The 140,253-nt window shown below is 43.8% G+C and overlaps 9 protein-coding genes and 1 long non-coding RNA gene across 13 annotated transcripts; 4 read left to right on the plus strand and 6 right to left on the minus strand.

Annotated features, from left to right (window-relative positions):
* The first annotated feature begins 725 nt into the window (after window positions 1–725).
* msgn1 (mesogenin 1) lies at window positions 726–1,807 on the plus strand. The gene has a single exon (XM_020455600.2). The coding sequence runs from the start codon at window positions 1,219–1,221 to the stop codon at window positions 1,696–1,698; it is 480 nt and encodes a 159-aa protein (XP_020311189.1). The 5' UTR covers window positions 726–1,218; the 3' UTR covers window positions 1,699–1,807.
* Window positions 1,808–2,338: 531 nt separating this feature from the next.
* Window positions 2,339–8,579, plus strand: si:ch211-51e12.7 (collagen alpha-1(III) chain). Of its 2 annotated transcripts, none has more exons than XM_031800652.1 (6): window positions 2,339–2,451; window positions 5,791–5,876; window positions 5,976–6,134; window positions 6,323–6,580; window positions 6,763–6,885; window positions 7,348–8,579. In XM_031800652.1, exons 1-6 carry the CDS (start codon window positions 2,395–2,397, stop codon window positions 7,436–7,438), a joined length of 774 nt encoding a protein of 257 aa, XP_031656512.1. In that variant the 5' UTR covers window positions 2,339–2,394; the 3' UTR covers window positions 7,439–8,579. The 2 variants fall into 2 exon arrangements, with proteins under 2 accessions (XP_031656512.1, XP_020310922.2); XM_020455333.2 differs by lacking the exon at window positions 2,339–2,451 and adding an exon at window positions 2,715–2,932.
* Window positions 8,580–15,851: 7,272 nt separating this feature from the next.
* mrps10 (mitochondrial ribosomal protein S10) lies at window positions 15,852–21,022 on the minus strand. 2 transcript variants are annotated; one of them, XM_020455285.2, is made up of 7 exons: window positions 20,553–21,022; window positions 20,258–20,319; window positions 18,141–18,204; window positions 17,707–17,846; window positions 17,378–17,486; window positions 17,044–17,133; window positions 15,852–16,357 (listed from the first exon to the last, which is right to left on the minus strand). In XM_020455285.2, exons 1-7 carry the CDS (start codon window positions 20,697–20,699, stop codon window positions 16,277–16,279), a joined length of 693 nt encoding a protein of 230 aa, XP_020310874.2. In that variant the 5' UTR covers window positions 20,700–21,022; the 3' UTR covers window positions 15,852–16,276. The 2 variants fall into 2 exon arrangements, with proteins under 2 accessions (XP_020310874.2, XP_020310875.1); XM_020455286.2 differs by having other exon boundaries at window positions 20,258–20,310; window positions 20,553–20,692.
* A 639-nt stretch (window positions 21,023–21,661) lies between these two features.
* Window positions 21,662–75,662, plus strand: tulp4a (TUB like protein 4a). Its single transcript, XM_020455040.2, has 15 exons — window positions 21,662–21,742; window positions 22,788–24,118; window positions 47,363–47,491; window positions 48,071–48,232; window positions 51,375–51,555; window positions 58,488–58,595; window positions 65,761–65,927; window positions 66,118–66,342; window positions 66,646–66,880; window positions 67,893–68,037; window positions 68,330–68,474; window positions 68,578–68,671; window positions 68,821–69,355; window positions 69,914–72,317; window positions 72,506–75,662. Exons 2-15 carry the CDS (start codon window positions 23,867–23,869, stop codon window positions 72,620–72,622), a joined length of 4,899 nt encoding a protein of 1,632 aa, XP_020310629.1. The 5' UTR covers window positions 21,662–21,742; window positions 22,788–23,866; the 3' UTR covers window positions 72,623–75,662.
* Window positions 75,663–76,147: 485 nt separating this feature from the next.
* tmem181 (transmembrane protein 181) lies at window positions 76,148–85,432 on the plus strand. Of its 2 annotated transcripts, none has more exons than XM_020454883.2 (17): window positions 76,148–76,410; window positions 78,171–78,274; window positions 78,747–78,814; window positions 79,081–79,171; window positions 79,271–79,392; window positions 79,538–79,654; window positions 80,437–80,517; window positions 80,608–80,707; window positions 80,903–81,033; window positions 81,157–81,248; window positions 81,341–81,398; window positions 81,570–81,672; window positions 81,795–81,846; window positions 81,955–82,037; window positions 82,359–82,448; window positions 82,546–82,612; window positions 82,788–85,432. In XM_020454883.2, the coding sequence occupies exons 1-17, from the start codon at window positions 76,280–76,282 to the stop codon at window positions 82,870–82,872; spliced, it is 1,575 nt and encodes a 524-aa protein (XP_020310472.1). In that variant the 5' UTR covers window positions 76,148–76,279; the 3' UTR covers window positions 82,873–85,432. The 2 variants fall into 2 exon arrangements, with proteins under 2 accessions (XP_020310472.1, XP_020310471.1); XM_020454882.2 differs by lacking the exon at window positions 76,148–76,410 and adding an exon at window positions 77,491–77,665.
* dynlt1b (dynein light chain Tctex-type 1b) lies at window positions 84,226–87,371 on the minus strand. Its single transcript, XM_020454884.2, has 5 exons — window positions 87,138–87,371; window positions 86,924–86,965; window positions 86,512–86,635; window positions 86,111–86,188; window positions 84,226–86,009 (listed from the first exon to the last, which is right to left on the minus strand). The coding sequence occupies exons 1-5, from the start codon at window positions 87,162–87,164 to the stop codon at window positions 85,939–85,941; spliced, it is 342 nt and encodes a 113-aa protein (XP_020310473.1). The 5' UTR covers window positions 87,165–87,371; the 3' UTR covers window positions 84,226–85,938.
* A 107-nt stretch (window positions 87,372–87,478) lies between these two features.
* On the minus strand, window positions 87,479–88,802 carry gtf2h5 (general transcription factor IIH, polypeptide 5). The gene is made up of 3 exons (XM_020454885.2): window positions 88,686–88,802; window positions 88,248–88,317; window positions 87,479–88,070 (listed from the first exon to the last, which is right to left on the minus strand). Exons 2-3 carry the CDS (start codon window positions 88,280–88,282, stop codon window positions 87,890–87,892), a joined length of 216 nt encoding a protein of 71 aa, XP_020310474.1. The 5' UTR covers window positions 88,283–88,317; window positions 88,686–88,802; the 3' UTR covers window positions 87,479–87,889.
* Window positions 88,803–91,738: 2,936 nt separating this feature from the next.
* serac1 (serine active site containing 1) lies at window positions 91,739–101,313 on the minus strand. The gene is made up of 17 exons (XM_020455245.2): window positions 101,185–101,313; window positions 100,487–100,587; window positions 100,286–100,322; window positions 100,011–100,153; window positions 99,184–99,273; window positions 98,228–98,359; window positions 98,007–98,128; window positions 97,769–97,897; window positions 97,573–97,686; window positions 97,173–97,335; window positions 95,749–95,899; window positions 93,658–93,799; window positions 93,356–93,456; window positions 93,150–93,247; window positions 92,884–93,066; window positions 92,580–92,723; window positions 91,739–92,419 (listed from the first exon to the last, which is right to left on the minus strand). Exons 2-17 carry the CDS (start codon window positions 100,578–100,580, stop codon window positions 92,283–92,285), a joined length of 1,980 nt encoding a protein of 659 aa, XP_020310834.1. The 5' UTR covers window positions 100,581–100,587; window positions 101,185–101,313; the 3' UTR covers window positions 91,739–92,282.
* A 1,245-nt stretch (window positions 101,314–102,558) lies between these two features.
* myct1a (myc target 1a) lies at window positions 102,559–105,331 on the minus strand. Its single transcript, XM_020455514.2, has 2 exons — window positions 104,798–105,331; window positions 102,559–103,630 (listed from the first exon to the last, which is right to left on the minus strand). Exons 1-2 carry the CDS (start codon window positions 104,850–104,852, stop codon window positions 103,080–103,082), a joined length of 606 nt encoding a protein of 201 aa, XP_020311103.1. The 5' UTR covers window positions 104,853–105,331; the 3' UTR covers window positions 102,559–103,079.
* A 14,240-nt stretch (window positions 105,332–119,571) lies between these two features.
* Window positions 119,572–121,799, minus strand: LOC116356175 (uncharacterized). The gene is made up of 3 exons (XR_004204642.1): window positions 121,163–121,799; window positions 120,092–120,181; window positions 119,572–119,737 (listed from the first exon to the last, which is right to left on the minus strand). It is a non-coding gene; the product is annotated as an uncharacterized LOC116356175 (long non-coding RNA).
* Window positions 121,800–140,253: the final 18,454 nt, after the last annotated feature.

Below are 140,253 nucleotides of genomic sequence, written 5' to 3' on the forward strand. Positions count from 1 at the left end.
AGTCAATTTAAATAAATTCATCAGGCCCTAATCTATGGATTTCAAATGACTGGGCAGGAGCGCAGCCATGGGTGGACCTGGGAGGGCATAGGCCCACCCACTTGGGAACCAGGCCCAGCCAATCAGAATAAGTTCCCCAGAATGGGGCTCTATTATATAGACAGAAATACTCCAGAAGTTTCATCAGCTGTCTGGGTGGCTCGTCTCAAACGACCCTGCAGGTGAAGGAGGTCCTGGGCTGGCATGTTTACATGTGGTCTGTGGTTGTGAGGGCAGTTGGACATACTGCCAAATTCTCTAAAACAATGCTGGAGGTGGCTTTTGGTAGAGAAATTAACATTCTATGGCAACAGCTTGAGTGGACATTCCTGCAGTCAGCATGCCAATTGCACGCTTCCTCAAAACTTGAGACATCTGTGGCATTGTGTTGTGTAACAAAACTGCACATTTTAGAGTGGCCTGTTGCTGTCCCCAATTTAAGAACTTTAGCAGTACAAATATGAATGCTCATAAAACATGTAAAAAAATATTTAAAAAAACAACTGACTTGGTGTAATTACCATGCTGTTTAATCAGTTTCTTGATATGCCACACCTGTCAAGTGGAGGGATTATCTTGGCAAAGGAGAAATGTTCACTAAAAGGAATTTAAACAAATGTGTGCACAGAATTTGAGGGAAATAAGCATTTTGTGCATTTCGAAAAATTCTGGGATATTTTATTTCAGCTCATGAAACATGGGACCAACACTTGACATGTTGCCTTTTTATATTTTTGTTCAGTATATAAAAAAAAGTATTTGTCTGTTTATCTTCTATATTTTGGAGTACACCTAGACACACGTTGCCCATCCTGTTAATGAGGTGTGAAAAGCCCAGATGTAACAATCTCCTTTCATTCCTTCATTAGAGAGATCACATCAAACTGATAATTGTTGTCGTGCCCATCTAAAGAGCCATTTCCCACAAAAGAAAATCTAATTATTTTTCATTCTGTTACACATTATCCGTCTATTTCACCTTATTGGCACCTCGGTGACAACGAACGACGTCCTTCGGGTAAGTCACATTTTAGCACTTGAGTTTTCTTTGAACTTTCGCTTCAGCTGTGAACTCATAAACCACAGAGAGCTGAGTCCATATAAAACGGTTTCCCAAACCGCTTTTCAGAATTTGCTCTCCACGGAGCTGCCCGAATAGCCTAACATCGAGGTCACAGTATGGAGAGCGTGTCTGAGGATATTGCTAACATGGATTGTGACATTGAAGTTGTTACATCAAAAATGCTTTCTGAATGGGATTGGAAGACGCAGGAAAGGGCTTTTGGGAACGGGCATGATTCTCTTGAATCCACATCACCAGAATCATCATTCGATTCAATGTGCTCTTCGCCCGAGATGTCCTCAAGCTCAACTGGGCATCAGAGCTTCGGAAATGTATCCTATGGTGTAACAGGACACAGCTCAACCCCGTGCGCAACGTTGAAACAAATCAAACCGAAGATGTCGACCAAGAGACGCATGAAGGCGAGCGAGAGGGAGAAGATGCGAATGAGGAGCCTAGCAGAAGCTTTGCACCAGCTCCGCGACTACTTGCCTCCAGATTACAGTAAAAGGGGACAACCTCTGACCAAAATTCAAACTCTCAAATACACCATTGAGTATATAAATGAACTTTCGGACATCCTCAACCACGCGTAATGATGTGCTGAAAGATGGCCACGTTTTAAATGATGCGTAACGGGGCCAAACTATTTGGTATTAGGTGTGGACCATTGTCAAACCTTTTGTGTTTGGAAAACTATTTTTGGTTTGTTAATTTTGATATTGGTGCATTGTGGATGATAACTTAATTTCTCATATTGTATTTAGAATTGTTCTGCCCCTCATCTGATGTAAATAATTGTTATTATGTGTGGACATGACTTGACCATGTAATTTTCTTGTATGTGAATAGGCTATTCTTGTTTTACATTATTGACATGGATTAAACAAACATTATATACAACACGTTTGGGGCCAGATTAATGTTATTTTCTTTTAACTCTGTGATGTCCATCATCTTCAAATACTATGGAGAGGTTTCAAACATATATTTGAGGTTAGTATTACGCCAATATTGTCCTATATATTTGCAATGTTTTCGTCAAATGACACAGGCAAAGCATAGGTCTGCATGACATACACTGACGATACAAAACATTAAGAACACCTGCTCTTTCCATGACGTAAGCGGAACAGGTGAATCCAGCTGAAAGTATTGATCCCTTATTGATGTCACTTGATAAATCCACTTCAGTCAGTGGAGATGAATGGGGGGGTACAGGTTAAATAAGGCTTTTTAAGCCTTGAGACAATTGAGACATGGATTGTGTATGTGTGCCATTCAGAGGGTGAATGGGCATGACACAAAATGTAAGTGTCAAGTGTTTTGTGTCAAGAACTGCAACGCTGGTGAGTTTTTCATGCTCAATAGTTTCCCGTGTAGCTGCTCTGAGGACAAAAGGGGGAGGGGGGTGCAATTCAATGTTAGGAAGGTGTTCCTAATGTTTGTTATACTCAGTGTATATCTAATCTTTAGTCTTAGCTTTCTGTACATTTCACCAAACATTGGTTGGAAATATAAATGTTTCCTCTACCAATAACTAGATGCAAATTCCAAAACGGGTATTACAAGGACAGCGGGTTTAGCCAATCAGAAAGCGACTCTATTTCCTGTGGGCGTGACTCTCGCTACATCGTATTCTTGCCAAAAAATCTGAGCCTTAGATGTAATCGGTTCCGTTGATGCCGCCATTTCAAATCGAAATACAGGGACAGGGTAAAGAGAATATTTTTTTTACATTTTTTATTTGCAAATCTTTTTATATTTTCTTTTTATTTAGAGTAAGTACCTATATTAAGTTGTATTTCTGGACCTCAATAGTCTTCTAAGGTAAGCCATTGCTTCTGCATATTTTACAGCAACATAATTCTATTTATTAATTCCAGACCTCAGTATTTATCTAATATTTCCATCCAGATTTGAACAACCACTGCACCTATCTGTTTCGTTATAACTGTGATTCAGACAACCTTATCGAAGGAACGATTATAGACATGAGAAAGGTAGCCGACTTTTTAATCAGCTTTTGTTGATAAATGGAGGATATTTCCCTGTTTATATCCTCACCAAAGCACCAAGTGATGTGAGCATTCCACAGATGATGGTACTGTGCTTTTTGAGTTTGTGAAGTCGTGCAGAAGGAACATTGTGCACTATTTAAAATAAATAAATAAAGGCTATACACATTTTTCAGTAGGAAGCAAAAATGAAACATTAACCTTCGATTAATTTTAGATTCTCATGGTCAGTCTTGATTGTTGTGGGTGTAGGTAATGGCATTTGTAATCAGCTGCAGCTATGTTTAGTATATTTCCATGACGTTTGTCAGGACATAGCCTCCTATTGCATGTAAACAATGACAACCAGTTATGTAGGCTATTGTTGGAAATAACACCATGTTTATTGACCGGTGGCAGTTATTTTGAGGGGTAATGAATTATAATCATTGAACTGCTAGTATTGAATTGAAGGAGTTGCCTTTGACAAATGTTGTTTCCCTAGGTGTCCATAACCTGAAGTTAAATGCTGAATTACTGATGATAACTCAACTGTAATTTTGATGCTGGATATAATTTGTGTTTGCAGGATAGATTAACAGATTAATGAAGAATTTATAAGATATTGGGATGAATTTCCACACAAATAAATCAGAAACTCTATGATTATCAGCTTTATATCTCCCACAATTGCCACAGTATATCACAAGCCTCTGGACAGAAAGACCCCACATCTTGCCTCCTTGAGGTATATTCTAAAATGTCACCCCACAATGCAGTAGCGAGATTCCTCACTGTATGTTGGTGCAGGCTGTTCTGGAGCTCCAGGCATGCAGATTGTCCATGAGCTGTATTTTTATTTATTTACCTTTATTTAACTAGGCAAGTCAGTTAAGAACAAATTCTTATTTTCAATGACGGCCTAGGAACAGTGGGTTAACTGCCTGTTCAGGGGCAGAGCTGACAGATGCCTCTTGTCAGCTTGGGGATTTGAACTTGCAACCTTCCGGATTCTAGTCCAACGCTCTAACCACTAGGCTACCCTGCCGCCCCAAAATGTATGTCCCCTGTCTTCTGCCCCATAGCCTACCCCACTCATGCCTTTCCCCCACTCCAGCCTTGCAAGGGTGCAAGTGCTACATTTTACAATAGGCCCAAGCTTTGGCACTAAATAATCTCTCACGACCGCTAGCTTTGGCCCCAGCTTCACTCCATGCAGCCACCGTGCCTAACTCCTAAAGCTCTCATTGGCTTAGGATTCACTCTCTCTGTGTTCGTTTGTGCATGCTCAGTCAGTCAATGCACAACTCTGCCCAGCCATAAACTGGCACTCTCTCCACGAATGTCCAGGTTTAGGTTTCAACCATTGACTGAAAGGGATCACGACTGAAGTAGGGAACTTTCAAGCTCTTTACTCCCCCAAAGTCCATAAACACAAGCCTTAGTATGGATATCTAGATATCTAATAACCTTTAAGTCTTATTATTGGGGGTTTCTCTGCTATACTGAACATGGATCCTGGTAACTCATCATGTCAGAAGTTACCCAGAATGCTCTTGTGCTGTACTGTGTACTGTTGCTAATCAGTCCGCCTCTCCCCATCTTCAGATCTAAGAGAGAAGCTGACATTTGTCCACATGCTTGATTACCTTGTAGCTGTAGGCAACACTTAATTGATTTTTTCACTTATTTATATAGTTTTAGTACTGAAAAAAATCAGTTTGTCCTTTTTTCTTCCTCCAGTGTCATCGTGATTTCTTCATTCACTGAAATCTGTTAGTTATAACTCTCAAATGTGACTTAGCAGACAGAAATATACAATAATGTTTAACGCATTGTTTTTTGCCTCTTATATTGTTATTTGGCTGATTCAAAGGTTCATTTACATAATTAAACAGGACGTTCTTGTGGTCTGTGTATTGCTTCAAATATTTCATATTCCCTCATGTTCTGTCAAATTAAAAACCCAACAAAAAATACAGTTTAGTAACATACAGTAACATTTCCTTTGTAGTCATTTTTGTAGTAATAATTTAAGATGATGAAGAGGTATGTATTTAGCAAGCATGTATTTTCTATTTCCATCCTTTAGAAATTCTATTCCTCCCAACAACAGTGTTGAAATCACCGCTTCAGTTACAATAGTTTAATAATGTGTGAGACTCCTGTAGGGTCTCTATTGTGTAGAAGCTTGTGTGGCCTATCGACATGTGACCTAAATTGAACATGTTAAAAGGCTGTCACTCTGAACAGATGGTAGATTACATGACAGCTTAAAGGCGATGACGTCCTAAAAGTGTTGTTGTACGAACGATATACACACAATATCAAAATGACGATAGGTTGTATAATGTATAACATACCCAGAATGTATGGGGCATCTGTGTATTACATCCCATGTGAGGAGGGATCATAGGCTCAGCTCAAGGCTAAGCTTCCAGCTCAGGTTGAAATGTTGAACTTTACGCAAACCTAGATATACTGTACAGCTATCCATGTCGTGACTATGCTCGTAAGTTAACATCAGCTGTTCTAACTGTTTATAACAACTGTCATGTCACTGTTATGACAGTCTTAAAGCTCTTTGAAGCAGCGTTTAAGACAGTGTAACCAAATTTCCTTCAAAGAAGACTGTGGTAACCATTGCTTTGTAATCCACTACATATGATGTCTTTCTTTCCTTGTTATCAGATGGATGCAGATACAGAGCAGGTGACGGACAACACAGAAACTTCCCAAAATGCATCTGAGGAGCCCATATCAGAAAACAAATCCAGGTAAGTCATGTGACTAGATCTTCTCAGGCTGCTATTGATCAGTCATCATTACCATGTAGAATGTAACACTACAGTATGTCCCTTTCTTCATCTCGACAGGGGTCGTGGTGGGTTCAAAGGGCGTGGCCAGGGGTTCCGGATTGGTCGAGGAGTCATGCATGGTGGACGGGGCCTGATGATGAAAGGATTTGGCCCACCCGAACGAGGCAGGGGGGATAGAGGACGGGGTGGGGACATGAATGGGTTTGGACCCATGAGGTAAGGAACTGATGCTTCTGTATGCATGGGATGGTATCAGTGTTGTGTCAAAGCCAGGGAGCTGAATGAATGACAGGTATTCACGTGCTATTTCTGGAATACATTTTCACATTTCTATTGTTTTTCCCCAATGCGTCTGACTCACACCAAATGACTCATTCTCCCATGATGCCTCTATATGCCTGCAGGAGAGGGATGGGGAGGATGCGGCCGTACCCAGACATGAGGGGCAGGAGAGGAGGGAGGGTCGCTCTGATGGGGAGGGCCGGGCCTATGGGGAGGGGCGGTCTGATGGGGAGGGGCGGTCCGATGGGGAGGGGCGGTCCTATGGGAAGGGGCAGTCCTATAGGGAGAGGCGGACCTATAGGGAGAGGCGGACCTATGGGCATGGGTCCTCCTCCACCCCCACCCATGCACCTGAGAGGCCCCTACCCACCAATGCACAGGTAAAGCCTACCAGTATAGCCACATACGAGTCATTCAGTAGATAAGTTGCCATCCACAATGTTATCAAGAGTGTTCATCAGTTCATTATTGATAAACAATCATAAATCAAATCATATAATGTCCTTGGTGTTAGTTGGTGTTTTTAACTTGCTCTGGAAATCACTGAACCTTCCCACCATAGACACGGCCCCCCTCCGCCTCCCCCCCTGGGCCACCCTGGTTTTAGAGGGCACCCACCACACCCCAGAGGAAGAGGCATGTCCCCCGGACCCCCACGCCACTTCCACCCCAGGGGCCCCAGAGGGTAAGATGTTTATTAACATGTACATCAACCACTCACTCCATTCCTCCCTCCCTCCTTCTCTACAGCTCTGTTATAACACATACAGCTTGTCTCCTCTTTCTTCCCTATGCCCTCTAATTTCCCAAACTCTTTTTCTCAATTCATGTGAATCACATTTAATCTTCTTCGCGCCTAGCAATGGTACGGTTAATCAAATAGCATCAAATGGTGAATAACAATGGGGAAAAAAAGGTTAAGGAAACATGAATAAATCCTCGTAAATCTTAAACACTGCTCAAAGTTTTGGACCCACAGTATTAAATAGTGCATGAAAGAGATTTGTGATCAACACAGTGAGTAGCTGAAAGGGGGAGACCCTCCAGTGCAGTGGAAGAGATGAGAGGGGGTACACACTGCTATCAGAGTGTACACCCTGGTGGCAGAGCACGAGAATCCAATGTGTGATTTTATCCTTTTACACAGCTACCACAATGGACCAGCTTCTCCTCCTCATCATCCCCCACCTGGCAGAGGCCAGAGGTGGCCAGGGCCCCCTGGTGGCCGACGGTTTTAACGCAGCCTGCCCAAAAATAATACAGTAACAGAGAGCTTTACAGTCTATAGCAGCGAGCCTACTGGGCTGGGGTGTCTAAACTGAGCTAAGAGCACCTTAATGTGTCATAAAAAGAAGACCCCTTTTTAAACATCCTTATGGAACACCCTGTAGCCAAATATCTGGATATTGATATCGTATACCAGAGGAGAAGATGTGAATCAACAAGTGGACACTTAAATGCCTCAGACCTTAACAGTACAAAAAGGCATTCTCACTTTCATTGTAACTTTGGCTATTAGAAAAAAATGTGCTCTTGTTATTAGGACAAAGTTGTATAATATTGAGAGAATAAAAATATGATTTAAAAAAAAAAGAGTCCCAAAGGGATGATAAATGTTGATATTCAAATCCCTTAGATGTCATGTGGTCTTGTGGTGGTCACTCTGTGAACCTTAAGGAATATCTGACCCTAATAAAAAGAAATTACACATTGTGTGTGAGTGAGAAAGAAAAGAAGGAGAGAAAGAAAGAAAGAAAGAAAGAAAGAAAGAAAGAAAGAAAGAAAGCAATGTGCAACAGCCCTCAAGCACCAGTTACTAGCACTAGTTTCTTACACCTTGGACCTCCCTAACTTTCCCTTTTGTTACATGGATATACTTCTGTATTACAACTTCACCAAGCAGTACACAACTACAGCGAAAGCTGTTTAGACTCACGTACACTTTCTTAAGTGAAAAGACAATATTTTTCATGTCAAGTATTCATGATTATTTTACGTGACATTTTTATATGATTCATGTGCAGCTATTTTAAGTTAATGCATATTGCTATTTGGAACAATTCATGTTTGTGTTCAGCAATCTATATTGTGGAATGACTAAAGAACTTAAATTAATATTATATTGAAATAATATAATAAATATATAGTATATATACTAGCAGCATTTACAGTATATTTGAAAGCAAATTACGAAACAAGTAATTGCTTCAGTTTAGTCTAAGATACTTACTATTCAGTGTGTTAAGTTTTGAAGTGTTATCATACGTTATACTTACTGTAACTGACATAACTTTGTGGATTTGTGGATGTACTTTTGGAAAACAGTAACAACTATGACGTAGTCGTGAAGGACAAAAATAAAAGTAAAACTTCACTGAACTGCTCTTATTGTTTTTTTAAAGTCCAAGTCTGAGAGTCAACTTGACACAACATGACTGTAATTTAATAAAGAGAATGGACAACAATGTTATTATACTATAAAGTTACACAGTGGCTACACTGCTGTTGTTATGGTAATGGTACCACTCAGACAATTGCTGAGTTATCACTGAAACACAAACAGCACATTATGAATGCATTTTCTTGAATCAGTTTTAATGCTATTTATATTTTTGCTGCACACATACACATATATAATGCAACACTGATGCATACCTTGACATGAATGTAAGGTCACATTGTCATATTTGCTAAGATGAAGTTGGAGGACCAAGAACTCGAATGGGAAAGTCTTAACTGTAAAAGTGAAAATGGGTCAGGAGAGATTGGAAATGATCACACAAATAAAAATATGTTATAGTCACGCTGAGGGCTGAAAGCTACAATAATGCACACCATAAATGACTTGAGAAAGCAGTGCAACTATGCAGTAATATGCACTATATGCGGTAGAAATGCCTTTGACACATGGAACACTCTGAATGAGCCAACAAACCCGACCAGGTGAGATTTGACCAACGGACATTCCACTCTAGAAATATACCGTACTGAAATGTTTCCTCCGTATAAATAACAACTTCCAGACAGAATTCCAATGGTAGTCTGTTTAAAAGGAGGACATTATCCCCCATAGGAGTTGTAATCGGCCAAATTCACAATGTAGAACATGCTTTTGTCTCTACTACCATAGATCCCAGAGCAGGAGAAGGGATTGAGTGACACAAGCACAACCCACTGTTCTATATCTTTGATAAACATTTTACATAAAATATTTATTCTCTCTTGATTGTCATTAGTTAATCTACCCCAGTCTGTTGCAGTTGCATGTAAAGGTGCAACACCGACCTCATACATACAGTACTCTTGAAACTCAAATGAGATCAAGCACAGTTTATTATCAGCATATTGTTATCTAATAAACACTGTTTTACTGGTGCCACCCTTCGAGTCATTAAAGATGATAAACACACAGATATTACAAATAAAGTGAATAATCCAGTTATGGATTTATGCTGACTTTGTAGTTTTTACACGATACAATGCCTAGATACAATGCAGAGGTAATGCAGACAGAAAGGTAATGAATATATGCAATCATATGGATAGACATTTATTATTAATGAACAGTACATACTGCTGACAAAACAAGCATATGGCATTACTTCTGAAAAGCAGCATACTCAATGAGTCATGTATACACAGAGCAGGACAGCGCAGCATCTAATCCAGTACACACACATCAGTGGAGGCTGCTGAGGGGAGGATGGCTCATAATAATGTCTGGAATGGTTCGGAATGGCACCATGGAAACCATGTGTTTGTATTTAATAACATTCCACTAATTCTGCTCCAGCCATTACCACGAGCCTGTCCTCCCCAATTAAGGTGCCACCAACCTCCTGTGACACACACTGCTTCAGAAAAAAAACAGTAGGCAGGTGTTGCACCTTTCCCCCTCTGTACATCTCTATCCCCTTCCTATGAACCAGTGTTTCTCTGCTGCCCTCTCTCCCAGTCTTCCTTTGGATTCCCCTCTGCTTTTAACAGTGATGATGACAGACTGACTGTTGTTGTCTCCAGATTGGGGATTCAACAGACCCCAAGAATCCCCCCCCCCCCCCCCCCCCCTAAATTGGGACTCCTGGTGTCCAAATCCCTCCCCTCCCTCCCTTTGAATCTTGGAGATTCTCTTTTACAGGATGGAAATGGAGAGAAAGTCTGGAAACCGTGGTCAATCTACATTCTTTTGAAGCAGGTGAGGCAGAAAGGAAAAGGGAGAACATTGCCTATTGTTTCTGTTGTCTTTAGATGTATTTTGTAATACAGTAATGAATTGCCTTTTTTAGGTACAACGCTATGGTATATCTTACATCCAAACATGAATGTACATAAAGGACACTGAAGCACACTGAGCCATAAACTAAGGTATGATTTTAGTCAATTTGATAATTATGGTAATAATGATTACCATATGTAAATTACAGGGTTTAAGTGGGTTACAGGGTTTAAGTGTTGATTGTTACGTTCCGTCAATGGGGGAGTCGATAATCGCGGCCGTGTAGGCATGTTTAGCATCGGCTGAAAGAAGATTTCATTGGATTAGTAACCGGCTGCCTCCCGGGCGTGAGCCAGGTGCCCTTTTCAAAACCCACCGCACAATCGGCTCGAAATTTCGTGACGTAATTAATCACGTGTAGTAATTAGTAGGATTCTGGGATTTCCCATGCAAAAGTGATCGCTTTGAATAAAAAAGATTTATCTGCCATCCCAATGAAAAATAGTTAGAAAATTCAAACATTTATTTTATGAAAAATATGTATATTTCTGGACGATGCACCATGCTGCCTTGTTGACAAAATGACCGAGCGGCACAGAATATTGTTCGATTTGAGAATGGCGCTCCTCCATCCCCGCTTTCGCTCGATGACGTGACAGGCCATTACCCGGTGCCCTGCGGCTCAGCATAATCGTAATGACCCAATCGTCTATAGATTATTTAAAGACCCAAAGCAGACGTTTTTATGTCAATGTTAAATTATTTCTCGGTAACAATTAAGTACCTTACTGTAATAGATTTCCATTCATTGACAGAAATAGCTTTTTAGCAAAAACTATTTCTCAAGCAGAGGTGAGGGGGGGGGGGGGGGGAACTTAAAACTAGCTGTTATTGGAAGAGCTTTGGAACTCACTTTGTTATTGGTCAAGTGGCAATATGTAACTTTTTGGGCGATTACAAATTCACATAGAAATGTGAGTTATAAATCTATCATTCTACTTGAAAGCAAGTCCAAGAAGCGGTAGAGCTGTTGTTCTATGTGAGCTATTTCTATCCTTCCCGTTCTTAAATGTTGTTTTTGTGTCTTTTACTTTTGTTTTTGTACATGAGTTTAAAACAGCTGAAACAATATTTTTGGTTTTGGAAAGTATATTCACAGCGATTTAGATTATACTATTTATACTACATTTAACAAAATACAAACGCAACATGTAAAGTGTTGGTCCCATGTTTCATGAGCTGAAATAAAAGATCCCAGAAATGTGCAATACACAAAAAAAATCATATTTTTCTCAAATGTTATGTACAAATGTGTTTACATCTCTGTTAGTGAGCATTTTTCCTAAGCGAGGATAATACATCCACCTCATCATTACACAGGTGCACCTTGTGCTGGGGACAATAAAATGCCACGCTAAAATATGCAGTTTTGTCACACAACACAATGCCACAGATGTCTCAAGTTTTGAGGGAGAATGCAATTAGCATGTTGACTGCAGGAATGTCCACCAGAGCTGTTGCTAGAGAATTGAATGTTAATTTCGCTATCATAAGCCGCCTCCAACATCATTGTAGAGAATTTGGCATTACATCCAACCGGCTTCACAACTGCAGATGACGTGTATGAAGTCATGTGGGTGACCGGTTTGCTGATGTCAACATTGTGAACTGAGTGCCCCATGGTGGCAGTGGGGTTATTGTATGGACCTGCATAAGCTACGGACAACGAACACAATTGCATTTTATCGATGGCAATTTGAATGCACAGTGGTACTGTGACGAGATCCAGAGGACTATTGTCATGCCATTCATCTGCTGCCATCACTTCATGTTTCAGCATGGTAATGCACAGCCCCATGTCGCAAGGACCTGCACACAATTCCTGGCCTGCATATTCACAAGACATGTTTGAGCATGTTTGGGATGCTCTGGATCTACGTGTACGACAGAGTGTTCCAGATTCCGGCAATATCCAGCAACTTCGCACAGCCATTGAAGTGGGAAAACATTCCACAGGCCACAATCAACAGCCTGATCAACTCTATGCAAAGGAAATGTGTCGCACTGCATGAGGCAAATGGTCTGACTAGTTTTCTGACCAACAGATGTATATCTGTATTCCCAGTCGTGAAATCCATAGATTAGGGCCTAATTAATTAATTAAAATGAATTCATTTCCTCATATGAACTGTAACTAAGTAAAATATTTGAAATAATTGAATGTTGCGTTTATACTTTTGTTCAGTACAGAGCCTTAGGAAAGTATTCAGACCCCTTGACTTGTTCAACATTTTATTACGTTACTGCTGTAGTATAAAATGGTTCAAATATTTTTTTCCCCTCCTCAATCTACACACAATTCCCCATAATTCCAAAGTGAAAACAGGTGTATAGAAATGTTTGTAGATTTATTACAAATAAAAACAGAAATACCTGATTTCCACAACTATTCAGACCCTTTGCTATGAGACTCAAAATTGAGCTCAGGTGTATCCTGTTTCCATTGATCATCCTTGAGATATTGCTACAACTTGATAGGAGTCCACCTGTGGTAAATTCAATTGATTGGACATGATTTGGAAAGGCCTGAATGCCAAGCTTCGCGTCTGGAGGAAACCTGGCACCATCCCTACAGTGAAGCATAGTGGTTGCAGCATCATGCTGTGGGGATGTTGTTCAGCGGCAGGGTCTGGGAGACTAGTCAGGATCAAAGGAAAGGTGACCGGAGCAAAGTACAGAGAGATCCTTGATGAAAATCTGCTCCAGAGTGCTCAGGACCTCAGACTGGGGCGAAGGGTCACCTTCCAACACGACAACAACCCTAAAAGCACACAGCCAAGACAATGCAGGAGCGGCTTCAGGATAAGTCTCTGAATGTCCTTGAGTCGCCCAGCCAGAGTCCAGACTTGAACCCGATTGAACATCTCTGTAGAGACTTGAAAATAGTTGTTCAGCAACTCTCCCCATCCAACCTGGAAGCTTGAGAGGATCTGCAGAGATTGGGAGAAACTCTCCAAATACAGGTGTGCAAAGTTTGTAACGTCATATACTCTAAAAAATAAAATGTTCCTGGAGTATCCTTTAAGGGTTCTTCAAATTGCATCTGTGGAGGGAACCTCTAAGTTCTTTGAAGAACCCTTTTTAAATGGTTCTGCAAAATAACCCTTTGAAGTACCCTTTTGGGACATTTTTGAACGTCCTCTTCCCCTATTATTAATAATAATAACACAATATTTTAGTTGTCGGTGTTTATTGATATTTTAGAGGCAAAGCAGAATTTTAAAATCCTTAGATGAGGTAAACGCCCAGCCGAGCCCCATGTCCAATGGGTATGTCCTCTGGCGTGTTGATGTTAATGTGTTGATGTTCTCCGTATCCATAAAGATTTTGCAGTGCATGTAGATCGAACAGGTTTCCTGTTATATTCATCAGAGTTGTAGGGAGGGTGAAGTGTGTGAATCCCAAAAATTGCAATTATACAGATTTTTTTTAAATGTGCACATGGCAGTATTCATACCTTGGTTTTTGTGGTGAATGTAAAAATTACTTTTCACTTTTGATAATGTTTTTTATAGAAATACCTTGTAAATAATGTAGAGGCCTCTGGGATTTCCATTGAAGAGATAAGGGAGGCTGCTGTGACCAAGTCCTATCTGGTTTTAGAGAAAACAAAATTAACTGTAGATGATACATGTGATCTGCAAAACATACCCATACCTTTGTGTGCCTCCTGGTCTGTATACCTGCAGACTCAGATTCATACAAAAGTGAGCAGTTCAGTCATCTGCACCCAATGCAGCTATAGCCTTTAATATATTCTTACCTCGTTGTTGATTGATATCCATTGAATTGTGTCCATTTTTCCAAATATGAAAAGATAGATGGTATGATCATAAAATAATATCAATTTAGATCATTCAAGGGAGAAGCCTTACCTTACATTGAGGAGATCTTAAAATTGTTCAGTTAAGTGCCTGCACCTGCTGTCATCTCAAATTCAAATCCAAATGTTTCAGTTGGGCAGTTCGTTGGTGGGTGTTCTTGCAGGAACCTAAGTTGGTTCCTCAATGAACCCCACCTCCTTTGGGGTTCTTGAAGAACATTTTGGGGGCATTTTTCAGAGCCAATAACCCTAAGATTCTTCAAGGAACTTTTAGGATCTTAGAAGAACCCTTGTTGTAGCCCTAATTTTTTGTGTACCCAAGAAGACTCTTGGCTGTAATCGCTGCGGAAGGTGCTTCAACAAAGTACTGAAGAGAGGGTCTGAATACTTCCGTAAATATGTTTTTTATTTTTTATTATACATTTGCTAATTTCTATAAACCTGTTTATGCTTTGTCAATATGGGGTAGTGTGTAAATGGATGAGGGGGAAAAAATAATTTAATCAATTTTAGAGTAAGGCAGTAACATAAAAGGGTGGAAAAAGTCAAAGGGTCTGAATACTTTCAGAATGCACTGTATATGAGTTTTAGCATCCAGGAAATGGCAGATTGATTTCTACATAATGCAACTTTAACCAATTTACTGCATGGTGATATCACCATGGAAAGCCAAATCCTCCGCCGATGCAAACCTGCTTATTAGAAGGTCCTGTGTAGATTGTATTTTCGACCAGCAACTATCAGGAAATAACAGATCACATTTTTACAGTGTTAGTTTCATCAACTGTTGTACAATATAATACAAAACACAAGAAACTGAATTTCGACTGCACTGGGCCTTTAATAGATTACCACCAGGCCATAGCCTATGTCAGTACAAATTATCACTATGGCACTAAAATATAAAATATACATTCTTGACATAAGGACAGCAGAAATTACCGTAACATTGCCTGAGTCAACTGCAGCAAAGACTTTAAAGCGATCCAAGCTTCCTCACTCATCTCCACCCAAGGTTGAGATGACTCAAGAGGTTTAATATGATTAATGTCTGAGCGTTGTCTTCTTACGTATGACTCATCTGGATCCAGGGGGAGGGGCCGGATCAGAGGTTATTATGTAGAGCAGCCAGAGGAAGCGACCATGTTGATTAAATGAAGGGAATTTTACTAGGACAACTGCTTATATAACATGAAGCACAGGCCTTTCATTTGGTCAGACTAAGGAAAGGATCCAAAATTCATAGGTAGTAGCCATTGTGGGGAGTATGTTAAAAATATATATTCTAATTCAATGCAATCATTTCCAGTTTTGCCTTTTGTGTATTGCTGTCCTTCAATAAACATCTCAATTAATTTTCTGTGTTGGCCTTCTATACTGATTACAAAACGACACAAAGCAAACCAAATCAATACGTTACATCCAACACAATCCTTCTTTATCTGGTAAATAACTCAATATCTTAATTGATGTTGTGAAAACAACAGTTATGAATCTGACTGACTTGCACACGGTACCAGTATTCCAAAGAACACATCGTCAAACAAAGATAGACATGATAATTAATAGTTTAATAACAAAACAGAAAACATACATCTTGTAGTCTTGGAGTACAGAAAGTTGGACATTACAAGAAAAAGGAAGCCAACTAAAATGAGCAGCATAAGCTTAACTCAGAGAGCAGATGACTACTGACCATCTCTCTGGACTGAAATAGTCCGTTTCAGTTCTTGCTTTTGTGGAGGATGCCCTGATGCACAGATACTGAGTCACTGCTTGTTCATGAGGGTTGGCCTGAGCTAGGGGCCGCACAGTTACAATACCTATTTGTTTAGTAGTTGATCAGATCATCTATACAGCGCCTTGCTCTGGCTGACCCTTGTCAACAAGCATATTCTCTGGACCGGTCTCAGGGCTGGAGGTTCTGTCTTCTTGATTGGGTGCTGAGATAAGCAGCTTATGTATGTGACTCTGCTCTTATTGGCTGGGCTTCTCTTCAGTTGGCGGGTCGTTCCACATAGGTTCCAGGAGATGCTCTGGAACCTTCTCCATGGAGGTCTAAAGATACAGATATTACAACCAGAAGTGGAGTCTGTACGTTCAAATTTGAGTGTGTGTATAAGAATGCTAATGACTTTATTATGTCCAAAACAGATTAAGGCATATGACTGATCTTATTCCTGATAACACAAGATGGCATAACAAAGCAAAAAACATGTAAAAAAAAAAAAAATGACAATTGTAGATTGTTGACATTGTGGTTGACTTAGCTACACCATGGAACCTATTCAGACCCTGCATATTTCAAGACATGGCATATGGTGGTGTATTGAAATACTCAATGGGCTGGACAAATTTTTTCTTCTCACTCATCTTGAAAAGCATTTTTTTTTTTACGCGAAAAAAAAAATCTAACCACCATCATTAACACAATGGAAACATCTAAATATTTATTATTGAAATAGCATGGGCGAAGGCCATGTGGCAAACAATAACGGAGGCACTAGGGATGGGGTGTGAGCATGTGTGTCTGGGCAGAAGAGATGTAGATGTTGTTTGTGTGCGTTTGAAAGTTATTCATATTTTTATTTAACTAGGCAAGTCAGGACAAATTCTTATTTACAAATGGACGGCCTTCATATGTGTATGTTTGTATTTGGTGTCGGAAAAAAGGGGACACAAATGTAAAATACATTTGTAGAAAGGAAACCTTTCCAGAACCTGTAACATCTTCTCAATCTTACCTTGGTCACCTCCATGGCCACACCCTCTGGCAGATTCCTCTGTATGTATTCCAGGTACACCTGTGCAGTGGATCCAGTCACACGAGAGAGCTAAGGGAGAGAGATGAAAAGGGGATGTAGACATACCACTGACCCCTGTATCAGTCTATTGAACCTTCCCTATAGCCATCCATCTCATCTTGAAATAAACCCTATGAATCCATTGACTCTTCAGGAGTTCTAACAGAATCAATAGGAGTGGAAACAATCCCCAATGGTATGTTCTAGTTCTGAAAAAGATGAGGGAAGAGGCATTTGTAGGAACTTAAAGGTGGAAGAAGACTGTTTGCCTCACCTCTATGCAGCGGTAGTGCGTCCTCATTTCGTACTGGACCCTGTGTTTCTTGAAGATGTGGACAGATTTCAGAAGTGTCAGCCGCTCAATGTTCTTTGGAGGCTCAAATCTAGTGCAAAAAGAAAATAGACAGCCTTTTGAGTGAGTATTGTCCCACAGTGAGAAAACAAACATTGAGCATTATATTCAAAGCAGATTGGCACTGCTATCTAAATGTAAAAGTGGGTTAGAGATGCGCTGTGCTTATTTAGTCAAAGGACAACTCAGAGATGGGAACATAATGAACTGATGTGACAGTTACAGCTTAACACCCCTCTATGTCAACTCACACTTTGCCCAGAGTGACTCCCAGCTCTTTGGCAGCCAGGATGGCGAAGAACTCATAGCTGTCCAGGACTGCCTTGTCATGGCCCTTCACCAGCAGAGACACCTTCTGGTACAGTGTGTCCGGCTCCTCTGTGACAATCACCTGGAAGGAAAAGAGACATGTGTAATTTACTAGATAAAAGTTCAGCAGAATATTGTTTGTCATCCATGCTCTATATAGGGTACTGTCTTTTTCCTGGCCATGTGATCTGACAATGAAAACTCAGGGTCCTAGTTATAGACTAACAGTGCATCAAGGCAATGTAGACAAGGTGTTGAAGGAGTAAAGCCGAAACCACACGGAGACACCGTCAAGGCTTTTGGCACAATAGTGCTGGGGGCATCAAGGCTATTGGCGCTGTGCTGGGAGTGTCAAAAAGAAAACAGGATGACTCACAGATGAGGGAAGAGAGGAAGAGAAGGTTCCAGTGTGGAGGCAGGTTGCAGGCAACTGGAGACGGCTGTTGTAGGAGAATGGAGAAGGTGAAAATGGAGTTGGATTAGTTAGCTATAGGATTGACAAGTAGTAAACGCTCACTATATGGATTTTACACTTGACTATAGCTAGTAAGCTAGTAGCTGACTAAACGCAACTCCATGGTGAATAAAGTTTCTAATGAACTCCGCAAACAGAGTTGAGTAGAGACCGGGCTTTGTGGAATTCAGTTCCGACTACATTGATTAGCCCAACCAAATCAAATCAAATCAAAGTTTTTGTTAAGTGCGCCTAATAAAACAGGTGTCAACCTTACAGTGAAATGCTTACCTACAGGCTCTAACCAACTGCGCAAAAAAAATTATTAGGTGAACAATAGGTAAGTAAAGAAATAAAACAGTAAAAAGACAGTGAAAAATAACAGTAGCGAGGCTTTATACAGGCACCGGTTAGTCAATTCTTAGGGCCTTCCTCTGGATTACAGGCAGTTTAGCCTGGATGGCAGGCAGCTTAGCCCCAGTGATGTACTGGGCCGTACGCACTACCCTCTGTAGTGCCTTGCGGTCGGAGGCCGAGCATTTGCCGTACCAGACAGTGATGCAACCAGTCAGAATGCTCTCGATGTTGCAGCTGTAGAACCTTTTGAGGATCTGAGGACCCATGTCAAATCTTTAGTTTCCTGAGGGGGAATAGGCTTTGTCTTGCCCTCTTCACGACTGTCTTGGTGTGTTTGGACCATTCTAGTTTGTTGGTGATGTGCACACCAAGGAACTTGAAGCTCTCAACCTGCTCCACTACAGCCCCGTTGATGAGAATGGGGGCGTGCTCGGTCCTCCTTTTCCTGTTGTCTCCATAGTCTTGGTTACGTTGAGGGATAGGTTGTTATTCTGGCACCACCCGGCCAGGTCTCTGACCTCCTCCCTGTAGGCTGTCTCGTTGTTGTCAGTGATCAGGCTGCAAACGTAATCTTAATTTAATTCAACTTTTGTCGTCTGCAAACTTAATGATGGTGGAGTCGTGCCTGGCCATGCAGTCGTGGGTGAACAGGGAGTACAGGAGGGGAGCCCCTGGGGGGCTCCAATGTTGAGGATCAGTGTTGCTACCTACCCTCACCACCCGGGGGCAGCCTGTCAGGAAGTCCAGGATCCAGTTGCAGAGAGAGGTGTTTAGTCCTAGGATCCTTAGCTTAGTGTTGAGCTTTGAGGGTACTATGGTGTTGAACGCTGAGCTGTAGTCAATGAATAGCATTTTCACATAAGTGTTCATTTTGTCCAGGTGGGGAAGGGCAGTGTGGAGTGCAATAGAGATTGCATCATCTGTGGATCTGTTTGGGCGGTATGCAAATTGGAGTGGGTCTAGGGTTTCTGGGATAATGGTGTTGATGTGAGCCATTACCAGCCTTTCAAAGCACTTCATGGCTATGGATGTGAGTGCTACAGGTCTGTAGTCATTTAGGCAGGTTGCCTTTGTGTGCTTGGGCACAGGTACTATGGTGGTCTGCATGAAACATGTTGGTATTACAGACTCAATCAGGGACATGTCGAAAATGTCTTGTATTGACACTGTCTGTTTGATGGTTCGTTGGAGGGCATAGCAGGATCTCTTATAAGCTTCCGGGTTAGAGTCCCACACCTTAAAAGCGGCAGCTCTACCCTTTAGCTCAGTGTGAATGACGCCTGTAACCAAGGTCAATACTTTAAAAAAATTTAAATAATGCAATGCTTACCTATATTTGTCCTCTGTAGTTGTGTGCCTGTTTGCTGAAATCCCACATTTTTCAATAAACGTTAATTTAAACCGACTGTTTGCTCGTTTCTGTTTCTCAAAGATGGCAAGTCAGTGCAAATGTGCACGTCTCCGATTACTTAGGCCAAGGGCTCCAAATACTCATTCACCAATCAAATATCTGATGGTGTTTCGCGCTGAGTTGCCATCTTCAATAAATAGAAACGAGCAGTCGGTGGTTGCATTTGACGTTTATTGAAAAAGTATGGATTTCAACAAATTATGGTCAATACTTAAATTTAAAAAATGTACAATGGAGTTGAGTTTAGTCCGCTAGTTAGTTAGGTACATACCGACATAATGTAGATCTCCCATGATATCTGCAAGCGTTCAATCCTATTGATCCCTGTAAAAACTAGCCAAATTGTTATTAGCTAAAACTGTGAATTAACAAAACATGATCAAGGTAGCTAGCTATGGTTCAGGTTGTTAGTAAACGGCCTAGAGCAGAGCTGGCTGGCTAACTAAATTCACACGCAGAGGCAGAATCTGTGCGATAAGCTTCGTATATTAGAGAAATACATGTGGATAAACCATTAATAACGACAACGCAAATATACTTAATCTTAAGTATAGTAAATACTGTACCGATTGTGAGACTCCCACGAATATCCTTCCGAAGGTGCGAATATTTCGACCGACTACCATGGGGGCCGCCATGATTTTTGTGGGGGCGGGATAGTTATCTTCTTCAGTGACAGACTGACCAAGAAAGCGGTGAAATGCTGCCTCCATCGGTATCGGAGTAATAACAGGTTTAATCGTTTATTTTTTATTTTGTATATATAGGTACATTTAGCCATCGAATTTCTTCTAGAACCTACATTTGTGCTATTTTGCAAAGAAAATAGTATCTTACTAAGTCATGCCGCATGCTATAACATATACAGATAACAATTAGCTATGGTCTGCCAATAAAAAGTATTTTTCTCAAATGTTGTTCCATATATTTAAGCAATTCAGAAAATGTAGATTGAAGATCTTTGTGTCTCCAAAATTAGCTGTTTTTATCTACAGAAAACGAGGTGTAGTGGACCAAATCATGTATGTCACGTGATACAGTAACCCGGGCCACGTTCAGTTGCCAAACGTTGTAAAACGTTGCCGATAGAAATGCCATGAATAGACCTAATGCGATCCCTCTACATAGAGATTATGTAACATTGCTAGAGGGCCTCTGTCATAAACTCTCAAAGTTCCAGAATGGATTGAAACTGGCAGCCATATTGGTCAGGGAGAAATCCAAACCAGTCTATTACAGGCTATTATTACAGGCTATTACATGATACAATATCAGTAATTGTTGCACTTAGAACTTGTCTAAATCCTATCATCAAGTGATTTCAGCCAGTGTATGGTTGTGGATTGACTGCACTTTTTGAATGGAATGTTAACATATTGGCAGTAAATTAAAACAATTAATTTAAAACTGGCTGGCTAGCTAGCTAACCAACATATAGGGCAGAGACAATGTTCATTATTTTACACTATCGTATTACAGCTCTGGCAAACCATGTTTGACCAAAATGGCTGAACTTTATCCCGTCATAAGAAGGTTAATGAACATTCTATTATTTCATAAGAAGGTTAATGAACATTCCATTAGTTTAATTCCCAATTCTATGTGCCACTACGTGTCAGAGGCCTATTTGTTCTACATAGCCTATTTCTATCTGAACGTTCCAAAACGTTGCGTCCTACTGAACGCGCCCCAGCACAGGCCCTGCCCTGTACATTCAGCAACAACACAAGACAAGACAAGACAAGGGAGACGAGAGGTAAGCGGTTTCTCATTGTCCATTGATATTTATCCAGCGATATTGACGTTAGGTCTCACGCGATTTTAGCATACTGACAACGATACCTACTCCCTTGCTGTTTTTGCAATTAGCCACACAATTTTCAAAACAAAACGACTAGCTAGCTAGTTTTCTATCGGGCTACTGACTAGCTAACGTAAGCTAACTAGCTAGCCAACCAATTTACAGTGAAGATGCCGATGCTAGTGGTTGGTAACGTTAGCTAGCTAGCTAGTTTTGTGATTTGTAAAATGCCCAGATCAAATGGGACAATGCCGGTATTTCTGTCTGTGGCTTACTAGTTAACTAGGTACTTAATCATTTAGTTACCCGCTTTAGGTATGCAGTGAATAAGCTGCTAAATTGCTAGCTGGCTAATGCAAATTCTGCCAATATTTAGCCGAATGGATTGATATTATTATATGGTCACTGTAATTTAGCCGTTATTCGCTAAGGTTAGCTAACGTCACTGATTGGGCTGTGCTGCCAAAATACCAAAGTATCAAATACTTGCATATAAAGAAATATCCCCAGTTTATGGTGCTAAACCAACTTGATTCTGGAAACTAACGTTAGTTAGCAGTGGTTTATAAGTGTATGCTATTTATTGGAAATCGAATAGCTATGTTGTGGATAATTATGGCACTGAGCTGTTAACTAGCTGCTGTATCAATATATATGAACATAGATTTGTAAACCGAACGGGATGGCCAATACGTTTGACAATGGAAGGCTCCAATGTTGTGCCTCCCATCGAGTTGCTTCACAGATCACAGCCGAACAATATTTGTAGTATTTTATTGTCCTTTTGCGTCGTGGTCTTTATGACCATTCGCCATGCATTCTCGCGCTCTTGATTTCTCTCTCAGATTTCTCTGAGTCTCAACAATGTGAACACAAACGGCGCATTCGAGCTGGTCTTGGCATATTTATTGCTGCTGTGTTTTCTCAGGGGTATCAGTTCTCCTTGATCTTCTCCTTGATCACTCTATATAAAATGTTTATTTTTCTCCCTTTTTCACAGCACTCCTTGACGGGATCCCCGACATAGATTGGAAGGCAAGCTCGGTGACATAATGATTTTGCTGGGAGAAGCAGCACTCCCACGGGTTGGGGTTGACAGCTGGGGTTTATTCATTACACCAAGTCTTTTGCAAAACGTTTATTAAACGGACGCAAACGTAACGGGGAGGGCCCTACTTGTGTTTGTCCAATAGAAACTCTCGTTTTAGTTGCAACACATTTTGTTTTGGACTCATGATTACAGCCCTGATGTGAGGAGTCCCATTTCATACATCGCATGGAGAACAGGTGTTTGGTTCAGCAGTGATGCCACACCGAATTGGACCATATTCAGAATAATCGGATGCTCCAGATTGAAGCAATGGATGGTTTGGAATTGAGATTTGATGCCTGCATTCTATGAGTTTTTTTTAGTGCTCTGACATTTGCCTTTTGACATGCACTCAACAAATTTGTTTCTTACAGAGCTAATCAAGGCTCCAAGAATGAATGTTTTTTTAAACTTATTGCATAGTTCAAAGTTGTTGGAGGAGCTTTGTTAAGTTGTTAGGTTAGTTGGCTTTGACTGCAAACAAAGGAAAATAGGTTTTCTTATCCTGTGATCGGATCTACTGTAGTTATAAAATTCCACTTTGTGTTAAGTAAAAAAATGTGTTCGTGGATAACATTTGGTAGTACGCAATGTATAGACCAATACTTTAATCTTTCACCTCCGTGGTCAATACTCATGGAGTCAGTATCACATTGACAGGACTTACTGATTTAACAAATCGAAATGACCTGAATGTGTGCCTTTGAACTTTTATGCAATCTTCTATGAAATCACCACTGGCCAACCATGTTATTTAGATAATTTAGTGATCAACAACTGATCAGACTATTTTCTTAAAAACGTATGGGCACAAACACCTAGATAGACTACCAAAACGTCAAATAATATGCAGCGTCTGTTCCACGGCGCCGACACGAGTTTGCCTGCAGCGGAGTGGAAGCGCTCATAGCTGGACTACCATCCTTATCAAAAGGCGCGACCTACAGGATTCTTTTACCTCATCGTGGAACGAGTTGCGGTCGGCAGGCATGTTCGCCGCAGTGGAGCATGGCCCCGTCCTGTGCAGCGACTCCAACATACTCTGCCTGTCATGGAAGGGCCGGGTACCCAAGAGCGAGAAGGAGAAGCCGGTGTGCCGGCGGCGCTACTATGAGGAGGGCTGGCTTGCCACAGGGAATGGGAGAGGGGTTGTCGGGGTAACGTTCACATCCAGCCACTGCAGAAGGGATCGGACTACCCCACAGAGGATCAACTTCAACCTGAGAGGACACAATAGTGAGGTAATAGACATGTTTATTTTGTGATTATGAATGTGCACATTGAAGTAATGTTAGTATAGAATCATAAATGTCAAGTATTTAGAATATATTTTTATCTTGCTTTTCATGATTTCTATCATCTAATAATACATTAGACAGTTTGTCTGTTTCATATCATTCAAATGTTGAAGTCTGGGTAAAGTAACATTGTATTACCAATTTAATTAGTATTACCAATTTAATTACTCTCATATACGGTATTGTTAGTCAGTGAGCTGGTATTACTGTGTTTCCTGTGTAAGAGAGAGGAGAGTGGCTGTTGGTTACTGTGGTTCAGATGGACCAAGCTGCTGTGTCAGTATTCCACAAAGCAGCTGACTAGAGCGGAACCCTATAGTGACTGAAGTACTGACTGACTCCCGCAAGAGCTGGTCCCGAGCCTGACCACAGTCCCCCACATTTTATTTTAGCCATATGTGACGCAGCTCGTTTGGCAGTCATGGTTCCAGCGATTTTACACTCTATAGGCAATATCACAATGAGCAAAATGAACCCAAGAAATAGGTTAAATTATCAGAGTTTTTCATGTGGCCCATTTATATCATAATACAGGCTATCTGTATTACTGGGCTATATCAGAAGTTTTTCTTATTTTATTTTTATATTTTATTTTTATATTTTATTGTTTTGTATCTTTTTGTTAGTTTTTTTTGTTGCCCTTTTTTTCTTCCCAATTTCGTGGTATCCAATTGGTAGTTAGTCTTGTCCCATCGCTGCAACTCCCTTACGGACGGGAGGCGAAGGTCGTGAGCCGTGCTTCCTCCAAAACACAACCCAGCCAAGCTGCACTGCTTCTTGACACAATGCCCGCTTAACCCGGAAGCCGGCCACACCAATGTGTCGGTGGAAACACCGTACATTTGGCGACTGTCAGCGTGCACTGTGCCCGGCCCGCCACGGGAGTCGCTAGTGAGCAATGGGACAAGAACATCCCTGCCAGCCAAACCCTCCCTAACCCGGGTGACGCTGGGCCAATTGTGTGCCGCCCCATGGGTCTCCCGGTCGCGGCCGGCCGCGACAAAGCCTGGACTCGAACCAGGATCTCTAGTGGCACAGCTAGCACTGTGATGCATTGCCTTAGACCGCTGCAACAACTCTCTTCCCTCTGCAGCAGACATTTGGTGAGCAGTATGTTTGAAACACCGAATCTCAATAAAATCACAGTATTTTCATCACAATACATATCGGATCGGCACCTAAGTATCATGATAATATCGTGAGATCCCTGGCAATTCCCAGACCTATACAATATTGTGTGCTATATCTTGGAAAATAAATACATGTGATTCTATGACAACATAATGTTTGTTTCCAACATTAGGGCTGCTAAATATGGCTTTGTGTTTTGTTTCCATGCCATGATACTAACGATTATTGCAACTACTGGAATCGTCCCAGCCCTACTAAATTATAGCTTAATCATATTTAGGAAGTTCATTTTCTTAGAAAATAACTGCCCCGTGCTTCTCTGGCCATGCATATATCCCAGTCTATTTAATAGATAACAGACACTCGCCTGATCTCGCACGCCCAATTAGGAGAGGTATGGCTACTGAACTTGAAGCAGCAAGAATGATGAGAGCAGACACTTGCACTTTTTCTTACGTTTTGCATAGCCTATAGCCTACCCTTTAGGCGCTGGAAGATTTGCAGGCAGAGACAAATAAATGGGTTATCAATATTTATTGAAAAGGCACCTCTACTCACGTTGGTTGAGTGCCCTCCACTTCTTTCCATTTATGAATATTTGTTTCCACACACTGGTGAACTGCACTGCAGCCTAGTCATGACATAGGGTGGTGGCAGGTAGCCTAGAAGGTAGCCTAGGGGTTAGAGCATGTATTCCCAAACTGGGGTACGCATAATGCCGCTGGGGGTACGCCAAATAAAAATGTGATTCACATTTGGAAAAATATATTTTTATTTATTTATATGCTTTCACAAAAAAAAATCTTCACATTTTCAAACAGTCCATTTATATTTTCCAACGGGGAAATACATTTGGGTGAGTTTTTTTTCTCCCCTGAGCAACCTCGTTTCACTCGTTTCATTAAACCATCTGGTGTTCAGCGAAATGACAACACAATGTCAAATACAGGTAGCCTAGTCAAATAATTAACATCCAATCTATTAACTGTTACTCTCTCAGGGAAAAATTGGGCGTGCAAAATTATTCAGCCCCTTTACTTTCAGTGCAGCAAAGTCTCTCCAGAAGTTCAGTGAGGATCTCTGAATGATCCAATGTTGACAGGGAGACATAGTGGAGTGATAACACGTGCAAGCAGTTGCTCCCCGATGCCATTTGGGTACACTGCAGCATCCACCGAGAGGCTTTTGCTGCCAAGAGAATGCCTGACAGCTTGAAAGACGTTTTGGACACTACAGTGAAAATGGTTAACTTTGTTAAAGGAAGGCCCCTGAACTCTTGTGTATTTTCTGCACTATGCAATGATATGGGGAGCGACCATGTAATTATTTTACAACAAACATTGATATCTAACGTGCGCTGGATATCAAGGGGCAAAGTATTGACACGTTTTTTTTGTTTAAATTGAGAGACGAGCTTAAAGTTTTCTTTACTGACCATCATTTTTACTTGTCTGATTGCTTGCATGATGATTTCTCACACGACTGGCCTATCTGGTTGATGTTTTTTCTCGACTGAATGATCTGAATCTAAGATTAGAGGGCGTCTCCTCAGCTATTCAATGTGCTGGACAAAATTGAGGCTATAATTAAGAAGTTGGAGCTCTTCACTGTCTGTATTATGATTTTTTTTTTTTGTGCAAATTAACTCAAGCTTACGGACACTGTCAAATGGGATATAGCAAAGTACCTGAGTGAGTTGGGCGCGCAATTATGCAAGTACTTTCCAGACACGGATAACACAACTGGGTTCGTTATCCCTTTCATGCCCTGCCTCCAGTCCACTTACCGATATCTGAACAAGAGTGCCTCATCGAAATTGCAACAAGCGGTTCTGTGAAAATTGAATTTTATCAGAAGCCACTGCCAGATTTCTGGATTGGGCTGCGCTCAGAGTATCCTGCTTTGGTAAATCGCGCTGTTAAGACACTGATGCCCTTTGCGACCATGTATCTATGTGATAGTGGATTCTCGGCCTTCACTAGCATGAACACTAAATACAGGCACAGACTGTGTGTGGAAAATGATTTAAGACTCACACTCTCCTATACAACCCAACATTGCGGAGTTATGTGCATCCTTTCAAGCATACCCTTCTGATTAACGTGTGTGGCAGGCTTACAATGATGGCAAAAAAACACATTTGAGTGCGCTGACCCTGGTGCTAGAGTTGGTACGTAGCTGGAGGTTGAATGTTTGAAAGGCTACTGGACTATAAAAAGTTTGGGAACCACTGGGTTAGAGCATTGGGCCAGTAACCGAAAGGTCACTGGTTTGAATACCCGAGCCGAGAAGGTGAAAAATCTGTCTGTGCCCTTGAGCAAGGCACTTAATCCTAATTTGCTCCAGAGGTGTCGTACTACTATGGCTGACCCTGTAGAACAAAACATTTCACTGCACCTATCCTGTGTAATCTAATCTGCGGGGACAACGGAATATTTTAATGCCAAAGTTGCCTGTCTGACCGCCCGCATGCACCATGAAAAATGTTGACCGCGCTGCAATGATCTATGCCGGGGCCCGTGGGAATGCAGCCATCTAGCTCCAAGTACCTAAACTGACACAATGTTTTTTTTATGAGGTTGTTGAACTAGGTTTGCAATAGGTGTGTGTTTTTAGTTGACTCTCATTTTACCCACTTCCAGTCACGTTCATTCAAGTACATGTTCATCCGAAACAACAGTTCCCCCTTTCATACTTTCCCTAGTAATGAAGTCTGTAATATCCTTCCCCAGACCATATTTCATATAAAGCAATAAATAAGCATATGCTTTGGGAAATGTAAAATCCATAATTTGGTAGCCGGGCGCATAATTCGGTAGCCGGGCGCATAATTCGGTGTCTCTTGACAGTGTGGAAATTAGTTTGCCTAATGAATTCTATCAGGTTATGACGAATGTGCTTACTCACATCACATCAGCGCTCTGTTGAGTAGTGAAGAGAGGAGGGAACCCACTCCCATGACCAACTGACCAGGGTCTCCACTCTATATTTATGTGACTGGCTGCTGGCCTGAACAGGGAAATCCACTTTATCAGCAGTTATGGGAAGGGCATCTGTGCCGCTGTACTTTGTCAGCATGGGTAATGATGTACCTTCATGTTAAATAGGACACCTCACAGAATAGAATAGGCCAAAATCTAATGTGAGCTCAAACAGAACAGCCAAGGTCAATAACTACGACAGACAAGATTAGATTGGTCATAATCACCAGAGCAGCGACAGTTATGGGTAGTTTAGTCCTTCAGTGTTTTCTGCCATCTGAATGGATGAGTTGTTTGGATCCTGGACAGGAGTGGGTCGCAGGGAATGAAGAGAAATGCTTTTAAAGACATGCTCCGGTACTTTGGTGACTAAAAGTGTTTTTTAAATCTCCCGCTTTGGACAGGATGTGTCAATGTGCAGTTCATACATGCGTAATCTATTAGCAGAATTACTGTCTTACCTCAATTGGCCACAAAATCCATAGTTTGAAAGCAACTTTTCTTGAAGCTGTGCTGTGCCATATTCCCTACATTTCCCCTCATGTGGGCCAGCCCCTAGCAATTTTAGTTCTAGCCATTAAGCTTCAGCCCCTTGCATTTGAGTGACAGCTAGCAAGAGGCCTGCTCAGAATTGTCCAATGAGGGTTGCGGGGCAGGTCCAATGGCTCAGTGGACACAGCAGAGCGAGAAAGCCATGAGAAGTTGCGCATACAATGCCTTCAGAAAGTATTCACACCTCTTGACGTTTTCCACATTTTGTTGTGTTACAGCCAGATACAGACGTCCTTCCTAACTCAGTTGCTGGAGAAGAAGGAAACCCCACAGTTGCAGAGTTTAATGGCTGTGATAGGCAAAAACTGAGGATGGAACAAAAACATTGTAGTTCCTCCTTTAGGGATGCACGATATATCGGTGAGCATATCGGAATATGCCAATATTATCTAAAAATGCCAACATTGGCATCGGCCTGATGTCTGTCTAGTTTAACGGCGATGTGAAAAACCGATGTCAAAGCTGATGTGCATACCTATATAACGTAAGTAGATGATGTGATGACATCACAAAAAGAAAATGATGCTACACAGAACAAATGATGCTAATGTAATGACTACACAGAACAAAAACAGAAAAGTACTAAGGGCACACTTCCAACAATTAAACAAGAAGTTGAGCAGTCATCTGAAAGAGTAAGAACATTTCAGTGCGACAACTCAAAGGTGAAATCCATTGATGCCAAGATAATGGAATTCTTTGCCCATGACAATCAACCGTCCTCTGTCGTGGATGATGTTGGCTTTCACCGTCTGGTCGAGCCTCGATACACACTATTTTTCAGATGTTGCCCTACCTGAGTTGTACGTTTCAACAATACTGTGCATCTATGAGCTACTTGCTATGGGCGTCACTGCTATTAGCTTCACTACTGACATTTGGACCAGCCCCATGAGCATGCTGAGTCTGACAGCACAGTGGGTTGATGAGGATTTCATACTGATAAAGGCATATTGCATGCTCAAGAATGTGCTGGTTCTCATACCACTGCCGCCATTTCAATGGCATTTGAGAACATGTTTGAAACGTGATACCCTCTGTCATGGCATTGAAACTTCTGATCAACAACTGCCAACACAGACCATGGGGTTAAAACTAGTACTCGAGACTGTGTCGCGACCATGGTCGATGCTATGTACAAGGACCGCTACTTCGATGCAGACAAGAAACAGGGTTTATGTGTAATGTTACATACACAGCTGGACAAGATGGAAACGGACACAGTGACATTGAGCACCGAGGAAGAGGACCCACGACAGAAGAGGCCATGGACAGACCGAGCTAAAACCACTGCTTGACATGTATGATGAAATCCTGGTTGAGAATAAAACGACTGAACAAATGAACAACAAAACAGCACAGCAAGTAAGTGAAATAAATAGATTTTGATTATATTTGACTGGTAATGGGGACACGTAAATGCCAACAAAATAACTTTTTGGTGTGTAACCTTTTATTTAACTAGGCAAGTCAGTTAAGAACATTGTTTTTTACATTGACGGCCTACCCCGGCCAAACCTCGGATGACGCTGGGACTCCCAATCACGGCCGGATGTGATACAGCCTGGATTCGAACCAGGGACTGTAGTTACGCCTCTTGCACTGGGATTCGGTGCCATAGATCGCTGTGTGTGTGTGAACTATTTAACTCTACTAGAATGCTTAAAAGGCAGCAAAAATGTTTTATATCAGTTATCTGTATTGTTTTTTTGGCAAGGAAAATATTAGATTTCGGTATCGGCCAATAATGTCATGTCAGTGCATCCCTATCCTCCCCAATACTAACCTAATTGACAGAATGAACAGAAGGAAGCCTGTACAGAATAAAATGATTATAAAACACTTATCCTGTTTGCAATAAGGCACAAAAGTAAAACTGCAATAAATTTGGCAATTTTTTCAAATTGTATGTACTGAATACAAACCATTATCTTTGGGGGAAATCCAACACTATAACTAGTGCCTGCAACCTGGTTCAGGTTATCAGTTAACCGACCAGGGTAGTTACAAACAGCACAGGAATTAAATCATTATCATGTATTGATCACATCTTTACTATTGCTGCAGAAATGTGCTTTTAAAGCATTATCCAAATCCATTGGATGTAGTGATCACAATATAGTCGCCATGTCTAGGAAAACGAAAGGTCCAAAGGATGGACCTAATCTAGTGTTTGTGGTCATACAAGTTTTGTATTGATTCCTATGTTGTTGATGTAAAGAATATTTATGGTCTGGTGTGTAATAAGGAGCAACTAGACACTGCACTTGACACACTTTATGAAATTACTAATAAGCACCCACCTATTAAGAAAATTACTGTTAAATCCCTGTGGATTGATTTAGGAAAAACATTATGTGGTTGAGAGGGATGAGGCAAAGCAATGACAAATAGGTCTGGCTGCACAACCGATTGGCAAACATACTGCATATTGAGAAAGCATGTGACTAAACTGATTAAAAAGAAATGACTACACTATGAAACAAAGAACAATTACATAAAGAATGATAGTAAAAAGCTTTGGAGCACCTTTAAATAAAATTTGGGGCAAAAAGGCAAACTCCGCTCCATCATTCATTGTATCAGATGTCTCATCACAAAACCCACTGATATTGCCAACTACTTTAATGTTTTTCATTGGCAAGATTAGCAAACTTAGGCATGACATGCCAGCAGCAAACGCTGACTCTACACATCCAAGTATAACTGATGAAATTATGAAGCATTGTAAGTTTGAATTTTGTAAAGCCAGTGTGTGTGCGTATGTATGCGGATGACTCAACACTATACACATCAGCTAATACAGCGAGTGAAATCACTGCAAAGTTGAATAAAGAGGTGCAGTTAGGTTCAGAATGGATGGCAAGGAATAAATTAGTACTAAATATTTCAAAAACTAAGAGCATTGTATTTGGGACAAATCATTCACTAAACCCTAAACCTCAACTGAATCTTGTAATAAATAATGTTGAAATTGAGCAAATTGAGATTACTAAACTGCTTGGAGTATCCCTGGATTGTAAACTGTCATGGTAAAAACATGTTGATACAACAGTAGCTAAGATGGGGAAAAGTCTGCCCATAAAATGTGCTACTCTACCTTCTTAACAGCATTATCAACAAGGCAGGTCCTACAGGCCCTAGTTTGTCACACCTGGGGTACTGTTCAGTCTTGTGCCACAAAAAGGGACCTCGGGAAAATACAATTGGCTCAGAACAGGGCAGCACGACTGGCCCTTAAATGTACACAGAGAGTTAACCATAATAATATGCATGTAAGGCTCAAGGTGGAGGAGAGATCGACTTCATTACTTTTTTTGTATGTGTTGATATGCTGAATAAGCTCGGACACACATGCATACCCCACAAGACATGTCCCCAAAGTTCTCTTTACAGTCCGAAGTCCAGAACAGATTATGGGTGGTGCACAGTACTACATAGAGGCATGGCTACATGGAACTCTATTCCACATCACGTAACTGATGCAAGCAGTAGAATCCGATAAAACATTTATTTAAAAAAGAAAAATACATCTTATGGAACAGCGGGGACTGTGAAGAGACATACAGACGCATACACATAAGACACACTCTACACACACATATGCATGGATGTTGCATTGTAAATATGTGATAGTGAAGTAGTGGCCTGAGGTAACACACAAACACATCACCAAGTATCATTCTTAATTTTTTCGAGCATGGTGGTGGCTGCATCATGTTATGGGTATGCTTGTCATTGGCAAGGACTAGGGAGTTTATGAAAAAAATTAATGTAATATATCTAAGGCCAGTCAAAATTGTTTAATGGATTTTCCCTAGAAAAGTGTGGGGAGCGAGCAAATGTTTTTTCATTTTTTAAATTAAACAATAAATAAAAACATTTAAGTGGATAAGGAATAACGGTACATTACCACATTGCCCTAGGCCTAATGTGAGCTTCGAGTTATATTATTCCATGTGAAAACCTACACAATTTTTCTTAAAAAGAATGAAGATGTTACAATGTTGTTATAACCAAGAGAAGTTAAACACAGTGGGAAGTATAACTTGTGACAGTTCATTTATTCCCGATTTGAAATTAAAATAAAATAAAATATATATATATAAAAATACTTCAATCTAATCTCGTCATTTAATGTGATGTATAGGGTAATAGAGTAGACTATTTAAAAAATGTAAATCTAATTCAAGAATGATTGCCAAACAATTGTAATCATATTAAAATGTTGATGTATAATAATGAGTTCATTACCTGAATGCATATATACAGTGTGGCAAAAAAGTATTTAGTCAGCCACAAATTGAGCAAGTTCTCCCACTTAAAAAGATGAGAGGCCTGTAATTTTCATCATAGGTACACTTAAACTATGACAGACAAAATGAGAAAAAAAATCCAGAAAATCACATTGTAGTTTTTTTTTTAAATGAATTTATTTGCAAATTATGGTGGAAAATAAGTATTTGGTCACCTACAAACAAGCAAGATTTCTGGCTCTCCCAGACTTGTAACTTCTTCTTTAAGAGGCTCCTCTGTCCTCCACTCGTTACCTGTATTAATGGCACCTGTTTGAACTTGTTATCAGTATAAAAGACACCTGTCCACAACCTCAAACAGTCACACTCCAAACTCCACTATGACCAAGACCAAAGAGCTGTCAAAGGACACCAGAAACTAAATTGTAGACCTGCACCAGGCTGGGAAGACTGAATCTGCAATAGGTAAGCAGCTTGGTTTGAAGAAATCAACTGTGGGAGCAATTATTAGGAAATGGAAGACATACAAGACCACTGATAATCTCCCTCGATCTGGGGCTCCACGCAAGATCTCACCCCGTGGGGTCAAAATGATCACAAGAACGGTGAGCAAAAATCCCAGAACCACACAGGGGGACCTAGTGAATGACCTGCAGAGAGCTGGGACCAAAGTAACAAAAGCCTACCATCAGTACACACTACGCCGCCAGGGACTCAAATCAGTGCCTGCAGTGCCAGACGTGTCCCCCAGCTTAAGCCAGTACATGTCCAGGCCCATTTGAAGTTTGCTAGAGAGCATTTGGATGATCCAGAAGAAGATTTGGGAGAATGTCATATGATCAGATGAAACTAAAATATAACTTTTTGGTAAAAACTCAACTCGTCATGTTTGGAGGACAAAGAATGCTGAGTTGCATCCAAAGAACACCATACCTACTGTGAAGCATGGGGGTGGAAACATCATGCTTTGGGGCTGTTTTTCTGCAAAGGGACCAGGACGACTGATCCGTGGAAAGAATGAATGGGGCCATGTATCGTGAGATTTTGAGTGAAAACCTCCTTCCATCAGCAAGGGCATTGAAGATGAAACGTGGCTGGGTCTTTCAACATGATCCCAATGATCCCAAACACACCGCCCGGGCAACGAAGGAGTGGCTTCATAAGAAGCATTTCAAGGTCTTGGAGTGGCCTAGCCAGTCTCCAGATCTCAACCCCATAGAAAATCTTTGGAGGGAGTTGAAAGTCCGTGTTGCCCAGCAACAGCCCCAAAACATCACTGCTCTAGAGGAGATCTGCATGGAGGAATGGGCCAAAATACCAGCAACGGTGTGTGAAAACCTTGTGAAGACTTGCAGAAAACGTTTGACCTCTGTCATTGCCAACAAAGGGTATATAACAAAGTATTGAGATAAACGTTTGTTATTGACCAAATACTTATTTTCCACCATAATTTGCAAATAAATTCATTAAAAATCCTACAATGTGATTTTCTGGATTTTTTTTCTAATTTTGTCTGTCATAGTTGAAGTGTACCTATGATGAAAATTACAGGCCTCTCACCTTTTTAAGTGGGAGAACTTGCACAATTGGTGGCTGAATATATATATATATATATATATATATATATATATATATATATATATATATATGCGTTAACAAAATATCCATAGAAATATGATTAGGCCTCTCATAGACTATAGGCCTTGTAGAAATAGGGTCAATTAAGTTAGGTCTGCCAAATTAATGTAGCATTGGAAAAATACAAATCCAGCCATAGAGTATAGCCTATCATCAAAAACGTTGTTGTATAACATGCTCAATTAGAAGCATAAATCTATAAAGAGCAAGCTTGACTAAATTCTAGCCCATTAACTTTGCTCACGACATCCTCCTTGGATTGTCCTGTCTGGCTTCCACAAAAAGCCCCCACTTTGGAGCAAGTCGGTCACATCATTGTGGAGCTGCTGATCTGCATGAAGTGTGTGCATGCGTGCCACTGGCGATGTACTTTGCTGGCCATGCTAGCTGTTTCCGGCGGCGCATCATCACGTCAAACACATTCCTTTTGATTTTTGCGGGTGTTGGAGAAAGGTAAGGTGGGTCATACGTTAAACATTAAAATTCTACTTTGTCTAGCCTAAGCACAGGCAAAATCCTAGAGGAAAATCTTGTTCATTCTGCTTTCCAAAAGACACGGAGACATTACCCTTTCAACAGGACAATAACCTAAAACATAAGGCCAAATGCACTGAGTGTTGCTGAGTGGCCTAGTTACAGTTTTGACTTAAATCTGCTTCAAATCTATGGCAAGACTTGAAAATAGCTCTCTAGGAACCAACTTGGCAGAGCTTGAAGAATATATATTTTTTTATAATGTATAAATATTGTACAATCCAGGTGTGCAAAGCTCTTAGACTTACCCATAAAGACAGCTGTAATTGCTGCCAATGTTGATTCTAACATGAATTTATTCAGGGGACTGAATACTTAGCTAATCAAGCTATTATAAATTCAAACATTTTGTTTACATTTAAAAAAAAAAGTTTTTATCTGTAGATCATTGACAAAAAATGAGAAATATATTTTAACCCCACCTTGTAACACCAACAAATTTGGAATGATTGAAGGGGTGTGAATACTTTCTGTAGGCACTGTATGTGGCATGATACACTTTACAGGGACCACTTTTGGCTCGTGAGTCAGTGCTACTTTCAGAACTACTGGTTAAAAAATATTGGAGAATCTCTTTAAGCTGGCAGGAGAGGAGAAGCTGCACACCTATTGTTAGGTTTAAGAATATGAGTGTCTGAAGAAGTCATGTCAAAGTAATGGCAAAGTCATCATATTTGTCCCACCTCCCAGATTTAATGTTTGTTTATTTACCCTTAGCTAGGTGGGCGGAGAGAAGTAAAGGTGGGAGTGGAGAGGGGGATAGAGGGCCACTGAGTGGGAGATAATTATGAAAAGTTAGAAGAGTTGGTGTTAGAAGAGGGAGGGGCAGAGGGCAAGAAAGGGGAAGAGAGTCTGTTTGCAGGCCAGAGAAAAAGCATCAAGATCCAGGGATGAGACACTTGCTCTGGTGATTGCATCAGTTGTGGCTTGAGCACAGGCTCTGTCACTTTAAAGAGAGGGAGTGAGGGAGATGGAAGTAGAAGTCTGTGCAGGGCAGCCTACTTGTTTCTATGAGCAAGGGAGAAACCAAGATAGTGATAGTTGAAGGGAGATGTAAAACAGACACACAGGGAGATGTAAAGGGGTAGATAATGTGATTATCTGTTCATTTCTGGTCATGAACCTTATTTTGCTTGATTGCCATCGGGCTGTCTCATCATGTGTATGCTAGGTCCTCAGTCCTCTCATGTCAGCTTGATTTTGGGATGTTCCATGTCCACCTCATTGAATGTCATCACGGGATGTGTGTGTGTTTTATAATGGAGTAAAATGGATTCTTCTAATCTGTTCTAACACCACCATATTCACTGCAAATCCATTTTGAACCAAAACAAAAAGCCCAGATTTGTCCAAATAGACAAGACCATAAAACAGCTTATTATTAGCAGCGACACTGTCTGCTTTGAGACTAATTTTAAAACACAATTCAAAAGAAGCAGCGCCTTTATAGTGGGAGTGTCTGTATTTTAATATAAAAATGATAAAAATAGATGTTATGACTGTCAATCGAATTCCAATGTAGCAGTAGGCCTATAATCCCAATGGGAGTCCGATCAGTCCTTCTGATGACAACACAGCCTTAGTTTTTTGTTCTATTTGGTATGTGCTTTGTGTTTGATCTGATGTAGGAACCTTAACAGTGCCAATCTCAAGGGGCCCGTTTTACTTTTGGGGCTAAAAATAAGAAATTAGAAAAAAATCCCGTGTGGACGTCACTACAGACTCCGAAATGAAGGTTTATGGAGGCACACCAGGCTGCAAGGTGTGTGTTAACTTTGGTATTTGAAGTCTCAAGCCCCTCTGCAGCAGTAGACAATGAGCAGACACACACTCTCACACACACCTCCCAGTACCCATGGGTTCAGTCTGGAGTCTGTCTTTCAACATGCCTGCCCTGAGCCCAGTGTTATGTCGTGTGATTGCATGTTTCAGACAGACCAAGCATTCTACAGAGAGACATACATGACCCTGGGGGCACTATTACCTATACTACCAGACTCTGGACACTGCTTCCTCTGCTACCTGTTTACCAGCCTCTTTACTGCACAAACTGGTCTTAGTTTACAGAGGTTATGGCAAAAACTGTACAGAATAATGCTGGTAACAGAATGTTTATATTTGAAACCTGAATAACATCTCTCTCTCTCTCTCTGTGCCTTTGCCCTCTCTTCTTTAGCCTTTACTATGGTATGATACACTAGATGGGTCTAGTTCATAGTCTTAATCGGTCCTAATGGATGCATGGTAGTGATGGGGAGGGGAAATTATATGATATTATATTGATATTCGAGGCAGATGTATTGATTTTTAAAAAAATCTAAAAAAAGTATATATATATTTTTTTTTTTTTAACTATAGCTAGTTGGCGCAAGACGACTGTACCTGCTACAAACTACGGTATTTTTTAGTTCTATACCTTGTTCCCCATCTTCTTTTTAAATAGTTAGCCAACATGTTTTCAGCACTTTTATTTCTGCTGCTTTTTCCATGACAGCTTTCAGTTGGTTAGTCTATGATCCCTTATTGATGTCACTTGTTAAATCCACTTCAATCAGTGTAGATGAAGGAGACAGGTTAAAGAAGGATTTTTAAGGCTTCAGACAATTGAGACATGGATTGTGTATGTGTGTCATTCAGAGGGTGAATGGGAAAGTCAAAAGATTTAAGTGCCTTTTGAATGAGTTATGGTAGAGGGTGCCAGACGCACTTGTTTCTGTCAAGAACTGCAATGCTGCTGGGTTTTTCCACGCTCAACAGATTCCCGTGTGTATCAAGAATGGTCCAACACCCAAAGGACATCCAGCCACCTTGACACAACTGTGGGAAGCATTGGAGTCAACATGGGCCAGCATCCCTGTGTAATGCTTTAGACACCTTGTCGAGTCCACGCCCCGACGAATTGAGGCTGTTCTGAGGGCAAAAGGTTGTGCAGCTCAATATTAGGAAGGTGTTCCAAAACAATATGTTTGGAACATCAAATTGCAATAAAATAACAGTATCGAATCACAATACATATCATATGGCCATCAAAGTATTGTCATAATATCGTATTGTGAGGTCTCTGGCAGTACCCTGCTTTAAATTGAGGTTTATATCTGTACACAGTCATTCCATTTCATATTACGGGCATAGGCTTGGCTGCTTTTCAGACTTCAGGGTTTTTTTTGTCTCTAGCTCTGCCTATCCTCTTTTCTTTCTTGCTTCTCTCTCGGTTTCTACCTGCTTTCTGTTACTTTCATGTAGCACCCCATTCATGTTCTTCTGACACCCCTCTCTCCTGCGTACTGCCCCCTCCTTCTCTTTCCTCCCATAACCTGTCTTCCTCTTTCCGGCAGCTCTCCCCTCATGTCTCCTGACACCCCTCTCTCCTGCTTACTGCCCCCTCCTTCTCTTTCCTCCCATAACCTGTCTTCCTCTTTCCGGCAGCTCTCCCCTCATGTCTTTTGAGCACCCCTCTGTTTTCTACATCCCTCTAGGGTTGGGCGATCTTAGACATGATAGACATCAGTTGTCGACAGTGACGACATCATGAATTGGCAGGTGATGGTGACAGACGATGGTTTAGCCTATTTGAACTTGGTAGCGCACAAGTGACGTTCCGAGTAATTTGCCTATTTCTATTTGCTGTAGCCTATTTCAATACATATGTTTTAATATAGCTTACAGACCACAAGAGAGGAATGTAGGCCAGACAGAGCGGAGAAGCCCACCAAAGCAGCGTAAAATGTCCAGTCAGAAAGAGATTTGAATAGCCTAAACTTAAGGAGCCAGAGCAATAAAAATGAGACAAATCAAACAATATCAAAAGCCTATAGAATTGTTTATTTTATTACAAGTTTAACCTTTAAGAAAGAAATTATCCATGCAAGGTTGAAAGCCAAATCGCCAATAACCCATCCTCATTCCTCCTACTGGCCTATCATACTAGCTTTAAGACAAGTTGAAGTTATGAACAGTAGCTTATTTCCAAAATATTTTAGCCTATGAAGGTGTTGTCATAAAGTTGCATTAGATTTCGTGCTATAGCCCAACTGTCATTTTAGCTGAGGTTTTGTTAATTATTGTTATTCTTTTCACCAACATTTTTTTTGGGGGGGGGGCAGTGGCCAATGGGGCTGAAATAATCATATATCTCACAATGTTTTATGGGTACATAATCACGATAGGAGAAAAGTTGACATCGCCCAACCCTACATGCCTCCACCTCTGTTTTTACTCCAGAGCCCCTTCAGGAAGGAAGAGAGTGAGTGACCCCGGCCTCAGTGGCGTGTGCTGTGTTTGGTGTCACAGGCCAGCATGCTTAGTGACCGCTTTAGCTGCTAATCTATCCCTGGAGAGGACGTTGTTATGCAGTTCACACTCGTCTCATCTCAGGTGCAGGGATATGTGTGTTTGAAGGGGGTCTTGCGCCGCCTATGCAGTGATAGCGGAAACCCTGCCAACTCCATGGTAAAACCAGGCAAATCCCACTAGTCTGCAAGTGGCCACTCCTCTACTCATCCTAACCTTCCATTAGGACCAGTCGTCTGTGTCATATTATCAGATATCGATATTTAATAAAGCCCCTACTCAACGCTTCATCTTCCCATAAAATATCTCCAGGTCCTGTTCTGGTGTCCGGCCGCAAATCACCCCCCCCGCCCCTACGTTGGTCCTAGCACAGCGTTTTCCTCTAATTGAGTTCCGGGTCTGATTTAATGTCACGTCAGACACTGAGACAGAGGAGAGCAAGAGTTGGGGCAAAGGAGGAGTGTGTGTGTGTATGTGTGTGTCCCTCTCTCTCTCTACATGTCTGCTCTGTCGGTATTCTGTAAGACGCTTGACTGCGTCTTTACTTTTGTAGTGTGCTGGCTGATTCAGGCGGTCTGCCCTTCGAGTTCCCATCACAGAGAGGGTCACTGAGGAGAACGCTCTTCTGTCACTGAGTTGCAAGTTTTTGGACAACCACCTCTTTAACATGGTTTGTCTTTGTTATGCAGTGCATGTCTTTATTGCTGTGGGTAGGCCTAAATGTTGCCTAGATGGGTGCTGATTGTAATTATCTAAATGTTGCTGAAAACCTGAACAGAATGTTAACACAGGCCCAGAGAGTTGGATCTGATATAGGATCAGTTTACACTCCCCCAATCCAGTAATGACCATCAGGGGCAAAAACATTATACTGATATTAGATCAGCTCCTAAGGGCAATGACATCTTCCTACTATTGATTTGCACCCCCCACCCCCTTTTTTTTTGACCTCAGAACAGCCTCAATTTGTCAGGGCATGGACTCTACAAGGTGTCAAGCGTTCCACAGGGATGCGGGCCCATGTTGTTTCAATGCTTCCCACAGTTGTGTCCAGTTGGCTGGATGTCCTTTGTGTGGTGGACCATTCTTAGCTGTGTTGCAGTTCTTGACACAAACCAGTGCCCCTGGCACCTACTACCATACCCAGTTAAAAGGTACCTACATTTTGTGTCTGGCCCATTCACCCTCTGAATGGCACACAAACACAATCCATGTCTCAACTGTATCGAGGCTTAAAAATCCTTCTTTAACCTGTCTCCTCCACTTAATCTACACTCATTTGAAATGGATATAACAGGTTACATCAATAAGGGATCATAGCTTTCACCAGGTCAGTCCGTCATGGAATGGGCAGGTGTTCTTAATGTTTTGTACACTCAGTGTACTCCATTTGGCACAGCTGGATAAGTTTGTTCTCACTTTGTTCTAAGATACCTTTTTGCACATCAGCAGAACCTGCCCTCATCTCCATTTCCCTGTATAAAGAACACTCCCCTCCACCTTGACAACCTTGGATAAAGCAGACCTTTGTCCTCACTCCTCTCCTCTACTGGTTGTACCAGTCATAGAAATAGAATGAATAGGATGGCTTGGAACCTCTAACCCTGGAAAGTTGAATGGGGATGCCCGTTCTATTCATTGTATTTCTACAGTACAAGTGTCCTCTCCCCTTCTGCTGACTGGGCTGCTGGGGCAATGCATGGTACAGTTGTCCCTTTATTTGATTTGCCACCTCAGTGAAGCTGGCCGGGTCCTCCATGGGTCCCTGCTGGTTCTCTGCTGGGTCCCTGAGTCACAGGCAGGGGCCATTCAGGGGCCAGGGCCACAATGAAACTCACTGCCAGCCTGCCAGTTGTCAGCTGTTGCTGCCAACTTTCCAGATAAAAGTGGTCAATGGCCTGCAGTTGTCAGGATATTAGTGTTAAGGGGATTTGGACTTGGCGCCTCTCTGTTACCTGAATGCCGTTATTAAGAGGCAGAGAAAGTATTTTTTTATTTTCTGTTTTTATATTTTGTGAACAGACTTATTGAATGTTAGCTACTGTGAGCTCCAAAAGTATTGGGACAGTGCCATTTTTAGTTTTGGCGCTGTACTGCAGCACTTGAAATTATACACTGTCTATGAGTTTAAAAAATAATATATTTTAAATTGTTTAACCTTTATTTAACTAGGCAAGTCAGTTAAGAACAAATTCTTATTTTCAATGACGACCTAGGAACAGTGGGTTAACCTCCTGTTCTGGGGCAGAACGACAGATTTGTACTTTGTCAGCTCGGGGGTTTGAACTTGCAACCTTCCGGTTAAAGTACAGACTGTCACCTTTCATTTCAGTTTTTTTCCCATCCGTATCGGGTGAACCTTTTGACAAATTACCTCACTTTTTGTACATAGACCTCCCGTTTTAAGAATAATGTTTCTAGACACTTCTACATTAATGTGGATACTGCCATGATTACGGATAATCCTGAATGAATCATGATTAATGAGTGAGAAATTTATAGACAAACAAATATCATACCCCCAAGACAGGCTAACCTCACCATTACAATAACAAGGGAGGTTAGCATTTTTGGGGGGGTATGATATTTATACTAAACTTTTGACAACTTTAATACATGTGAATTTGTCACATTACATTACTGTTCCCTTAAAATGGGGGGACTATATACAGAAAGTGTTGTAATTTCGAAATAAAAATACCCTCAAATTATAGCAGACAATAACCTCAGTCATTGTGTCATTTCAAATCCAAAGTGTTCAGAGCCAAAACAACATGCGTCACAGTCACAATACTTTTGGTGCTCACTGTATATATCCTAGTAGTAATATTCATGTTATGTGGCTGTACATTGGTATAGTATGCCCGTTCCTGCCCTTTAAATGAGAATCCTTGTAAGGGCCCCGGACAGGGAAAGTTAGGCTACTGTGCTGGTTTAGCCTGTATCTGGGGCTGTCCTGTTTTAGTGCGCTGTTTCCCTGGGCCCTGTGAGTTCTGTAGCTGCCAAGTCTGATCCTGTCTGTCTCCATGTGACGTCTGATCCCCTAAATCGCTGCGTCACGGTGCGGTCCAGGCACTCAGCTGTCCCCCTCGGGCCGCCTGACCAGCTCACACTAATCCCCCCAGCCCCACACAGGGCTAAATACGCACACTCACGCTCTCCCCGTGTGTGTGTGTGTGTGTGTGTGTGTGTGTCTGTATACAGTACCAGTCAGAAGTTTGGACACCTACTCATTCAAGGGTTTTTCTTTATTTTTACTGTTTACGCATTGTAGAATAGTTAAGACATAAAAACTATGAAATAACACATATGTAGTCATCTAGTAACCAAAAAAGTGTTAAACAAATCAAAATATATTATGTTTTAGTTTCATCAAAGTAGCCTCCTTTTGCCTAGATGACGACAGCTTTGTACACTCTTGGCATTCTCTCAACCAGCTTCATGAGGAATTATTTTCCAATAGTCTTGAAGGAGTTCCCACATGCTGAGCACTTGTTGGCTGCTTTTCCTTCACTCTGCAGTCCAACTCATCCCAAACCATCTCAATTGGGTTGAGGCCAGGTCATCTGATGCAGCACTCCATCACTCTCCTTGGTCAAATAGCCCTTACACAGCCTGGAGGTGTGTTTGCGGTCATTGTCCTGTTGAAAAACAAATGATGGTCCCACTAAGCAGAAACCAGATGGGATGGTGTATCGCTGCAAAATGCTGTGGTAGCCATGCTGGTTAAGTGTGCCAGACAGTGTCACCAGCAAAGTACCCCCACACATCACACCATCTCTTCCATGCTTCACGGTGAGAACCATACATGCGGCGACACAGCGGTTGGAACCAAAATTCGCAAATATGGACTAATTGAACCAAAGGACAGATTTCCACCTGTGCATTGCTCGTGTTTCTTGGCCCAATCAAGTCTCTTCTTATTATTGGAGCCCTTTAGTAGTGGTTTCTTTGCAGCAATTCGACCATGAAGGCCTGATTCACGCAGTCTCCTCTGAACAGTTGATGTTGTGAAGTATTTATATGGGATGCATTTATTTGGGATGCAATTTCTGGGGCTGGTAACTAATGAAATGATCCTCTGCAGCAGAGGTAACTCTGGGTCTTCCTTTCCTGTGGCGGTCCTCATGAGAGCCAGATTCATCATAGCGCTTGATGGTTTTTGCGACTGCTCTTGAATAAACTTTAAAAGTTCTTAAAATGTTCCGGATTGTCTTAAAGTAATGATAGACTGTCGTTTTTCTTTGCTTATTTGAGCTGTTCTTGCCTTAATATGGATTTGGTCTTTCACCAAATAGGGCTATCTTCTGTATACCACCCCTACCTTGTCACAACACAACCGATTGGCTCAAACACATTAAGAAGGAAAGAAATTCCACAAATTAACTTTCAACAAGGCACACCTGTTAATTAAAATGCATTCCAGGTGACTACCTCATGACGTTTTTTGAGAGAATGCCAGGAGTGTGCAAAGCTGTCATCAAGGCAAAGTGTGGCTACTTTGAAGAATCTAAAACATAAAATATATTTTTTATTTGTTTTACACTTTTTTGGTTACTACATGATTCCATATGTGTTATTTCATAGTTTTGATGTCTTCAATATTATTCTACAATGTAGAAAACAGTAAAAATAAAGAAACCCTTGAATGAGTAGGTGTGTCCAAACTTTTGACTGGTACTGTATATGTGTGTGTAACCAAAGCTGTTATCAGGATCTCTGTATTTGTATTTCCTCCCCATCTAATCAAGGGGTACAGGCCTGTGTCCCTGACTACTGCAGTAATAGATTGTATAATGCAGGCCGACAAATACGTTTCGCTTCAGTGAGGTTGTAGACGGTGCAGTGGCAGCAGGCTATAGGCCAAAATAAAATGGTTGGACTAGCCTTTAGAAAATCAGTCTGGTTATTTATTTTTTCATCCCTTGTCTGTGTAGTCTGGTCATGCCTCTAGAAAGTGTCATCATCACGGTGAAAACCTAATGAGCTTTCTTTCCCTGCCCTGATGCCCCCACATCACCTGGTGACTTTGTAGCCTGATGATGTATAGGGGTCCTTTCAGCTGTGTGTGAATGGCCTGCTCTACAGAGACATATCATTATAAGGACCTACAGTTCTATCTCCAGCCCTAAAGCAGCAGGCCTGGTCTCATTGTGCTGTGGCTCCCCTGTGGGTGTGTACTGGGGACAGGCCTATAGTACTGCAGAAGGATTTATGCCAGAGTGAGTGGGTGGGAGAGCACTGTAAATCTAGCGTAGTGGACCCCTTATTACTCAGGCTTTAGGCTGTGAGGAGAGGCTGTAGAAGGGATGGGTGTTCAGATGCTCACCTGTTGTGCCCAGCTGGAGGTGGAGATGATGGGTTTATGTATGTACAAATGAATACTAACAGCACTGTGTTTGGGAGGGCTGATGACAGCTGGTGAATACATCCTTTATTCTTCAGGCTTTTTGAAGGTGTGTTTGACACAGTGCATTTGCTTGGACAGGGACTTAATCTGCGCGTTCTGTAGATCTGTCTTATAATTCTGCCTATCTTGTCTCTCAGTTGTATCTGAGCGGAGGTCATGACCCCAGAACAGGTTTTCAACTCTGACCTGTGACTGTACACAGTGTGTTCTAGTGAAAGTGGTTCCTGTGCTGTATAGGAGTGCAGAGAGTGATGGAGAGAGACAGAGCCTAGCGGGGTAATCTAGGTCTGAGCCCATAGGGGAGCTGATCTGATGGGCCTGCAGTCAGTGTAAGCCCTGATAAAGCCTGTTTGTACACGTGTGTGTGTGTGTGTGTGTGTGCGCGTTTTCCACGTGCTTTGGGTCTGTGGAGAGGTGCACCAAGCATGGGATTATACCTCTGGGAATAGGCATTCATGCTACAGAAGACCAGACAAACAGGGAGTGAGAATGGGAGATTGAGGTAGGGAAAGATGTGTGTTTTAGATGCATAGAGGGAGATAGCGAGGGAGGATGGCAGAACATGTTTTTTTTTTTCATTTTTTTTTTTCATCTTTATTTCACCTTTATTTAACCAGGTAGGCTAGTTGAGAACAAGTTCTCATTTGCAACTGCGACCTGGCCAAGATAAAGCATAGCAGTGTGAACAGACAACAACACAGGGTTACACATGGAGTAAACAATAAACAAGTCAATAACAATAGTAGAAAAAAAAGAATCTATATACATTGTGTGCAAAACACATGAGGAGGTAGGCAATAAATAGGCCATAGGAGTAAATAATTACAATTTAGCAGATTAACACTGGAGTGATAAATTATCAGATGAACATGTGCAGGTAGAGATACTGGTGTGCAAAAGAGCAGAAAAGTAAATAAAATAAAAACCGTATGGGGATGAGGTAGGTAAATTGGGTGGGCTATATACCGATGGACTATGTACAGCTGTAGCGATCGATTAGCTGCTCAGATAGCAGATGTTTAAAGTTGGTGAGGGAGATAAAAGTCTCCAACTTCTGAGATTTTTGCAATTCGTTCCAGTCGCAGGCAGCAGAGAACTGGAAGGAAAGGCGACCAAATGAGGTTTTTGCTTTAGGGATGATCAGTGAGATACACCTGCTGGAGCGCGTGCTACGGATGGGTGTTGCCATCGTGATCAGTGAACTGAGATAAGGTGGAGCTTTACCTAGCATAGACTTGTAGATGACCTGGAGCCAGTGGATCTGCCGACGAACATGTAGTGAGGGCCAGCCAACTAGAGCATACAGGTCGCAGTGGTGGGTGGTATAAGGTGCTTTAGTAACAAAACGGATGGCACTGTGATAAACTGCATCCAGTTTGCTGAGTAGAGTATTGGAAGCTATTTTGTAGATGACATTGCCGAAGTCGAGGATCGGTAGGATAGGATAGTCAGTTTTACTAGGGTAAGTTTTACGGCGTGAGTGAAGGAGGCTTTGTTGCGAAATAGAAAGCAGATTTGATTTTGGATTGGAGATGTTTTATGAGTCTGGAAGGAGAGTTTGCAGTCTAGCCAGACACCTAGGTACTTATAGATGATGGGGAGGCAGATGAAGAGAGTAAGAGAAACAGACTAGAGGGAGAGAAAGACGAGGATTAGAATGAGACAAAAGCAGACGCACCATCGGTCGCACGTTCACCAACCCTCTCCTCCTCAGAGTTACTACCTAAAGGTCAGAGCCGTGACGCAGATACAGTGCCGTACAGCTCCGTCTATTCAGTGACATCTGGGTCAGTGCAAAAGCCCATATATCTGCGAGTCACTGTTGCCAGTGGGATCATCCATTTTGACTCTGTGGTCATCAAGCTGCACTGCTCCTACTCACATCTACTAACGCTTTCATACTCGCTCCATCTCTTTCTTTATCGCTCTCTTTCTCTCTCCCTCACACTCTTCCCTCTTTCTGTGAGCGCTTCAGCAAAAGTAGCTAATCAGTCCCCACTCCATCATCATCACCCCCCCATCACTCAGCCCTCTCTCCAGATTGAGTGAAGTTCTGGATGGGGGCAGGTGGGGTGCAAATGGTCCCCCTTGCATAGTGTTCATGAGTATGGAGTATAACTTGAGAGTTAGCATGTTGAAGCGTGTTACAGAAGACAGACACTGAAGTAGTTCTGCCTCGCTCTGCTTCTGAGTGGCTCAGCATGATGAAAGGAAGTGGAAATTGATAGAAACTCATTATCTAAGACACTCAGGATATTAGGACTTGTTTTACGTCACTGGTGAAATTAGACTAACACACTTTGATGTATTTTATTCCAGTGTCTAAATGTGGCTCTCTGGCGAAATGGTGCTCATGTGATTCTGAGTTCTCCTGTCTTGTGGTGTGTGTCTCAAGGTGGTGCTGGTGCGATGGAACGAGCCCTTTCAGAAACTGGCCACTTGTGACACAGACGGAGGGATCTTTGTGTGGATCCAGTACGAGGGCCGCTGGTCTGTGGAGCTGGTCAACGATCGCGGGGCTCAGGTGGGATACACTATGGGCCAGTTTCCTGGACACGGAATAAGCCTATTCCTGGTCTAAAATGGTACCCTATTCTCAAATAGGGGCCATTGGTAGTACACTATATAGGGCAGTGTTTCCCAATTTCTAGTCCTCCCGTACCCCTAACAGAACACTTTTTTTGTAGCCCTGGAAAAGCTCACCTGATTCTACTCATTGAGGGCTTAATGACAAGTTGAATCAGGTGTGCTTGTCTGGGCCTACAACAAAATGTGTGCTTATATTTGATGTCTTTTAGCAGATGCTCTTATCCAGAGGAACTTACAGGAGCAATTGGGGTTAAGTGCCTTGCTCAATCAACAGAGTTTTCAACTAGTCGGCTTGGGGATTCGAACACTCTTAACCACTAGGCTACCTGCCGTTGCTAGGCTACCTGCTATTGGTGATACTCGAGGACTGGAGCTGGAAAACACCAATATAGGGAATAGGGTCCTATTTCAGATGCAGCCCTGTGCTAAAAAGCATGGTCAATGGAAATTCTTCATTGAGTACAGTATCTGACCTGTCCTCTCTGCAACCCCCCCCCCTCCCCTTTTCCTTTAGGTGAGTGACTTCACCTGGTCTCATGACGGTACCCAGGCTCTCATCTCTTACCGTGATGGCTTTGTCCTGGTGGGCTCGGTCAGCGGCCAGAGACACTGGTCATCAGAGATCAACCTGGAGAGCCAGATCACCTGTGGTATCTGGACCCCCGATGACCAGCAGGTAACTAGTTCTAATACTCTACTACTCACCTGATGACCAGAAGGTAACTAGTTCTACTACTCATCTGACGACTAGCAGGTAACTAGTTCTAATACTCTACTACTCACCTGACGACCAGCAGGTAACTAGTTCTACTACTCTACTACTCACCTGACGACCAGCAGGTAACTAGTTCTAATACTCTACTACTCACCTGACGACCAGCAGGTAACTAGTTCTAATACTCTACTACTCACCTGACGACCAGCAAGTAACTAGTTCTACTACTCTACTACTCACCTGACGACCAACAGGTAACTAGTTCTAATACTCTACTACTCACCTGACGACTAGCAGGTAACTAGTTCTACTACTCTACTACTCACCTGACGACCAGCAGGTAACTAGTTCTACTACTCACCTGACGATCAGCAGGTAACTAGTTCTAATACTCTACTACTCACCTGATGTTGCACAGAAGCTGTTTTGCTCCAGAACCACTCATTGTGTAACACCCACCTGACCCCTTGGTTTGATGGGGGGGCCGTGTTTAACATATTGAATCTTGTAGTAACCAATACATTGTTAAACAAATCCAAATATATTTTATATTTGAGATTCTTCAAAGTAGCCACCCTTTGCCTTGATGACAGCTTTGCACACTCTTGGCATTCTCTCAACCAGCTTCATGACGTAGTCACCTGGAACGCATTTCAATTAACAGATGTGCCTTGTTAAAAGTTAATTTGTGGAATTTCTTTCCTTCTTAATGCGTTTGAGCCAATCAGTTGTGTTGTGACCTGGTAGGGGTGGTATACAGAAGATAGCCCTATTTGGTAAAATACCAAGTCCATATTATGGCAAGAACAGCTCAAATAAGCAAAGAGAAACAACAGTCCATCATTACTTTAAGACATGAAGGTCAGTCAATCCAGAACATTTCAAGAACTTTGAAAGTTTCTTCAGGTGCAGTCGCAAAAGCCATCAAGCGCTATGATGAAACTGGCTATCGTGAGGACTGCCACAGGAATGGAAGACCCAGAGTTAGCTCTGCTGCAGGGGATACGTTCATTAGGGTTAGCAGCCTCAGAAATTGCAGCCCAAATAAATGCTTCACGGAGTTCAAGTAACATCTCAACATCAACTGTTCAGAGGAGACTGTGTGAATCAGGCCGAGATGGTCGAAACCACTACTAATGGACAACAATAAGAAGAAACACGCGCAATGGACATCAGACAGGTGGAAATCTGTCATTTCGTCTGATGAGTCCAAATTTGAGATTTTATGGTTCCAACCGCCGTGTCTTTGTGAGATGCAGAGTAGGTGAACGGATGATCTCCGCATGTGTTCCCACCGTGAAGCATGGAGGAGGTGTGGGAGTGCTTGGCTGGTGACACTGTCAAGGATTTATTTAGAATTCAAGGCACACTTAACCAACATGGCTACCACAGCATTCTTCAGCAATACGCCATCATGTTTTTCAACAGGACAATGATCCAATGCACTCCAGGCTGTGTAAGGGCTATTTGACCAAGAAGGAGAGTGATGGAGTGCTGCATCAGATGACCTGGCCTCCACAATCAGTCGACGTCAACCAATTTGAGATGGTTTTGGGTGAGTTGGGCCACAGAGTGAAGGAAAAGTAGCCAGCAAGAGCTCAGCATATGTGGGAACTCCTTCAAGACTATTGGAAAGCTTTCCAGGTGAAGCTGATTGAGAGAATGCCAAGAATGTGCAAAGCTGTCATCAACGCAAAGGGTGTCTACTTTGAAGAATCTAAAATATATTTTGATTTGTTTAACACTTTTTTGGTTACTACATGATTTTATATGTGTTATTTCATAGTTTTGATGTCTTAACTAGTATTCTACAATGTAGAAAAATAGTTTAAAAAAGAAAGCCCTGAATGAGTAGGTGTCAACTTTTGACTGATTCTGTACATGCTATATTCATGTATATTTGTAAGTTATATCAATATATAATATGTATTATGCTCTTATTTGTTATGTATTATACAGTAACACGTCATACATTTAAGTACCCTATATTAGAAAAGTTTGAAATTAAATAAGTTTGCTAATATGGCTACAACCATCAAACTTCTTGGAGTAGTAGTTTAAAGGATAATAAACTGGTGCACTTAAATGTTAAAAACGTATTGTTCTATTTAAGCAATAAGGCCCAAGGGTGTGTGGTATATGGCCAATATACCACGGCTAGGGCTGTTCTTATGCACGACGCGACGCAGAGTGCCTGGATACATCCCTTAGCCGTGGTATATTGGCCATATACCACAAATCCCAGAGGTGCCGTATTACTATTATAAACTGTTTATCAATGTAATTAGAGCAATAAAAATACATGTTTTGTCATACCCTGGGTATACGTTTGATATACCATGGCTGTCAGCCAATCAGCATTCAGGGCTTGAACCACCCAGTTTATAATCGCATCTATTCCGGCAATTTAGTACGACATGGATTTTTGGCCATATCGCCCAGCTCCGAGTCGGACTCACTGCTGCCCAGCTCCGAGTCGGACTCACTGCTGCCCAGCTCCGAGTCGGACTCACTGCTGCCCAGCTCCGAGTCGGACTCACTGCTGCCCAGCTCCGAGTCGGACTCACTGCTGCCCAGCTCCGAGTCGGACTCACTGCTGCCCAGCTCCGAGTCGGACTCACTGCTGCCCAGCTCCGAGTCGGACTCACTGCTGCCCAGCTCCGAGTCGGACTCACTGCTGCCCAGCTCCGAGTCGGACTCACTGCTGCCCAGCTCCGAGTCGGACTCACTGCTGCCCAGCTCCGAGTCGGACTCACTGCTGCCCAGCTCCGAGTCGGACTGCTTATCTACATGATCTGTCTTAGGGAGGTGTTTTTGTTTGTTTGTCTGTGCTCTGACACGATGTCAGCTCAGTTTAGTTTGTTGGAGAGTTTGTTTCTGTCTCTCCAGCTGATCATCTCTCTAGCGCTGCACTTTCATTATTTTTAGTAGAAAGGAATATCCTATACTAGATTTTAGGGCCAAGACACATGTCCATTGTTCGCTGTAACATATGGACAATAAAAGTTGTATTCTATTCCAGATTCTAGGACCAAGATGACTTAACCATTGGTGTCCCTCCCTGGTTCTGTGTAACTGTGTTGTCATGTCTCTCCCCCTGCAGGTATTGTTTGGTACTGCGGACGGCCAGGTGATCGTGATGGACTGCCACGGGCGCATGCTGGCCCACATCCTGCTGCACGAGTCAGACGGCATTGTCAGCATGTCATGGAACTACCCCAGCTTCCTGGTGGAGGACAGCAGCGAGAGCGACACAGACTCTGACGACTACACACCACCACAAGGTACACTACTCTTACAATCCTTACCCAATCTACGCCCCAGTTACACCCCTTAGGCCCTACCCACACACCTTTACAGGTACAGTCCACCCCCCTTCCCAAACCTGAAAGGTACAAATCCTCTCCCTCCAGAATCCTCTGTTTATGCCCCCCTTCAAGCTACAGTAACAGGCAGCCTAGGGTCACAGCAGGCACTCTCCTCTCAATCTGTTGTCTTCCTGTCTCCTCACCAGGGTTATGATTTACTAATCTGGCAGGACAGAAATACTAGTACACAGCATGAGAGATTAATCCACCATAGAATACAATTTTAATCTGTAATAGGTTTAGGTTCGTTGATAAGACACGATGCCTGTTGGGAGCAGAATTCCAGGGAAGCGTTGGGTCCAGCTGGGTACCTCCCTCTGTGCAGATGAAAGCAGATGTGTGGCCATCTGTTCTCCTCTAATTTTTCCTCCTCTCTTTCTCAAATTTTTACATTATATCTCTCCTCCAGTGACCTGCTATGATGCCCTGTTTTTAAGAAAGGTCAAATGGGGTATGATTGAGAGAAGTGACCCTGAAGCAATATAACCCCAACATCCAATTTTAGGAAACTTGTATGAAAATATTGACATTGGATCCCTAATGCTTCATAGTTTATATGTAGAATTTAACTTTTAAATAATTTGACATGCATGTCATTTGTGACACTCATTTCACATGCACACTGCTTTGTAACTCCCTGTGGGCCAACTAATTAACGGTAGGAAATGGGACCGTGATCATTGGACTGCATCGAGCTCAGTCTATTAAAGCAATCCACTCCCAGACTGTGGGGGAGTAGGGGACAGGGACTCAAGAGGCCACTAAAAACAAACGAGTGTGACCGAGCGGAGGGAGGGAACAGATAGACGGAGAAAGAGGGGGGGATAGAGCAGAGTAAGGAGTGAGGATAGTAGGGGACACAGTGGGCGCGGGGAGGACGTGTGCGACATAGGGCTGATATTTGACAAAGGAGGTCCTAATAGCTGACTTGCTTTTGGGGACGGTGGCGGACAGCTGTCAAAGTCACACATCACCGGACCCCTGGTTGTGCGTCACACTGCCACCCTAGTGACCGCCAGTCTGGGCCTTTGTCGTGGAAACTGATTTATGGATAATATGGCCCCCAATGTCATGTTTTATATGGTGGCTCAGTGCAGCCCTATCAAAAAACAAATGGGATTCTGAGTGAACTTCCAAAACCCATAACCCCAACCATATGGCTTTCAGGTCACATAGAATTAAATGTTACTTTCAATTCAGTCTTTTCGCTGCAGTCATTTACATGTGGCTCTGTGCCACGGCAAAATTATTGCTGCCATGTGGGGAAAAAGTAAATATGCAACATTAAATATTTCTGCGAAGTTACACTTTGAAGATGCTAGAACAGTCCACATTTACTTTTTTTCTGCAAACAAAACTAGTAATGAATAGAAAAATCAGACTACACTGGAGTAGAATAGCTTCTGTTTATCTATTTGGCTTGTTGAATGTTCTTTGCGAGAGAAATATTCCTCTTGAGGCTCATTCAAGTTACGAGGGCCATAGGGAGGGAAACATGCAATCTAACAAGCAGTCAGTGCACAACAATTCTTGCTATCGCGGGGGAAACAGACGTTTTAATCGCCTTTGTTAAAAAGAGGGGGATCTTCCAGCTTTCCATTCCTACTTTATGTATTTCTTAACTCCTAAATATGGGCAAACTGCACCATTTTAAACCTGGTGTTTTTAGTAGAGGCATGGTTAAGCACATTACTGCTCTGCAATTCACTGTGAGTGCATAGGGGAGAGTGGGGCTAAATGCAACCCGGGACAATTGTCGGGTAACTTGGGGTAAAATGCCACCCTACCTAAATATATATATATATATATATATATATTTTTTTTAAGTGACCTAAAAGATTGTGACGAAACAAATTATATTTCTTTGTTGAGCAAGAGTAGTGGCAACCAGGGAAAGTGTTGTGTGGGAAAATTGTGACATGGAAGTGGTTTCTGTGAGAAGTACAGGCATGGATTTTTTGGGACATTCAATTCATCAATAGGATGCTAACCAGTTCAAATAAACTCAGCAAAAAAAGAAACGTCCTCTCACTGTCAACTGCGTTTATTTTCAGCAAACTTAAAACTTCTTGTGACTCTCAAACCCGGGTCCGGGAGCGTAATCATCGCCTGACACTAATTAGCATAACGCAACTGACACAAATCTTCCTAGAAAATCTTCCTATTCATGAAAATCACAAGTGAAATATATTGGAACACAGTTTAGCCTTTTGTTAATCACCCTGTCATCTCAGATTTTCAAAATATGCTTTACAGCCAACGCTAGACAAGCATTTGTGTAAGTTTATCATAGCCTAGCATAGCATTATGCCTTGCTAGCAGCAGGCAACCTTGTCATGAAAATCAGAAAAGCAATCAAATTAAATCGTTTACCTTTGATGAACTTCGGATGTTTTCACTCACGAGACTCCCAGGTAGATAGCCAAAGTTCATTTTTTCCCAAAATATAATTTTTGTAGGCGAAATAGCTCCGTTTGTTCTTCACGTTTGGCTGAGAAATCGCCCGGAAATTGCAGTCACCACAACGCCGAAAAATATTCCAAATTAGCTCCATAATATCGACAGAAACATGGCAAACGTTGTTTATAATCAATCCTCAAGGTGTTTTTCTAATATCTATTCGATAATATATCCGTCGGGACAATTAGTTTTTCAGTAGGACCGATTGGAGTAATGGCTGCCTCTGTATTTTACGTGAGAATCTCTCTCGGAGCCACCATGTGACCACTTACGCAATGTGGCCGCCTACGGCTATTCTTCAACAGAAGAATGCGTAAAACTACGTCACAAGGCTGTAGACACCTTGGGGAATACGTAGAAAGCGTAAACTCGTTGATGGCACATTCACAGCTGAATAGGGACTCATTGGAACTCAGCGCTTTCAAATCCTGGGGCATTTCCGGATTGGATTTTTCTCAGGCTTTCGCCTGCAACATCAGTTCTGTTATACTCACAGACAATATCTTTACAGTTTTGGAAACATTAGTGTTTTCTATCCAAAGCTGTCAATTATATGCATATTTTGGCATCTTGTCCTGACAAAATATCCCGTTTAAAACGGGATTTTTTTTTCCCCAAAAATGAAAATACGGCCCCCTAGTACCAACAGGTAAATATTGTATGAACATAAGATTCAACAACTGAGACATAAACTGAACAAGTTCCACAGACATGTGACTAACAGAAATTGAATAACGTATCCCTGAACAAAGGAAATAACAGTCAATATCTGGTGTGGCAGCTGCATTAAGTACTCCGGTGCATCTCCTCTTCATGGACTGCACCAGATTTGCCAGTTCTTGCTGTGAGATGTTACCCCACTCTTCCACCAAGGCACCTGCAAGTTCCCGGGACATTTCTGGAGGGAATGGCCCTAGCCCTCACCCTCCGATGCAACAGGTCCCAGATCCAACAGGTTCCAGACATGCTCAATGGGATTGAGATCCGGGATCTTCGCTGGCCATGGCAGAACATTGACATTCCTGTCTTGCAAGAAATCACGCACAGAATGAGCAGTATGGCTGGTGGCATTGTCATGCTGGAGGGTCATGTCAGGATGAGCCTGCAGGAAGGGTACCACATGAGGGAGGAGGATTTCTTCCCTGTAATGCACAGTGTTGTGATTGCCTGCAATGACAACAAGCTCAGTCCGATGATGCTGTGACACACCGCCCCAGACCATGACGGACCCTCCACTTCATCCCGCTCCAGAGTACAGGCCTCGGTGTAACGATCATTCCTTCGACGATAAACGCAAATCCGACCATCGCCCCTGGTGAGACAAAACCGCGACTCGTCAGTGAAGAGCACTTTTTGACAGTTCTGTCTGGTCCAGCTATGGTGGGTTTTGCCGGTGATCTGTTGAGGACCTGCCTTACAGGCCTACAAGCCCTCAGTCCAGCCTCTCTCAGCCTATTGCGGACAGTCTGAGCACTGATGGAGGGAATGTGCATTACTGGTGTAACTCGGGCAGTTGTTGTTGCTATCCTGTACCTGTCCCGCAGGTGTGATGTTCAGATGTACTGATCCTGTGCAGGTGCTGTTACACGTCGTCTGCCACTGCAAGGACGATCAGCTGTCCGTCCTGTCTCTCTGGCCACATCTGCAGTCCTCATGCCTAAGGCATGTTCACGCAGATGAGCAGGGACCCTGGGCGTCTTTCTTTTGGTGTTTTTCAGAGTCAGTAGAAAGACCTCTTTAGTGTCCTAAGTTTTCAGAACTGTGACCTTAATTGCCTACTGTCTGTAAGCTGTTCGTGTCTTAACGACCGTTCCACAGGTACATGTTCATTATTTGTTTATGATGTAGTTTAGCTACAGGTGATAATGTTTATTGCTAATAGCATACCTGATAATATGGACCATGCAATGGCTATGTGCATGGTCCAATATGTAAATCATTTTACCAATACAGCTAGGTTTCTGTCAAATTTGCAACAGATTTTGATGCGAATATTCGATAATCTGCATAAAACAATATGTACATTTTCCCACCAGGGATGTGTTTCTATCAAACCTACTTTTGCGGATAAATTGCTGTGCCTGATAAGGTAGTGCACATAAAAATTTGCCATTAAATTCCCATATACCGAATGGAAAAATACAAGTTAAATCGTATTTTCAAATCTTCAGATGGTTTTGTCAGAAAAATGGTTGCTTTATATAACAAAGGTGCTACTCTGGTCTTGGCTCATGCTCTCTAGCCAACAGTTCACAGATGCTGTGTGGGTAGGCTACCTACATTATGAGATTATTGCAAACAGTGATATTATTTATTTGTCAAACGGTAGGCAAGCATCGATCATCATGTCACCAGAATAAGACCCTCGATATTTATTGGAGCATCAAGGTCATCACCTTATACATTCAATAACCCTGTGAAGATCATTATAACTTATTTCATATGTAGCCTAATAAACTGCATGCTTTCCCCAATCGTAGTGGGTGGACCACACACACATCATCACATGACAAAAAGAACCCACCATGTCGAACGAACAAACAAATTGTCTGTCGGCATTTATAACATTTTACCGGCATTTTATGTTTCCATCAGCCAGGTCGTGACTATTGTCATGAATCAGGTAATTCATCCGCATGAAATGGTTGGATGATAATGTGGTTTATGTTATTGGACTCATTTCTGGAAGTGGAAATTGTAATTTAAAGGGTGTCATCAGAATTAATTTTTCATTTATTTGGAGTAGAAAATCCTTTTTTTTAAGTCACCAGAACTGAGCTTCTCAGTCCTACATAAAACTTATCCAGGGGCCCCGTGGGTTTACCCCCCCTGCTACAAATTTTTACATTTGAATCATCATTTTACCCTAATTCAATGGCTCTTGTCAAAGCCAACTCCCCTCATCCCTCCAATGGCCTGGAAGCAGTACTGTACAGCCACGTTACCAGTTTAACCAAGGGGCCGATATGTGATATAACTGTTTTAATAGGCCTTTGTTAGAGAGACCTGTGTGTTACACAAACCTGTCTGTTTCCTGCATCTCCCCTGGTCTTTGGTTTGGTAATAATTTCTTTGGTGGAACACCTCTCAGCCTCATTGGGAAGTGATGTGCATGATTAGCAGCTCACATAACGGCCTCCATTTTATGTGCACTGTTTTTTTAACGTTTTTTTTATTGCGTCTCATTGGTTGCATCGATGCCTGGGCCAGCCTCCCCCGGTGATGTGTTTAGAGTCTGGTCAGTCCGTGTGTAGTAAAGTTCAAAAGTGCTTGCCTTAGCTAGAACGGTAATTATGCTCTAATTCACTAATTTAAAAAAGTCGCTGGTAATTGATTGGCGCTGAGAAATTATCTGCTGGAAGGGCAGGCTAGTGAATGACTCTCAAGGCGCTGGTTGAAGATGCCAGGCCTTCTACTGCTGCTGTCTGACTGCAAAGATTACATTGATATATTTGCTACACCATGAAACTGTAGCGTTACTTCTAACTAAACAATACAACCAGTACATCACACACTGTTTAGTACAGGGCTCGGTTTCCCAAAAGCATTGTAGCACTTAGTTTCAATGGCATTAAGATGATCTTAGTGCCATGATGTTTTTGGGGAACCCAACCCAGGTCAGTTTCATAGCGTAGCACAATGCGGAGAGTAGGATGGAACCTTGACATTTTTTCCTGACAACGTGATCTGATCAGTTCCTCATGTTTAGTTAAACCTCCTGGTCCTTCATCACTGATCGTATGTTCACATAAACCATGGACTAATACAGAACAGTCACGATACTTGTCCTTAGTCCCTTTGAGGCACCCAAGATTTACATGGTGTACAAAGCAGCGGTGGCTGTGTTTTATGAAGGTGTGTTATTTATAGCCCTGAGAGAGTGGATGGATGGTACTAAGGTGAGATGCATGGGTGTCTTTGTGCTTTTGAATAGGACACAGTAGAGATCACTACCCCAAGATTAATCACTAGGAGCAGCTGCCAAAGATGCAGAAATGTCTTTGTGTCCCACTACCCCTCCCTTATTACACACACACACACACACACGGTGTCCCTCACTCTCAATCAATTTTATGGCCCACTGGAAATGCATATTGATCACACCATCCTCTGACTTGGTTGCTAAGAAGCTATCAACGTATAATACAGGGAATGCTTGCATTTGGTCTGAATTCCAGAAAATATAAGAAAGAGCAATTTGTCTTAGTCGGATTGTCAGTCTCTCTGAAATAGAATCAGAATAGGATCATGGTTGACCTGGTTTTGTTTCACACTGTTGACCTCCCCCTCTGTCTTTATCTGGTTGTGTTTGGGTCTCTTTGTTTCTGTGGTTGTGTTGTGGTATCCCTCTCTCTGACCTGGTCTTGTTGTGGTCTTTGTCTCCACAGTCCAACGTTTGAAGCCTCTGCTGACGGTCAGCTTCACCTCTGGAGACATCAGCCTGATGAACAACTATGATGACCTCTCTCCCACTCTTATCCACACTGGCCTAAAAGGTATGTGTGTTTGTATCAAGGTTATTATATCTTTTTTCTATTGGTTTTTAGATTTTTCAGTTAGTTTTAGACCTGATTTGCTAGTTTGTATTTAGTTTCAGTTGTATAAAAGTTTTTCTATTTAATTTTTTATATTATTAAGTTTCAGTTTTATTGTTTGGGTCAGAAAGTATGCACAGCATCTGGGGGTGGGGGTTGTTATCTGGGGGTGGGGGTGGTTATCTGGGGGTGGGGGTTGTTATCTGGGGGTGGGGGTTGTTATCTGGGGGTGGGGGTGTTGTTATCTGGGGGTGGGGGTTGTTATCTGGGGGTGGGTGTTGTTATCTGGGGGTGGGGGTGTTGTTATCTGGGGGTGGGGGTTGTTATCTGGGGGTGGGGGTGTTGTTATCTGGGGGTGGGGGTTGTTATCTGGGGGTGGGTGTTGTTATCTGGGGGTGGGGGTGTTGTTATCTGGGGGTGGGGGTTGTTATCTGGGGGTGGGTGTTGTTATCTGGGGGTGGGTGTTGTTATCTGGGGGTGGGGGTTGTTATCTGGGGGTGGGGGTGTTGTTATCTGGGGGTGGGGGTTGTTATCTGGGGGTGGGTGTTGTTATCTGGGGGTGGGGGTGTTGTTATCTGGGGGTGGGGGTTGTTATCTGGGGGTGGGTGTTGTTATCTGGGGGTGGGTGTTGTTATCTGGGGGTGGGTGTTGTTATCTGGGGGTGGGGGTTGTTATCTGGGGGTGGGGGTGTTGTTATCTGGGGGTGGGGGTTGTTATCTGGGGGTGGGTGTTGTTATCTGGGGGTGGGTGTTGTTATCTGGGGGTGGGTGTTGTTATCTGGGGGTGGGTGTTGTTATCTGGGGGTGGGTGTTGTTATCTGGGGGTGGGTGTTGTTATCTGGGGGTGGGTGTTGTTATCTGGGGGTGGGTGTTGTTATCTGGGGGTGGGGGTTGTTATCTGGGGTGGGGGTGTTGTTATCTGGGGGTGGGTGTTGTTATCTGGGGGTGGGTGTTGTTATCTGGGGGTGGGTGTTGTTATCTGGGGGTGGGTGTTGTTATCTGGGGGTGGGGGTTGTTATCTGGGGGTGGGGGTTGTTATCTGGGGGTGGGGGTGTTGTTATCTGGGGGTGGGGGTTGTTATCTGGGGGTGGGGGTTGTTATCTGGGGGTGGGTGTTGTTATCTGGGGGTGGGTGTTGTTATCTGGGGGTGGGGTTGTTATCTGGGGGTGGGGGTTGTTATCTGGGGGTGGGGGTTGTTATCTGGGGGTGGGGGTTGTTATCTGGGGTGGGGGTTGTTATCTGGGGGTGGGGGTTGTTATCTGGGGGTGGGTGTTGTTATCTGGGGGTGTTGTTATCTGGGGGTGGGGGTGTTGTTATCTGGGGGTGGGGGTGTTGTTATCTGGGGGTGGGGGTGTTGTTATCTGGGGGTGGGTGTTGTTATCTGGGGGTGGGTGTTGTTATCTGGGGGGGGTTGTTGGGGTGGGGTTGTTATCTGGGGGTGGGGGTTGTTATCTGGGGGTGGGGGTTGTTATCTGGGGGTGGGGGTTGTTATCTGGGGGTGGGGGTTGTTATCTGGGGGTGGGGGTTGTTATCTGGGGGTGGGGGTTGTTATCTGGGGGTGGGGGTTGTTATCTGGGGGTGGGGGTTGTTATCTGGGGGTGGGGGTTGTTATCTGGGGGTGGGGGTTGTTATCTGGGGGTGGGGGTTGTTATCTGGGGGTGGGGGTTGTTATCTGGGGTGGGGTGTTGTTATCTGGGGGTGGGGGTGTTGTTATCTGGGGGTGGGGGTGTTGTTATCTGGGGGTGGGGTGTTGTTATCTGGGGGTGGGTGTTGTTATCTGGGGGTGGGTGTTGTTATCTGGGGGTGGGGTTGTTATCTGGGGGTGGGGGTTGTTATCTGGGGGTGGGGGTTGTTATCTGGGGGTGGGGGTTGTTATCTGGGGGTGGGGGTTGTTATCTGGGGGTGGGGGTTGTTATCTGGGGGTGGGGGTTGTTATCTGGGGGTGGGGTTGTTATCTGGGGTGGGGGTTGTTATCTGGGGGTGGGGGTTGTTATCTGGGGGTGGGGGTGTTGTTATCTGGGGGTGGGGGTGTTGTTATCTGGGGGTGGGGGTGTTGTTATCTGGGGGTGGGGGTTGTTATCTGGGGGTGGGTGTTGTTATCTGGGGGTGGGTGTTGTTATCTGGGGGTGGGTGTTGTTATCTGGGGGTGGGTGTTGTTATCTGGGGGTGGGTGTTGTTATCTGGGGGTGGGGTTGTTATCTGGGGGTGGGGGTTGTTATCTGGGGGTGGGGGTTGTTATCTGGGGGTGGGGGTTGTTATCTGGGGGTGGGGGTTGTTATCTGGGGGTGGGGGTTGTTATCTGGGGGTGGGGGTTGTTATCTGGGGGTGGGTGTTGTTATCTGGGGGGCAGCATAAGCTATGCTACGCTATGAAACTGACCTGGGCTGGGTTTCTCATCATACATAAGGTGATGATGGGTCAGGTCATAGGTTAGGTTTAAAGGGGCAGTCAGCAGTTGCTACATCCATTGATTTTTGAAGACTATAACTTATGTCTCGAGTGTAGTTTCAGCTGTTGTTCCTCATCAGAACCCCAAATATAAGCTTGTTTTACTACAATGTTTGTAAACAAAGTAAATGGTTAAAACTATCATTTTGATATCATGGATGGTCAGTCCTTGCATCCATAGCTCTGTCTATGAATTTTAAGTGGTTACATTTCTCCAGCCCCATCCCTCAGCTTTTTACCGAAGCAGTGGCGAGGATGACACTTTGTTTCAACTGCTGATTGGCCCTTTAAATTATGAAGTCAATCTCAATGTGACTGTGCTGAGTCTGGTGCAAAAAATATGGTGGAAGGAAACTCGCCCATGTTTACACCAATCCAATGCTTTTTTTGGACATGTACAGTGCATTCGGAATGTGTTCAGAGCCCTTGACCTTTTCCACATTTTGTTACGTTAAATGTATTAACTTCTTATGGTATAGGGGACGTTTGCGTCCCACTTGAAAAAGAAAAACAGGGAAAATGCAGCGCGGCAAATTCAAAATATGATATAAAAATCAAACTTTCATTAAATCACACATGTAAGATACTCAATTAAAGTTACACTCGTTGTGAATCCGGCCAACATGTCAGATTTTAAAAAGCTTTTCGGCGAAAGCATAAGAAGCTATTATCTGATGATAGCACAATGTCAACAAAGAGAGTAGCATATTTCAACCCTGCAGGCGCTACACAAAACGCTGAAATAAAATATAAAACATGCATTACCTTTGACAAGCTTATTTTGTTGGCACTCCAATATGTCCCATAAACATCACAATTGGTCCTTTTGTTCGATTAATTCCGTCCATATATATCCAAATGTCCATTTATTTGACGTGTTTGATCCCCCCCCCAAAAAAACAGTTTCCAAAAAAACGCAACGTCACTACAAAATATTTCAAAAGTTGCCTATAAACTTTGCCAAAATATTTCAAACTACTTTTGTAATACAACTTTAGGTATTTTTAAACGTTAATAATCGATCAAATTGTAGACGGGGCAATCTGTTTTCAATACAGGAAGTAAACAAACCATGCTCCTTTTTTACATCTTGTGCAACTCTCAATAGTGTAACGTTGTTCCTGGATGTGCTTCTTCTTCGTTGCACAAATGAATAACATCAACCAAATTCCAAAGACTGGTGACATCCAGTGGAAGCGGTAGGAACTGAAAACAGGTTCCTAAGAAATATATCCCTTGGCAATAACAGGTCAGGGAACAGGGAGAGGCCCCAAAAAAAAAAAGATCTGAACTGTTAGTCATTGGGGTTTTGCCAGCTACATAAGTTCTGTTATACTCACAGACATGATTCAAAGAGTTTTAGAAACTTCAGTGTTTTATATCCACATCTACTAATAATATGCATATCTTATATTCCTAGCATGAGTAGACGGAAGTTGATATTGGGCACGCTATTTATCCAAAAGTGAAAATGCTGCCCCCTATACCTTGAGTTTTTTTTCTCCCTTCCCTCATCAATCTACACCCAATACTCCAAAATGACAAAGCAAAAACAGGTTATTAGACATTTTTGCAATAAATATATTAAAATCAAATTTACAAAAGTATTCAGAACATTTACTCAGTACTTTGTTGAAGCACCTTTGGCAGCAATTCCAGCCTCGAATCTTCTTGGGTATGATGCTACAAGCTTGGCACACCTGTATTTGGAGAGTTTCTCCATTCTTCTCTGCAGATCCGCTCAAGCTCTGTCAGATTGGATGGGGAGCGTCGCTGCACAGCTATTTTCAGGTGTCTCCAGAGATGTTCGATCAGATTCAATTCCGGGCTCTGGCGGGGCCACTCAAGGACATTCAGAGACTTGTTCCGAAACCACTCCTGCGTTGTCTTAGCTATGTGCTTAGGGTCGTTGTCCTGTTGGAAGGTGAGCCTTTTCCCCAGTCTGAGGTCCTGAACGCTCTAGAGCAGGTTTTCATCAAGGATCTCTCTGTACTTTGCTCCGTTCATCTTTCCCTCGATACTGACTTGTCTCCCAGTCCCTGCCGCTGAAAAACATCCCCACAATGCTGCCACCACCATGCTTCACCATCGGGATGGTGCCAGGATTCTTCCAGACGTGACTCTAGGCATTCAGGCCAAAGAGTTCAATCTTGGTTTCATCAGACCAGAGAATCTTTTTTCTCATGGTCTGAGAGTCCTTTAGGTGCCTTTTTTGCAAACACCAAGCTGGCTGTCATGGCTTTTACTGAGGAGTGGCTTCTGTCTAGCCACTCTACATTAAAGGCCTGATTGGTGGAGTGCTGCAGAGATGGAAGTTCTTCTGGAAGGTTCTCCCATCTCCACAGAGGAACTCTGGAGCTCTGTCAGAGTGACCATCAGGTTCTTGGTCACCTCCCTGACCAAGGCACTTCTCACCCAATTGCTCAGTTTGGCCAGGCTGCCAGTTCTAGCAAGAGTCTAATTTAAAAATCTAAAAAGTTAAAAAGTCTTTAATGGCCAGCAAAACAAAAACATCTGTGTCAACTGTATAAAAACAAAGTGTGTAGTGATATCTGACAAGTAGGCAGCCTTCATAAACGCTATAAACACCCATTGGTGGTTCCAAACTTCTTCCATTTAAGAATGGAGGCCACTGTGTTCTTGGGGACCTTCAATGCTCCAGAAATGTGTTGGTACACTTCCCCAAATCTGTAACTCGACACAATCTCGGAGCTCTACTGACAATTCATGGCTTGGTTTTTGCTCTGACATGCACTGTCAACTGTGGGACCTTATATACAGTTGAATTCGAAAGCTTACATACACTTAGGTTGGAGTCATTAAAACGTGTTTTTCAACCACTCCATAATTTTTTTCTTAACAAACTATAGTTTTGGCAAGTCGGTTAGGACATCTACTTTGTGCATGACACAAGTCATTTTTCCAACAATCGTTTACAGACAGATTATTTCAATTATTTCACTGTATCACAATTCCAGTGGGTCATAAGTTTACATACACTAAGTTGAATGTGCCTTTAAACAGCTTGGAAAATTCCAGAAAATGATGTAATGGCTTTAGAAACTTCTGATAGGCTAATTGACATCATTTGAGTCAATTGGAGGTGTACCTGTGGATGTATTTCATGGCCTACCTTCAAACTCAGTGCCTCTTTGCTTGACATCATGGGAAAATCAAAAGAAATCAGCCAAGACCTCAGGAAAGAAAATGTAGACATCAACAAGTCTGGTTCATCCTTGGGAGCAATTTCCAAATGCCTGACGGTACCACATCCATTTGTACAAACAATAGTACGCAAGTATATACACCATGGGACCACGTAGCCGTCATACCGCTCAGGAAGGAGACACGTTCTGTCTCCTAGAGATGAACATACTTTGGTGCGAAAAGGGCAAATCAATCCCAGAACAACAGCAAAGGACTTTGTGAAGATGCTGGTGGAAACAGGTACAAAAGTATCTATATCCACAGTAAAATGAGTCCAATATCGACATAACCCGAAAGGCCGCTCAGCAAGGAAGAAGCCACTGCTCCAAAACCGCCATAGAAAAAGCCAGACTACGGTTTGCAACTGCACATGGGGACAAAGATCGTACTTTTTGGAGAAATATCCTCTGGTCTGATGATACAGAAATAGATTTGTTTGGCCATAATGACCTTCGTTATGTTTGGAGGAAAAAGGGGGAGGCTTGCAAGCCGAAGAACACCATCCCAACTGTGAAGCACGGGGATGGCAGCATCATGTGCTTTGCTGCAGGAGGGACTGTTGCACTTCACAAAATAGATGGCATCATGTGGAAGGACAATTATGTGGATATATTGAAGCAACATCTCAAGACATCAGTCAGGAAGTTAAAACTTGGTTGCAAATGGGTCTTCCAAATGGACAATTAGCCAAAGCATACTTCCAAATTTGGCAAAATGGCTTAAGGACAACATAGTCAAGGTATTGGAGTGGCCATCACAAAGCCCATACCTCAATCCTACAGAACATTTGTGGGCAGAACTGAAAAGGCGTGTGTGAGCAAGGAGGCCTACAAACCTGACTTAGTTACAGCAGCTCTGTCAGGAGGAATGGGCCAAAATTCACCCAACTTATTGTGGGAAGCTTATTGAGGCCCAAAATGTTTGACCCAAGTTAAGCAATTTAAAGGCAATGCTACCAAATATTAATTGAGTGTATGTAAACTTCTGACCCACTGGGAATGTGATGAAAGAAATAAAAGCTGAAATAAATCATTCTCTCTACTATTATTCTGACATTTCACATTCTTAAAATAAGGTGGTGATCCTAACTGACCTAAGACAGGGAATTTTTACTTGGATTAAATGTCAGGAATTGTGAAAAACTGAGTTTAAATTTATTTGGCCAAGGTGTATGTAAACTTCCGACTTCAACTGTAGATAGGTGTGTGCCTTTCCAAATCATGTCCAATCAATTGAATTTACCACAGGTGGACTCCAATCAAGTTATAGAAACTTCTTAAGGACGATCAATGGAAGCGGGATGCATCTAAGCTCAATTTAGTTTGGATTTAGGCAACCTGGGGGGAAAAAACAGATTCTCACTATCTTCTGCTTTCTAGGCCTATATCACCCACATTGGTCAGTGGTGTTCTTAAGGGTAAGTGTTTTATGTGTGTAAACTCTTCATGTATTCTCTTCTCTGTGTGTGGTAGATGTGGTAGTCCAGTGGTGTTCTCAGGGGGATCTCCTGGCCGTGGCTGGGGTGGAGAGAGCTGTCTTGCCCCCCGACTCCTCCTGTCTACCTCCCACCAGAAACGCCGTCGTCAAGTTCTACAACGTCTGCGGAGAACACATCTACACACTGGACACGCCTGCACAAGTAATACACACACACACACACACACTTAGACCAGCTCCTGCGGCACAGATGACACACACACACACTCCAGCATCCACAACACATCTTCAGTACCACACACACAACACCTTACATTGGTAAACATACTATTGAGAAGTCACATCATATGCTATGAGTTCCATAGAATAATCACCATCCCCGTTCTCCCCAGCGTCCCATCACCACGCTGTGCTGGGGTCACAGGGACTCTCGTCTGTTCTTGGCTTGTGGCCCGGTACTCTACGTGGTGCGGGTGGAGCACCGGGTGGCCAGCCTGCAGCTGCTGTGCCAGCAGGGCATTGCCGGGGCGCTCCGGGAGGAGAAGGACGTGGCAAAGCTCACCATGCCCTCTCGTCTCTGTTCTTACGTCACCACAGCCTTCACACCCACCATCAAGGTACAGGGTTTATGAGATGTCACATACAGTATGGATATGTGTCTGGGAGGGTGAGGATGTGCTACTCTATGAAATGGGGAGGTTGAGGGTTCTGGTTTACCCACCTGGCAGTTTATACAGACTGATATTCAATACAAACAGTCATTCAGGGTCATAATTCCAGGGTAAGATAGAGGGTTGAAAAAGTGTTTAGCAAGGGATAAAATTGCTACTTGACTTGAGTCAGCACCAGGAGTCGCCGCTTTGTGCCAGAATGCTCCTCATCCATCCATTCATCCTTTCTCTCTCCCTCTCCACCTCTAGCCCCCCATTCCAGACCCCAACAATATGCGTGACTTTGTGAGTTACCCGACGGCGGGGAACGAGCGGCTGCACTGCACCATGAAGCGGACGGAGGACAACCCTGAGGTGGGCGGGCCCTGCTACACCCTCTACCTGGAGTACCTGGGGGGCTTGGTGCCCATCCTCAAGGGCCGACGCATCAGCAAGCTCCGTCCCGAGTTCGTGATCATGGACCCCAAGACGGACGGCAAAGCAGGTGAGTTTTTCTGGCGATACTGTGTGAGGAAAGTGTTGGTGGTGTTTGTTTTGAAAATATCACATTGAAATCCTGCTCCATTATGGCTGTTGTAATGATGATTCTAGATTATTCTGTTGCTTTGGGAGCTGGTTCAGCTTCTCGTATGACTGCTTTTTACTTAAAAAGTGTGAAGTCAGTATCTTCTTGTTAATAACCGTTAGTTACTCAAATATAATTTGTCAAAGTCTGCTGCCTAGCCAGAGCCTCCTTCCCTGCTCCCCTGGTACTTTTCTGTTCATATAACATGTAGGACTAACTTGTGGTGAAGAAGTTTCAGACAGTGTTGGTTGGCATGAGTGTTCTCAGTGTTAATAGTCTCCCAGCCAGCCAGCCACAGTACAGAGCAGACTGGGCCCCTGTTAACTACTTAATGGCCTCTGGTATCTACCATAAATCACCTCCCTCTCCACTGCCATCTCCTGTGATAAATGAATCCAGCCATGAAATGTATGCCGCCCATTCACTCTTAAATGCTGATCAAATAAAATATCTTGACCTAAACTGGAGCAGTTGCGGTTCGGGGGCCCCATATGAATGAGAGAAGTTACTTGGAAACAATAGTTTGGGGGACTAAATAAGTTGAAAATGTTGTGTTAGTGAGTGTGTGTCTGAAATTGGATATGATTTCATGTCAGTTTGTTCTTGCATGTCTAAGAAGAGGTGAAGGAAGTGTGCCCCCTGCTGTTAACACTGGGGATATGTATTTGTTGTGATAAAGGAAATAAACGTTGGTCAAGTCACAGTGGTTAGATTGGATACCTATCAATGTCAGTTTGACTTATATCCCCATATGCAGAGATATACTGTAGTGCCTCTTGAGTCAGTGACACTTAACAAATGATCACCCTGATGATATTATCTATAGAGCAGTAGACAGACACCCATCATTTCCCCATCACACCAACTTCATTGTATTACCCTCCACCCATCTTTCTTTCTCTCCATCCCCTGTTTCCCTCTCTCCTTCCAGATGAGGTGTATGGGAACAGTCTGATCTCGTCGATGATAGACAGCTGTAACTGTTCAGACTCCAGTGATATAGAGCTGAGTGACGACTGGGTCGGCAAGAAATCCCCAAAGATATCCAGAGGCAGCAAGTCTCCCAAACTTCCCAGGTAATAAACAGCCTTTATACTGCATTCATTAATGAATTACAAGCATGTGTTTCATTTAGATTCTTTGTTTTACTCACCATTTTGGGACGATTCTATTATTTTGAGTTCACAAGGAAACCCACATGTTCTGTTTGGACCTATAAAGTACTGACTAAGCCACTGCATTTTTGTCTACTAATGCTGCTTGAATGTTATGCACTGTTTTGTTTAGTTTGTTTCCCTGCATCCCTAAACCTTTCTCTTTCATGTGCTACCTTCTCTGTAGAGACTTAGTCTGTCCCTTTACCAACAGAATCAATATTGACCCCAGAAAGTCCCCCAAACTGTCCCGCGCTACCCAGGAGATCTCGCGGTCGCCACGGTTACCCATCCGGAAGCCATCCATTGGGTCCCCAAGTCTCACCCGCAGAGAGTTCCCCTTAGATGACATCACACAGGTAATGGACCGCATTCTGATTTCCTTTGTGTCCTATCATCATACATTTGAGTTTTAGGGATTTGAAGAAGTACTGATTTGAATGTGGGTTTTGTCTTTTGCAGCATAATTACCTTGCTCAGGTTACATCCAACATTTGGGGAACAAAGTTTAAGATTGTGGGACTTGCCACCTTCTTGCCAACCAATCTTGGTGCAGGTAACTACCAATCAGTTACTTCTGAGGGAAATTAAAATGATTTAACTATGGTTCCAATGAATGTAACAACCTTCTCCCCTCTTTCTTTTGCCCCTCCCTTCTATTGCTTTCTCTCTCTCCCTCTACTTATTTCTCTCTCTCTCTCTCAGTGATCTACAAGACAAGTCTGCTCCACCTGCAGCCCAGACAGATGACCATCTACCTGCCGGAGGTGCGTAAGATCTCTATGGACTACATCAACCTGCCTGTGTTCAGCCCCAACGTCTTCAGTGAGGATGAGGATGACCTGCCAGTCACCGGGGCCTCGGGCGTGGCCGACGACAACCCTCCCTGCACTGTCAACATCCCCATTGCCCCCATCCACAGTCCCGCCCAGGCCATGTCCCCCACCCAGAGCATCGGCCTGGTCCAGTCCCTCCTAGCCAATCAGAATGTCCAGCTGGACGTCCTATCCAATCCCACGGCCATCTCCTCCGTGGCTTCTGCAGGGGCAGGGGGGTCGTCTGACCAGGGCCAGGACACCATCCTGACCGCCCAGTACACGGTTCCCAGCAGGTACTCCAGTCCTGGACAGGTCATATTTGGAGGGCTGGAGATGAGCCGGCTTCTGGTTGGGCCTACTCCCTCTCATCACCACCAACAACAACAACAAAGCCATCCACAGAGCCATCAACAACCACTGCAGCAACATCATCAGCAACAACAAATTCAGCATCAACAACAACAGCAGCTTCAGCATCACCATCAACAGCTACAACAACAGCAACAACGACTAGCGCAGCAACATCACCAACAGCAACTGGCACAGCAACATCAACAGCAGATCCAGCAGCAGCAGATGCTGCAACACCAACAGATGCAGCAGCAGCAGATCCAGCAGCAGCAGCAACACATTCAACAGCAGATCCAGCACATGCAGCAACAGCAGCAACACATCCAACAACAGCACCAACAACAGCTCCAGCACCAACAACAGCTCCAGCAGCAGTTACAGCAGCAGCAACACACACAGCAGCTGCAGCAACAGCAGCAACAGATACAGCAGCATATGCAACAACAACAGCATCAGCAGCACCATCAGATGCAGCAACAGCAGCAGATACAACAGCACCATCAGATGCAGCAACAGCTCCAGATCTCTGTCCCCTCTCAGGTGTCAGGTGCAGCGGTGCACCAGCTCCAACAGGGTGCGCTCCAGATCCCTGTCCCCCACCCTGCAGGGGGGCTGGTGGCTGAGAGAAGGGTCAGCGTGGAACATGAGCACCTGCTGAAGATCAAACCCACCCGCTCTGCCCCCCAGCTGGCTGAGGGGGACACGGTGGTGTTCAGCGCCCCTCTGGAGCTCAGCAAGATGAACCCCCCGCCCCCCTACCCTGGGACGGTGGCCGCAGCTGCAGCCTCTGCCTCTGCTGCAGCAGCCAACGCCGCCTCTGGACAGGCTGGGGGCAGTAACGGCACCCCGCCGCCAGTGGACCTGTGCCTGAAGAAGGGAGAGTTCTCCCTGTATCCTCCTGGCCAGCAGGCGGCACAGTACCCAACGCCGCTAGGCTACGAGCGGATAACTACGTTCGACAGCAGGGGTAACGTGGAAGAGGTGTGCCGGCCTCGAACGCGGCTTGTCTGCAACCAGAACATTTACACGCTCCAGGTCCCGGGAAGCTCAGCAACCCTCCGGGTTACCTCCTCTTCTTCCTCAACAGACGGGAAGAAGATCCAGCTGCCCTACGCCTCGGCAACCCTCAACAGGCTTACCGTTCCCCGCTATTCCATACCCAGTGGAGATCCGCCCCCCTACCCCGACACAGCCAATCAGAACACCACAGTGGGGAGGAGCACCGGACAGAGGCTGGACAGCAGTCTGATCCATGCCACACTCAGGCGGAACAGCCGAGAGGCCGCTCTCAAAGTTTCCCAGATGCTGGACCCTCAGAGGACCTTGCCCACTAAGGCCAAATCCCAAAACGCTGCACTGGCGGCTTCCTACCAACAAAGGGTGCCCAAAGCCCTGTACACCTGCAGTCAGTGCAGTAGTAACAGCAGTGGGCTTAGCAGTGCAGCCAGCAGTGCTCCCAGTGGGACTGCGAATGGAATCGCAGGAGGTACAATCATTAGACAGGATTTTCCTCCAGGGAATGGAGCTCCTCACAGCACGGTGATCGTCCACTCCAACAGCGCTTCTCCCCTAGTCTCTCAATCCTCATACAACCTGGATGGCTCTGGGAATGGAGGAGGAGGTGGGAACAGAGACAGGGCTGACTATGTGAACTCAGCCTTCACAGAGGATGAAGCACTGAGTCAGTCATTGAGGCATCTGGCACTAGGGGGTGCAGATGTGTCTGGACTGACAGTCAAGAGGCCACCGCCATACCAGTGGGACCCAGCCACCACTGAGGAGGTGTGGGTGCCCCAGGAAAGGACCGGTACTCTGAGCTCTGCTGGCCCCACCGGACCCCACAAACCACCCCCGCTCATCCTTAGCCCAGCCCAGCACCTCGACATCTCCCGGCTGCCTTTCATCCTCTCCCCCAAGTCCCCCACCAGCCCCAGTGCTGCCTCTTTCCAGGCTGCCGCTGCAGCTGCAGGTTACCAGATCTCCCTTCAGTATGCTCCTGGCACAACCTACAGTGGTCCCCAGCAGCAGCCCATGCCAGGCTCTCCTCGTCTCTGCTCCCCTAAGGAGGTGGTGGCCCCTGTCCCTTTCAACCAGCAGGATGCCACCCTGGTCCTCCCACCTGGCTATCCAGCCAACCTGTCTAACCTGGCCTGCTGCCCCCTCCCTCCAATGTACCCGGGGGGAAGCTCCTGTGCCGGGCTCCCCATCCCCCCCATTGCCCTACACACCCCCTGGGGCACCTACAACCCCTGCCCCCCCATGCCCAGCCCCTCGGGGACACTGCCCCCCATGCCCCCCAAGCTCTCTCAGATGATGGTGGACAAGTCAGTCCTCTCTCCCCCTCCTCCCCCACCGCCTCCCCCTCCACCGCCCCCAGCAGAGCTGCAGCTGCAGGGTCATGGTGGCTCACCAGAGGCCATGGCAATGGAGGCCGGAGAGGGCTTCCAGGAGGTCCTCTCCCTCAACGAGAGCCCCGTGCCCAGCAGTGCTGAGAAGTTTGGCAAGAAGAACCGCAAGCGGGCAGATGGCAGGGCTGAGGAGGCCAATGCACCGGCCATCGCCGAGGGAGGCAAATCCAAGAAGGAGGGCCGGGCCCTGGGTGACTTCAACTCTCTGATCTCCAGCCCGCGGCTGGGCAGCAGGGAAAAGAAAAAGCCCAAAGGCCAGAAGGAGCAGCAGCTGAAAGCTAAGAAGCTGAGCAAGGCTCCCACAAACAGCGAGTTCCAGGACAGCTCAGAGAGTGAACCTGAGCTCTTCATCAGCGGGGACGAGCTGCTCAACCAGTGCCAGAGCGGCAAGAAGGGCTGGAAGAGCAAGAGGAGCCTACGGGCGGCCAGCGAGCTAGAGGAGATCAAGTGCCGCAAGGCCAATGAGAAGGAGGACCGCGGGTTGGGAAGCCAGGGCTTTGTTTATGTGATGGCCAACAAGCAGCCACTGTGGAATGAGGCCACTCAGGTCTACCAGCTGGACTTTGGGGGACGTGTCACACAGGAGTCGGCCAAGAACTTCCAGATCGAACTGGAGGGGAGACAGGTGAGGTGGCTAGAGATGTAGTTTTTACACATAGATGGGAAGTTTGAATCCATTCGTTTATAAGAATATGACATGGAATAAATATAATTCAGTATTCAGTAGGGAAATAGCTCAGACAATCTGAAATGTTGTTTGTTAGCTTCCTGTCTATGTTCTCTGACTGTGTGTTTGTTTGTGTTTGTGACCAGGTGATGCAGTTTGGCAGGATTGATGGCAACGCCTACATCCTGGACTTCCAGTACCCGTTCTCTGCTGTTCAAGCCTTCGCAGTGGCTCTAGCTAATGTTACTCAACGCCTCAAATGAGGTCCCACCCCCTCTTACACTGAATACTAGCGAGGATCGGAACACCTGCTGGAAGGACAAGATTATTTAATTTGAAGTTACTTTAATATTGGAGAAAAGACTGAAATGAACTCTGTTTGCATATCGCATCGCAAGCGAGAAAACGAGACACTGTGGTGCTGCACTGCCCAATGTGGCCACCAGAGGGTGCAATAAGCATGGGCTGCAGGCGTTGGAGCAGGGCCATAGTTTGCCTTGGCACAGTCAGCGGTCCCCTGTACTGCTTACAGGGCCCAAGAGCTCAGCTTTCTGTAGTTGTCATGCAAATAAATGCTGCTTTAGCTAATGAAAGCTAGCTAGTGGAAAGACTTAACTTCCAACCTTCTAACGGTTTGGGTTTCCTGTCGGTATGGTCCCGAGAGATGAGTCGTTCTCTCTGTGCGGTTTTAAAAAGGAGCAGCAGTAATACTTGAAAAAACTATCTGGAAGATTGAAGATGTCGTTTTTTTCTTTCCAGAGCGTACAGGTACTACTGGGCACTGAAATCCGTTGCTGTATGAAACCGTTATCATCACTTTATAACACTGCTTTGGCGTTTAGGTTTTTACACCTAAAGATCAAACTTTCTGGGGGGGAAATCTAGGCTTTTGAAATGTTATTTTTTAGTTATCTGCCATGTGTTTTGTTACAATCCAAATCTATCTTGGCTGGATTTGAGGTTTCAATATATGCATTGTATTGTTGGAGCACTAGCACACGCAAATGCGCAAGTTGTCTGATTTCCCTGTTGTCAGAAACTCAGATGTAAGCTGAATGGCAGTCCTTGGAATTTGAAGGAAAAAAAAGATGATGTAGCTCATATGGTTTAATGTATCTCTGCATTTGTTTTTCCTCTTGTTACGAATAGGTCATACAGTATTCAGATATGAATTTTAACATTGTAATTGTTCTTCGTATTCATGTTGTTTATTATACAATCTTAGTACCTTGTTTACATGGATTTCAAGATGTCTGCTTTATTTGGGAGAGACAGAGACTTAATTGAAATGCTGTTCTGTACACTACAAAATCGATGTGTTTTAAAATGGTTTTACAGAATAGTTGTGACCGTTATCCTGTATCTCCCATTTTTATCATGGTGACATGTTGACGGGGACACAAACAAAGATCCTAGAGGTAAGAGTTCACCAATCCGACCTTTGTTTCCCTGACATGAAGTAATTTGTCACTTGCTGTCACTTCTGTGAAGTGAGCGTCATCGTGTAGGCGTGTCCTACTCTTAAGCCCACACTAAATGAGTAAGCAAGGTACAGGAAATATTTTTGTATATTTCACCTATGCCATTTCATTATTATTATTATTATTATTTTTTTTAAGTCATGTAAATAACTGCCACATATCATTCATAAATATTGTAAAATGATCTGGTGGAGTTGGACAGCTGTTTTCATTGTAGCCCACTGTGTATGTTCAATATTATGGCGGATAGCTGTAGTACAGTAGTATAAATATAGAAATACACTATAATCCCTGAGAAACCTGACATCTTTCTATTCTTTCAGTCTTTGAAGATGGCTTTCTCCTTAATTGAGGTTATCTTAACATGTTAGAACTTGGCAAGCTGAAACTGCAATCTTTTAAGCTGACTAGTTTTTGTTAGACATCCAGGCTTGGGTCTCTATGCGTTGTGAACAGTCTGCAGGGCTGGGGATGGATGCTGGCGCAAAAGCAGATAGACACTTCAAATATTTGCGGACTTAAGTGTGGTAAAATACCTGTTAACATCATCCACACTAATTTTCAAACATATCATTGGAAAAAATTATTTATCAAACTAAAATATCTATTTGATGGATGGTTAGGATCACTTCAAAATGTGTGTGCCAAAAAATGGAATTAATACAATTTGGAAGATTAATACAAAGGGGCCTAGATCACTTGTGTGACAGAGAGAGATCACTCCGGACCAGATCCACACATCATGGTCTTGAAAGCAATGAGATTATTAGATTAGATTTGTATTTCTTCCTCTGAGCTGCATGTGATAGTTGTTGGTTGGGGTGGGATTAAGATGGACCTGATTCAAAGAAAATAAAATTTCTTAAACATGTCTGTCAATGTTAATTTTGTGTTAACAATTTTGTTGTGCAATATTTTCTAAAGAAAGGTCCTCCCCTCACCAACACTGTTTGACAACCCTTCACTTTCACACTAGTAGTGTGGGGGAAACTATGATATTCAATTTCTTTTTGCTGGTCTGTACATTTATTTATGAGATTTTTTTCTTAAGCTAAAGGCTGTACATAACTTGTTGACTTTGCTGAACATTTCTTTCTGTTGAAAGGGGTTTGTTACTGGTGTAGCCTATTTGTCAGATCATGGGAGGGGGTGGGCAAGTAGGGAAGAGACAACTTTTCAATATGTGTTCTGTGAAGTTTGCAGTGGATGGGAGAAGATCTGAAGAAGTGCCCTGTCCTTGAGTGTAGTTGGTAGTAGTCATTTAAGGAAGTATGTGTCAAGTGTGTTCAATTGTGAGGTCAACCGATCCCATAAGTGTTATCTATGTTAACTTCTTCAGTGTGTGTATTTCCACCAATTCTCCCCCTTGAGAAATCTAAACCTTTTTCACTCCGTTAAGAGTTTGATCTTTTTGTTTATTCTCACCATGCAATGGAAATCTACGCATACATGGTGTTGACTGACTGGTCAATTTTGATTGTGTATTATTTCAATACAACTCACACATCAGTCCACATGACATGACCGTTTGGATAAGCCACTGAAAACATGTATAGATCTCCCTTGGACACTGGTTTAGGATTCTAAATGAATTCATTTGAGGTGGTAACCTGTAGTAGACATTGTAGGATTTGGCTTTTCGTTTGATCAGAAATGTGCTTTGTACATGTAGTTGTAGACATATATAGGAAAAAAAACTTGAAAAAATCTGAGTGATTTGGTGACTGAATGTTTATAGTGAACGGTAGTAAGGCATGCCATGTTAATTATTTTACAATTGTATATGTCACGCATCTTTTGAATAAAATGTAATTGTTTCAGATTTTGTTTTGTGTGTCTAGTCTGTTTGGCTACTTTATCGTTCAAGCACTACGGAGTGCCATGGAACCCTGTGGGAACCCTGTGGGAACCCTGTGGGAACCCTGTGGGAACACTGTAGGAACCCTGTAGGTGTTTCATAATGAAAAATGTATGATTTATTTATCCTTGTACAGGTTTCTTCTAATAGCTTACGAATTCCATTTAACAATGATCAACTTTACTATGTTGTAAAGCTAAAATTGGAATTCCTAGTAGCAGTAGCCCTCTAAAACAAAGTGTGTTGGGCACAAAAGTATCATAGAAAATAGTTTTGTCTTAATGTAGTAAACCTTGTATCCGTGCAGAAATGCAGATGAAAAGCTGTAGGAGCATTGATCTTCAATCACAGTCGCTTCCCTCTCTCCGTGGTGCTGAATTGTCACGTGATTCTCACCGCTGTATTTGTATGTTCGCTTCCGCCCCCTCGTTTTTTGTGCTTTTTCTTTAGACCTGCACGAACAAAAAAGCTTTGCCTGCAGTTTCAATTAAACGAGAGAACACAAAAGAGAAACCGGCGTTGTTTTGTAAAGGCTGCGGATTATTTCCCATCGCCATTTTCAGACCTCAGACACCGGCACGATGGACACCGACTACTCCGCCTTCGAAAACCCTCTATACAGTGAATTTAAATATTTCTGTAAGAAGATACAAGAGGTCTATAACGAATTAAAGGAAGACCTGACACCTTACCGCGACGACCGTTTTTACAGGTAAATTATAGGGTCACTACACCAATATTAAATCATCCAATATATGTATTTTTGTGTTAATTCAATCATTACTCTACAATGAACAAGCATTTGTGAGCATACATAGGCCTATGAACTGCATTTGATTTTCATGTAGGTATTAACATAATGATACGATTAATAACATTTGTCAATGTGTATTTACAATATGGATATAGCCTTTACAGAATATCCAGCTGCAGCCATGCACCACCCTCAACATGGCGCATTGTGGTTCAGGTGCGCTATAAAGCATCACTGGTTTTCTTTGGACAGTTCCGTGTTTTGCAGGTTTAGATACGCTTTTCATTATTTATCTTTCGGTTTTATGGGATCTTACGTCAAATATGTGTCCCTATAGGCTACCTTCGTTTAAAAAATGCTGTTACTTCTGCTGATAATACAAGAAAATTCTAAGGTCATTATGGCAGAAGCCAACATGATATAGGCACAGGCCAACGAGTGAAGGCAACAAGTGTTGGGGTGTATTCATTACTCCAAACAGTTGCAAAAAAAACTTGTGTTTATATTGGACAGGTTCAGCAAACAGGGCGGGACCTACATCTTGGCACTCCCCCACCATTGTAAAACATATTTAGGAAATTATAGAAATGTATTTATTAATGTCTACATTCGTTTTTGACATGTATTATATTACAGATACCTTAATGTATACTTTTAAATTATATTATGTGAGCTAAACATGAAAATGTCAAAATATATTAAAACATTTTCCTTAAAGTATAATATTTTGATATTACTAAAATGCTGCTGTCCCCACTACAATAAAATATACTTAAATACATGTCATTTTGCCCATTAATTCCTATGGACTGCTCCTCCTGGGAATGCTAATATGGCCGACAGGTGGCTTCAAAGCCTATCAATGGCCAATACACAGCATCAGCAATCCAGGGTTCATATACATTAATGGTTTGGATGCATGATGGGTCTTGATGTATACAGGCGAAATTGAAATCACATGTTTTTCATTAGAGTTGAAATGAGGATGAAAATCTATTTATGCGCTTGCAACGACCAAATCCACTCCCTCTAACTGAGCTACAATAAGAAGCTCCTCCTACTCTCTTGTTCCCACGTGACTTCAGTCCCGCGACATCCAGTGGTGACGTTTCATTTGGTTGTCGCATACAGACTGATGTATACGGATGTGGATTTTACCTGGACGTTTTGATTTGATCTCGATTCTAGAGTGAGAATCTACAGAAATGGATGTGTAAGTTCACATGTTTAAGACGATCTACAACTTAGTTGTATTGTTGCCACTTCATATCGTACATTTCTAATCTCAAAACGTTAGTTTTTGCCAGTCGTCTGCTTGCAACGGGATCCTATGCAAAGTTGACAGACACACCTACGTTACTTTACACGTTAACTAACTAGTTTACACGCCACCGTGTTTTTGGTGGCAGGTGTTTTTTCGTTTGTCTTATTTTCTGGTACCTGTGTGTGTTACTAAGCAATATATTAACATGTCTAATGTGGCTAATTGCTTATCTAACGTTTCCAAAAGCTGATGGTGTGTAATTTATAACTCGCCAGATAATAAGACTTCCTAAACTAGCCTAAATTACTGAGTTGGCATATGCTTCGATTTTATTATGACAACCTCTTAATGTCTTGAGCATAGGTGTTTAAATCAAGAAATGTTCATCACAGAGAGAGGACTCCGATTGTTTTCAGGAAACTGATTGTAGCATTATATCCTTTCTCAATTTCAGGCTAGCCCCCATGCGGCTCTACACACTCTCCAAAAGACACTTTGTTTTGGTCTTTGTGGTGTTCTTGATCTGTTTTGGCCTCACTGTCTTCATTGGTATAGCAGGTATGTAGTTTTTATATATTCTATCAATGTGCACACTCTTAGTATACCCGCAGTGGGCCCAAGTCTATATTACTGCTGGGAAACAGTGAGCCAGAAAGGCTAGTTAGGGTGATGCAGCAGCCAGCCAACATAATCAGAGGGTGATGACTGGCGTCTACTGGCTGAAGTTTTATCTGCAAGGAAATCCTGATAAGTCCACTTTCTTCTCACTCTCTTTCTCTTAATTAAAGCCTTACTAGAAAGATCCTTATTGGTAATATTACACCATTTTCCTAAAGTGAAAAGAATGTTGAATATGCTATGTCTGCACAATGGTGGATTTGCTGTAGGAAAGGGATCTAGTTGAGGAGACTAAGGACTTAGTTTTGCCTATAGGCGTGACAAGCCTGTTTGTGCAGGAACTTTGTCTGGTCCTGACCTGGTCCTGAAGACCTGGAGAAATATTTTGCTTACTTTGTTCATTCTTCTGCAGGTCCTAAAATCCTTGCGGAGACTAAATACAGTGGAGATGAACTGCTGGACAAAAATCAATCCATAAAGGTAAGACAAGCAAGCATATAAATACATGTCTTTCCAGGATCGCAGGGAATGTGCTTGAACTGTTTGCTTTATGTCAGAAATGGCTTTTATTAGTGCACAAACTCACACCACCCTGATGCTTACACATATTTGTGAGACTGGGAGGGTAAAAGGGAGGAAGAAGTGCACAGTCCAAAATGAACACTTAGATCCCACAAGTCCTGGACACAGCTTGATGTCCACTCTTTGACATTGTGATGTTCTGAGTATGGATCTAATGGTTTCAGACTGGTCCCTTCATCCTGCAGTCCCCGCCCCTCTCCACCTATAACCAACAGCTATGGCTCACCTGTATAATGCAGGTGGAACACAGCACTGGTGAGATCTACTCCCTTATAAATTATGGTATTTTTCCTTCTAAGACTTTCATGTCATATGGATATTTACTTTTTTTTTGTTGCCTTTGTCTCTATTCAGTGGTGGACTTCCTGCAGCACTTTGAGATCAACGTGGAGCTGAAGGGAGTCATGCAGGATGCCAGCGTCATGCACATCCGCAGCAACGTGCACCAGAAATCACGAATGCTGCACTGTGGCGCTGTGAGTGGCAATCAATATATCGGTCTATTCATTCATTAATCAGTTAACCAGTTTGTCAGCCAATTGACTAGTCAGTCATCAATCAGTTATCAACCAACCAATTGGTCAATGAACAAGGCGTCTATCCTGCTGTTTCCTCCTGCAGAAGTGTGATGAGATCATCGTGGTGCACCTGGGCTATCTGAATTACACACAGTACCAGATCAATGTCAGCTTCAAAGGCCTGGAGAACATCACCTACGAAGTCAAGGTCAACTTCATGGTGAGCTCACAACACTGGCTGGAAAACCTGTTTAAACTGTCAGCTGGCTGTTTCTGAAGATGCGTCTCATCTGTCGTGGAAATTTCCTCTATTTACCAAATCATGGGAGCAAACCACACACACACCAGTCAGAGTTAGTTATCAAAGTCCATCTTTAATTATATAAGCTCTATAGCATTTTGACTTTCAACAGTTCAGTATCTCTAATGAAAAGTTGAGTCCCCCCACAACGGCAAAATGGGATCCTTTATAGCAAAGATCACACATAGTCAGACAGCATAGACATAATTCATCGTTCAGCTTTGTCTCCTTTCCCAAACCCCAGAACCATAAACCAATCCTCCATATCAACAGGCAAATATCAAATTGTCATTTAGACACAACCCACTCTAAATACAAACTCACGGAGAGGAGAATGAGGCTATAGGTTGAGATAGAAACAACATTAGAGGGAGCATAGAATGATTCCAGACACTGGCACCCTCCTTTCTCCACTGGGAAAGGTAGGGAGTAAAAGATATGTTTACACATGATGACACTTTGACCTCTCCCCTCTCAGTGGCCCATGCAACTTAGTCTTGACATAGAACAGATAACTGCAACCTCGCCACAGTATTATCAAAAATACCATTCTGATGAGAAGTAACTTACACACATTTGATGAATATTAAACATCTTACATATGTTACCAACAAATTCTGAATCTTCCACAACACATCCTACTGACACACAATGGCTTTGAACTGCATTTCAATGACACATTTCTTTCTACTCTCTCTCAGTGGAAGATGTATAATCCCTCGTTCTCTCAAGTGGAGATCTGGTTCCGGTTTGTCTTTGTGGTTTTGACCTTCATGGTGACGGTAAGCGATCTATGCAATTGAATCCATCTTTATTGTTTCTGCTGTGTATGTTTGTCTTTGTATGTTAGTCTTTGCTGTTGTGTATTGCAGTGCATGTTTGCTCACTCTCTGAGGAAGTTCTCCATGAGAGACTGGGGCATTGAGCAGAAGTGGATGTCCATCCTGCTGCCTCTACTACTGCTGTATAACGGTGAGTCATTGAGTTGTTTACCACTCTTTCCTTTGTGCCTTCCACTGCACACCAGGCCTTGATATTTAAACGGTGTAATATGTTTGAACGTACCCTTCTGACGGCCTAACCTTGCTGTTAAAACCCATATACACTACAGTCTTTAGGTCTTTGAGGTTTTTACCTGTTTTGATGGCTGGGGTTCTTGTGTTTCAGATCCATTTTTCCCACTGTCGTTCCTGGTTAACAGCTGGTTTCCGAGGACTCTGGATGCATTCTTCCAGGCCCTCTTCCTGTGTTCCCTGCTGCTCTTCTGGCTCTGTGTCTACCACGGCATCCGGGTTCAGGTGGGTCTCATATTCATCTTTAACCAAACTCTATATTTTAGTATTGGAACCCAAAATCAGTCTGGTGTCCCTTTTTTTTTTTAATTTATTTTTAATCCTGGATTATTCTGCTTCCTGTCTCAGGGAGAGAGGAAGTGTCTGACGTTCTATCTTCCTAAACTGGTCATTGTCGGCCTCCTGTGGCTCTCAGCAGTTACCTTGGGGATATGGCAAACGTAAGTCTGAAGGACTCTGTCAAACTAACACTGTATAACATACTCTGTTTGGAAAAGGATGTTATGAGCTCTAATTTCCTTTACATCCACAGGGTCAATGAGCTACAGGACCCCACCTACCAGTACAAAGTGGACATCGCTAACTTCCAGGTGAGTGGAACACATTTACCTTCTGTAAGATCATTTTTATGGAAAATTCAGAAGCACATGTCCAGTGTATAATTATATATATTGTTCAACCTGGTAGAAGTTTGGACATTGACAGTGGAGGTAGTAGTGCAACGCCCATCATGTTGATTAAAGGTTTTGTTGTACTTCCAGGGCATGAAGATTTTCTTCCTGGTGGTGGTGACCCTGTACGTCCTGTATCTCATCTTCCTCATCGTCAGAGCTTGTTCTGAGCTCAAGAACATGCCCTATACCGGTAACAATGATGCATCTGTCATATTCTAATCCCGATAGAGTTATGGGTTGCATTTGATCCACTCTCATTTAGCCTTTCCTAATATTTTTTCTATTGTACTGTGGTCTCATCTTGGTCATCAGATCTCCGGCTGAAGTTTCTGACTGCGCTGACGTTTGTGGTCCTGGTAATAAGGTACGGCCATTGTCATCTGTTGACTTCTATTGAGTCATAGTATCGAAACTGGACGGATCAAACATATTATTATTATTATTATTATCTCATTTGTTCCATTCCCTCTAGCATGGCGATACTCTATCTTAGGTTTGGTGCCAAGGCTCTGCAAGACAACTTTGTGGCTGAGTTGTCAACCCATTACCAGAACTATATCCTTTCTTGTCAATGTCTTTTTTTGTTGTCATTTAGCAGACTTGCTTATCCAGAATGACTTACAGGAGCAATCAGTGTTAAGTGCCTTGCTCGAGGGCATATGGGCAGATTTTTAATATTGTCAGCTTTCGGGTTCGAACCAGCAGCCTTTCGGTTACTGGCCCAACAATCGTAACCGCTTGGCTACCTGCCACTGACGTCTTCTCTTCTATTGTGAATTCTGAAGTCAGTAGCATAGGTTTAAAAAAATGGTCATCTTGATGAGCTTTGCATGCATTAGATACGTTTACTTAGATCTGATCCTTAACTCGACATACCAGCTGAATTTTTATCTTTCTATGGATTACTCAACTTTTACTTGTACACATTAGCATTTGTGTATTCCCCCTCAAAAGACGCCATTTATGGTAAGTGATTCTTGAGGAGAAGAAAAATATGCAATGAGATTTGAAAGATGAGTCTGGTTACTTATTGCCTTGTCAATCTCATTATCTTGTGTATTAGACTCCCAGTTGAAGGATAATCCTGCATTCTCCATGCTCAATGACTCAGATGATGAAGTCATATACGGGTAAGTAGTCATGTTAATTCACTGTCTCTCATTGCCTTTGTTATACATCGTTCTACTTAAAGATGTAGGCGTCACTGTCTTGAGATCAATTCTAGATATCGGAGTCTGCATATGCCTGCTTTGAATGTCTAAATGTGTTTCTGCTCAGACTGGTATGTATTTATTTTCTATGAAGGAGCGATTACGAGGAGATGCCTTTGCAAAATGGCCGTGCCATCAAAGCAACAGCCAAGTACCAGAATGAGAGCGACAGCGACTGATCCATTCCTGATTGGTGCGTCATTCACTCCCCTGTTGTCCTGATTGAATCCTTGAGGGGATTCTATTAAACTGGCCCGGGTTGCACCTGGCAGTGCCCATCACGTGACCGGGTGAAGACTGTGATGGAGGCGAACCCTTCTCAAAACGAATAACTTCTCAAAAGAATAGCTAACATTTTAAACTAGTTTTCATTGGGAAGGCAGATAAAGATTTTTAATCAGTCACTTTTGCTTGTGAACACAGAATCCTACTCATCACTCCACGTGCTTAACCTACGCCACTTTTTTTTGTTTTGAGCCGACTTTGCTGTCGGCCAGAACAGGGCATCCGGCTCATGCCCGGGAAGCACCACGGTCACAAAACGATTGCAATCACTTTTCACCCGGTGCAAACTACGCCTGCCTGGGCTAGCCTAATCGAATCCCCTCATTGGACAGCATATTCAACGAATGAACCACCATTTGTAAATAAGGAACGTTTGCAGAAATAATGCAAATGGTAAAATACTGTAACTGTTAGGGTTGTGAAGGTCATTGAATTTTGAATGATGGTAATTGGCCAGCCAAATGACCGCGGTCTCCGTAATAACCGTTTTTGTTTTTACACACATTTTTCTCCTCCTTCACTCCTGACTGCATGTGCTGCCATAGAAATGTAATTACTTATTTTTCTGATGCATTGTGGGGGGAGTTTGCTAGTTTCTTATTTCAGCAAGGAGCGAAAAGGTTTCCTCACGTTAAGAGTACATGTTACCGCAGAAACGGACTCAAATGCACGAATGCCCGGCCGTCCCGTCTTGGCGGTCTTCATCCACAACCGTCGGTTACGCGGTTATACGGTAATTGTGCCAGCCCTAGTAACTGTACATAAATATATTTTTTAACTGAAAAATGGTGTATTCTGAATGTAAATTCAAAGAAAGGAAAGGTGTGCAGGTATGGTCAAATGTTTTATAGCATTTTAGTCATCAAGTAGCCACATAAAAACAAACGTTCTGTACACTGTATCTTTTGGTTATCATGAGCCTCATCATAATTCTTGGATATATATAAATTAACTTTGAAGGAAAGCGTGACACATTTGATCATGAGATTTATTATTTATACAAAAATCACAATGTAACTAGTGTTAAACCACTACTGTCTCTCTTGTGCTTGAAATGTGGTGTTTTTAGCCATTCCTACTAAGCTCTCTGACATTCTGAGTTTGAGGGGGGGGGGGTGTAATTCTGCAAAAAAACATACCATGCTGCCACTGTTTTTATCCAAGACCTTTATCTCAAATGGTTGTAAAACCAGTTTAGATCAGCAATTCACTGTTGTATGCTTGTCATATACTCTGTTAATAGCCAGAGTATAAGCATGCATATCCATCAATCTAATACCCATAGAAGTGAAGTTTTCTGAGTATTTACCGGACTACCACCATGCGTTACAATAACCAGCAGGAAGAACCTTAACTTGAGTAGGTGTAGCAGTTGACCCACTCTTTTGCCAATCCATTCCTAAGTGAAGCCACTGTATGATTGTACTCCTGGTGTCCAAATCGTATGTCATTTTTGCCCCCCAAAATTATGGCACTATTGTTTAATAGCTATGGAAAAAGTTTTCAGTTTTCACATTCCCGAAGCAATAGTCTAGACTTAAGATATGGATGATTCCTGAAGTTCATTCAAACACTTCTAATGCTTAATCATTTGATTGTGATGTCTTGTGAAATGTGTATTGTGAAATATTAAGGCAGTGGTGTCAAACTCATTCCGTGGAGGGCCTAGTGTCTGCAGGCTTTTGGTTTTTCCTTGCAATTAAGACCTAGAGAACCATGTGTGGGGAGTTCCTTACTAATTAGTGACCTTAATTAATCAATCAAGGGAGGAAAGAAAAGCCACAGCCACTCGGCCCTCCCTGGAATGAGTTTGACATCTGTGTGTTAAAGGAATACTCAAGTAGCATATTTGTCATATGGCCCTTCCATCGTTCATTTTAGCTTGCCTTTCATAGCTTTTATTTTTTGTTTACTTCAAAGCTACTTTGGCTATATGTAAATTTCATTTGTACAAATTAAACAAATAACATTATGGATTATTGTTTTGTACCTTTTTTTTTTTCTGTAATCAATAACCTGATGCAGGATTTTATGGATACAGGCTCAAGGAGGCAAGTTAGTTTTCATCACTAACCATTGGTAATTTTCTGTCTGAACCAAATGAATGAAATGTTTGTGTTGAAGGAAAGAGTTACCACTGATCCTCCAAACATGTATTCTAATAAAGATGGTGCCTTGTTTCCACTTTGTACCAGGGTCAGGAGTTTCCTCCAAACTTTGACTGCAGTCTGAAATCTTTTTGTTTGTGATGGAGCATCTTATTTATATATATACTTGTGGCTTATAGGGAGATGATTGTGGTGGTTATTTTGAGGTTTGAGCAAGAACCATGATTTTCTTTATGGTAGACTCTTGACTAAATTAGAACGGCACTCTGTAAATACTGTATCACATGTAAATAAAGCACTTGTGTATACAGCAAATATGAATTAAAACTTGTAAATTATAAAACAAGCATGTCTCTGGGCATTGTCTTCTGACGGGACGTCATTCCTACACGACAGTCCTCAACTGATCAGTGCAGATGAAGTCATCACGCTATCTGACAATGTGTCTCTGGGGTGACCTCTACTCAGCATTTCACTGGCCTATAGGTGTTGTGGTAGAATGAATTATAGTTGGGGGTTATATTGGAAGCTGGCAAACAAGCAATGACTGAAAACATTTATTGAAACGTCACTAACAAATCCTAACATGACAAATTGGTCCTCGTAAAATCTAAACAAACAAGATGCACAAAAGTCTTTAAGCAGTAGAAATACTTTGGTATGGTGGGCTTTATGAGAAAAGGAGAGCCGCACACTCTAGGAGCTTAGATGCAATAATTGAATAACCAACGTTTTGACAGACGAGCTGTCATCATCAGGGTATAATATTGGGCTTTATGCTAACAATCAGTTTGGACGGAATGGAAAAACCAACGTTCATTCATGTAGTGTAATTGAGTGCAGGTGGTAGATTCAGATGGCCAGGCCGAAGACACTGACGATGCAGTACATGGATTTATTCTCCCACCTCACTGTACAGCTTCCTGGAAGAGAAGGTTAGGTGGGATCAATAACAGAATCTCCATCTCTAGACTATCTCATATAATCTGGTTGTAGAGATTGTGTGTTTGTGAGAGATTCTCACCATCAGTGGTGTTATCCCAGAAGCATGAGCTGGCTGTCTGTAGACCTGCCCCGTTTTTCTGCATGATAACACAGGTCACTGTGGAGAAAGAGAAACAACAGTTAAATGACCCCTTTCAGCAATAACACACAAATCCATCTCAATGTGGAATGCAAGTATGATCATTGTATAGGATGATCCATCAACGAAAGTGGTGATGGTAAATTTTAGTGCAGGAAATAAAGTAACTGATTTCAATTATATGTGCCTCCCCCCAACACTGATGCGGCTTTATTTTTCATTTATTTTTATTGAACTTTTATAAAACTTGAAGTCAGTTAAGAACAAATTCTTATTTACAATGACGGCCTGATATAGCCCAGCCAAACACTTTTCCTTTCCTTGCATTCAGGGCTACATACCAATGTACTTGAAAGGCTTGCCCAGTTTGCTAAGTTGACTCAGGGACTGCTCCACTACATTAGTGGTCCATTGGTTCACTCTGCTATGTTGATAGGCATTTCCTCCTATGGCTCCTTCTACTGACTGAAAAGACAGTAAAGACATAAAAAAGAGGAACAGGCTTAGTTTCTGAAATTACTGACTATCCAGAGAAAATACAAATGAATACACAGACGTGTCACAGCCCACATTAGTTGCATTACTCATATTGATGTGGCTAGCAACCAACGTAATCCCGGTATGATGTCCTTAGCAACAGGCAGCGGGGTGATGAGTTGTTGCAATGTAGCAAATAGCTAGGTCGACTTTGCTGAACATGAATGTCTCCTACCAATGCAACCATTAGCTAACTTCTCACTTGGCTAAAAGTACCTCTTTGATGATAGTGCTCACTTCGTCAACGACAAAGGCAGTCTGGCAGGATACAAAGACAAAGGCATGCAGAACAGTTATAGTAGCTGGGGAACAACAGTAACGTTAGCTAGCTACCTAACATTGCTAACATGCGTCTTCAAATAGCATTACATTTAAACAAATGTTACATTAATTAGGTGGATATATTAGCCATTTTGAACATCTAGCTAACCTCTTCTCCAGTCTGAAACTCATCCATGATGTTAGCAAACGACCGTTACCGCTAGCTAGCTCAGCTGTCGCCAAATGTTGGTGGGTGTGAGGCGCAGGCGCAAGAGTGATTATGATGGTCGTTTCTGTACTGGTTGTTGCATGGACAAAATCATGTCTCTTTCTTCCCTGTTCACAATAAAAACAAAGAGACTGGGTATGTTTCCATCCTCACTGATTACATCTTCAAAGCTTACTGTGCAATATAACAATTGGCTGGCTTTACCGTAAAAACCCAAGAAACCTAATCATGGACAAGAAAAGAGTGCAGGAAATGTATAATAAAACACAATTTAAAGCTAATTGAGACAGGTACAAAAGTTTATTACATCTAATTTAAGCCATCCAAAAGTTATGAATATACACCATAGAAACAGGTGAATTAAAGTGGGCTTAAACACTGGTCATTCGTAATTTTGCAGTGTAGGCTAATCACCACCAGTCTCATTTTAAAGCATGATCAAGACAACACACGTAACAAAACTTATATTTGCACCAGTTTGGATGAAAAACAAATAAACGTTTCTTATTTAAAAATAAATTCCTTGAATTACTCCACATAACTGGGGGAAAAAAACATGGACAGCTGGCATGCAGAATAAAGGCTCATACCTATAAATACAAATTTGTCACTGAACAAATATCCCCAAACAGACAGTTCAATGTTTGTGAAGAATATCATTTGTTATATTGCTGAAGCATCTACTTCCTTCTTTATTTCTGAGTGATGGGGAAGGAGTTCTGATCCATCAGCTCCCCAACTCTCTCCTGGAGTATGTGGACCACCTCAGCCAGAATGAAAACATGGGTGTCGTCAAGGTCCTGGATGATAAACTTCTTTCCCAGGGCAGATGTCTCATCTAGGTACAGTAGGAACTGCTTCATGGCAGGGTCACTGTTTCAAGTAGTGGGGAAAGAAGATATGAAACCTGTGGTTTTCTTCTGAAACATCTGATTATCATAGCTGGTACAGTATAGCAGACAGGCTGGATTTTCTGCCTGATTCATGTGATTAGCTTGATTGATTTCAGTTTGATAATCATAAAATATGATAGGCTTTGTGCATGCATACCACTCGACAAGAACACCCTTTAGTACGTTGACCATGATAATGTTAGATTCCAAACACCAGTCTCCAAAACCTGGAAAAAAGCAAACAAAATATAGGCGTGAACACCAACACAATGTGACATGCACCTTGACGTATGACACATTCTAAAAGTAATTAACTGAACTGTAGCTTCTCACTGCAGAGGTGATTTACTAATATTAAAGTGAGACAAAGAGGAGCAAAGTAAGGACTAGGTAACGTTAGCTGGCGTTATTAGCATCATTGCTGAATAGCTAGTTAGCCTAGTTTGCTACACTTCGAAATGCTCAGTCTGACATGTTTCCGTCACAATCTCAAAGCCTGCTCATTTGCGAAAATTCAGGCTAGAATAGATCAGCTCTTTGCTGATTGCCATTTTGTGGCGATAAATAGCTAATCGGTGGATTATTCTGTACTTACGGAGCTTGTTTGCTCAACAGTGTTGATGGCTGGCTGCGTACAAAATGCCTTAACGCGAAAGGCATTGTGGGATGTATGGTGTCTGATGAGGTATAAAGGTTTAGGTCAGGTATTCCCAAACTGGGGTATGCAAAATGTTTTTTTTTTTTTTTAAATGTATAGATTTTTTCACATTTTCAAACAGTCCATTTATTTTTTTCTCCCTGAGTTTTTTTCTCCCCTGAGCAACCTCGTTTCATTAAACCATCTGGTGTTCAGCGAAATGACAACACAATGTAAAATACAGGTAGCCTAGTCAAATAATTAACATCCAATCACAGTAACCGTTACTCTCTTGGTGGGAATTCCACTAACGGTCCATTATGTATCTAAGCGTAGCTGCTGCTCATTTAGTTTGCTCGAAAATTGATAAATTGTTTTAAAAAACTAATGCACGGGTCCATAAACACATACAGCTCTACTGGTAACGTTAGTACTGCTACTACCAGCAGTACTACACCTGCACCTGTCGACGACAGGTAGTTCTGCTTCCACGACGAGCACATCCAATGCTTAGCATCAGTAATTCTACATTTGTTTTTAGCCCAGCTAGCATGGACACCTTCAAACATTCAGCCTCCAGTTGTGAATCTGATGCAGCCGAAGAGCTACTGCCCCCTTAACCGGGAAAGCACTGAACAACAGACAGGGACTTTGAACCATCGATGAGCAAATATGATGAGAACTACATTGATTTGGGGTTCACTTATATTGGAAGTAGTGCCTTTCCTCAGCCACAGTGTGTTATATGCGCAAAAGTACTATCTCACAACTTGATGAAACCTTCACTCTTGCGCAGACATTTGGAAACAAAACATGTCAATTAGAAAAATAAGCCACATTAGTTTTTTGAACGCGAATTAAGACGTCTTTCGAGTAGTAAGACATGTATAAAAGCAACATATACTATTAATAAGAAGGGCTATGGTTGGGACAATGCTGGGGGGAAAGGCAAAAAACAACTATACAGACGGTCGCTTCATCAAACATCACTGTTTCACGACGCATCAGTGACATGCAGATGTTTTGAAACAATTACTGCTTCACCTACAAGCCAGTGAATTCTATTCGTTACAGCTGGATGAGTCAACAGACGTGTTGGGCCTGGCACAGCTCCTGGTATATGTCCGTTACGTTTTTTGGAGGTCAATTAAGGAAGACCTCTTCTGCAAACCAGGACAACAGGAGATTATATTTTTAAAGTACTGGACAGCTTTGTGACATCAAATGGACTTTGGTGGTTGATGTGTTGGTATCTGTACTGATGGTGCAAAAGCCATGACAAGGAGACATGGTGGAGTGATAACACGCGTGCAAACAGTTGCTCCCGACGCCACTTGGGACACTGCAGCATCGAGAGGCTTTTTGCTGCCTGACAGCATGAAAGACGTTTTGGACACTACTGTGAAAATTGTTAACTTTGTTAAAGCAAGGCCCCTGAACTCTCGTGTATTTTCTGCACTATGCAATGATATGGGCAGCGACCATGAACGCTTTTACAACATACAGAAAGAAGTGCGCTAGTTATCAAGGGGGAAAGTATTGACACGTTTTTTTTTTTAATTGAGAGACGAGCTTACCCAAGTTTTCTTTACTGACCTTCATTTTTACTTGTCTGACCACTTGCATGATGATTTCTCACACGACTGGCCTATCTGGTTGATGTTTTTTCTCGCCTGAATCATCTGAATCTAGGATTACAGGGACTGCCCAACTATATTCACTGTGCGGGACAAAATTGAGGTTGTGGTTAAGAAGTTGGAGCTCTTCTCTGTCTGCATTAACAAGGACAACACACAGGTCTTTCCATCATTGTATGATTTTTTTTGTGTGCAAATGCACTCAAGCTTACGGACAATGTCAAACGTGATATAGCGCGATAAGTACTTTCCCGAAACGGATGACACAAACAACTGGGTTCGTTGAATTGAATTTTATCAGAAGCCACTGCCAGATTTCTGGTTCCTGCTTGGCAAATCGCAACTGTTTAGACACTGATGCCCTTTGCGACCACGTACCCGTGAGTGGATTCTCGGCCTTCACTAGCATGGAAACTAAATACAGGCACAGACTGTGACTGATGATTTATGAAAATGATTTAAGACTGTGACTCTCTCCAATACAACCCAACATTGCAGAGTTATTAACTTGTGATGAGTTATTCATAATTTCCGATTAACAAATAAAGTTATGTAAGATGGCTAATTAAAGATTAAAATTATTGATTTATTATATTATTATTTGTGCCCTGGTCCTATAAGGGCTCTTTGTCGCTTCCCACGAGCCAGGTTGTGACAAACTCACACTCATTCTTATGTTTAATAAAGGTAGTGTGTGTGGCAGGCATACAATGATGGCAAAAAACAACATTTGAGAGTGCGCTGACCCTGATGCTAGACTGGGTACGCAGCTGGAGGTCGAATGTTTGAAGGGGTACGGGACTATAAAAAGTTTGGGAACCACTGGGTTAGGTGGAGTGAAAGTTAAAAGCTTATGATTCAAAGCAAGTGTTCAAAACCTGCCATCAATGGCATAACATATATTCTCTTACCATTACTGCTTTTTATTTTGCACATAGTTGATTTGACATGGACATGTCTGTCAAAGTTCAAATGTAAATGAGCCATATGCATGACTTCTTGTTACATTGATAAATACAAGTTAAGTCTTAATTAGCAATACAATGGAGTTAGTGAGCATCACGTGGCCAGGTTCCAGTTCAACAAAATATACATATCAACCAGTCTTAAAAATATTTCATGTGTATCTGAGGTAAGGCTTGAGGAAATAATACAGTATGGTACATACTTGGGGCGGCAGCGTAGCCTAGTGGTTAGAGCGTCGGACTAGTAACCGGAAGGTTGAAAGTTCAATCCCCCGAGCTGACAAGGTACAAATCTGTCGTTCTGCCCCTGAACAGGCAGTTAACCCACTGTTCCCAGGCCGTCATTGAAAATAAGAATTTGTTCTTAACTGACTTGCCTGGTTAAATAAAGGTAAAAAAAAAAATACAGTAACAAGGCAATGCTTTAAGTTTTAATATATATATACTTACAGCTCTTAAGTTAAATAAAATTAAATAAAATAAGTCGACCTTAAGCACACCACTCAAGCCCCGAATTCATACTGTGTAATCAATGAATGAGTTGCAAGGTAGTACAGTGTCTTTTGGTTAAAGTACAGTAAGTGCAGTACACATGAAATGTTAAAATATCTACTTGACCAGGATCAAGGACAAAGGGGAAGAAGAACTAGAAAAGTCAATATACTGTCTTTTTTACAGCTTTAAACTACCTGTAAACATGGTCGAGATCATTTTTTAAATCTTTTAAATAAAACTCATCTGTTTCATAAGTGCTAGGTGATATCTAGCTGGAGAACAAGTGGAGCACCATTTTCTATAATAAACCCAATTAATATGTTTTCATAAATCCTTCATACATAAAATGTATATTTTTTTGTAAACACATTTCTTTAAATGTGCAACAAGGAGAGACAGTTCTGTGCGCCAGTACTCCTTAGTCTTCCAATTCAAGCATCAAAACGGCTGTTGACATGTCAGTGGCTGGTGTAGCCCTTCAGTGCATCCTGGATGAACTGTAGGCTGCGCTTGTAGAGGAACGAGTCTTTCTTCTCAGGCTTGCAGATATTGAGGTGATCCACATCCACCTGGACCAGGTCCCCAATGCCCAGATCTGAAACCGGAGTAGTCTCAGAGTTAAGAGATACACATGGAAGAAGTTCAAAAGTTCAAGAATTTGAATTGAAAGAAAAAAACTTAATTCATAGATACATTTTAGATATGGGTCTCCGGTGGCTACGTTCTACAGAATGCATTAAATAACAGTGGCCTACCTGCTGACTGCGTTGGCACCACCAGTATCTTGATCATGGGGCCGATGGTGGTGGGCATCGTCTCTGCAAAGCTCAGCACATTGAACTCCCTGTCCTTGGCCATGTTCAGGAAGTTGATATTCAGGTCACGCAGCGCTGGAGAGTCTGGGAATATGTATGGACAATGATGCAATAACACCATAAACAGTAGTATGTTTGTTATCTGTAACACAGATGCAATGGGAGGTTATTACTAAAGCTGTTGTTAAGAATCGTTCTCTCTAACCTGACCTCCAGAATAATCCCAAATTACTTCTGTCCATACCTCTGCAGAGCTCCCGGACCTCTACGGAGGGGAAGAGGAGGTATCTGACGTTGACAGAGTACTCTGCCATGAAGGTGCCATGGTGGGGCACACTGTAGAACATGACACCCTTGGTGTTCTTCATAAGTTCTTTCATGTCTGGGTCCCTCGACGCATCTAGCAGCATCTTCTTCACCAGCAAACCTGATAGGAAATGATAGAGAATTCAAAACTAACAGGTTTTTGTCCATTGTCAATTTTTTGCTAAATAGTGAAAGATAGCTTACCTCCCATGCTATGTGAAACCCAGACCACAGGCCTGTCTCCTACTCCTGCAGACTTTAGCTTCTTCAGCAGCTCTCGACTCCTATAGGCCAGAGACATCCTAAGGGCACAGGCATACAACAGTATCAGTGGAGTTGTCACCAAGAATGTCTGAATGATACAGTAATATGGTCACACTAAGAAAGCAGAGGAAAGAGGAGACACACACCTCTGGTTTTCAACAGGACACTTGGCTCTCCAGTCACTTAGGTGAGTGTCATACTCCACAGATAGAACCCTCAGGTTGGGGCAGTCTGCAGCCAACCATGACTGACCAATGGGGAGGGGTGAGAAAGAACCAGTCAAAAAGGGAGAGAGGACGTTGGTGAGCAGATTTGGCATCATATGACTCAAACATACATTCTACATTGGCTAAGGTGACTAGATCAGCAAAGCCAACATTCTCCCATCTGGTGGTAAAGTCATGAGTATTACAGTGACACGTAATAAACCACCCTCTACCAGGTTTACCTTGGGCCAGCACTCTGTGTAGTCCTCGCTGACACCCTCTGCCTTCTCCTCCTCTGTAGGGTCACAGTCCTTCTGCCGCCACGTCTTAAAGGCCGCCCCCAGGAGCCCGTGAACAAAGAGAACATCCGCTTTGATTGGCTGGCTGGAGACAGAATGCATAAAAAACAAATAGGGAGTGGTTGTGTGAATATGGTACCTTGAATTCTTTGACAGTAGCTAGATTTCCATCCAATTGGTGACAGTTTAATGCGAATAATCTAGAATCTGCATAAAGAAAATGTAAGTAATAATTTCACTGTAAGGGCTACTACACCTGTTGAATTTGGTGCATGTGACAAATAAAATTTGATTTGCAAATTTTCCCACCAGTGGGGAGTCTCTTTTTGTAGATAAAAATCAGTGCGTGTGACCTCCCGACTAGCACAGCGGTCTAACGCCCAGCATCACAGTGCTTTAGGCGTCACTACAGACCCGTGTTCGATCACAAGCTGTGTCAGAGCCGGCCGCGACCGGGAGACCCATGGGGCGGTGCACAATTGGCCCAGCGTCGTCCGGGTTAGGAGAGAGTTTGGCCGGCCGTAATTTCCTTGTCTCATTGTGCTCTAGCGATTCCTTGTGCCGGGCCGGGCGCAGTGCATGCTGACATGGTCGCCAGGTGTACAATGTTTCCTCCAACACATTGGTGCGGCTGGCTTCCAGGTTAAGTGGGCATTGTGTCAAGTAGCAGTGCGGCTTGGTTGGGTTGTGTTTCAGAGGACGCACGGCTCTCGACCTTCGCCTCTCCCGAGTCCATACAGGAGTTGCAGCGATGAGACAAGACTGTAACTACCAATTGGATACAACGAAATTGGGGAGAAAAAGCGGTTTACATTTTTTTTATTATACAAAAAAAAAAAAAGGTCTTCCACATCCATCTGGACGAAACATTTCTGTACGGACCTCACTTTGTGCACGGGGGCATTGTCATGCAAAAACAGGAAAGGGCCTTCCCCAAACTGTTGGCACATTGTTGGAAGCACAGAATCATCTAGAATGTCATTGTATGCTGTAGCATTAAGATTTCCCTTAACTGGAACTAAGGGGCCTAGCCCGAACCATGAAAAACAGCTCCAGACCATTATTCCTCCTCCACCAAACTGTACAGTTGGCACTATGCATTGGGGCAGGTAGCATTCTCCTGGTATCCGCCAAATACAGATTTGTCCGTAAGACTGCCAGATGGTGAAACATGATTCATCGCTCCAGAGAACGCGTTTCCACTGCTCCAGAGTCCAATGGCGGCGAACATTACACCACTCCAGACTACGCTTGGAATTGAGCATGGTTATCTTAGTCTTGTGTGCGGATGCTTGGCTATGGAAATGAAGCTACAGACTAAAAGGTATTGTGCTGACGTTGCTTCCAGAAGCAGTTTGGAACACGGTAGTGAGTGTTGCAACCTGAGGACAGACGATTTTTTACGTGCTGTGTACTTCAGCACTCAACAGTCCCGCTCTGTGAACCTTGTGTGGCCTACCACTTCGCGGCTGAGCCGTTGTTGCTCCTAGATGTTTCCACTTCACAATAACAGCACTTACAGTTGACCGGGGCAGCTCTTGCAGGGCAGAAATGTGATAAACTGACCTGTTGGAAAGGTGGCATCCTATGATGGTGCCACATTGAAAGTCACTGAGCTCTTCAGTAAGGCCATTCTACTGACAATGATTGCATGGCTGCGTGCTCGATTTGATACACCTGTCAGCAACGAGTGTGGCTGAAATAGCCGAATCCACACACATAATTTTGTATATATAGTGCTTATATATATATAGTGCTTATGCTTGATGCCAAGTTTACTTCGATATGATGGTTATTATATCAATATTTGAGCATAAAGGCATTTTCACCTTCATTTCTTGCATAATACATTTTACAGACACAAAAAGATCCTACCATGTTGAGCAAACAAATGATTTGTCTGCATTCATAAAATTGTACCGAAACTTCCTGTTTCCATCATAGCTGTCGTGTCTTTAATTTTTTTTATGCGGTATGACTTTATTCACATAACTGTCGATGGAAACATTCTTAGTCATGATGAATGATGTGTACCTGGTTCGGCACTGGGGATGTAACACGTAGACTCCATCCTGGTACTTCTCCTTGACCGTCTCCCTGTCCAGGTTGGCCAGAGCCCGAGCAGCATGGGACGCCTGTATGATGTGTGGAGACTGCATCATCTCTGCTAGCACTGGCACCCAACCTGCAAGGTAACAGAACATCACATATGATGGAACTAGTAACAGAACAAAATCCGATAGCCAGTACCCCTGACACACTGAGCTGAGAGCTAGCACCCGCCTGACACACTGAGCGGAGAGCTAGCACCCGCCTGACACACTGAGCGGAGAGCTAGCACCCGCCTGACACACTGAGCGGAGAGCTAGCACCCGCCTGACACACTGAGCGGAGAGCTAGCACCCGCCTGACACACTGAGCGGAGAGCTAGCACCCGCCTGACACACTGAGCGGAGAGCTAGCACCCGCCTGACACACTGAGCGGAGAGCTAGCACCCGCCTGACACACTGAGCGGAGAGCTAGCACCCGCCTGACACACTGAGCGGAGAGCTAGCACCCGCCTGACACACTGAGCGGAGAGCTAGCACCCGCCTGACACACTGAGCGGAGAGCTAGCACCCGCCTGACACACTGAGCGGAGAGCTAGCACCCGCCTGACACACTGAGCGGAGAGCTAGCACCCGCCTGACACACTGAGCGGAGAGCTAGCACCCGCCTGACACACTGAGCGGAGAGCTAGCACCCGCCTGACACACTGAGCGGAGAGCTAGCACCCGCCTGACACACTGAGCGGAGAGCTAGCACCCGCCTGACACACTGAGCGGAGAGCTAGCACCCGCCTGACACACTGAGCGGAGAGCTAGCACCCGCCTGACACACTGAGCGGAGAGCTAGCACCCGCCTGACACACTGAGCGGAGAGCTAGCACCCGCCTGACACACTGAGCGGAGAGCTAGCACCCGCCTGACACACTGAGCGGAGAGCTAGCACCCGCCTGACACACTGAGCGGAGAGCTAGCACCCGCCTGACACACTGAGCGGAGAGCTAGCACCCGCCTGACACACTGAGCGGAGAGCTAGCACCCGCCTGACACACTGAGCGGAGAGCTAGCACCCGCCTGACACACTGAGCGGAGAGCTAGCACCCGCCTGACACACTGCGCAGAGAGCTAGCACCCGCCTGACACACTGAGCGGAGAGCTAGCACCCGCCTGACACACTGAGCGGAGAGCTAGCACCCGCCTGACACACTGAGCGGAGAGCTAGCACCCGCCTGACACACTGAGCGGAGAGCTAGCACCCGCCTGACACACTGAGCGGAGAGCTAGCACCCGCCTGACACACTAAGCAGAAGGCTCGACCCACCTAACACTGAGCAGAGAGCTAGAACCTACCTGACACACTGAGAGGATAACTAGCACCCACCTGACACACTGAGGGGAGAGCTAGCACCCACCTGACTGTACTATGGCTTGGTGCACGCTGTCGTTGAGAGCCAGGTTGCCGATGATGCGTACAATGTTTCTCTGGATCTTCGGGGAGTCTCTGCGGAGCTGGTAGACCCTCTGAAGGAGCTGCAGGCCCCCGTTGGCCACGATGTGGTCGCAGTGACTCTGGACCTGGAGAACAGACATACAGGTGTTAGAATGCATTTATATGCTCTTAATATCCCCTGATAGGATACAGTCGTTGACACTATGATATGAAAACCTTGAGGGTCTGTTATGGTGAGTTACAAGGTATGATGAAAAAGATGTTCATGTATCTAGACAATAAAGGCTAACAATGTTTTTCAAAAGTCCCTTGACAAAATGTATGCTTGAGTTACAGGTGGTTAAAGCAAAATGTTACATAACCTTGGAGTGCTGCACTAGAGCCTGTAGACAGAAGGACTCAACCTTCTCAGAGGGGACAGAAGTGAGGCTTTGGGCATAGGGCAGTCCATTCCCACCAAAACACCACAGACCCCCCTAAAACAGAGAGATCCAGTTATCTACCTAACATTGTGTGTGAGTGAGTATATGTCTAAATATGTGTGTGAGCATCTCTTACCCTCTGTGCAGCCAGGGACTGGGTACTCTCCCTCAGGGCCAGTGAGGTGAAGTACTGGACACACTGGTCCACCTCAGACTGGGGGAGAGATGCCAGCAGCAGCCTCAGACCGTCTTCTACAGACAACCTCTAAGCAGAGGGCCAAACAAACACACTCACATTAAAACATACACAGAACATTCATAAAATTTCATTTGATACACAATCATTTTAATCCCCATCGGTGACAGATACCTACATCTTCCACCCAAGGCAGGACAGGCGGGGACAGGAAGAAGCGTTGGTCCACTTGAGAGGTGCGGGCCAGACCCAACGCCGTCCTCTGGTCTATAGCCTGCGCAGCTGTCTGGTACTGGTAGTCTGTGATGGACAGGGGTAACGGACCAATCCCTATCAAACACTATCACCGTTCACTAGCACACATTTCACATTTACAGGTTGAAAGTGGTGATGTCTCACCATGCCAGTGGTGGTTCTGGGCCAGCTCCTGTACAGCTGACAGTCTGCTGGTCCTATTGGCTGAACAAGCCCTCTTCAACAGGACCCACAGCGCCACCTCATGGGGGTCCGCATCCATATGACTCAGGTGCTCTGACACACAGTTACAATTTAGACTTTTATGATGAAAATATGGATATTTTTACAAGCATTTCATACATAATATATTTAATTTGAAATACATTTAAGAACTACACCTAAACTACCAAGGGTCCAATATCATCTACAGTACAAACAAAGACAATCTACCACCTAATACCATCAATCATTATTCTACTACTGTACTACAGCAATGAGACTGCAGACCTGCTGTTATCATCGGCGGGGCAGCCGGGGCAGCTATCAAGTGTCAAACAGTAAGGTCAGAAAAGGTTAATGTTAGAACCGTTTTGAATGTACAATCTACGCAGAATCTGTAGTACAATCCCCATTGTACAATTGAATTACATAATGTCTGTCACATTATAAAGCATTAAGGAGGGGTGGGGGGGGTTCAGTCCACACCTGTGACTGATGATGACTCAAGCATAAGAATACACACAAAAGTACATGAATGAAGACACACACTAAAAGCTTTCATTCAAACCCAGGAAGTGAAGGGCAGGTGTTTCCTGAAGTTAACACGTTGTCTCAATAACAAACCTACTGACGTCCATCCGTGTGTGTCTGAAATAACCCAACTGAGCTTTACCCGAGGCTTGGAGGATGAACTCTAATGTTTCTATCACAACACTGACTTCTGCTTTCCAGTACTAGCAGAATAGGAAGTTGAAATTCATGTGATACAACAACTAAAGTATTGTGTTAGGTTTTCTAAATGCAGCTGTAGCTTTAGTAAAAAAAATTACAAAAACAATACTGCAGTTGTGAATTTAGTGCTGTGTAGTAGGAAACTACTTTCAGTGGATCTTTCTCACCATCCAGAGGCCTCAGAAGAATCCTTGAGGAAACTTCCAGAAACCTCCTTGCTGCTTTATGAAGTTCTCTCCTGGCCTTATATGTGAGCCCTGAAACAGATACATGGGTTTGGTTACGATCAATAATTAACATGTTATAACACAGTATTTTAACTATGTACCAAGCTATAAATGTATACTGCTCTAGGCTGGACCTCTGGTTGATCTACCTGCACATTTTCTAGTAAAATTGACCAAACAATAGGCTCTTAGCCTGTAAATCTGGTTATAAAATCACAGCCGTTGCTTGCTTCTGTTTACTGCTTCTCTAAACCGTTTCCTATCAGTCTTGGCTGGACGGTCTGTTTTCATTCACAGCAGCCTTGACCAGTGGAAGTGAGAGCAGGGACCAGACAGGCTGAGCTACAGTACCCAGGAGGGAGAGCAGAGGGAGGGAGGAAGGAAGACTGTCGTCGCTGGACACCTGGACCTGAAAGAAACCCCTCAACAACTCCTCATAAATGAAAACTCAGCCAAAATATTTTCTGTGATAACATGCACCACATGTGGGCCTTTTGTTGGGTAGACTATTGAGGAAGTCTTGGGGATTTCTGTACAGCATGTTGAGATATCAGCTGATGTAAGAAGGGCTATATAAATTAATTTGATTTGAATTCAAATGTGTTCCAAAAAACCCTCCATTTTGGGTTGTAAACCAGATAGAGAGAAAAAGCAGTCCCAGCATTCCCTATGTGTAATATCATGTATGTACTGATAACTATTTTTATCAGAGAGCGCATGACAATGCCTTGTCACAAAGCAAAGGTGAGGTAAATTACATAATGTACCTGTGCCAAGGTTCTCCTGCTCTTTAGAGGGCGTGGCTGACAGGTAGATGTAGGACTTGAGCTTTTCCTGCTGAATGGCCTGCGTGTCGATGCGTACCGCCTTGTTCAAGGAAACCACCTCGTATGTGATAAACATGCAACCCCTGAGAGAGGAATGAAGCCATAGACAAGATATACAGTAGTTAGAGCAGATAGCTCTCCATACCCAATGAACCCAAAATAAAATAACTTAGTATGGCTGAGTGTTTATATGTGAAGTGGTTATCTTCACCTACCCCAATATGACAGCTCCGGTCATCTTTGCAATTTTCCCTGAAATCAAAACAAGACAAATACGTTGTTTTTTTAATAACTAAGGATATTAAAGAATTCCAGATGATTACACATTATGTGGGTGTATCAGCTATTTGATAAGTGATCATATTTCCTTATTGAGTGTGGATTGTGAAGGGGGACAGCACAGTCCCATAACATACTGATGTCCCTCCACGGCAGCACCTTCTTCACACCAGGGCCAGAGGTGCTGCTCAGCCTCCTGCAGCGTATCAGACGGAGTGCAGCCACAGACATCCTCTATCTACACACATTCACCCAGAGACATCAAAAGAGCCAGTAAACATAGCTTCAGCACTATTACCGCAAATGGCTGAGAGAAACTAAACTACAGTACCCTGAATAGCCTAATCAATGTATGTGAACGTTACATTGTTGTATGTATTCATAGTTTCAGTTTAGATGTTGTGATAGCCTCATGACGCAAGATACATGACAGGTTAGCCAGCAAGCTACCGTTGTCTAGTTAGCTAGCTATACTATCATAGATAAGTCAAGGTGCCTGGCTCTGGTAGGTAACTTTAACATGAAACTAGCTAACGTTAGCTTGCTAGCCAGCCAATGCAATGTTCCCATTAGAAAGAGCAACCATTTATTTTGCCGATGGGTAGTTCTTAGATTAGACAAACATCCAGTCTGCGATATGATTGAGCTATCGGATCAACTTGGGTCACGTGTACCTACAGTAACTAGCCAGCTAGCTAAAAAACTTGGGAAAATGTAACGTGAATTATACAGCTGAAGTTAGCTAACGTAGCGTAACAGACAAACATGAGATTGTAAGACTTGTAACCAGGCTTGAAGTGATGGGTGTAGTTTGCTAGACATGATACAAATTTACCTTATTTCGAAGATTTAATTTCTGTATTTTGAAGGGCTAATAGAGAGCTTCCTCTCCAACAACCCCAACCTGTCAGCTGTGTTGTGAAAAAATAAACTGCGCCAGTCTCATGTAACAAACGTCACTTACCGTAGTACCTCAAAGCATAAAACATTTATTTCCAGATCTCCAACTACCGTAATGCTCATTAAACACGATTAAACCAAATAATGAAGAGAGTGCCTAATTATATGACACGTGCAAACTTGACGCATGTAAAATATTAACTACCTCCCAAATGCAGTGTTAAACTGTTTCTGAGGTTTATATTTAGTAAAATGACAGGGGGAATTTGTTCATTTTAATGTAATGCTAGTTTTGTTACAAGTCCCGTTTGTGTGTGTGTGTCCCGAAGTTGATGGGTTTATTGATCCCGTCGCCACTCTGGAAGTCACCCATTTATTTTGACCCCTATGCCTAAACTTAAATATTCTTCTGCTGGTCTGTCACAGAGGAGGCTGCTGAGGGGAGGACGGCTCATAATAATGGTCGGAATGGAACAAATGGAATGGCATCAAACACCTGGAAACCATGATGTGTTTGATGTATTTGATTCCATTCCATTGACTCTGCTCCAGTCATTACCACGAGCCCAGCCCGTTCTCAGCAATGAATGTGCCACCAACCTCCTGTGGCTGGTCAATATCCACTAATGTAAGTGTTTTTTCTTCTTTGAATTGAACCTTTACTTAACTAAGCAAGTCAGTGTAACGGATGTGAAACGCTAGCTTAGTTAGCGGTGGTACGCGCTAAATAGCGTTTCAATCGGTGACGTCACTTGCTCTGAGACCTTGAAGGAGTGTTTCCACTTGCTCTCCGCTGCTTTTGTGGAGCGATGGGTAACGATGCTTCGTGGGTGTCAGTTGTTGTTGTGCGCAGAGGGTCCCTGGTTCGCGTCCGGGTATGGGCGAGGGACGGTCTAAAGTTATACTGTTACATCAGTGAAGAACAAATTCTTATTTACAATGACGGCCTACACTTTAAATGGGCAATCTGGGATTCAAATATCAATAAAGCCACTACCCCACCACTTTTTTAGTAAATGAATGAGGGATGGGGCTGAAGAAATGTAATCATGCTTTTTCTGTGGTAGACTGTCTCTTTGGCCATTGTATAACTGGGCACCTAAAGCCTGACCTCTTACATTTCAGCCCAGTGAAATAATTCCTTCCTCAGGAAACAGTGAGAGGGAGTCAGTGAGAGATCTGTCAGTTTGCCCACCAGAAAAGTGTAGCCTATAGACTGGACACTGGATAGCAGTGGCACCAAATAAGGGCATAAATAACACGTTTCTGGTACAGATGATATTACGTTTCATACTCAGAACACAGCCCGTTACCATTTCTTTCAGCATTTTATTGTGTTAAGTTATGATCTGTGTCCAGTAAATTCCAACCAAAACAGTGACCATTTTATAAATCAGATCCATGACAATCATACACACATTTTGCAGATTACCTTGGAGAGGAACCCTCATTGGATCATGCAAACATTGTTTATCGATATAGTTTTGCATGTCCAAGCTCACAAATAGAAAGTAGTCCAGTTACATGGGTGGATTGGGTTGGTACATGATGGAAATCAACATGAGTTCTCAATCTTATAAATCTCATTAGACACACACACATTCACACATGTACAACAAATACTCTGTCTCATCTGAAAATAAACATCTCTTTCTTGCTCACCAGGGACACACACACACACACACACACACACACACACATAGAAACATATATTAGCATTAGGGCTATTTATTTTCCCCTCAAGTCAAACATATCCAGTTGTTCTAAAATCCCATTGACAACCCTAGGCTCAGTCAGTCCACTATCAGGATGGACACATTCATCCCCTCCTCAGGTGCAGGTCTCCTGGTAGGCCCTTATAATGCTCTCATAAGCAGGAGGTGGGGTCTGTGTGGCATGGAACCCCCTCAGACTACTACTGCTCCAGAACAACTCGGGCCTGGGTGGGGTGGCAGCAGCCTGGGCTGCGGTTTGGTGGGCTGACCCAGCTGAAGTGGTCAGGGTTGGAGTGCGAGGCAACGTGGTCTGGCTCCCCTCCTCAGCTTCCCGGGCGATCTGGCTGCACTGGAGAAGTGGGTGAAAGGTGGACGCCCTGAAGCTGGGTTTGCGACCCAAAGGGTCAGCCTGGTCTGGGGAGGATGCCTGGCGGTGGAAGCTGAAGGCAGCGCTAACCAGGCTGTTGTTGCTCCGCCGGTCGTAGCTGCTGTTGCGATTGAAGCCAGGCCGGGTGCGCGGGGAGGTGCGGGACGGGCGAGGTGGCCGGCGGGTGATACTGCCCGAGCCGGCCCTGCGACGGGACATCCAGGTCAGGACAACATAGACCAGCACCCCCAATAGGATTCCCACCGCAATGGACACACAGAAAGCTATGATCAGGGAGACTGGGAAGGAGAGAGAGGGAAGGGGCCATTCGTTATATCTTGGTTTGAGGGAGACACAGAGTAAGAGTTTTTGGACACCAAAGAGATGTATATGAAAAGGCCTGTTCAAAACTCATTATCATCTAGCATCATCATTAGACATTCAATAGATACCTTCATGCATGTAAAAAAATATATATTTGCCACACTAAAAAACTAAAACTGTAAAGTAATAGTAAAAGTTAAGTGGTTTATAATCTGTGGAAGGAACGGTTTCAATTTGGAACCAGCCCAGATCTGTACTGCCAAGCCCACAGCAAGTCACTATCCTAAAATCAACAACGCTGTTATGATGATGAACTAATAGAACTCTGCTATAATGGCACACCACAACCAAATAATCACAGTCCTTCCTCTATGGTGACTATGAGACCAAGTCCTCCAGAGACACAAAACTGAAAACATCTCCTTCCCACAAAATAAAGATCAACATTTTGTTGTCTTTGACTTGCTCCCTGAGACGCTATGGTCACCATATGTGTCTCTCTGAAAAGAGAGAAAGGAACAGAGGACAAATCCCAGTGGACCACTGCCAGCTAAAACAAATCCATTGCCTTTGGATACAGTTAGGTCTTATGAAGTGTAAAAGTACTCTGCTACCTCAACATAGTTTTTCATTGTCCTCTGTTGGAAAAGGGAAAAGCAGACAAGAAGTCATCTGGAAATGACATTTGGGAGGAAGGAGGAAAAAACACTAACCAAGAGGAAGCTTTGCAATATTGCTGATTTTATGGGTCTGTTCTTGCCTTGTGTCTAAATACTAGTCTGTCAGGTCCGATAAATGCAGTTTTGAATGCATGTTTTCTTTTCCTGACAAAATATTCAAGTACTCTCATCATCATTAAACCTATACATTCCAGTGAAAACAGAGAAGTGCCAACAGAGAAACCACAATAGAGGTGCAGAGTAGCAGCTGAGAGAGTGAGAGACATAATATGACATTTGAAATGTCTTTATTCTTTTGGAACTTTTGTGAGTGTAATGTTTACTGTTCATTTTTTATTGTTTATTTCACTTCTGTTTATTATCTATTTCACTTGCTTTTTGGCGAGATAAACATATGTTTCCCATGCCAATACATCCCCTTAAATTGAAATTGAATTGAGAGAGAGAGTTGAAAAAACTCACCAACATCAAATGACTGAAGTATTTCCAGAAAGAGATTGGTGTTGTTTTCGGCCATAACTTTCTCTGCACTGTCAGAGAAGAAGAGGAGAGAATGTTATGCATCCAGTAGCTCTCCTTGGCTTCCTCACGTCTCTCTCTTTCTTCCTCCTGCCTATCCCTCCTTCACTCTTCCTCTTCTATCACTCACTCTCTGTCTGTCTCTCTCTATCCCTTCCTTCTCTCTCCCTCCTTCCCTTTCCCTGCTTCTTTTCTTTCTTCCCTCACTTTCTCACTTTGCGTCGCTTTCCCTCTCTCTCTCTCTCTCTCTCTCTCTCTCTCTCTCTCTCTCTCTCTCTCTCTCTCTCTCTCTCTCTCTCTCAGAGTGAGAGAGGTCAGCCCAGAGGAACTCAGCCACACAGGATTCCCTCCAAAACTGGGCTGGCTGCTCTCTTGTTTGTGGTAGCGGAAAACTTCACTGTCACATTTCCTGCTATTCTGCGTAAAATTAGGAATGGGGCTCTCTTATCTGTCCTGGACAGAGTTCCTCCTGGAGGGGCGGGAGCGGGGCTGCCGTAATCACTTCCTGTCCCATCATTTCCTTAAGTTTGATTAATGAGAAGAAACAAATTCACCCCTTCAAGTCCTAAACCAGCCCCCCCTCAATCTCCATGTCCCTGCTTTTATAATGGAACAGTCAGCTACCATCTCGGATTACATTTTTTCCAAAATGATAAACATTGCAGTTTTTCTCCTTTTCTCCAGTCCACTTCTGCAACCACAGGCGACAGTTTCTTCAAGCGCAACACTACCAATTACAACCTTGGGTCTGAATTTCGAAGCTGGAGCCGAAACCCCCGAATGGTGTTAATAAAACTGAATAGACAAAACGGTTATAACATAAATAGTGTTTCTATGTGCTGCAAAACAACTATTTTTATATCTGAGCATACATGCTCTGGTTTTCCAGACCCTTTGTCAATACTGTAACCTCAGTCTTTCCACAGTGTCTGCCAGGTCAGTGGTGTCTGCATGGGCTGTCCAGGCCTGTGTCGGTTGTAGAGGTCCAGTGGAAACACTAGGCTCTGATAAGATAGAGAACCAGGGCCACAGCTCAACACAACACTCAGTCCCTCCCTTGTTCCTTTCACTCTGCCCTTTGTAATTTTCTCCCTCCAATCTAAGAGGACTGGATAGGTGAAAGAAATACTATGACCCTGCCTATCCCTCCTAGAAGGCTAGGTGGGGGAGCTATCAGCATATTGCTTTGACTATCCAATCCATTCAGATACGCTAAGGTGGTCAGAGGAAAGGAAGCACATTTTTTATTGGAATGCAGCCCTTAGTATAGCAGGGAACCTCCTGGTCCATCCTGGTCCTGTGGGCCCCCCCCCTTACCCCTCCCTCTCCACTGGCAGGGGAGGGCTGGGTCTCGCAGGGACTTCCTCTCATTGTTGCCCTGCCTCAAACCCGTCCAAAGGAACCAGCAAACGCCTACTATACCCTGTCAGATGGTATTCAGAGGCATTGTGTTTTGTTCAATCACACAGGGGTTGCAAAACCACAGGGCTTGTCTGTCCACATACAGGTGTAGGAGGTATTCTTTAAAATAATGTGTTTATTTATGGTCTACTAAAGTTTAGTACCAGTACTGATTAGCATTGTTTAACAGTGTTTGGGCGTGTGATGGATAGTTGTAGGGTGTGGGCTTGATCAGGGATTTTATGAGGAAATTCTACACAGGAAATAGAGCAATGCAACCTCTCTTTAGAATCAAAGTAGTCTACTGTTCTGTACATACAATGACAGGTTTATAACCTTGGTCTGTGAAACCATCAGCCCTTGATGTCTAGAAGACAAAATAAATTCACAACCTCTCCAGAGGCCTGGGACACTGGGCATATTCATCTTAAATGTAAAGTCCCCAGTTTAGGTGATTTCGTGGGTTCTGGTACCGGTTTCGGTTGACATTTTTGCTTATACATCGATCTGTGGACACCGTATATCGAAATGCTTGCGTTGAGTGATAGCCCTGATTCCTACGTACACAGTAGTATAATGTTTTGCGCCTGTGTGACATAGAATGTGAAATCTGAAACCACTTGAAGCTGAGATGTCCCTTCTACCATTTCATTAGCTCTTCCAACTGTCCATCAACTCCTGGCTGAACCCTATGTCACAGCATCTGACAAAGCACATGCCTACAATCTCTACATTGTAGCGCAGCAGAAGACAGTGGTTACAATTTATAGCCAATCTAAAATAATTCATAGGTTTTAAACAAAAACACTTTTTATTTGTCATAAATGGACAAGATGAGATATGAGATGAAAAACAAGTTCCTAACTAGTTCAAGAAGCCAAGCTAGAGCTCTGTGTGACCTTCACAGCGGTGCCACATTACTTTTTAATGTGGCATGAACACAACCAGTCATTTTTGTATTTTTTATTTTTTGCACTGCCAGCCACACCAATGTGTCCGAGGAAACACCGTCCAGCTGGCGACCAAGTCAGCCTGCCACAAGAAGTTGCTAGAGCGCGATGGGGCAAGGACGTCCCAGCCGGCCAAACCCTCCCTACCCCGGACGACGCTGGGCCAATTGTGCGGTGCCTCATGGGTCTCCCAGTCATGGTCGGCTGTGACACAGCCTGGGTCTGTAGTGAGGCATGCAGTGCCGTATTCGTCTGATTTTCAAACAAATCACTTCAGAAAGTAGGCTACCTGTGCATGCTCATCCACTCCAAAATAATTCCAGCATCCCAAACTACATGTAGACTGCATCATTTAATGAATGGAAAGAGACATCTGTTACAAAACACCAAGAAGTGTGCCCAATGGCATTCAGCGATTGCCATTAGTTAGGCCTACATTAATTGATGCGTCTTGCTGACACATCCACCTTTTTTTGTAGCCTGAAAAGTCGGGACACCTGAAATGGGGCTGAAACTGTCCCAGGAAAAATGGAATGGTCACCCTAACACACACAGTCAACTTACTAGACTAGGCTACAATGTGTATTGCCATTAACTTAAAATAGAGTACCACAGTGTGAGTCATAATATCCGTAAAACCTAGCGGTTAAACAATGAAATGGTTCCAATAATTTTTCCACCATTCATTTCTCCCATAGGGGATTTTAGAAACACTTTTAAAAAAATGCTAATGTGGCTATCATAAAGAACTTGTAATGTCATGTGTGTGTAGGTGGCAGGGAAGTCATGAACGCCTTCCAGACCCTTGACGTGAACTGGGGACCCCGATCAGACACTATATCTTCAGGCACCCCGTAGTGCCGGAAACGTGTGTAAACAGGGCCTCCGCAGTTTGTAGGGCCGTAGGGACACCGGGCAAAGAGAGGAGACGACAGGACTTAGAAAAACGATCCACAATGACCAGGATCGTGGTGTTTCCCTGTGAAGGTGGAAGATCGGTTAGGAAATCCACCGACAGGTGCGACCACGGCAGTTGTGGAACGGGTAAAGGTTGAAACTTACCCCTGGGCAGGTGTCTAGGAGCTTTGCAACATAAACCCTCACGTACTTACCTAAAGTGGGCCACCAGTACTTCCCACTAAGACAGCGCACCATCCGACCGATCCCAGGATGACCAGAGGAGGGTGACGTGTGGGCCCAATAGATCAGCCGGTCGCGGACTGCAGACGGAACGTACAGAGGCCCAGCTGGGTCCTGAGGGGGAGAGGGTTCTGCACGTGACGCCTGCTCTATGTCCGCGTCCAGCTCCCACATTACCGGCGCCATCAAAATAGAGGCGGAGAGTATGGGAGTGGGATCCATGGGCCGCTCCTCTGTTTCATACAGCCGGTACAGTGCGTCTGCCTGCTGGTACAGTGCGTCTGCCTTAACGTTCTGGGAGCCTGGTCTATAAGAGAGGGTAAACACAAAACGAGTGAAAAACATGGCCCATCTTGCCTGGCAAGGATTCAGTCTCCTCACCGCCCGGATGTACTCCAGGTTAGGGTAGTCAGTCCAGATGAGAAAGGGGTGTTTAGCCCCCTCAAGCAAATGTCTCCACGTCTTCAAGGCTTTGAAGACAGCCAACAGCTCCCGGTCCCCCACATCATAGTTTTGGCTGAGCGTCTTAGAGAAGAAGGCACAAGGGTGGAACTTCGGTGGCGTACCCGAGCGCTGAGAGAGCACAGCTCCTATCCCAGCCTCGGACGCGTCCACCTCCACTATGAGCACCAAAGAGGGATCCGGATGGGCCAACACAGGAGCCGAGGTAAACAGAGCCCTCAGGTGCCTAAAAGCCCTGTCCGCCACAGCTGACCACTGCAAGTGTACCAGGCCCCCCTTCAGCAGTGAGGTAATGGGAGCAGCTACCTGACCAAAACCCGGGATAAACCTCCGGTAGTTGTTGGCAATCACTAAGAATCGCTGCACCCCCTTCACCGTGGTGGGAGTTGGCCAATTACACATGGCTGCAATGCGGTCACTCTCCATCTCCACCCCTGACGTGGAAATGCGATAACCTAGAAAGGAGACGGACTGTTGGAAGAACAGGCATTTCTCAGCCTTGACGTACAGGTCATGCTCCAACAGGTGACCAAGCACTCTGCGCACCAGGGACACATGCTCGGCGCGTGTAGCGGAGTATATCAGAATGTCATAGATATACACCTCTACACCCTGCCCATGCAAGTCCCTGAAAATCTTGTGCAAGTCCCTGAAAATCTCGTCTACAAAGGATTGGAAGACTGATGGACTGACCGAATGTACCCCTGACGCAGGGATTCGGAGACATATGTCTCCATAGCCACCGTCTCCACTTGCGACAGGGGATACACTTGACTCCTGGGAAGTGCAGCGTCTACCAGGAGATTTATCGCATAATCCCCCCATCGATGGGGTGGTAATTGAGTCGCCTTCTTTTTACAGAAGGCGAGAGCCAAATTGGCATATTCTGGGGGAATGCGCACGGTGGAGACCTGGACTGGACTCTCCACCATAGTAGCACCAACGGAAACCCCAAACACGTACCTGAGCACTCTCACGACCACCCGTGAGAGCCCTCTGTGGCCAAGCAACAGTGGGGTTATGACAAACTAACCAGGGTAGGCCCAGCATCACGGGAAAGTCAATAAGGAAAATACCGATTTTTGTCCATGTGTCCCCCCTGCGTCACCATGCCCAAAGGAGCGGTGGCCTCCCTGATTAACCCTGACCCTAATGGTCGACTATCTAAGGCGTGAACTGGGAAGGGCACATACATGGGAACAATGGGGATCCCTAAACTATGAGCTAACGCTCTATCAATAAAATTCCCAGCCACGCCTGAATCTATGGGGAAAATTCAGGAAAAGTGACAGACACAAACATATGTGCAACAGAGGGCTCTGGGTGAGAATGGGTGAGAATGGTGTCGGCCCTGCCTGCTGCCTCGATTCCCAGAGGAACCAACCTGGCACCAACCAGCAGTGTGACCTCTGCGGCCACAGATGGTGCACGAGCGGGAACCCCCTCCGGTCTCCCTGCGCACAGACCCTCCCAGCTCCATATGTATCGGAGAGGGGGTGCGGGAGGATGGAACCACCAGGCCCCAATCTGGACGTCCACGAGTAGCCAGCAAGTTGTCCAGCCAGATGGACAGGTCCACCAGCTGGACGAAAGTGAGGGTGGTGTCTCTGCAGGCCAGCTCCTGATGGATGTCCTCACGCAGACTGCAGCGATAATGGTCGATCAGCGCCCTGTTGTTCCATCCCGCGCCGGCAGCCAGGGTCCTAAACTCCAGGGCAAACTCCTGGGCGCTCCTCGTCTCGTGCCTCAGATGGTAGAGGTGCTCACTCGCCGCTCTGCCCTCGGGTGGATGGTCGAAGAGAACTCCTCAAAATGGTCCAACGCCGCATCTCCCTCTCTCCACACGGCGTTGGCCCACTCCAGGGCTTTCCTGGTGAGGCACGAGACGAGGGCGGCCACCTTCTCACGGTCTGATGGAGCTGGGTGGACCGTGGCCAGATAGAGGTTTAGATGGAGGAGGAAACCCTGGCAGTTGGCAGCACTCCTGTCGTACTCCTGTGGCATGGAGAGACGGATCCTACTGGGTTCAGGCGGGAAAGGGGCGCTCAGGATAGACCCCGGTTGTGCTGGTGGAGGCGCTAGAAGAACTCCCTGTCTCTCCCAGTGGTCCATTGTCTGGACAAGATGATAAAGTATTTCCGCATGCCCCTGGACACGCTCCTCCACCTCAATGGCCAGGGTACCTTCTCCTGTTGACTCCATAATAGAGTCAGAGATTCTGTCATTTTGTGTGTGTAGGTAGCAGGAAAGTCAGGCGCATGAGATTCGAACTTGGTATAAATGGAGTCGTTTAATAGACTTGACAAAATTCCATAATCAAAAATACAAGATAAAATAAAAGTACAAGAACCCATCGCGCACCAATACATAATACACAAATATACAAACAAACAATCTCCGACAAGGACATGAGGGGAAACAGAGGGTTAAATACACAACATGTAATGAATGGGATTGGAACCAGGTGTGTAGGAAGACAAGACAATCCCAATGGAAAATGAAAAATGGATCAACGATGGCTAGAAGACCAGTGACGTCGACCGCCGAGAACACGCCAGAACAAGGAGAGGCATTGACTTCGGCAGAAGTCGTGACAGAACTACAAATGCCATGATGATCTGGACAAGACTGCCGAATAGAGGCAAAGGTAACAATCTCTGGATTAACTATCTAATGCCAGCTAAATATAGTAATGAATAAATTGGCTACATTTCTTTAAATGGACAATTCTGTTAACTGTCTTGTGCAAGTTTTAAATTGACATAATACCTGTTAGCAAAGGAGTCATATAGGGATGAAGCTTGCATCGAATTGTAGTCTTGCATGATTTGTAGTCTTGCATAAATAGAGTACCACAGTGTGAGTCATAATACCCATATTTATGCATAATACCCATATATGGATCCTAATAAACTAAACTAAACTTGCATTTAGGCCTACACTACTGCTGGTAGCCTATCCTTTTAGAAGAGGATATTTTACACATGAACACATGCAGAACAGGTAGCCTACGTTCAATATAATACATGAGTTGAATCAAAACATGTTTTACACCCTGGTGTTTTACACCCTAGTTTAGTTGTCCATAATTCATGAGTTGATGCTTAGAGTTTTCACAGATCGTGTGACATAAAACACTACCTTTCTTTCCATACATGACTGACATTTATATGACAGTGTTAGTTGTCATTATTAAGCATTTAACAATTGAATTGAACATTGAACTTATTAAACCGTGTACGAATCATGGACCTTGGAAATCTCGGATAATGCACTGCAAGTATAACTATGCCTATGCAACATTTCATTGTTTCGCTGTGAAAACAGTTCTCATAAGCACACAAATCCCAAATAATGTAGGACTATGCCATTGCAAAACCGAATGCTTCTAATCGAAAGAGTCAACCAAATGACTACTGTCATTAATTTATAGGCTACTTGATGGATGGATTGGATGCGCATTGATGTCTAGCTCTAGACGATTTAGTGATATTGTCGACCATCATTAACTGATCCAGCAAAGAAATCAAATATTGATAGAAAATAATCAAGCTAAATAAATGGTCTGCTACTTCTGGTCACCGATGGTACAGAGAACACCAGTGCCCAACAGCAAAACAGCAAAACAGCAATGAGTGCTCTAAACAGCTGACTGACAAAATCAAACAATAATAAATCAAGGGATAAATCAGATGCATTGGAATAACGTTGTTTATTTATCAAGGATGTATGGCAAACAAATTGCGAAAATTAGTAAGTACAAAGGAAAATCTATGCGTAAAGGAGCTCAGTTGAATCTTTTTAGTTATATGTGGACATTGCCGGCACTTAAAACGAAATGGTTTAAACCATGACAGGGAGGTGGGGGTGTTCGTTTCATTAGATTTAAAACATATATATTATAAGTTATATTTACCACTGAAAAACGTATGTTAAACGTATGTTAAACAAATATGAGAATGATTCAATTAGCATTAATTGGAGACTGTCACGCCCTGACCTTGTTTTCTTTATTATTTTGGTTAGGTCAGGGTGTGACATGGGTGATTTATGTGTTTTTGTTTCCTGTCTAGGGGATTTGTAAGTCTATATGTTAGTTGCCTGTGTCTGCACTTATCATATATAGATTCACGTTCGTTTTGTTGTTTTGTAAGTTTGTTTAAGTGTTCTTAGTTTCTTTAAATAAGAAGATGTATTCAAATTACGCTGCGCCTTGTTCTCCTCCATTCAACGAACGTGACAGAATAACCCACCATCCAAGGACCAAGCAGCGTGAATGGGAGGAACAGCGCTTGGTGGAAAAATGGACCCCGGAGAAGGATGAGTGGGTAACAACCTGGGAGGAGATAGAGAGGTGTTTGATCGATCCAGAGAGAGTGCCAGTGCCCGCCTGGGATTCTATGGAACAGTGCGAGGAGGGATACAGGAGAATAGAGGAACGGCAACGATATAAGGGTACACGGCTTGCACGGAAGCCCGAGAGGCAGCCCAATAAAACATTTTTGGGGGGGGGTCACACAAGGATATTGGCTAAGTCAGGTAGGAGACCTGAGCCAACTCCTCGTGCTTACCGTGGGGAGCGTGTTACTGGTCAGGCACCGTGTTATGCGGTGGAACGCACGGTATCTCCAGTGCGCATTTTTAGCCCGGTTCGCTCTATTCCAGCTCCTCGCATTGCCCGGAATAGAATGGGCATCCAGCCAGGTAGGAGAGTGCCGGATCAGCGCCAGTGTACCTCCTTGGACCAGGATATCCTGCGCCGGCTCTGCGTACTGTGAGTCTGCACAGCCCTGTGCGTCCTGTGCCAGCGCCCTGCATTTGCAGGGCAAGTATAAACATCCAGCCAGGACGGGTTGTGTCAGCTCTACACTCCAGACCTCCAGTACGCCTCCACAGCCCAGTACGTCCTGTGCCTGCTCCCCGCACTCGCCCTGAGGTGCGTGTCCCCAACCCAGTACCACCAGTGCCAACACCACGCACCAGGCTTCCTCTGCGTCTCCAGAGCCCTGTACGCCCTGTTCCTCCTCCCCGCACTCGCCCTGAGGTGCGTGTCCTCAGCCCGGTACCACCAGTGCCGGTACCACGCACCGGGCCTCCAGTCTGTCTCCAGGGTCCAGTACTCCCTGTTCCTGCTCCTCGCACTCGCCCTGAGGTGCGTGTCCCCAGCCCGGTACCACCAGTGCCGGAACCACGCACCAGGCCTACAGTGCGCCTCGCCAGTCCAAAGCGTCCGGCGATAGTACCCAGTCCAGAGAATCCGGCGACAGTACCCAGTCCAGAGCTTCCGGCAACAGTACCCAGTCCAGAGCGTCCGGCAACAGTACCCAGTCCAGAGCGTCCGGCAACAGTACCCAGTCCAGAGCGTCCGGCAACAGTACCCAGTCCAGAGCTTCCGGCAACAGTACCCAGTCCAGAGCGTCCGGCAACAGTATCCAGTCCAGAGCGTCCGGCGACAGTACCCAGTCCAGAGCGTCCGGCAACAGTACCCAGTCCAGAGCGTCCGGCAGTACCCAGACCGGAACCTCCTACGACGGGCCGCAGACCAGAACCTCCTACAACGGGCCGCAGACCGGAACCTCCTACGACGGGCCGCAGACCGGAATCTCCTACGACGGGCCGCAGACCGGAACCTCCTACGATGGGTCACAGTCCGGAACCTCCTACGACGGGTCACAGTCCGGAACCCAGTCCATGTTTCCCATGCCAATAAAGCCCCTTGAATTGAAGTCCATTGAATAGAGGACTCGTCTTTATATCTGTGGCATTATAGCATCTGTGACAGCATGGGCAGCGTCTGAGGCTACAACCCAAAAGGAATCCCCACCCGGTTGACTACCTGACTACTTTAAAACAGAGGATGATGGCACAATAACAATGGCAATGCCCATGCTAAAATGGGTTATATCCATGATAAGTCCGCTATCTATCTCTATGGTTTTTAGGGGCTCTGTAAAGGTCCTACACTCAAAGTCATAGGCCTACAGTAGGGCCTAAATCACTTGAGTTTATTCTCCTTATTTAACAGTAGGTGGTGTTATTATCCATGGCAATTTTTATCCACGGCTTCAGATTCAGTGTTAAATAGTCACATATACAGAGTTGCAGGTGTGATTGGAAGGTAGAGTGAAAATCTTAGGCTCTGAGCTCCAACATGCAGGACTAAGTGAAATAAAATAATGAAAATGGTAATAAAAAAACAACAACGATATATAAATAGAAATAGTACTATATACATCATAACTGTATCAGTGAGGAATAAATACATGTACACTGGGGTGGAGGCAGAGGAAAGACTGTGGGGGGGATTACCATAGGTGGACGGTACACGGCTAGCACGGAAGCCCGAGAGGCAGCCCAAGATTTTTTTTTTTGGGGGGGGTCACACAAGGATATTGGCTAAGTCAGGTAGGAGACCTGAGCCAACTCCTCGTGCTTACCGTGGGGAGCGTGTTACTGGTCAGGCACCGTGTTACGCGGTGGAACGCACGGTATCTCCAGTGCGCATTTCTAGCCCGGTTCGCTCTATTCCAGCTCCTCGCATTGCCCGGAATAGAATGGGCATCCAGCCCGGTAGGAGAGTGCCGGATCAGCGCCAGTGTACCTCCTTGGACCAGGATATCCTGCGCCGGCTCTGCGTACTGTGAGTCTGCACAGCCCTGTGCGTCCTGTGCCAGCACCCTGCATTTGCAGGGCAAGTATAAACATCCAGCCAGGACGGGTTGTGTCAGCTCTACACTCCAGACCTCCAGTACGCCTCCACAGCCCAGTACGTCCTGTGCCTGCTCCCCGCACTCGCCCTGAGGTGCGTGTCCCCAGCCCAGTACCACCAGTGCCAACACCACGCACCAGGCTTCCTCTGCGTCTCCAGAGCCCTGTACGCCCTGTTCCTCCTCCCCGCACTCGCCCTGAGGTGCGTGTCCTCAGCCCGGTACCACCAGTGCCGGTACCACGCACCGGGCCTCCAGTCTGTCTCCAGGGTCCAGTACTCCCTGTTCCTGCTCCTCGCACTCGCCCTGAGGTGCGTGTCCCCAGCCCGGTACCACCAGTGCCGGAACCACGCACCAGGCCTACAGTGCGCCTCGCCAGTCCAAAGCGTCCGGCGATAGTACCCAGTCCAGAGAATCCGGCGACAATACCCAGTCCAGAGCTTCCGGCAACAGTACCCAGTCCAGAGCGTCCGGCAACAGTACCCAGTCCAGAGCGTCCGGCAACAGTACCCAGTCCAGAGCGTCCGGCAACAGTACCCAGTCCAGAGCTTCCGGCAACAGTACCCAGTCCAGAGCGTCCGGCGACAGTATCCAGTCCAGAGCGTCCGGCGACAGTACCCAGTCCAGAGCGTCCGGCGACAGTACCCAGTCCAGAGTGTCCGGCGACAGTACCCAGTCCAGAGCGTCCGGCAACAGTACCCAGTCCAGAGCGTCCGGCAACAGTACCCAGTCCAGAGCGTCCGGCAGTACCCAGACCGGAACCTCCTACGACGGGCCGCAGACCAGAACCTCCTACAACGGGCCGCAGACCAGAACCTCCTACGACGGGCCGCAGACCGGAATCTCCTACGACGGGCCGCAGACCGGAACCTCCTACGACGGGCCGCAGACCGGAACCTCCTACGATGGGTCACAGTCCGGAACCTCCTACGACGGGTCACAGTCCGGAACCCAGTCCATGTTTCCCATGCCAATAAAGCCCCTTGAATTGAAGTCCATTGAATAGAGGACTCGTCTTTATATCTGTGGCATTATAGCATCTGTGACAGCATGGGCAGCGTCTGAGGCTACAACCCAAAAGGAATCCCCACCCGGTTGACTACCTGACTACTTTAAAACAGAGGATGATGGCACAATAACAATGGCAATGCCCATGCTAAAATGGGTTATATCCATGATAAGTCCGCTATCTATCTCTATGGTTTTTAGGGGCTCTGTAAAGGTCCTACACTCAAAGTCATAGGCCTACAGTAGGGCCTAAATCACTTGAGTTTATTCTCCTTATTTAACAGTAGGTGGTGTTATTATCCATGGCAATTTTTCTCCACGGCTTCAGATTCAGTGTTAAATAGTCACATATACAGGGTTGCAGGTGTGATTGGAAGGTAGAGTGAAAATCTTAGGCTCCGAGCTTCAACATGCAGGACTAAGTGAAATAAAATAATGAAAATGGTAATAAAAAAACAACAACGATATATAAATAGAAATAGTACTATATACATCATAACTGTATCAGTGAGGAATAAATACATGTACACTGGGGTGGAGGCAGAGGAAAGACTGTGGGGGGGGATTACCATAGGTGGAGCAGCAGGCAGACTAAATGACCATTGAGGGGGCATTGGGACCAAGTGAAATAAAACAATACAAATTATAATACAAATAACAATATACATATTAACAACTGCAATAGTGACGAATGTCATTGGGGTGGAGGCAGAGTAAAAGTCAGTTGAGGGGGTGGTGTCCATAGGGGGAGTAGCAGGTGTGAGGGGGGAGCAGGTAGCTGACTAGTGGAGTCTATTCAGCAGTCTGATGGTAGAAAATATTGGCCAGTCTTCCAGTTTTCGCCATGATGCTCCTGTACTGCCTGCGTCTGAGTGATGGAAGCAGAGAGAACAGGACATGGTGCAGGTGGCTGGGGTCTCTGATTATCTTCTTGGCCTTCCTGCGACACCTGGTGTTGTAGATGTCCTGGAGGGCAGGCAGTGTCCACCCAATGGTGCGCCTTGCAGTCCGCGGCAGGGGAGTTGCTGTACCAGGATGTGAAACACTGTGAGGGCCCTCAGGGAAAGGCCGAATTTCTTCAGCATCCTGAGGTTGTGCCTTCTTCACCACGGTGTGTTTTGACCATTTCAGCTTTTCTGAGATCTGTACACCAAGGAATTTGAAGTTTGTACCGTCTTCATGGCGGCCTTGTTGATGAGGATGGGGGCATGAACAACCCTGTTACTCCTGAAGTCCACAATCAGCTCCTTTGTTTTTCTGACAAAGAGGGAGAAGTTGTTTACCTTGCACCATGCCGTCAGAGTGCCTACCTCCTCCCTGTAGGCCGTCTCGTCGTTTTTGGTAATCCGGCCTACTACTGTTGTGTCATCAGCGAACTTAGTGGAGTTGGAACTGTGTGAGGCCATGCAGTCGTGGGTATAGAGGGAATACAGCAGGGGACAGAGGGCACACCCTTGTGGGGCCCCCATTTTTAAAATCAGTGTAGAGGAGGTAATGTTGCCTACCTTTACCACCTGGGGGCGGGCTATTAGGAAGTCCAGGACCCAGTTGCATAAGGAGTTCAGACCCAGGGACATGAGCTTTGTAATGAGCTTACTGGGCACTATGGTATTGAAGGCTGTGCTGTATAGTCGATGAACAGCTTTATCACATATGCATTCCTTTTGTCCAGGTGGGTAAGGGAAGTGAGCAGTGCAATGGCGATTGCATTGTCCATGGATCTTTCAGGGAGGTAGGCAAATTGGAGAGGGTTGAGTGTGTCAGGGAGGTAGGAGGTGATATGGTCTTTGACTAGACTCTCAAAACACTTCATGACGACATAAGTGAGCACTACTGGTAGGTAGTCATTCAGTTCAGTTACTTTCCCTTTCTTGGGCACAGGGATTATCATGGACATCTTGAAGCAGGTGGGCAACTTCAACAAAACCAAAGATGAGGGTGAGAAGAACTTGCTCTGCCGGGTATTCGAACATTTCTACAGGCAACTCAAGATTGTCATCACTCTTTTAAATTAAATTTGTAATTCAATCGAGATTTTACTTAGAAACTGGCCAGTTTGTAGGGCCTCGATGTCGACTCGCAAAACGTTTACTATGGGTAATTTGGAATTGAGATGGAAACAGCCAATGACCCAATGACGTCTCTCAATGCAATTGATCATTATGTTTCGTTTGCAACCGTCAAGTTTGCGGGTTTTCACAGGGATGGGGTCGATTCAGACGAGCAGGTTGGCTACGATAACTTTCTAATAAGATTTCAGTAGTGCTGACTGCGCGTGAAGGAGATTACTCAGGCAGGCTTTGTACGGGCGTGAGCGATCTGGGTGTGCGCTGACAAAATAAGTATGCAGATGGATCTGAACATTCGGTGATGACGCTACACTTCCCCTCAACACAGACGATTCCCTTCGACCCATCTCTGTTATATCTTTATGCCCATTTATTTCCCATCTCCTGCGGCAGACTCCCTCCTTCTTCCTCCGCTCTCGGCTCAGTCTTGTGGGGTTGTGCTTGGTAGAGGTCACCCAGAACCGCACAGCGTGTAAATGTGGGAGTCAGCACTTCATCCCGGTGCGACGGTGCTGCAGTATATAGAAGACCCAGGATAAGCCTGCTGTTTTCGCATGCCAACTCAAATAACATTCTGTAGGCCTACACACATTTGGACTTCATCCTAAAAGTCCCTTCTGAATTATTAGTGTGATCATTTTTTTTCTCAAGGTTTATAAAATGAAAGAAAAAAGCACTGGATGGGACCAAAATAGGCCACTATTCTCGGGTTACACTCAGAGGAGTTTCTAACCCCCTTCTGACTGCACTGTTTGCACTTTCTCTGCTGTAAACCAATCTCCAGCTATTAGATGGCAATATTCACCTACAGGCTTTTAAGTCCACTTTTGTAATAAGAACAAATAAGTAATTGTGACGTCCCAATATGTGTGTGTGAACGAACATTGGGCACTCAGCATATGATTCAATATGACTGGGGAAAAAACAGGTGTGAAGCGAGGATGACTCAATCATATTGTCTCTCATCTACCCACCAGTGTTTTCTGCTCCTCTGGTTGATAATGATGGCCATTGCATCTATCTTCTCCACATTCTGACCAGACCACCATCCTCTGCCTCTGATGCTGTCCCCACCGCCACTGTGATGTTGTTGTCATCCTCCTTTCAAGCTCCTGAGAGTATTCCTGAGATGATGAAAGGACTGGCCTAATGGGATTAAACATTTTGATAAGTGCAGAAGAGGAGGCAGTGGCACATCATCTCACTTCTCTCCCTCCTGCATTTAGAACAGTATTGATTGATCAATCTATCTGCTGGAGAGAAAACACAACCAGTCATGTGCAGAGATGTACCGAAGGCATATGTGTGTGTGTTGATTAATGACTGATTTACAACCTTTATGATTTTTGGGATTATTTGGATGCATATCTGTTTTTCTGTACGAACAGATGTGGTCTCTCTCTCTCTCTGTCTGTCGCTCTCTCTCTCTCTCTCTCTCTCTCTCTCTCTCTCTCTCTCTCCTCTCTCTCTCTCTCTCTCAGGTCAAGAGACATGGCTCACCATTGTCCCAAGCACCTCGAGGAGCACCGTGAGAGCTTCACTTTGATTGGACACCAGGTGGCAGTGCACGCAGATCAGCAAGGAGAGAGACTGAGGAGAGAGAGGGAGAGAGAGAGAGAGAGAGAGAGAGAGAGAGACAGAGAGAGGGAGAGAGAGAGAGAGAGAAAACAGTATGAGAAGAGAGGGAGGGAGGGGGCAGAGAGAGAGAGAGACACATACACACATACACAGACAGACAGGGGAGGAGCTTGAGAGAGTGAGAGATTGCAGCCTCAGTACTGCTGCAACAGGGATGACTTGTTCAGGAGGATACAGAATTATGGACGCAGCTCAGTCTCCATAGACCACTGTGAGTTTGGACTGTAGACTCAAGCTACTGAAAAACTAAGAACTGAATCCAGAACAGAGGTTCAACTTCTGTTGGGATTGAGAGACGGGTTGGAGCACAACTTGACTGACCCCAGGGCAGAGGTATGGCATCATCACCCCTGCACTATGGACGATCAGCCAGGGATATTGCCAATGTAATGCAGAGACTGCAAGGTAAGTGCTTTCTGCATACTCATTCATTCTCTTGCTCAGTCTGCAGTGGTTTGAAAGGTGACCTAGTACGGAGGTTGAGGCATGACACAGCAAAAATGCCTTTGAATTAAAGGTATGCTTTGTTACTACAATGCTGTCCTCTAAAATATTACATTCTTGTGTGAATCTGAACCAAAATTATTTTCCAGTGCTGGAGCAGAATTCTATTTGTTTGGCTTTAAATTCTTGAAATGCACTAACTTGTACTGTAAAACATTTGAGATAACTGTCTGCAAAATCCAATGTCGTTTGATACATGCCTTGTTCAAGTATTTTGAGGTTGTTGTGGTCAATAATATTGTGTTTAGCGCAATTTTCCTCTCAGTGCTTTTGCATTGAAGGTCAACTTTGCTGGACTTTTAGTCTGTGTGATGTGGTCATGTGGTCCAGTGATGTACCACAGTATGAAGGTAAAGTACAGTAGCAGTGTTGTCTGTGTGCCAGATTATACATCATGTCTAACTGCAGGACAGCTGTTCTATAGCTTACCTTGTGTGTGGAGGGGCAGACCGTGGTAAAGCTGATCCTCTGAAGAGCTGACAGGGTGAACACTATTCTTCCCTCTCATCTCTTCTGTACCAGCAGGACTGCTTACTCTGTCCGATTATGGTCGTGCTGACAGATTTATAGCTAACCCATAGTATTATAATTGTATTCAGTATTTTCAATATTTGCTCTGTACCATCTCTGTATCACCACAATGACGTAACACACTCACTACCTTCCTATACCTGCCATTGATGTGTAACCACGGCTGTTATCAGCATCATTATCATTACTCACTGTTCGTGGCTCTGAGCTGTGGTTCGCCTTAGAAACCTGTACTGCTGCAGATTGTTCGGTGGCGCCGGTCTAACGCTCCCAGGTTCAGGACCAGATTGATGGCCATATCAGGACTCTGGGGGAGTCATGTGACACTGGAGCTGAGAATGAGACCCAAAATGGCTGTGCCCTATATGGCTTCATAGGTGGCAGAGCAGCTGAGAGGAGAGCATCCCTCCCTCACCACACTGCTAGTCAGCATCATCACTGTTGAGCTGGAGTGCATGGTAGTTTACTGTGATTTCAGACTCTGATTCAGAATGATTGTGTTTCATATGAGGAAATTCACTTTCACGGCTCATCAACAACAAAATAGAACGAAGTATTTCACAGTATCATTATGAAAAACTCAGACAGTTGCAAGTAATACAATTATAATAAAACCTATAATGTAGTTATCATTCACATGAATTACTATGAAATTGTTGATGTTGTCTCAGTAGTAGGAATGTCAATAGTAATCTTGATCTACTTTATGTTCCTTGAAAAGTCTCTGTGTGTCACCAGTTAATCTAGCGTAATAAAACAACAGGGTAATGTACCTCCCTCCGATAGCGCTTTAAAGTCACAAAGAAGCCCATTGCTGCCAGATAGACGCTGCAACATATTTAGATGAGGGGAAACACATGAACTGTAATGTCATTTGACTAAAAAAATTGACATTTTTTGAAAATAGCCCTAGATATTTGTAGTGGTTTGTGGTGTGTCTCTGTGACACCAGTAAGTGAAAGCGTTATCTGCTCTCACCAAGCTGCACATAATGGTTTCTTGATGATGTTAGTTGCCATGCAGGTCATTACAGAAAAGAGAGGCCGTGTTGCTATATTTTGTCATTGTTGTGTAGAGATACCATCTCAGCTTCCTTGCTTTTTAACCACAGAGACCCAAAGAAACAATAAAACAATTTGTGTACGTTTAGGTAGTATTCAGGTACAGGTAGCTTGCTGCAACTATCAGGTGTGTATGATTGAATGGTTCACCTAATAATATGCACAGATTGATTAATTACACGAAGTGTACAAAACATTAAGAACAGATCTTTCCATGACAGGCGACTAGGCGACAGGGTAGTCTAGGGGTTAGAGCGTTGGACTAGTAACCGGTTGCAAGTTCAAATCGAGCTGACAAGGTACAAATCTGTCATTCTGCCCCTGAACAAGGCAGTTAACCCACTGTTCCTAGGCTGTCATTGAAAATAAGAATTTGTTCTTGACTGACTTGCCTAGTTAAATAAAGAAAAAATAAAAATAAACTGATCAGGTGAATCCAGGTGAAAGCTGGATTTACCTGATCAGTCTACATCATGGAAAGAGCATGTGTTCTTAATGATCCCTTATTGATGTCACCTGATCAGTCTACATCATGGAAAGAGCATGTGTTCTTAATGATCCCTTATTGATGTCACCTGATCAGTCTACATCATGGAAAGAGCATGTGTTCTTAATGATCCCTTATTGATGTCACCTGATCAGTCTACATCATGGAAAGAGCATGTGTTCTTAATGATCCCTTATTGATGTCACTTGTTAAATCCACTTCAATCAGTGTAGATGAAGGGGAGGAGACAGGTTAAAGAAGGATTTTTAAGTCTTCAGACAGGTTGAGACATGGATTGTGTGTGTGGCATTCAGAGGGTGGATGGGCAAGATGAAAGATTTAAGTGCCCTTGAACAGGGTATGGTAGTAGATGCCAGGCGCACTGGTTTGGGTGTGTTAAGAACTGCATCTCTGCTGTTTTTTTTAACTCTCAACAGTTTCCTGTGTGTATCAAGACTGGTCAATCACCCAAAAGACACCCAGCCAACTTGACACAACTGTGGGAAGCATTGGAGTCAACATGGGCCCGCATCCCTGTGGAATGCTTTCGACACCCTGTAGCCCATGCCCCGTTGAATTGAGACGGTTCTGGGGTGCAACTCAATACTCAATAATTAGGAAGGTGTTCCTAATGTTTTGTACACTCAGTGTATATTTCTAATACAGTACCATTTGAGATGCTTTCATTTAGTGTTCTTCCTTCTGTGATGATCATCTACAGTTGATGAGTAAATGTTGTCATTTGATATTTATAATTGACAAAGGTGGTACTGTATCTAGCTTTGACATGACATCTGATGCCATGTTTCTGATCCCCTTTTTTTTTGTTGAGATGAAGGTGCGTTTGAACCATAGACTTTCTGTATGGATCAAAGAGCATAGAAAAAGTTTTCTTTGGCTCTGTCAGTAGATCTGGAGGAGAAATAGCTTGTTAGTAGCCTAGAACACCTGTGTATGTGGTCTATAGAAAATATACTGCCATATTGACTTATTAGATATTTGAGTACATGTCCCATCTTTGATTGACATCAATGTTTTATTCGTTTCAGAGCCAAAGGGTTTAAATCAACGTAAAGCCTTGTCAAAGTGATTGTAATAGTTCTCAGATCAGGTGCATTCACGTGTTTTAGGTGAAAATGTACCATGATCTAATATACTATTTACCTATAGTTACATAGAGAGAATTTACTTTTCTGTTTTTGTCTCTCTCACCAGATCTGATTACTCTCTGTCTCTCCCTTTCAAAAGAAGACATTGTTCTTGAATTAAAACAATGTTCTTTCTACACTTCCACATCATGCACACATTTCCCTTCAGGCTCAATTTAGTAGCTGATAAAACAGTGCGATAGAACATCAATACCAACACAAAGTTCTGCCCCAGTTTTGGGGTGCTGTTTTTTGGCTCCTCCTTTCTTTTTTGTATCTCTTCCTGCAAACGGTGTGGCAGTGAGAAACAGCAATTAGTGACACCATATGGCGGAGAACGGCGAGGCTGCTTTGAACGCCTCCCAGCCTGAACTCTCCCATATGCCGTGGAATTCAGGCATTTATTGTCTCTCATTAACAGGGAAATCCTCCGTTTTTATTTTCATTTGTCATCTGTTTTCCTCGTCGTGGGCGGTGGAGGCACAAGTTACACACCTATGGCATGGTGCTTACCGTCTGTTTAGATAGTAGAGACAGGTTTGCTAAGCTTCTTTGGAGAGGCGTGAGCTTCACTATCTCAGTGCTGTGAATATACTCCTGTACAGCATACATGTGAATGTATTCACAGAAATTGGATTACAGAGTACTCTGTGTACAGATCGAGGACATTTTACTGTACAATTAAATGAATATATGATGTTATGTTATTGAGAAATAAACATTGTAAGATAAGTTTATGCAAGATATAGTTTTGTGCGTGATTTTTATTTATTAACATTTTTTGGGGGGTTAGATCAGCCTTAATATTGCAGATAGACTGTGGCTTCTATCAATGTAATTGTCTGCATCATTTCAGTCCCCCATATATATATATTTTGTAAATATATATATTATTTTAAATATATATACTATATATTTTTTATATATTTTCCTTCTTTATTATTTTACCCTAACCCTAATTGGAGTAAACTAATGGAAAACAATACTTAAGCTTTATACAGTTTATACAGTCTATATATTTTAGATAGTATATTCTACATTAGTTATCTTTTGTTTGTTTTTAGTCCCCGCCTTCAGCTACTCTCAGCCCCTCCCATCTATCTCTGAAGACCATCCAGTCCCAGCCTTCAGCTCCTCTCAGCCCCTCCCATCTATCTCTGAAGACCATCCAGTCCTAGCCTTCAGCTACACTCAGCCCCTCCCATCTATCGCTGAAGACCATCCAGTCCCAGCCTTCAGCATAACTCAGCCCCTCCCATCTATCTCTGAAGACCATCCAGTCCCAGCCTTCAGCTACTCTCAGCCCCTCCCATCTATCTCTGAAGACCATCCAGTCCCAGACTTCAGCTACTCTCAGCCCCTCCCATCTATCTCTGAAGACCATCCAGTCCCAGCCTTCAGCTACTCTCAGCCCCTCCCATCTATCTCTGAAGACCATCCAGTCCTAGCCTTCAGCTACACTCAGCCCCTCCCATCTATCGCTGAAGACCATCCAGTCCCAGCCTTCAGCTACACTCAGCCCCTCCCATCTATCTCAGAAGACCATCCAGTCCCAGCCTTCAGCTACTCTCAGCCCCTCCCATCTATCTCTGAAGACCATCCAGTCCCAGCCTTCAGCTACTCTCAGCCCCTCCCATCTATCTCTGGAGACCATCCAGTCCCAGCCTTCAGCTGCTCTCAGCCCCTCCCATCTATCTCTGAAGACCATCCAGTCCCAGCCTTCAGCTACTCTCAGCCCCTCCCATCTATCTCTGAAGACCATCCAGTCCCAGCCTTCAGCTACTCTCAGCCCCTCCCATCTATCTCTGAAGACCGTCCAGTTGATTTCTAGCTGTCATATGTTTTCCACTGTGCTGTGATGTTTTCTGAACTTTCTATTCTCATAGTTTCTACAGATTGTAAATTAAAGATAAACTGCTATTTGCAGAGTTAGCTCCAAGTCAATTTTGCAATTTGTTAGCCATTCCTGAACCTGCAACCAAAAACAAGCTACATATGGGCAGTACCAAAACAAGTGATCTAATGATACTGTCTCTTTGCAGCAAAATCTGCAGAGCTGGGATGGTTGTATCCCCCATACTGTATATATTACATTATATTGGTTACAAGAATTTTGTATAATTTAAATTGAAAAACTTGATAGTTTTGAATCTGGCGTCATGTTGTTTGTCAGTTCATAAACCATGTGCCATGGAATCGGTACATTGAAAATCTCCGCCCAACTATTTTGCATTTTGTATGGTGCAGCTGTCATTTTTTTGTCCTTAAATGAAACTGGTATACTTTTTTATTTATCACAGTTTTCTTTAGCCAATTTTGGTCTTTAATACAGGTCCGACAGACAAGTTCCTTACCTTCACCCCTTTCTACTTGCCTCCCTCATTTGTGTGGTAATTCAGCAATCAGTTGGAGGTCATTTTGGATAGAGCTGATATGTCCATATATTTTTGTTAACTGCATGTGTGACATACCTCCACCAGTCCTATTTATGATATAATTTACAAGATTATATATATTTTTTAAATCAATGAGTATATTTGAGTTTAACCATAATATTGGTTTTAACATTTGTTCTGTCTTTTCTGGTAGATTAAACTGAAATTGCAACCAGCTTTCTATTGCTTGTTTAAAAATAGTGATATTTTGGAGATTATTTCATTTTCAAATAACCGAAAGGGAGAAGTTGTAATCTGAATGAAGGGTAAAATGCTTACTAATCTGCTAGAGAACCACTTCGGATTTAAGTATAGTTTTTGTATGACTGAAGCCTTTCGTGTGAGGTCCAATGCTTTAATAATTCACAATTTCTGCCCTCCAAATTCATATTCATTATATAAATAGACCTGTTTAATTTTGCCTGGCTTGCCGTTCCAAATAAAGGGAAATATTGTTTGCTTATATCATTTAAAAAACAAGTCGTTAGGTGTAGGCAGGATCATAAGTAAATAGGGAAACTGGGATATGACTCAATAATTAATCAGGTAGACAGGTGTTGTCCTTTTCATGGTAGCAAAATGTGACCGACAGGCTCGATTTGGGCTTATGCAGAAAAATGTGAAATTGTGTTTTTTACATTGGATAAAAGTAGAGACTCAGAGCTAGAAAATGGTATATCATACACTACAGTTGAGGAACAATGGGAGAGTAATTCTGCTTTGAAAGGTGATAACCCTCACTTTTGAGAAAATGTCCCTTGAATGTTTTGGTACCTACTGGAGAGCTCATCTTGTCTACACCCATTCAGCAACGTACACACCCTCTTAAGCTTTAGCCCCACCCATCTCTTTAAGGATTCACATGTGAGGCTATGTACTAAATAACCAAAGACTTCAAGACTAAAGGCTGGTTTATACTACGGGTGTTTATCGTAAATTTTATCTGGAGTGCCAGAGAGTGCTCTGGGCGTTCGTAAACTCAGAGCGTTTCGGTCTTGGAGTGTTCAGAGCGCACACCAGATGCTCTGACCGAGGAGTAGGGTTGACCCGAGCGATCTGACCTGACAACACCAGTCAAGCACCCAAGCTAACTGGCTAACGGTGGCTAGCTTGCTAGCTACTTCCAGACAAAAATGAGAGAACAGCTCACTCTGACCATTTAACTTACCCTAGCAGAGCTAGTTGGTGACTGCAACTGTGCTGCTGGCAACAATTCAATTATGCTTTTTTGCCAACGTTTACTAACACCGGCTATATTCAACGGGTGTTGAGCGTTCGTAAATTCGTCAGTTATTCTGCACTCTTTCACACTCAGACGAGAGTGCTCTGAAATCAGAGTAGATAGCCAGAGCGAATTTACCAGCTACGTCTATCGACAGTTGTCGTAGTGACATCATAAACATTCTATTGAAATAGTTACTTGCATAGTGGAGTCTTTTGTTTAGACATGTAGCTAGCTAGCTAAACAATTAACCATAATCCCAACTCATAATGTTACTAGTAACCTGGCATGAATCTGAGTTAGATAACCAACCAGGTTCAATGTTAGCTTGCTACCAAATTAGAAACATGTAATATCTGAAAATGTAGCTAGCTAGACTGTATTACCCATATACATGGATGGACGCTTCTCCCTTTCTGTCATGGTTGCCCTTAGTTTGAAGATGTAATCCGGAGACAGGTGTTTTATCCAACAGCCTTCTGTGTGTCCTCTTTTCGACTCCATCTGCATATTTGCAATCAAATGTCAGAATTTTCTCCCTCTCCTTAGCTATCATACTCTAATTCCACTGATTTCAGAACTCAGTCCTCCAGAAAGTGGAGAGCAACACTTATGCTTCCTATCATTGTGAAGCAGAATTCACCAAGCGTTGGATTGTTCATCCACTAATAGGGAACGTGAGCTGGGTTTAGACCGTCGTGGGACAGGTTAGTTTTACCCTACGTAATTTCTTTCAAAAAAGCCTTGTTAGAATGGATTACCTACACATACTGACCAGCTCACACCAATCCAAACTCATCTCTCGGCATGTCCAGCCCATTCATTATCTCAGCCAATCATGGCTAGAGTGAAGGTTGCACGCTTTTTCCATGGCTATACCAACTCTTAATTTAACCATTTTATTAGTATTTACAGATGGCTTACAAGTTTGGCATTAAGGTACATGAAAGTTCACATGTTCCAGAAGGATTTCTGGCAAAAATTACATTTTGATTTAAAAAAAGGTTTACGTTCAAATGGCGCTCCTATGAAGTAGTGACACGTGACAAACGTCTAGTTTCCTGAAGCAAGTCACAATTCTTATCTAATTTGGCAAACTTTCTGTTAAAATGTATTGTAGTGAGATCATTTTATTCTTTCGGGATATGAATACCAAGTATGTCCACTTCACTGTCAGACCATTTTATTGGTAAACTACACAGTAATGTAAAAGTTGTATTTTTTAGAGATCAATACATAAAATGGTGCTTTTATCAAAATTCGGTTTTAATCCAGAAAGGTTAGAAAAATGACCTACATCCTTTATGAGGCTGTGCAGAGATCCAAATTGCGGATTTAAATGAAGACATTAATTGTCAGCGTACCCTGGATTACTAGCCATAATACTGGCCATAATAAATAGTTATGCCGGTAGTACACAGCCTTGTTTTACTCCACTTGACAATTTAATACTTTCTGAGAAGTAGCTAATATTTACTATGTTACACCTGGGGTTAGTATACATAACTTTAACCCATTGTATAAGTGATAATCCAGGCATTTATATATCAATTACAGTCGTACTTTATCAAAGGCAGCTATGAATACCAGGCCTGGTTTCCCAGATTTTTCATAGTGCATGAGTTTCTTTATTTGTTTGGATCCTTGAAATACACTTGAACTAGTGTTGTTTGGGTTTGTTAGGCTTTGCCCAATGCGCATGGCTCATGTCGTCATATGGAATGGGTTCAGAGCTAAGCCAGCGTGCATCTAAGAAAATGCTAGAATGTGGTTTCCTTTTTACAAGCTCCTTTTGCAGTTGCACTCATGGATGATGAAGAGGTGGAGAAGAGGGAGGAGAGGGAGGAAAAGGAAGAGGGTAGTTGAGGTGAGCACATCTGGATAAGATCCTGATACTGAAAAAGAGAGAAAGTGCCACAGAGGAGAAAGCAAAACAGTGAAAGCGAGAGAGGCACAGAGAAAGAGACTGGTTGAAAGAGGGGGAGAGAGAGTCAGAAAATATTAGAAAGAGAGCGAGTAAGAGATAGATAACATCCTTCCTAAGTGATGTTTAATCACCTGGGCTGGGAATGGCATCATTCCACAGATTAATCCAGAGGCGAAAGAAACACACACCTATTTAGGTGAGGTGATGGCTAGCAGAGTAGAACACTTGAAACATGAAAGGAGAGACGCACACTCTAGGAGCTCAGATGCAAAAATGTAATAACCTAATGTCCAACGTTTCAACAGACAAGCTGTCTTCATCAGGGTATAATTCCACAGGTTGGCACGGTGCCATGGTAACATCCCAGTCCAATGCAGACGGTCACCTTGAGCCGGTCCACCCTCCTCTGTGAATCTGACACCTCCATTCATCGTCTCTGGCTCTGGTCACTGCTGTTCAGACACACACAGGCAACTAAAAATAGCAGCAGCATTTCTTTTCATCACACCACTGGGAGTTTTTCAGTTGCCGTAGCCTGTTTAGCTTAAATCTGTATAACAGAGAGGGAGGCTTTGAGGCCTATTGCTCATTAGGAAACAGTCATTAAGCTCTAAACGTCTATAGCCACATAAATGAGATGGTGTGTCTCGTTCTTTTCCCAGTCCTGCAGCTACACCGGCCACACGGCACCCCAGATTGTTTTTATGACCCATTGCCATGCCAGTAGTCACATGACTGCCAGCATGGGCTTCTTTGCCCCGCAGGCCTGGCTGTGGCTGGTTCAGTTTTTGCACCAGACTAATATGTTTGATGAAGTTGGTGTACGTGTGTGTGTGTGTGTTTGTGAAAGAAAGAGAGAGAGAGAGGGGGGGGGGGGGGGGTTTATCAATTTTGTTTGTTTACCGTTCACATGTTGAGAGGAGTGTGTGTGTATATGACTTTACCGGCCCCTCACTGTCACCTCACATTACCAATCAGATGGTAATCTCTATTCAGCTGCCAATCAGATAGAGTTTGAGTGGCACACCACAGGATTAGGCCACCAGGGATTCTGCCCCAAACAATACAGGGGGCGTGGCCTCCTACAGGTCTTAGTAGAGGTGCTGTTATACAGCTGTCAATCAAACTGAGTCCACCCCTAATGCCAATGCCTTAAAGAAGGTCAAGTATGTTTCAACAATAATCTGTGGCAGAGAAACCATGTAATGAAATCGAATAAGCAGGAAAGATAGAATTCACTAAAAGCATGCATGGATCTTTTTTCTGGGCAGGAATGATATATTTTCCTCTTGTCATTTGCAGTATCGTGCTGCGATTTTTCACCTCATTCCTCCCTTGATTAGATTTACTCTTTCAAATTAGATTCCACTCTTTTTTTATAAAAATGTATTGACTCTCCGATAAGGCAAGTTGCTATGGTATTTGTGACGGTGAGTGACAGTCCTGGAATATCACTGATCACACGTCAGTATGGTTTCAATGCATTTCAATTGAACCAGAGATGCTTCCTGACAGATTGAAGAACATGATACTGTTTCTGATGGACACACATAACAACAGTCTTCACAGATAGATCTTGACATCAGTGTCCATGACCCCAAAGTGACATTACTAGATCGAAACCCTTTTCTCCATCTCTCTCTTCTTGTTATCTCTCACACACAGATCCCTCTGTCTTTCCTGCCTCTGTCACCAAGCACAATGTGATTGAATGGTGAGGGTCATGTGATTTAATTGGACTGTGGCACCCAGTCTGACATGCAGAGGTAGAGGATAAAAGTTGTGGGGTCATGCACGGGCCCTTAAAGGTCAGGTAAACAGAATGATGTTGCCAGATGTGTTGATCCTGCTCCCTAGCTAACCCCCAGGCAGCTCTATGGCAGTGTACTGCTCTCTAGCTAACCCCCAGGCACCTCTATGGCAGTGTCCTGCTCCCTAGCTAACCCCCAGGCACCTCTATGGCAGTGTCCTGCTCCCTAGCTAACCCCCAGGCAGCTCTATGGCAGTGTCCTGCTCTCTAGCTAACCCCCAGGCAGCTCTATGGCAGTGTCCTGCTCTCTAGCTAACCCCCAGGCACCTCTATGGCAGTGTCCTGCTCCCTAGCTAACCCCCAGGCACCTCTATGGCAGTGTCCTGCTCTCTAGCTAACCCCCAGGCACCTCTATGGCAGTGTCCTGCTCTCTAGCTAACCCCCAGGCAGCTCTATGGCAGTGTCCTGCTCCCTAGCTAACCCCCAGGCAGCTCTATGGCAGTGTCCTGCTCTCTAGCTAACCCCCAGGCAGCTCTATGGCAGTGTCCTGCTCCCTAGCTAACCCCCAGGCAGCTCTATGGCAGTGTCCTGCTCTCTAGCTAACCCCCAGGCAGCTCTATGGCAGTGTCCTGCTCCCTAGCTAACCCCCAGGCAGCTCTATGGCAGTGTCCTGCTCCCTAGCTAACCCCCAGGCAGCTCTATGGCAGTGTCCTGCTCTCTAGCTAACCCCCAGGCAGCTCTATGGCAGTGTCCTGCTCCCTAGCTAACCCCCAGGCAGCTCTATGGCAGTGTCCTGCTCCCTAGCTAACCCCCAGGCAGCTCTATGGCAGTGTCCTGCTCCCTAGCTAACCCCCAGGCACCTCTATGGCAGTGTCCTGCTCTCTAGCTAACCCCCAGGCACCTCTATGGCAGTGTCCTGCTCTCTAGCTAACCCCCAGGCACCTCTATGGCAGTGTCCTGCTCTCTAGCTAACCCCCAGGCAGCTCTATGGCAGTGTCCTGCTCCATAGCTAACCCCCAGGCAGCTCTATGGCAGTGTCCTGCTCCCTAGCTAACCCCCAGGCAGCTCTATGGCAGTGTCCTGCTCCCTAGCTAACCCCCAGGCAGCTCTATGGCAGTGTCCTGCTCCCTAGCTAACACCCAGGCACCTCTATGGCAGTGTCCTGCTCTCTAGCTAACCCCCAGTCAGCTCTGTGGCAGTGTCCTGCTCCCTAGCTAACCCCCAGGCAGCTCTATGGCACGGTCCTGCTCCCTAGCTAACCCCCAGGCAGCTCTATGGCAGTGTCCTGCTCCCTAGCTAACCCCCAGGCAGCTCTATGGCAGTGTCCTGCTCCCTAGCTAACCCCCAGGCAGCTCTATGGCAGTGTCTTTTTGAGACATGATGTCCGTGTGTGCCCTCCTGAAATCACATGCAGTGTTAGATTAGAGATACTTCTCTTATGAATCATCACAATATGTTAATTTGAGCCATCTCATTTCTAGGCATGCGACTAAGCAATCAAGTAGGTCATTAAAAAAGAGGAAATCAGCAGCTTGAGTCAGTAGCGTGTTGTACAATAAACAGTGTTGTGTTGTGTGGTGTTGTGTTTCCTGTGTAGTGTTGTGTATTTTAGTGTAGTGTTGTGTACTATTCTGGTGTGTCTCCTGTGTTGTGTTGTGTAGTGTTATGTCTCCTGTGTTGTGTTTTGTCTCCTTTGTTGTGTTGTGTAGTGTTGTGTAGTGTTGTGTAGTGTTGAATGGGGTTGAATGTCTATACTCTTAGTAAAAAAGGTTCCAAAAGTGTTCTACGGCTGTCCCCATAGGAGAACCCTTTTTGGTTCCAGGTACGTAGAACCCTTTTGGGATCCATGTAAACCCTCAGTGGAAAGGGTTCTACATGGACCCCTAAAGGGTTCTAGCTGGAACCAAAAAGGGGTTCTCTTATGGAGACAGCCAAAAACACCTTAAGGTTCTAAAATAATTCTAAGCCCCGCCACCTGACACAACAAATCCTGCAAAATTACTAAGCACAAGAATGCTACAGCTAGTCTTCTGATGAGAGCTGGGGATCTGGAAACATTCTGAGAAAACACTAGAAACAGACACCCTCTCCCGGGTCTGCGTTGTTGACCTACAGATGGTTGACATGGTTGGCTACAATTGTGTAATTTAAGCATTTTTGGTTTATCCTCACCCAGTAATGTAGATGGTACTCTACAGTTGAGATGTCCACAAGTTGTCCACAATAGTAGTATATTTTGGGGACATATATTTTGGGTCATGTTCAGTTAATATAAAGTGTAGTTGGTGTATTTGATGGATATGTAGCTGGATTCAGAGTTACTGGATTGAGCGCTATGATTTGATGAGCCAATCCTTTTCCTTTTCTCTTCCCTGTAAAGCCAGAGTGTGCCTGCCAGCTGAAACTGGATAAAGAGCTTAGACTGTCTGACCCACTCCTGCACTACCACACACACCCACACACACACATGGACGCGCACACACACTCACACACATGGACGCGCACACACACACAAGGACGCGCACACACACACACACACACACACACACACACACACACACACACACACACACACACACACACACACACACACACACACACACACACACACACACACACACACACACACACACACACATACATTTGATTTTAAATCTTGCCCAGATGTCATCACTGACTGCTGTGGCTGTTTGACTTTTGTCATGGCAGTTTTATTACCTCTCTATTTTTGGACATAACGGTTTTAATCTGCATTGTTTATTCAAGGATTAAGGATTACTGTAAATCCCTCAATGATTGAATGAATATCATACACCCTACCTGGGGTATTTTCCAAAGCTAAATTGGTTTGTTAAAGCAAACCATAGCCATGGGAAAGACTGGTTTATTGTAAATTGCAGCCTTTGGGCCATGTATGGGTATTAAATGTGAAGCAAAATCGGTTGGGAAATTCTCAATTTCCCTTTTCATGTGAACCTTTGAATGTGGAAATTACCCAAACACAGGTGTGGGATGTCTGGTAAATGACCTGCTATCAGCAGTCTAGCTTTAGTGAACACAAAGATGATATTTGGACATCTTTGTCACTACCATGGTGCTCTCAAGGCACATCTGGTGCTGAAAGGCGTAAGAGTGCATGTAAGGGGGAAGTGGGTGTTTTACTAATCATTTCCACTTGTTCCTCCTTCCCCTCTTGTCTTTTAATGCTCTGTCATTATTACTGAAATGTAATTAGCAATGCTAATGGCCTGGCTTTTGAAGCTCTTTGTAACCAATATTACGATTGGTGAAATGTGTTGGAAAATGTCCTGTGTGGGACAAGTGGATGAAGAGGAGGGGTCATGTTAAATAGTAATGTGTGTGAGGGATGTGGGGGTGGTAAGGGGTGTCAGGGTGAAAGTGCTGAGGCGGAAGCAGGGAAAGTGGGGTATTAAAGGGGTGAGGGGGGGGGTCAAGAGTAAGGGGAAGTAGAGTAAGGGGGAGTGTGTGTGTGTGTGTGTGTGTGTGTGTGTGTGTGTGTGTGTGTGTGTGTGTGTGTGTGTGTGTGTGTGTGTGTGTGTGTGTGTGTGTGTGTGTGTGTGTGTGTGTGTGGGTTGAGATTACAAAGTACCTCTTTGACTACCACACTAGCCTCCATCAACCATGAGACACCAAGTTCTAACAGACAGGATACATTCTCAGAGCTGTAAACACTAGCTATAGCAATGGGTATAACAAGACATGAAATAATGAAATATATCAGACATAGGATTGAGAGGTCTGGCTTTGGCTGGTGAGTTTGCTTCCTGCTCTTCCTGCTGAGCACCTGCCTATCCCTGTTCACGTATAATTAAGGCTGATTTATGCAGAGGATCATTAGGGGATGAGCAGGGGGATCAGGGATACTCAAATGGAGAGTAGGATCCTCTGGGAAATCACAAGGTGAAAACAGACTCTTACTCCTCTCCTCTCTTCTCCTCTCCTGTCCTCTACTTTTCTCTCCTCCCCTCTCTTCTCCTCTTCTCTCCTGTCTTCCCCTCTTCTTCCTACTCGATTCTTGTGGCAAATCTATATTTTCTGTTTTTGTTTCTGATGTATCACTCAATGACTCAAATAGTGTACAGTAGTGATATCACTGTAGGTCAGGGTGTATTTGAATGAGTACATTTTGTATCGTGGTCTTACTCCACAGTACCATTGGGTGGCGCTGTGCCACTTTCCTCTTATTGAGAGTGAATGAGAGATCCTGGCAATTCAGTGAACCAACCCAAATATCCTCTGGGTGAATAGATTAAGAGGCGAGCCAAAGCAGCTTCTATTTCTCCCTCCAGAAGTCTGTTTGTTTTTCCTTTCATGGCTGGAAAAGCATCTTCCCCCTCTCCCAAGGCCCACTTCCACCCCTGTGGACACACCTGTGTGAGCACTGAGCCCTCGTCCCCGACCCAGACAGAACCTTCACAACCCTAGGAATGTCTGTGGTGTTCTGGGGTCTGCCAGGGGGTCCAACAGGGAATCAGACCAGTAGAGGGTTAGACTGGTTCTCTACCTCTCTATCTACCCCCTTCTTCTTCCTCTTCTCCTGGACTGATGTGAACTCTCCAGAGCTTGCTGCAGCCTCCAGGATGATTCTAGTTTATTCTCTCTGGTATAGATTCTCATAGATAAATACAAGAAAAATGCTGCTAGCTCCCATTCAGTTAATGTTGCAATGTGTGAGTTTCTACCCATTATCCAGGATGGTACTTAATAAACCCCTTGAATGCTCAGCATCTTGTTTAGTTTGTTGTTCTGTAGGGTTGTTTCTCTAAACCCTTCAGTCCTCTTCATGTGTTTATTTACTGTTTCTCATCTGACCTGGTTCAGATCATACTTATAGACTATGGCTCTTTCTGATTGGACTATCGTTCAGTAGATTTACATCCACTCTAATAATTAGATAATAAACTGATTATGACAGTTGCCATTAGCAAGTTGATGTTTTTTGGGATGAGTCTTGTCCTTGAGCTGAGTGATTTCTGCTAGATGAGCCAGCTGCAAAGTCAAAATTCATGAACATTTGTTTAGATTTTTGGTCTTAATTTAAGGTTAGGGTTAGGCATTCAGATTCGCAGTGAGGTTAAGGTTAGGGTTAAGGTTTAGGTCAGATTTGATGACGTGTCTGTGCCAGGGGGTGACCACTCTGTAGAGCTGCCTCCAGAACAAGATTCATGAGGAAAAACGCTAACCTGTCTGGCATTAGTCATGCAGACACCTTACTCTGCTTATCTTAATCGACGTAAGGTCAAAATCTAAGTAAGCATATGTTGATTAAAACACCTGTTCTTCTGAACGAGCTCTCGAATGAGTAGGACATGTAAACAGCTTCATCAGAGTTTCAGCGGTGGATGTGATCTGCACATGTGCCAGCACCAGCAGCGTTTGGAAAAACGGAAACTATTGCTCTTAGAAATAGCTTTCACATGCAAACTTCATATGTCTGAACTCAGAATCAAATAGGCTTCCTAAAAATAACATGGTCGCTGTGGTAGAATGTTTCTTTTGATTGGCGATTTTCAGCAATTTATCAAAGTCCCTTCAGGTAGCCTGATTTCAGATGTGTCCATGTAAACAGGATAATTAGGGAAATTGTTCTTCTGGCAAAGCATGTACATTATAGTGTGCATGTACATGTAAACATTGACATGTTCAGTAGCTTGACTAGCTCCCATACCTCAGTATCTTGAATAGAGAATCGGTTCGGTTCTCCATAACTAGCCACCAACTCTGACGTAGACAACCCGAGATCACACTGTGAATTAAAGGTAATCTGAGCTCCATGGAACTGATGAGTATGAATAACAACAAAGCCTGCATGAATTCATCAGTCAATACCAGCTGATTCATTATTTATGTCCTCAATACCTCCCTGTGCCTCTTCAGCAAAGGTCTACAGTCTTTATGTAAGCACAGATGAGGTTGTTTTTGTTTATAATACTGTCAGATCAAGTGTGGTATATTTCAGTTTGAAAGGCACTGTGTTGTGAGTTCTGAACCTTAGATTATCAGGCTGCTACAGTATAAGGATGTGGGATTACTGGGTCTCTCCAGGAGTGGAATAAAAATCATGGGGGTGAGGTGGGTTGTGTGTTTAAGGTTTTGAATGTGTGTGTGTGTGTGTGTGTGTGTGTGTGTGTGTGTGTGTGTGTGTGTGTGTGTGTGTGTGTGTGTGTGCGCGTGTGTTGGATGTGTGTGTGTGTATGTATGTGATGTGTGTGTATGTGATGTGTGTGTATGGTTGCGTGTGTGATGTGTGTATGTGGTTGCGTGTGTGTGTGATGTGTGTGTGTGTGTGTGTGTGTGTGTGTGTGTGTGTGTGTGTGTGTGTGTGTGTGTGTGTGTGTGTGTGTGTGTGCGTGTGTTGGATGTGTGTGTGTGTATGTGATGTGTGTGTATGTGATGTGTGTGTATGGTTGCGTGTGTGATGTGTGTATGTGGTTGCGTGTGTATGTGATGTGTGTGTGTGTGTGTGTGTGTGTGTGTGTGTGTGTGTGTGTGTGTGTGTGTGTGTGTGTGTGTGTGTGTGTATACAATAGTGAGGGTATATGAATACAAACACCCTTCTTTGTCTATCATCAGATTTGTCCAAAGAGAAAAAACATGAAGACTAGTCTTTAGTAATGGGAGGGGTGAGAGGGTGATTATCAGGAGACAGATAGCAGATAACAGCTGTCATTGGTAAATTATGACTTTCATAATTAAAAAGCCTTTCGGGGGGCCGAGGAACAAAAGAGAAAATCACACACATGATGAATGATTCTCTCATCGTTTTAGGGCTGATAGGACCCACCAGGATATTCACATCAGATGGTTATTGCTTTCTAGGAACAATCCTGAATAGGATTTTTGCTTATACTGTAACACTGCCAGAGATATCCGAGAGAGTTATATAGCTAGTGCTGTTTAAGGAGTGAAATGGGTCAAATCCTCTTCTATGAAAGACTGTTGTTTTGTTTTGTTTCTGTTCTTTATACTGTATGATTCCCTGTTGTGGGGAAAACACACAGCTCAGATGTACATGTTTGTGATGGTGGATCAGATAGCAGAGCATCCCTTTGAGGAGTACTGTATGCAGTATCTGATCAGACAGACAGGACTACAGTCTGCTCTCCTGCAGGAAGGAGCCGTGGAACAGCCGCATGTCTTAGAGCTCCACATACTATCTGTGGGGAAGAGAGACAGAGGGAGAACGAGAGAGAGAGAGAGAGATAGATAGAGAGGGGGATTGTGTGTGTGAGAGAGAGACAGTGTATTGAAGTGAGAGTGTTAGAGAGAGAGAAAGAGAGAGACAGACAGACAGACACACAGACAGATTGAGAGAGAGAGAGAGCGAGGAGAGAGAGAGCGAGGAGAGAGAGAGAGAGAGAGAGAAAGAGAGCGAGAGATAGAGAGAGAGAGCGAGGTGAGAGAGAGAGAAAGGGGAAGATGCAAAAATATAGAAACCAGATAATTGGTAGAAGAAGAAAAATATGCTGCTCATAGAAAATTCCAGCACGTTTATCGTGGCAATGCCTGTGTTTTAGTGCATGAGTGTGTGCTGCCGGGGTACAGAGCGCATACTGCCCCCCCACCACTCCACCCCAACCTGCTACACGCTCCCCTCTCTCACCGATCCCCCCCACAACAGGGCATGGTCTGCCGTGACGTCACCCATTCCCACACGCTGTGATTGGTTGGCGAGAGGAGGGAAATGGACTGTTCCTGCAGCCGACTGAGAGAGAGAGAGAGAGAGAGAGAGAGAGAGAGAGAGAGAGAGAGAGAGAGAGAGAGAGAGAGAGAGAGAGAGAGAGTGCGATGCTGAGAGAAGCCGGTGCTGCACTGCATACTGACACACACACTCATACACACTCCCCCTGATACGCAAGCTGCTTAGGATGCAGGATAAACACTGACAGGGAAAACTAAGATTGGGTGAACAGCCTGTTTGACTGCTGAGGAACACAGAAGACAACAGGACAAGAGGAAGAGGAGGTTACTACCTTCATCCCTGCGGTGTCATTCAGCAACAGTTTCACTGCTGTCATCTGGACATCCAACAAGGGCCAGCTTCCAGAGAGAGGGGACATTGAAGACACTCCTCCCCAAAAGGTAGCAAGACAAGGACGAAAGGTGATTGTACCCCCTCCTTGGAGGTTTTTTGACATTCCCTGTGGATGTCCTCTCCACGTCCCCATGAAGGCAGGGGGGGTTCTCGGAGAAGTCTGGATCACAAGATGGCACAGAGATCAGGAGGGGATGGCACCCCGAATAAGAAAACGTCCCTCAACCTGGTCACAGGGTTCTTTCACTACCTCCGTGGTAAGTTGGGGCAAAGTGTGTGTGTGTGTTGGGGCAAAGAGTGTGTGTGTGTGTGTGTGTGTGTGTGTGTGTGTGTGTGTGTGTGTGTGTGTGTGTGTGTGTGTGGTTGAAAGAGGGAGAATGGAGAATGTGCATATGCAGGTGAGCATGTGTCAGTGTGTCTGTGATTGTGTGTGTGTGTATGTGTGTGTGTGTGTGTGTGTGGTTGAAAGAGGGAGAATGGAGAATGTGCATATGCAGGTGAGCATGTGTCAGTGTGTCTGTGATTGTGTGTGTGTGTGTGTGTGTGTGTTTGTGTGGTTGAAAGAGGGAGAATGGAGAATGTGCATATGCAGGTGAGCATGTGTCAGTGTGTCTGTGATTGTGTGTGTGTGTGTGTGTGTGTGTGTGTGTGTGTGTGTGTGTGTGTGTGTGTGTGTGTGTGTGTGTGTGTGTGTGTGTGTGTGTGTGTGTGTGTGTGTGTGTGTGTGTGTGGTTGAAAGAGGGAGAATGGAGAATGTGCATATGCAGGTGAGCATGTGTCAGTGTGTCTGTGATTGTGTGTGTGTGTGTGTGTGTGTGTGTGTGTGTGTGTGTGTGTGTGTGTGTGTGTGTGTGTGTGTGTGTGTGTGTGTGTGTGTGTGTGTGTGGTTGAAAGAGGGAGAAT

This window comes from Oncorhynchus kisutch, linkage group LG21, assembly GCF_002021735.2.
Source record: "Oncorhynchus kisutch isolate 150728-3 linkage group LG21, Okis_V2, whole genome shotgun sequence".
Lineage (NCBI taxonomy): Eukaryota > Metazoa > Chordata > Actinopteri > Salmoniformes > Salmonidae > Oncorhynchus > Oncorhynchus kisutch.

Bases quoted from the DNA above. Each gene is read 5' to 3' on its own strand.
- msgn1 (XM_020455600.2), top strand. From the start codon at position 1,219: ATGGAGAGCGTGTCTGAGGATATTGCTAACATGGATTGTGACATTGAA.
- si:ch211-51e12.7 (XM_031800652.1), top strand. From the start codon at position 2,395: ATGGGCATGACACAAAATGTAAGTGTCAAGTGTTTTGTGTCAAGAACT. The intron at 2,452-5,790 runs GTGAGTTTTTCA...CCTTGTTATCAG, and splicing joins TGTCAAGAACTGCAACGCTG to ATGGATGCAGATACAGAGCA. The intron at 5,877-5,975 runs GTAAGTCATGTG...TCATCTCGACAG, and splicing joins ATATCAGAAAACAAATCCAG to GGGTCGTGGTGGGTTCAAAG.
- mrps10 (XM_020455285.2), bottom strand. From the start codon at position 20,699: ATGGAGGCAGCATTTCACCGCTTTCTTGGTCAGTCTGTCACTGAAGAA. The intron at 17,847-18,140 runs GTGAGTCATCCT...TTTTCCTTCCAG, and splicing joins CTTCCTCTCTTCCCTCATCT to GTGATTGTCACAGAGGAGCC. The intron at 17,134-17,377 runs GTGAGGCAAACA...TCTCTCCCTTAG, and splicing joins CGCACTACCGCTGCATAGAG to CTCTCTCGTGTGACTGGATC.
- tulp4a (XM_020455040.2), top strand. From the start codon at position 23,867: ATGTTCGCCGCAGTGGAGCATGGCCCCGTCCTGTGCAGCGACTCCAAC. The intron at 58,596-65,760 runs GTATGTGTGTTT...TGTGTGTGGTAG, and splicing joins TATCCACACTGGCCTAAAAG to ATGTGGTAGTCCAGTGGTGT. The intron at 65,928-66,117 runs GTAATACACACA...CGTTCTCCCCAG, and splicing joins CACTGGACACGCCTGCACAA to CGTCCCATCACCACGCTGTG.
- tmem181 (XM_020454883.2), top strand. From the start codon at position 76,280: ATGGACACCGACTACTCCGCCTTCGAAAACCCTCTATACAGTGAATTT. The intron at 79,655-80,436 runs GTGAGCTCACAA...ACTCTCTCTCAG, and splicing joins AAGTCAAGGTCAACTTCATG to TGGAAGATGTATAATCCCTC. The intron at 81,034-81,156 runs GTGGGTCTCATA...TTCCTGTCTCAG, and splicing joins ACCACGGCATCCGGGTTCAG to GGAGAGAGGAAGTGTCTGAC.
- dynlt1b (XM_020454884.2), bottom strand. From the start codon at position 87,164: ATGGATGAGTTTCAGACTGGAGAAGAG. The intron at 86,636-86,923 runs GTACTTTTAGCC...CTGTCTTTTCAG, and splicing joins TGAGCACTATCATCAAAGAG to TCAGTAGAAGGAGCCATAGG. The intron at 86,010-86,110 runs GTGAGAATCTCT...CTTCTCTTCCAG, and splicing joins CTGGGATAACACCACTGATG to GAAGCTGTACAGTGAGGTGG.
- gtf2h5 (XM_020454885.2), bottom strand. From the start codon at position 88,282: ATGGTCAACGTACTAAAGGGTGTTCTTGTCGAGTG. The intron at 88,071-88,247 runs GTATGCATGCAC...TACTTGAAACAG, and splicing joins AAGGGTGTTCTTGTCGAGTG to TGACCCTGCCATGAAGCAGT.
- serac1 (XM_020455245.2), bottom strand. From the start codon at position 100,580: ATGTCTGTGGCTGCACTCCGTCTGATACGCTGCAGGAGGCTGAGCAGC. The intron at 97,336-97,572 runs GTTATGTAACAT...TCTGTTCTCCAG, and splicing joins CTCTAGTGCAGCACTCCAAG to GTCCAGAGTCACTGCGACCA. The intron at 95,900-97,172 runs GTGGGTGCTAGC...GTTACCTTGCAG, and splicing joins CCAAGCCATAGTACAGTCAG to GTTGGGTGCCAGTGCTAGCA.
- myct1a (XM_020455514.2), bottom strand. From the start codon at position 104,852: ATGGCCGAAAACAACACCAATCTCTTTCTGGAAATACTTCAGTCATTT. The intron at 103,631-104,797 runs GTGAGTTTTTTC...TCTCCTTCCCAG, and splicing joins ACTTCAGTCATTTGATGTTG to TCTCCCTGATCATAGCTTTC.